This window comes from Mycena indigotica (assembly GCF_014461135.1).
Source record: "Mycena indigotica strain 171206Taipei chromosome Unknown Mind.scaff0007, whole genome shotgun sequence".
NCBI classification, from domain to species: domain Eukaryota; kingdom Fungi; phylum Basidiomycota; class Agaricomycetes; order Agaricales; family Mycenaceae; genus Mycena; species Mycena indigotica.
In genome coordinates this window covers 3468742-3606625 of record NW_023503006.1, presented here as the reverse complement: position 1 = coordinate 3606625, position 137884 = coordinate 3468742, and the positions used below count along the sequence as shown (strand labels likewise).

The window sequence follows — 137884 nt, the reverse complement described above, 5'->3', positions numbered from 1 at the left end:
GATGCCAACCCGAAGTATAGTGAAGCTCCATGTTAAGTAACTTGCCTAATGACCGGAAAGAAGGCGGACACGAACTCTGATTCACGGTCCGAAGACACATGGGAAGGGACTCCGTGTTTAGAGAGATGTGGATAAGGAAGAAGTGGGCTAGATCTTTTGAGTTGACGTGTTTGTTGCAAGGAATGAAAATAGCCTGTTTGAAGGCACGATCAACGATGACTAGAATAGAGTCAAACTCGCCAGATTTTGGTAAGCCCTCGATGAAATCCATCGAAATAGAATGCCAAGGTCGTTCCGGCACCGGAAGGGGTTTAAGCAACCCAAACGGTTTATGTCGAAGCTTCTTGTTGCGTTTACAAAGAACGCAAGATTGCACATAGTCACGGACGAAGGTCCGCAACTCCAGCCAGGTGCAGTCGCGTCGTACGAGTTCGAGAGTGCGATTTTGCCCGAAATGGCCAGAAAGAATATGGTCGTGTTTATGTTGAAGGACACGTACCCACAATGCATCGGAGCCGGAGCCGGTTCCGACCAAAGGGACATAGATACGGTCATCAAGTCGTAAGAGACCTGAATTGTCAACAGACCAGCGCGAAGAAGAACCTGACTTTGCAGCCTTAAGACCGGCAGAAGCAGCAGAGTCGTTCGGAAGAGCTGCGAGGATGTCTGTGTGCAGCTTCTCAGTATCCATTATGACCGTTGCTCAGAGGACAACATCCTCGAGATACGATGCGTGTAGAGATGTTGCGAGTTGTTCAGTAGCAAAAATAGGGTGCAAATTTTGCGGATTGACCTTTCGGTAATCCCTATCCCCCTCTTTAGGGTAGACGTCCCATCGTCTAGTTAACACATCGGGTTTTCCGCCCAGACAGCCCGGACGGAAGCGGATCACCATGTTAAAATGGCAAAGGTACTCGGACCAGCGGACCTGACGACGAGTAAGAATCTTGGTAGTGGAAAAGTACTCAAGATTCTTGTGATCGGTTACGACATCGATCAGAAGCGGAGCGCCCTCCAGATAGTGGTGCTAGATAGTGAAGGCATCAAAGATAGTCAACAATGTAAGGGCAACCCTGGAGACTCCGACGAAAGCCTAGCAGGGGAGGATCCAAAGCGTGAATAGAAGCTACGGAAATACACGGAGGGACCGACCTAGCAGGGGAGGATCCAAAGAGAAGAAACTCTAAGGGTCCACCTGCTAGGGCGCCAACTATATACTGGTCGTCCGTAACTGCCAACGTAGAGCGCAGAAGGCCTGAGCGGCGTCGCAAGCTCTGTCCCAAGGTGATCGTTGGGAGGGTCTTGATGGATCGGTGATTGTGCGGGCGAAGGAGGCCGTGGACGATGGTCGGGGTGGGTCGGAGCGTCCGAGGGGGCGCCGGTCGGATGCGCCTCGGATGCGTTCGGAGGGTCCGAAGTAGGCCAAAGCGGGGGTTCCCCTGACAAACAACTCTTTGTCGTGCACGTCGTAGTTGAGTTCAGCTGGACCAAGGGTTCGGCTGCGGAAGGCAACCGGATGAATGTCACCATCATCCCCGTTGATAGAGAGGATAGAGGCGATGGCATAGTCGGAGGCGTCCGTTTTGACAGTAATTTGCCAACCAGGCACCCAATGGTGAAGTACTGGGGACTGTTTAAAGGGATTCTTAAGCGTATTAAACGCCGCCTCGCAGTCCTCCGACCAGTTCCACTTGGTATTGGCTCGTGGGAGACAAATCAACGGAACGGTAGTGTCGGAGTAGTAAGGAATGAAACACTGATAGAAATTACAGAACCCAAGAAAAGACTGTACGTCTTTGACCTTGCGTGGCACAGGCCAGTCGACAATAGCCGCAACTTCCTCCGGAGACATCCGGAAACCATCAGGTAAAAGGATATAGCCCAAGTACTCACAAGACTCCACACTGAACTCGCATTTCGATAGTTTGCAATAAAGTCCAGCGTCGCGTAAGCGGTCAGAGTACCTCCCGTACATGTTTGCGGTGCTCGGAGGGGTTGTCCGAATAGATTAGTATGTCGTCAAGGTAAACAATAATGCACACATCCAACATATCCGTGAAGAGGCTATTGACGAAGCGTTGAAAAGCCAAAGGCACGTTCATGAGGCCTTCAGGAACAACCCTCCATTCGTAAGAACCATGCTGTGAGCGAAACCCTGTTTTCCACTTGTCACCCTCCGCTATGTGGAGCAAGTGGTAAGCATGACGCAAGTCCAACTTCGTATAGATCCTAGCTTGACCCGGAGCGTCAAGGAGATCAGAAATGAGCGGAAGCGGATAGCGGTCGCGTTTAGTGATACGATTGAGACCACAGAAGTCGACACAAAAGTCGAAGAGAGCCGTCCTTCTTCTTAGCAAATAGGATCGGAGCACCATGAGAGGATTTAGACGGGTAAATGAAGCCCGCCTTGAGATTCTTGTCAATGAAGTCACGTAAGGCTTCGAGTTCGGCTTGGGAGATAGAGTAAAGGTGTCCGATAGGTGGAACAGCTCTGTCCTCAGTCTCGATGTGCAAGTCAAACTCTCTATGCGGTGGCAGATTATAAGCTTCAGTCTCTGAAAAGACTTTAGCTGACGTGCTTGCTTGCCAAATGACAAACAAGGACTAAGTGTGCAAGTGCCTTCAGAGCTAACAAACTCCTCAGGAAACTCAACACCAAGAACTCAAGAACTTAAGAGAGAACTCAAACTCAGAAGGGGAAGCAGCTCTATGATGCTGGGGAATATGATGCTAACTACTAACTATAGACAGGCTTTTATAGACTAGATAAAAAGGGCTAAATGAAATAGAAACTGAAATCAAATGGAAAATGAGCAACAAAGTCAGAAAAGATAGGAAATGGAAACTAAAATAGGAAAATGGTAACTAGAAAAGGAAGTGGAAACTAAAATAGGAAATCAAACTGTGTGACAAAGTGTGACTTGTGACGAGCCAGGCTCGTCACAGCGTAGTCATGGTATTCGAGGGAGTCCGTCAGGCGGGCCAGATGCAGAGGCTGCATTACCACGGACCGTCGGAACAGTGGTCCGTAGGGTATACTGAACGCTGAATGGTACCTTCTTGACGAATAGCTGCCGAATAAGCCGCAGCTGAGACAAGAGAGATGTGAGGGGCAGAACGAGGTGAATTGCCTTGACTAGAGGCCGAATCCATAGAAGGATCAGACTCCATAGAAGGAAGCAAGACAGGAGGAGGCGACAAGGGAGTGTTCAGAGGCGACTAAGGGGCCGGAACACACAAGAACTGTAATAGACACTGAGTCGATCCTCTCGAAACAGACAAACTTGACGCGATCGACCAAATTCGCGTTTTGAAAGGCAGTATGAGGATTATATCCGTCGGGAATGACAGACCCCATGTCAAGTGGATGCCGTCACGGGACGACATACCCTGTGTGCTGTGCCAAAACGAAGAGGACTGCAGAGATAAGATCAACCTACATTGGGCCGAATTGTCGATTGGGTCCTCGATTGAGTTGGCCATCTTTAGCTCGTGGGCTGACGACTCAGCGAGTGGAGTGTGCCCTGCATGCGTAAAAGCAGCGCGAACAATGTATACAGACATGCAAAAGGCATTGTGGCAGGAACTCCCCTCGTTTTTCGAGATGGATAGCTGGGAGGACTTACAAAAAGCGGACTTTGAGTAGAATTGAGTAGGCTGTTCTGAGGCTGTTTCGATAGTCAAATGCACTGCCAATGACAAAAATATCTCTCTCAAAAGGATGCCAAGAGGATTTGCGGGTATCTCATCGACGGCGGTGCCTGTCAATGCATACTAGTTGATCTCTTCCCACCACATCAGCAAAGATCAGCAACCACAGAGCCGTCCACACGATGGCTAATGTGTGGTCGACACCGGAATCGTATTGATTCTGTTGCGAGAATTTCATGGGCGCCGTCTTTAGCGTCAAGATGGCAAGAGTTTGGAGGCGGTAGCTACCGTAGTAAAGCTGCAGCTGACCCCGCCCGCATGGGGGACCCGAGTGTTTGCCGCCATATCAACGAATCCCGACTGGACCCGGCAAAGCCTCTTGAAACATGTCGAGACCTGACAACGGCTGGCGGGCGGAACAATCGCCCCATTGACTATATAAACAGGACCAGAGCCGAGATGTGTTTTCCAGGTTCTTTCTTTCTTCCTTTCGTACCTCTCCGCTTTCCACTTTTCTTCGACTTTTGGCAACTGCGTTGTCTTTTGTTCTTCTTCTTGTCCATATTATCGCATTCCCTTCTGTCCGACCTTCCTCTCAACGTCAAACATGAAGTTCTCTACGACCCTCGTCGCGATCTCTCTTTGTGCGTCTGACAAGCCTGTGTTGTCTTTGTTGTGCTAACAAGCCACTTTCCTGTAGTCGTCATCGGCATCAGTGCCCATGAGCTCCCCGCCCGCTATGCCGAACAGCGTCGAGGCAACCAGTTTGTTACTGGCCCTTGCAAGAAGGACTCGGATTGCCAACAGGGCTGCTGCGCATTCAAGACGGGCAAATGCGCCGGCCCTGCTATTGCGCAAACTCGCGATGGCGGCTGTGGTTTCGGTAGCCCAAAGCCCAACTGCAACGTCGCCAAGGCACTCAAGCTCTCCGACTGCGTCGCTGGCGCGGTAAACGGAGATCTTTCAAACCCCGATATCCAAAACGCTGCCAAATTCTCGGCCAACCTGAACGGCATCCCGTTCACCCCGATCAAGGCGAAAGCTGCTGCGCCGAAGAAGCCTGCCCCGAAAAAGCCCGCCCCCAAGAAACCAGCGCCAAAATCATCGGGAAGCGCAAAGGGCCAGTCGGTCGCGTCTCTCGCCGCTCAGCAGAAGAGCAAGAAGACCGTCTTTGAGACGTGCTCCTCCGACTCGCAGTGCCAACAAGGCTGCTGTGGCTTCAAGTCGGGTAAATGTGCGGGCCCAGCAGTCGCGCAGACCAACGGATCTGGTGGATGTGGCCGGGGAAACGCCAAGTGGGTTTTTTTTCCTTCTAGCTCGTTATGAGTGTCTAAAGACAGTGTTAGGCCCAACTGCAATGTTGCATTTGCCCTTGGCTTTGGTGGACAATGCACTCCAGGTGCTACCCATGATATTCATGCTGCTGGTGTGCAAGCCGCTTCTGCCTTCGCTGCTCAGCTCGATGGTATCAAGTTCACTCCATCGTAAGCGTCTGTCGTAGATGCATAGATAGTTTCGTCTCTCTGGGTATACCGCAGGATAGGTCTAATAATGGATGGATTGTATTTGAGTCCAAGTCTTTTTTCAGCATAAGTAAAATCGCGACCTGTCACATCCGTCACACTTGTCCTTCTTTTTCCAAACGATGTCAGACGACGATGCTGAACGTCCATTAAAACGCCATAAACCGCAACATGAGCATCAAGAAACGAACGTGACCGAGATAGAGCGCTCTCCTGACTTCTGGTTCGACGACGGCAACATCGTATTGCAAGCTGGACCGACTCAATTTCGAGTGGCCAAGAGCATGCTCTCGAGACATTCCTCAGTGTTTCGAGACATGTTTTCACTCCCGAACCCAACTTCTGAGTCGACCGTGGAAGGCTGTCCTGTTGTTGTGCTGGCAGGAGATACGAATACGGACTGGAAACATCTGCTCGCGGTGATGTACCCAGCAATGTGAGTTTTTGTTTCCGAGTCATGTCCTCAACGACGCCACGTAGATGTTACGACTTAACCAAGCCCAATATAATGACAGTCATATCGGTTCTGCGTCTCAGCAAAAAGTATGACCTGCCTGCGTTCCGCAAGGAATCCATTCGCCGACTGAGAGGAGACCTCCCGTCGAAATTGGAAGACTTCAGAAAGTTGCCAGTGGCTGGCTGGTTGTATCTCGGAGAAGTCTCGGATGTGCAGCTGTCTCGCACCATTGCACTGGCAAAGGAGTTGTGTCTGTGGTCGATCCTTCCAGCGGCCTTCTACGGACTCATTGAAAGCATTTTCAATCACGATGGAGTCGGTGCCTCATTGTTGTTCAGTTGTATGGGCTCATCTAATCACAGAGTTATCGCCCCGTAGGGCTCAGCCTGGCTGATGAAATTTCCCTTCTCAAAGGCTACGCAAGACTGACGCGGTTGAACACCGAAGCCCCGAACCGCGCATGGCTGGAAGCAGAAAGCCCCTGCGTGCCCTGTGACGACTGTCTCTTCAGGACGTTATGTCGTTCTCGATGTGCATCACTGCGGAGCACTCTCCAAGCGCAGCAGGCGGGACCTGGGGCGGTTTTTAGTGGATGGGACGAGAACTGGTCAGATGAGTTTTGTGGTCCTTGTATAAAGGCGGCAAAGGAGGCGTACAACGATAAGCAGCTGGAGATTTGGAAGCAGCTGCCTTCTTTCTTTGGGCTTCCTGATTGGGAGGAGTTGCGAAAGATGGACCTGGACGCCGGGGAGTGATAAATCCTGCTGTTTTTGTTCCTTGTTCCCGCTTGCTCATGCACTTGTCCCTTGTCGAATGTGAATGTACTCATCGTTGTTTGTATCACATAATGTTCAGGCCATCCTCGTACATAAAAAGTTTATAGACATTTCAAACCAATCTTCATCACAAAAACCGGCCCAAAATCATAATCATCATGTTACGTACTTATAATCGCCACAAGCCCTTATAAGCCTTGACAAGCTTTGATGCTACCTCGTATGCTACTCGTATGGAGATCTCCAAACCCAGAAACCTGTGAAAGGTGCTTGCACGCCTCGATTAGGGTCATTCGTCCTTCCACGGATTTTTTGGCCTTGTAGCTTCTATCAACTCTTTTGCTCGCTTCTAATGGCTAGAGGGATGACCTGGAGTCACAAGGAATTGCCCGATGTAGAATACCTTGAAACCTCTGTGCATCTAACTAAAAGCATCATGAAGGATATAGGGTATTGTTGCCCTTATAAGCGATGCCCAATCTATCAAACACTTGCAGGGGCCCGAACGGATAACGGTGCCTTGCGAGCGGTGCCCAATCTACCAAGCACGAGCAATGACCCAAACTAATAACGACACTTTCAAGCACCAGGGTGGATGGCTAAAGCTAATGAGTGTTTTCAACTTTCTAAAACTCGAGTAAGCCTGTTCCAAAGGCAGAAAACCTTGACAGAAGTTACATGAAATTTTGATTATAGCAAGCCCTCACAAGCAAGTTAACGTTTATTTATCGCCTCAACCATTTTCGATGGTCACAAGGGGTAGTCTTATCAGCAACTGCTGCCAAAAGATGCAATGTATTATTGTGTATATAAAATACGACGTCGACATCAATGATTGGATAGACTTGGATTCGCAGAACAGGAAAGAAAGGCGCAGCAAAGAGAGTGGTGTTCTGTTAGACGCTGTTGGAAAGATCTTGAAGCGCACCTGCAGCCAGGCGGCGGCGGCGCTGAGCTATAGCCTCATCTTCGCTCTCATCACTGTCGTCTTCATCCCGTTCATCTGGGAGTTCGCCAAAAACACGTCTGGGCACCGTCAGCAACATCCAATGGTGGAGGTGGAAAGTACCATACTCCGTCAACCAGTCCAGAGTTTCTTCTCCCCACTGTGGGTGGTCCGGGTCCGAGTTGTCGGCGAAGGCATCCAGAACTTTCTTATACAGCGTAACGAACTTATATTTTTTGCTTTCTTGGCTTGACCATTGAGGAAGGCTGCTTATGGATAGCCGAATCTGAATTGTGTCAGTGTGAAAGTCTTCCAGAAATCCATCGATAGCTACTTGCCTGCACCACGACATATGCAACAATGTGTGGAGTAATGCGGCGCACGTTATGGATAGCCGCGAGACAACACAAAGACAACTCGTCATTGGCAGCATTGCTTGCATCGGAACGCGACACCAACAAAAGCCTGAGGCCCTGGATAGAGATATAACATCAGTATAGAACGCGATTGACGAGGGAAACATACCCGCCAGATGGCGACGCCGGTGAAGAGATTCTCTTGATATGCTTGTGGGTTCCATTTGCCATCTGGGTAGCAAAACGAAGGGAAGTATTTAGAGGACGGTTGGTACTTGTTTTCGACAATCTTGTCATATATCCTGAAAGATGAGCAGATGCCATGAGTGAAATTGGAGAACCAGGAGAACGACAAATACTTCTGAGCTGGTGGACTGGCAAAACATCGTCAATGAGGCAACATGTAGCAAATAAAAACTTCACGATAGAGGCGGAGGCGGACTAGTATAGAATAAGCACGTCTTACAATACGATATTACCAATAGTTCAAGGATAACTTACTTGACTGGACCATAAACCAAAGGCGGGAACAAGATACGGTCTTTCCAGGGCATCATCAGCATACGGAGTTGAGGGTGCGCCAGACCCCGTTTCGCCTTGGATAGTCCTTGGTCGATCGGCGGATAGAGACAGTCGACACCGGGAATAGGGAGTAGGATGTGTAGAGCGTTCTTGAACGCGTTCGTATCTTGTGTTCGCGCCTCACGGGCAGATTTAGTCATCTAAGCCACACATGAGAATGGTGATGCTGAGTAAGACGACAGCGGCGCACACGATCGCATAGAGCTTGCCAGAGACCAGGTTTAGTATTTGATTCATTATAAATGCGTTGCAGAACCGGCAGCAGGTCAATGCGGCACGTCGCCAAGATCATCTTGAAAACTTCTGCATGGTGAGCTGGGAGTTCGCTAAAACCAGACGCCAATAAGCACGGGGGAGCGGAGTGAACTTGAGATACCTTGCAGGAAGTCCTTCCAAGCGAGCTGACCCAGCATCGGAGAAAGACTTGAGACAGCCGTAAGAAAGGATACGCTTCATGTTCCAGAAAGCATCCGCTCCACGGGGAGCGAACTTGGCGGCGTCGATTAATTGGTGGTAGGCGCCACGATGCATCCTAGCAATGACATGGTACAAAAAACCTATCAATCCAACTGAGGGACCTACGCATTTCTAGGCGGTGCCGCCTTGCGTTTACCCAGGATTGTGGCGGGATCGGCTGGTGAGACGTTGGATTGGGAAATTAAACCGAGGTTTTCGAGAATGTCGTTGTAGTAGCCTTGAGTATCGCGGTCAAGTGATTGCCGCTCGGTGTTTGGTGGCCTTGAGGCAGAAGCTCAAGTAAGCGTGCGTTGAGTGAGGCTGAATGGGTTACCTGTCGTTGGTTTCAGACATGCTTGGTGAAGGACGGAAGGAAGGAGGTAAAACCGGAGATTCAGGCGTTGAAATAGAGCCATCAAGCTTCCAGAGCCCGCAACGCCAAAAGGGAATATTAATATTGATGATAGCGCATCAGTCATCAATTCAGAGCAACGATTCTCGACCTCTCGTTTACCTCTGTCTGCTGACATTCAACGAGTAAAAACTAGCGGACATTCCGCTACATTATCATCCAAAATAAAAACGGTTCGAACGACGATAACCGTATATAAAATCCTTGGGGCGAAGCCAAGTATCTGGAAGCATTAACAGGATGGCGAACGACCGTTCGTCGAGGGAGGGGCGACAGTTTTATTATCGTCTTCTCGCTCAGCTGCTTGTTTCCCAGCAATCTCGGTTGATTCGGAGACCACTGCTGCAATATCGATACTCGCACAGATTGCAAGCTCCCCAGGGGTAAATTTCTGTCAGGTCGGCACCAGAGAAGCGATGGGGACTCTTGGCCAAGGAGTTCCAGTCGAGTTGGGGTGCAATGGGTGATTATTCTGGAGGACATCTCGACGGGACCTTGAGTTGGGGGAAGGGATATAGATGAGTTGGTCGTAGCAGCCGTCGGTAGCGCCGATGATGAATACATTCTTCTTCAAGTCCATAGCAGCTGTGTCTGCAAGGGGTTGATTCAGGACCAGATCTCCGCACCCCCAGTATCGCCAGAGGATCCACACGGGCCTTGGCGGTCGAGTCCGACTCAGCAAAGAACATAGCAGACGGGCCGGTAGCGCAGGTTTTGTCGACTCGTCAAGCCAGTTTGTCAACAGCTCAGATCCACACTTGTCGAAGAACATAACACACGGGGCAACAGCGCGGGCCTTGTCGAAAACATCCCGGACATTGGCTTCCGATTCTCCGAACCACATCGTGAGCAGCTCGGGTCCCTTGATTGAGATGAAGTCGGCATTGCAGTACCGGGAGGCCATAGGACAAGACACCCTCGAATGGAGACAAGCCGTGCTTGACGAACTTCTCTGGATGTTCGACGGGGGCATTGAACCAGCTCGAGCTTGACTTTTCCGAGGCCACCAATTTCGTCCCATTTGACGGTCGGTACTTCGACAACAGTTTCCCGCAAAGCAGTTGGATTTGAAATGCCCAATGCGAAGCGGAAGTTGTCCATCGTCACTCCCAGCGAATCGAGAACCTCAGCATCAATCGTGTCCCCATCAAGGTCAATGAGGTCCATCTTTTCACGGATTTGCTGCATCGCCTCTGAGCACAGCGATGCAACATCAGATCCAACGTAGCCACGAGTATCAGCAGCAATCTGGATAGATGATCAAGATTAACAGTTGAACGAGAGGAAAAAAAGCAGCCTACCTGTTCCAAGTCTACATCGTCCCCAAGCTTCATGTTCTTGGTGTGGATGCGGAGAATCTCGAGACGACCAGTAGGGTCGGGAATTCCAATGTCTACTTCGCGATCGAACCGTCCGAATCGACGAAGGGCGGGGTCAATGGAATTCGGTCGATTCGTGGCGGCCATGACCACAACGTTGGAATGAGCTTTCAGTCCATCCATAAGAGTTAGAAGTTGGGAAACCACACGGCGTTCCACTTCTCCGTTCGTCTGTGTACATTTTGAGTCCGAGTTGTGAGAAGAACTTGAAAAATGCGCACCTTTTCACGTTTAGGCGCAATCGAGTCGATTTCGTCGATGAAGATGATAGCCGGCGAGTTCTTCTCAGCCTCCTCAAACGCCTTTCGAGATTGCTTTCGCTTTCTCCAGCCATCTTGCTCATGATTTCGGGGCCGTTAATCAGGAAGAAAAATGCACCAGTTTCGTTTGCCACAGCGCGGGCCATAAGCGTTTTGCCAGTACCGGGAGGACCGAACATGAGGATACCGCGGGGAGGCTTGATACCAATGGATTTGAAGAGTTGCGGGTGGCGAAGGAGTTCAACGAGTTCCCGTATTTGTGCCATCTGTTTGCGGCAACTGTCAATGTCGTCGTAACCGACATCCGCAAGGTTGGACTCCTCGTCAACCCTCTGATACCAAGAGTTAGCTTGCTAGAATAAGAGAGAAAGTAAGCCGACTGACCCGTATGAATAACGGTGTCTTGGGCAACAATGCAAAACTCAGCTGGATAACCTTGAACTCGACTGTGCGCATCCCTCCACGGACAAGGAAAGTATCGCCCTTTCGGACGGGGCGGTAAGCTGTATCCTTTATTAGTGAACCCCACAGAAAGTCAAGTCTCTGCGGTACCTTCGAGGAAATATGGTTTGAGGTAGACCTCGAAAATGTTGCCGCTCAAACCTTCGATAGAGTCATCGGAGGGGAGGATGTGAACGCGTTTGCCGTATTTGATGTCGAGGCAAGAGTGGACATTGACGAGGTCGCCTAACTTGACTCGCAAGTTGTTGCGAGCTACCTTGTTCATTTGGATACGTCCCTCCTCAACTGCGTCGTTCGAGAGACAGATGAGGACAGTATCCCTCCGCTTCTTCCCGCTGCGATGACAAGCTAAGTACGCGTCTGAGTAATCGAATGGATTACTTACCGAACGATGACTGCGTCCCCACAAAAGAGACCAAGGGTCTCCATAGTCGCTGGATGAAGAGTGGCGACTGGGGAACAATGAGCGACAAGGGACAGCGCAGGATAGTAAACATACCAGAGTTATCATCCGGGTTGGCAATAAACGCGTGGAATGACAAAAGGAAAACCGACGATTTCTTGAGAATAGCCGTTCGTATGCACGATCTGGACCCGGTTGGGGTGGAGCGCCGCTTGGGTCTGCCATAACTCTCCGTACCGGCAAGACCAGCTGCTAGAATGCCGAGGGGAAAAGCCCCGCTCAAGGCACACGCCAGGCTTGAAGCTTGAGGTGGCGGCGCTGGCAGGGCAGAGGTCGGTGATGGCGCGGTCGATCGGCTCAGATGACTCATCAAACCGGACTGAAATTGGATCGATGAATTGACGCTAATAACTACCACATGGAATTCTTTGCCAATATGAGAACGAGAATTAGGATTGGACGAGCTTGATACGCGGCGCGGTGAGTGACTGTAGTCGTCTCCACTCAGACAATTGCAGATCGGGTCCGATTAGAAGCGCGCTTGGACTTGCGGTCGGCCAAACTTGACGTGCTGGCGGCCATCGCTCCTCCCGGCCTGAGTATTGATAATCAGTAAGAAACTTCAAGCTTCAAGTTAGAGTCCCACTTACAGGCTTGGGTTTTGCCCATCTGGAGCTGACTCCAAATCAGGGACCAGGGAGGCTTCAAGCTCGTCACGATAGGCAGGATCTTTGGCTGTCTCGACCAGAACGTCCAAAAAGTTCAACGTACACTGACTCGTATTCGGTTTCGGCGAATGTATGATTAGTACCCTCTACCACGCTTTGAAGAAAGTTGAGAACCTGGGGGACGGTCAGTTAAACTTGAAGATATTGTCATTTTGAATAAATTTGAGCTACACCCACCAGCGTCCGCAGCGCAAGCAACCATGGGAAGGGTGGCAGGTTCTTTGCGGAGTTCCTCAGGGCTGTGTGGGTCCAGATAACGTTGCGCACGCAGAACCTTGACCGCCTCGATTAAGATGGGTCCCACGAAGCGTCCGCTTGGAGGCAACCCGGATCGCACCAGGGCTACCCAGTCGGTAAGACTTGAATCCGTACCAGTCCATGCGCAAGAATCATCCTGAAGTTCATTCATGTTAGCCGAGAATATTATAAGGCGTATGAAAATCAAATACCAAGGGATAGTCATGAAGATAGCTCATCTTTCCCAGAAGCTGTCGTGCTCGGTTGGCGGGATATTCTTTTGCTTCTGCCTCGGTATAGGGACGGTTCGTCGCAGGATTAAGCTCGTCTTCCTCGAGGATAAGTTTGCATGCCTTGCGTAGGCCATACGCCGAGTTGCTTTTTAGGTGTCCACGATATCGAGTATTTGACTCAAAAATCTGCCGTCGAGGAATCAGCGCGACTCGGATAAGCCTTGAACATGAAAAAGGAGACGTACACTGTATGCCATGGTAACACGCTGCTCGTCTGAAAGGTCGCTCGCTACAAACTTAAGCCAAGATTGAGGGGCGATCAAGATAACTTACTAGCGGGAAGGTCAAGGCCCGGAAGGCTATCGGCAACCTGCAGGACTGCGTCTCGTGCAACTTCGAAAAATGAAGCAAAGACGGTCTCCGGAGGGGTCTTGGACGGGTAAAAGTGAACGGCGACAAGGGCGTATCCGTAGAAGATGGTGATCGCATATAGCCAAAGTCGCAAACTGTCTGAGAGTATGCTAGCGACTTCTCCAGCGCGTCGCCGCCGTTTGGATATTGTAGTCACTTGCGGAAGCGCAGGCGTCGAGGACTCAGATGGTGCTGCCGGTGGGGACATCCTGATCGTACGCTCGATTTGGCCAAGATTTCCCGACTTGCGACCAAACAGAGGTTTCGTGTGCTTGGTTGCATGAACCTTTATCAACTTGTTGGTCAGGAGGCGGTCGTTAACCGTGTCCTTAAGAGAATTAAGTTTGAAAATCGGATGCTAAAAGACGCTTTACGATAATGACCGGCTCCCTCTGGGGAGGAAGAGAGACAAGGACTGGTTCCGCCGGAGTCGCAAGGGTTACTAGTACAGGATCCGACTCGGGAGCAGACTCCAACTCGGAGTCCATTGACATCTCAGGCGTCAGCTGAAAATTTTAGTCAGTTAAGAAAGCCTCATGAATCAGCACAATTCGAGTCACCTTTGTAGACTCCGAGTCTGAGTCGACGAACATGGAGGTGGGCTCCAGTAAACCGTGAATGTGATCAGTCTCGTAGGCAACCTCAGGCTAGCAGGAAATATAAGCGCTTGCCACTTCAAGTTGCCGAAGTCCGAGAGACATACCTGGTCAGTTGTGTCCATGCACCAGTCCAAAGAGTCCGGATCAAAGCCAAGAGGAACGCCGCCTCCGAAGGGAGTCTAAAACGCATTAGAATATTGAATATAACAGACGCGCTCGGAGGGTTGCAGAGTAATTAAAGAGGATTTGCGAGGCTGGCTGCCTTGAGCAACTTGAACGCTCATCGCTCGCTCGCTCCTCGTGACAAAGCGCGACACGACGAGCGACGTAACAAGCGACGCAATGAGCGACGCGACGCGATGAGCGACGCGATGAGAGACGCGATGAGAGACGCGATGAGAGACGCGATGAGCGAGAACAAGATTCCAGTGCCAGTGAGCGATTTGACTGGCCCAAGCCACTGAAGCCAGGCGACGAGAGACGAAAGAAGAGGCAAGTTACCAGCGAGTCATGCGAGAACTCGCAGAGAGTGTTGTTACAAAACTGGTCGGTGCAGCCTGCCGGCGAGAGGTAATTTGAAGACATAAGGTACCAGCGACTGTCGCCCGACTCGTCGTTCAAGTTGGGATCTAAGAGAAGTGTAAATGGCCCATTTGTGTATCAGGAGAGCCAGCGCACTAGTCAGGCCCGGGTCGGCATCGAGCCCAAAGCGATCAGCGGCGTCGTCGCGAGCTCGCCGCGAGAAAACATGGCTGGTCGTGGGGGCGTGGAGCAGGCTTGAACGTAGAGACCCGCATCTCATAAGCGAGGGCGACGGGGTTTAAAATCGCCTTTTCGGCCCGACGGGAGAACTTGAAGGGTCGGACATTTGGTGATGGAGGGCGTACGAGTCGAAGTTATTTTAGAGACGGACAAAGACCCTTGATGGGAGCCGTCGATCACGCGGGCGGCGGTAACGCGTGACTCGTTCGACGGCCCTTCGAGTTCGAGCCGCGTATTTCGACCTGCGCTGGGCACACGCACACCATGAATGCAGTTGCTGAACCAATATCTTCTCTGCCATTTCATGGAATCCATGATACCACAACTTTCCCGGACGCCTCAGCAAAAGCGCCAGATACGGCGAACACGCGCAGCGGCGGGACCTCCCATCTCATCGTACGTATCATCGATCTTTCGGATTTATGTGGTGGACTATACTATGGCAGAATCTTCAGTCTAACGACTGGCACCTGCCCTTTCCAGCGACCAAAAGGGAATCTCAAGACCTCGTGCATCTCATGCGGGCTCATCAGAAGCTGAGGCGCTTTGAACAAGCCGCCGCGGAGCTCAGGCTCCACGAAACAATATTATATGTGAATCTACTAAGGCAGCAGGTGGGACGAGCAGCGAAGCAAAGTCGAGATGTGGATAGCGATGTTGGGAAGGTCGAAGCGGCGACCCAGGATCACCACGGCCCGGAGGTATGCGGACGGTCGAATTGCAAGTATTGTACAGCGAAGATATGAGAGTAGTCGACGTTTTCCCCAGGGTATGTAGGATATAGCGGTTCGAGTTGAAATCAAATAAGACGACGCTCAAAGGTTATTACGAATAGCTATGCGTCGGAGGCCTGCGTCAGATCTATGACCATGTTTTCGTCGTCCGCCTCCACTTCTGCACTTCGAAAAGAGCTTCTCCAGTTTCTGGACAAGGTCGGCAGCTTCTCGTTTAACTCGTCGCAACTCTACATCGACCTGATCCAAGAGGGCGGTCTTCTGTGCTTCAGCACGTTTAGCCCGAGCGCGCTCCAGTTCCGCCGCAGTCATCTGGTCAAAGGCGATATCGCGTTCCTCGTTGGCGGCCTCGCATTCCTTGTCGGCGGCCTGAAGTTTCTGCTCGGTGTCCTTAAGCTTCTTGTTCGCTGTGTTCAACTTGGCTTGAAGGTCAGACAACCGCCTGTCCCAGCCAGTGAGCTCATTTTGAAGCTTGTAGAGCGTATTGTTAAGGCGGGTGTTATTGTCGAGATGGCGATCATGTTGCTCGAGGAGTGTGTCGTAGTTCCCCCGAAGGCCCTCGTGAAGGCCACGAATGTCGTCGAGCTCGCTAGTCAACCGAGCTTTCTCCCGGACGACGGCTTCGTGGGCTTGTCGCAGCTGAAGGAATTCACGGGGACTTGAGAAAATATTAGCACCAACGCGCAGAAGGATACTGGACGATACTCACAGAGCAACAGATGTAGAGCTGGACAACATTGGAGCCAGAGAGAAAGGTGACTGTGTCACGCCCCGCATGACAAGTATTTTTAAGGGCACGATCACATGACCGCGATTGAGGTGGCTGCCGGCGTAGCTGGAACCCAGAAAGCCGGTTGTGAGAAGGGATCTGGTAGGTGAGATAGGGAGGGAGGGAGCTTGACGACAGGGCGGGGTCGCGGCTGGATGTCGGCATTATTGCTGGCTGCGATTGCGCCCGAAGTTGTACTCGAAGTTTCGCCAAGTTGTTGAGCGCAAGCCGCGTCGCGTTGCAGGAAGCGAGCCCAAAGATCCGGTCGCGCGCAAGTCCGACTTGGGGACCATACATAGGTGTCGCCAAACTGCAGTATGAGCTAGAAAGAAATGAGACGGCGCAAGATATCTCATAATTGTTCATGACGTCGAAAGCGACGGGAGGGGAAGTTACTCGCAGCTTCGAGGTGAGAGTAGCGGAAGAGAGACTTGATATATATCAACTACTTGCAGCCCTTCTACATATCGACTGCCGACTTGCTACGTCATTGTTGGCCAATAACCGTTCTTGATAGCTCTCGGAAACTTGCACAAGGAATGTTCGTCCGTGGCGAGATCGAAGAAAACTGATTTGTGTAGTTCGGGGGGGATAATCGTGGCCAGAAACGCGTGGACGACTTTAAGTCCATAGATGCAGGCTGCAGGAGTAGATTTGTGTGGTTTATCGTCGTCGTCGTTGCGCGCTCTTTTGGGAATCAGACCGAGAGTCTCAAGTCCCTTAACGGCACCCTTATTCAAGGTGCAGATAATCGTTCCCAACTCCTCAACGGACGGCGGGTCGACCAAACGAGGATTGGTGTATGTTAAATCGGCAGCGAGCAAGTAGCTGGTCAAGGGACCTAGTCCAGGGAATCGTTTGACGCGTTTGTTGCGAGCCTTGTCGACATAAGTGCCGTTGAGCCATTTCCATGCAGTAGTGAAGGAGACGTGGCTTTTTTCTCCCAGTAGCGTCGTTGAATTGTGTTGCTCAGCTTGTTTAAAATAAGTCTCCATGAGTTCCACCTTTCGACTTTTGTTTGCTGGACCATATGCGGCGGAATTGCAGATAAATGATGGTGGTGGCGGTTCGTGATATTTATGTTGATATTCTAACTTGGCTCTGGCTGATTCAGAGGCGAAATCCAGATAAGTTGAATATCGGAGTGGGTAGGTTTTCTCGAATTGGCCGCCGAACAAGACGCCGCGGTAGCCCAAGCAGCTTGCGAAACCGCCTTTAGTCACAATGAATTCAGCGGTATAGGGACCTTCAGGCCCGGAGGCCTTGGTTCGTGACGGCGCCAACTCTCGAAAGGGCTGCAAATAATCTGGTCGACGCAGTAATGCAGTCTGCCATTTCGAAGGGTGAGAAACGTTTTGGGGGGTAAGGGTGATACTGAGAGCCTCTCGCATGAACCGTCCGAAGATTTGCAGACGTCGCTTAACAACGGGTGGTAAAGTCTCTAACTTGACAGACTTGAGAAGAAGTAGGGGGTGGGGGTTAGAGCCCCTTGCGTTCGGAGGTGTGAGAGCGGCTATTGTTGATGTAATATGGTGTGTTGGAGGGGGAGAGGGTAGCTGTAATACCGCCCTATCTTGCTCGTCTCCTAATGCAAGAGGTAGGGGAGAGGAATTATTGCGGATATAACCAACGATCTCAGCAATCTGAGCGACCAGCATATACTCCTGCGATGACGTGTCTGATAGAGGATGACAGCGGAGCTGCTCGCGCAGAAGCCCAAATCGGCGATTGCAATGATTGCGAGATCGAGAGGAAGAGCCGAGAATTTCGGCACGGATATGATTGTAGCCATACCAAACGTCATCGAGAAGTAGTGCAGGTCGGCCAAAACTATGGAGAATGGCGTAGACAAACCACGCCTGGTAACGGGACTGATCCTGAGTGGGGAAATCAAGCCACATCTCAAGGATGCGGAGAGATAGAGCAATTGTTGCTTGTCGCAGCGCAGTAGGCGTATTGGGTCGATGACGGGATTTGTTGGAATAGACATAGATGACATCGTCGCCCAGGTCAAGTCCGTAGCTGGCGGCGTTAAATATATGCTCAGGAGAAACGCTTTCTAGCACTCGTTCTACGTTTCGAGCAAGACGACCAATCCAGTCCAGGGTAGAAACGTCCGCGCGAGGCTCGTCCAAGGCAAGATTGATACGCTGAGGGCAATAAGCGCATAACCATCTCCATGCAAAAAGCTGTGTAAGCATTATGCATTCTCGATCAAGCACAAGTCGTAGCGCATTCATTCCTTCATGACCTCGAAGTTGTCGAAGCGCAGCCCAGATAGAACGAAGGGAGCCGGGCGGCCGTCATATTGCTTGGACGATAAACGATATTATCGTACGCCTCGCTCAATGACTGCAGAGCGCTGGTGTCGGGGGTATTGGAAAGATGTTCCCAAGCCTTTTCAACACGCAACAGATTAGCGTTGATGCTTGCTGTGTGAAGTCGATGTAGAAATCGGATAACATCTGGCTCTATGAGGTCATTTTACCAGATAGCCTTTATTCTCAATATAGGCTAACCTGTGTCCATTTGATCTAATGAAGGTCCAATGCGCAACTCATCATCGCTGGCATCCCATTGACCGTCTATTGATTCCATCAACCGTGGCCCTTCCGTAGCCCGGATATAGGAACTGGTCGTCCAAACCGGTCGGCCGAACTCCTCTGCGCCTGAATAAAACGATTCAGTAAGGAGAAGTTGAGGACGTGCACTATAAACACCTGGATTTGCAACTCGGAAGCGCTTCATTATACCAGACGGGACTACTGCAAATCAGTATTGAGAGGAAAGAAGAATGAGAACTGACTATTATCATCTCCTGAGCGCTTTGAACCGGTCTGATTTGCCAAGGACACATCTATCTCAGAGGTGTTGGGAAAGGCTACCAAGCTTCAGTCATACAGATTTTTTGGCCGCGTCGCAGATACTTACCGAGTTCATCCTCTTCATCGTCCATCTCTCCATCATCTCCCTCGCGCTCATCGTCTGTCGCTTCACCGTCAAAAGCAGGTGCTTCGCTTTCAGAATCGTCTTGTCGAGTGGTATCCTGACCTTCGCCATCGCCAGAGCTCTGATCAAGATCGCCGTCCCCTGTGGGATCCTCCTCATCCTCTCGTTCTTCCACGTCGTCTTGTTCGTCCTCATCTTGATCATCATCGCCACCCAAATCCTTCTTTCCCGATTTCTTTTTGCGACCAAGACGGGGACCCGGAGGCTTCCCGCCATTGGCAGTTGTGGATTTAGATTTTTTTGCCTTGAACTATCTTTTCCTCTTTGGAAAGAGATCAGAGAAGGATAGACGAATAAGATATACATACTACATTCAGAACAGAACTTCTGTGGTGTCTGAGGTGGTGGTGGACCCTTTCGGACGATAGGACCGCGTCGACCTATGTCAGGAATATGAGGGAGAACAAGATCTTCATATTCCTTGATCTGTCGGTAAGCGTCGTCCCGGACCTCGGTCTGATCGACAACATCCTCTGTCGGCTCAAAGTCGCTCCAGCCGCGGTCGTCCCTTCGACGAAACCCTGGCGCAAGATCCCATGGGCCGGCAGATACTCGAGGGGAGTCATCGTCGAGTCGCATCGTGATGGATTGTAGTAAAAGATCAGGATCCAGTCGTGCATGGTACTCGGAGGGTAGTTGACGAAGCATGAAGTTGACCAAGACGGCGATTGAACGCGCATAGTGGGTGAAGTGGGGCATAGGGTCGGAAATAAAATGTCCATCCTTGGCATAGGTTGACCGAGTACTATCGACGTCAAGGTCCCATCCTTCTGCTTGTCGCTCTCGGGATCTGTTGGAAAATGTCAACAGAGAAAGCGAATAATACAAAACATACCCGGCGTGAAGCATTTCTGGCGTTATGAACAGAACATTGCCCGGGCCAATGGGGCATAAGCTTTGTCGGGCAGTGCCGTCTAACATACGATGCGGTGGGTAGGATATGACGACAAAACGGTATGACCAGGTCGCCGGAGGTGCATTTGGGTTCCGCGAGACTGGCGGAGTGCCTCCGTGACGTCGTCGACCCGAGAAATTGATTGTCGTGTTGTTGTTCAGTTCAACGAAGACAAAGAGGTCCAATATCCAAAATAGACCAGGATGGCAATCATCGGCGTCGATCGATGCCGCCATATTCGAGAAAAAGGCCCCGTCGTCGTGCGTATCGAAATGGCCACCACCAAAGGAACCGAGATCCTTTGAGAGCGATCCGCCTAATCATAGAGTCAGTAATTTATAAAAGGACTGCCTATACTGACCGGGCGCTTGCCTGCGCTGAAGCAATATTCAGTTGCTGCGTCGCATAACCCACGTTGTCGAGCGTGCCAATTGGCGGAACGTTGTAGAGCGACGCCACCCGCTTGCAATGCTCCCTGACAGGTACTGTCGCTTGTGAAAATCCGGCATTTGCAATCCTCGCTGCGGCCTACGCTTTGTCAGATCTTCAAATCGATCCAGAAACAATCCTTACCCTTCCCAATCTCTTTCGTGCGTGAGCCATAGGAATATGAGTTGGGTTGTTGTGTTTTGCTGACGCCGATGGGGCGTGGATCGACGTGGGCGACTCGTAAGATGCTCCGATGGTAAAACAGCGCGTGTTGTCTTTGACAGGTACCGCAATAATTGAGCGTTCGAAAGCTGTTCCCCCTTCTATCGCGGAATTAGGTGAGCGCTTCCGCTTTGATTTCCTCTTCCTTTTCTTCTGCCCCTCGTTATCTTCTCCTTTATCGTCATCCTGCTGCTCCTCGGTACCGCTGTCCATTTCCCTACCCCCTTCTTCTTCATCGTCTGATGCATCCTCCAGCACTGGGGGCGGATTTCCCGTTGTCGAATCGACCGTTGAGCGCGAAGGGTTTAGGTTGACCTCAATAGGAGCATCTGGCGTTCGCTCGCTCTTTGGCCCAAGGAGGACTTCTGCACCAGCTTGGAAGTCCTTCACCATATCTGGAGTTATAATGTCACTGTCAATAATGTAAGCATAAGCCTTGAGCGAAACGATGCACGTACGAGCCGGTAACCCATGCCTGAATGACGTCGTCCTCCGGTAAGCCAGAGCCTTGAAGGCATCGAGACATAACTGCATCGCCATCTTTGAGCTGCAAACCGCCTATCGATATAATGTGTTAAGTGCCGTGTCGACCAGAGGGACGGAGACGGAGACGGAGACGGAGACGGAGTCGAAGTCGGAAACGGAATCGAAGTCGTAGAGCACTTGGGGCGGAACACCACAGAAGGATGTTTGGGTGACCGGGGCTTCCAGTTGACCAAGACAAGACAAGAAGGGAAGAGCGGAGTCGAGACGACGCTGGGAGATAGAGACCAGCAACGTTAATTTACAAACTGAAGTACGTGATAATACATCAAAGTATTTATAGTACGAGAAGTAACGGAAACGGAATAAGGTATAACAAAGTAAGTAACAAGATTAGAACAAAGTCAAGTAAAGTAGAAGAGGAGTTGCATACGAGGAACAAGGCATAGATGATTGCATAGATCATAAGTCGGAGTAATTGGAAACGCTCAGTAAATCTTCATTGCGTAAAAACCAAATACCGGAGACGGATATCGGAGACGGATGCCGGAGTCGGCACGGATATAACAGTATCCCCCTCTTGCGTTTCTTGCCCACAAGAAACAGGAGCAATGGTCGTAGAGGTAGGAGTCGGAATCGAAATGTGTCGGAGTCAGAGTTGGACTTGTGAAAATTTTGAGTCGAAAGCCGGAGAGGCCGAGATCACCGAGGAAGCCGGTGAGAACGTGATAATAGCAAGAAGGACGGAAAAGGAAAGGGGTGACAAGAAGCACGTCACCGGATTGACATCAATCTCTCCATCTTTTACCCACACCACCATGTCGCAAGACAGCGAGAAGATCGATTACGAGCCCAACCTATTCGCGGAAGACGTCGAGGCGGTATCGACGATCTCGGAGACGGAGAGGGTAGGAGATTGGGTGGATGTGGAGGTAGCGCGGGCTCTGGCTGACGTCCTGCCTGATGGGACGCTTGGCCCACAGGTAGAGATGCGGGAACAGATGGAGGACCTGCGGAGAGAGAACTTGGTTCTCCGTCACCGCGCGCGCGATACGGGGCCCCTGAGCCACCAACACAAGACGGGGAGTCGTTACCGTACGACCCGAAAGACCCAGCGAACCACGAGCGCATATCGGAGTCGTCATCCGAGCGCGGGTCAATCGTGGCACCGCTGCAATATAACGAAGAGGAGATGGCCGAGCAGATCTCACTGGGTTACCGTGAGCATCAACGCCGGGCCGAGGAGCAGGAGCGGGCCGAGGCTAGGCGGAGACGGAGAGAGGAGGCGAAAGCGGCGAAGCAGAGACGCCGAGCCGAGCAAGCCCGAGGCCGAGTACAGGCTAGGCTACGCCAGGGTCTAGGCCCACTTACACGTGGTGATCGCGAGGCCGCCGAGGCCCAGATCATTAGCCGAGTCGAGGCTCGAGGCGAGAATCCCGAGAACGCCGAAGAAGCCCAGACCGATGGGTCGATTGCGGGAGTAGATGAAGAGGGCGAAAGTAAGTGCCAAAATTGATTTTGAAATATAATCCTGACCCGATCTGGCAGAGAAATGCCTCAAATGCATCAAGGCTGGCGTCCCGTGCGTATGGCGCGTGCCGAAGGCCAATACCACCTGGCACGGCAAGATGTCTTGCGAAAGGTGCCGAAAACTCAAGGCACGTTGTGAGGACGGCACCCCGCCCCTGCGTTTCCGCAAAGACGAGAAGGAGGCCGGGATGACAAAAGAGAAGGCGAAGAAAAAGACGGCTGCGGGGCCATCGAAGATCCGAGTGGTGCCAAGAGTGGTCGAGGAGGAGGAGGAAGTACCCGCGGAGACGCCTGCGGAGTCGTCGATTCCGACGCTCAGCAACGCGGCGCTTTCCGCGGTACTGGCCGACCTGTTGGTACGCCAAACCCAAGACCATGAGCAACTCGGACGGTTGGTCATGGGGTTGCAAAACCTTGGCCGCGAGATTCGCCACGACGTCGGCGGAATCAACCTGGCAACAACGGCGCAAGAGGTGGCCGAGCACGTCCAAGGTATCGAGAAGACCCTCGATCACTGGGACGCGTTCATCCAGGAGGAAGGCCATCGGTGGCGGACTCGGGACAGGACGGACTCGGAGTCCGTGGACGCAGAGGGCGAGCCGTACGAGGAGGAAGGGAAAGAAGTCGAGGAAGATGACGCAATGGATGTGGACGAGGAGCCCCCGACGAAGGTTGACAAGGGGAAAGGAAGAGCCGAATAGCGGAGTCGGAGACGCCTCGGGGCGGAATCGAAAACATGACAATATTAGAAGTATAATGTAAATAGAATCATAAATTCCTTATCTCGAAGATCCGGAACGGAGTGAGATTTGAGTTGAGTGACGTTAGTCCAACTTAGGCTTGTTGGGGTATTGACGATGGAAGGATTCGATATACTCTTCAGCTTCCAAGTCAGGTGCACCAACCCAAGTGAATTGTTCGTCAGTGTTCTCGTAACCAAGCCATTCGACCAGGTAGCGGAGTCGAGCCGGACCCTTGAAACGGCGATCAATCTTGGAGTCAACGATTTGTTTGATTTCGAAATGTTCTTCTCCATCGACTTCAATTGCCGCAGGCGGTGGCTCTTCGCGACCAGGGAATTTGTTGGGTGTGTGGATTTCGATTTGGGAAACGTGAAAGACGGGATGGACTTGAGAAAGGGATTTCGGGAGACGGACTTGATAGGACGCAGCACTGGGCTTTCCGATGATCTCGAAGGGACCAAAATGCGTTTCCGAGAACTTCGGAGTCGGACGCTTGGTCTTGATGTACTTGGTCGAGATAAAGACTTCATCACCAATAGACGGAGACGGATCCGGAATGCGTTTCCGGTCCGCAGTCTCTTTGTATTGCTCCTGAGCGTACTTGATCTGTTCCTTGAGGAACTCGTGCAGCTCTTGGAGATCGACGACGTAGTCCTTAGCATAAACATTAGCCACATCACGCTCTGGATGAATCGTAATAGAGGGATCGTAGCCTTTGTTCGCGAAGAAGGGTGATATGCCAGTAGAAGCGTTAGGAGCATTATTGAGTGCGAACTCTGCGATCGGCAATAGCTCGTGCCAATCATCCTGTTGGTAAGAACAATAGATGCGAATATATTGCTCAACAGTTTGGTTCATGCGCTCCGTTTGCCCATCAGCAGAAGGATGATAACCCGAAGTGTAATGGAGTTCCATGTTGAGTAGTTCTCCAAGGGAACGGAAGAAAGAGGACACGAATTCCTTTCCGCGGTCAGAAGTGACGTGGGATGGGACTCCGTGTTTCGAGAAGACGTGAATGAGGAAAAGTCGAGCGAGCTCCGGAGACGAAATGTGAGTGTCGCACGGAATCAAAATGACCTGTTTGGAGGCACGATCAACGATGACTAGAATGGTATCGAATTCACCGGATGTGGGGAGCTGCTCAATGAAGTCCATAGAGATAGAATCCCAAGGACGGAGAGAAACGGGAGAGGCTTTAGCAGACCATAAGGTCGATGCCTTGGCTTCTTGTTGCGCTTGCACGTGATACAAGATGCACAGTAGTCCTTGACGAAGGTTCTGAGTTCTGGCCAGGTGTATTCGCGTCGGACAAGAGCGAGAGTACGATTTTGGCCAAAGTGACCGGAGAGGATATGGTCGTGATGGTGTCGGAGTACAGTAAGTCGCAACTCCGGAGACGTACCGGAGACGAGTGGTACCCAGATTCGATCGTCATAGCGTAAGAGACCAGTGTCATCGAAGTTTCCAGCGCGATGAGTTGCCAGATTTCGCGGGCGGAAAGGCCGGAGACGGCAGCGGGATCGTCATTGATATGAGCGCTGGATGTCGTCGTGAAGCTTCTTGACATCCAGAATGACGGAGGCGCGAAGCACAGGTTCTTCAAGGAAGGTAGCGGAGAGAGGCGTTGAGTTGTTCAGACGTGAAAATAGGGCGAAAATTTTGCGGATTCAATTTTCCATAGGACTTATCCCCTCTTTTGGGTAGACGTCCCATCGTCTAGTTAACGCATCAGGCTTACCCCCAAGTTTACCTGGGCGGAATCGGATTGTCATGTTGAAACGACAAAGATACTCGGACCAGCGGACCTGGCGCCGAAGTTAGAACCTTGGTAGTAGAGAAATACTCAAGGTTTTTGTGATCAGTGACCACATCGACCGGAATCGGGCGCCTTCAAGATATTGACGCCAGTGAGTAAACGCATCGAAGATAGCGAGTAATTCCTTATCGTGTGTGTCATAGTTGAGCTCTGATGGCCCCAGAGAGCGACTCCGGAAAGCCACAGGATGGATTTCACCATCATCGCCGGAGACGGAAAGGATAGCGGCGATAGCATAGTCGGAGGCGTCCGTTTCTAGGGTGATTTGGCGGTCTGGGACCCAGTGATGAAGGATCGGAGCCTCGACAAAGGCTTTCTTGAGGTAGTCGAAAGCCTCTTGACACTCAGTGGACCAGTTCCAGCGGACGTTGGCACGAGTGAGACGAGTGAGCGGAATCGTGATGTCGGAGTAGTTGAAAATGAAACGTCGATAGAAGTTACAGAAACCGAGGAAGGATTGAATATCCTTAACCTTTCTAGGCGTAGGCCAGTCCGTGATCGCGGAGACCTTCTCCGGAGACATGCGAAAGCCGTCAGGGGAGAGGATGTAGCCCAGATACTCGGTAGTCGTGACGCCAAATTCGCACTTTGGCAACTTACAGTAGAGTCCGGCCAGGAGACGCCGTAGGACTTCCCGAACATGCTCGACATGCTTCGACTTGTCGTCTGAATAGACTAGGATGTCGTCAAGATAGACGATAACTGTAACATCCAGTAAGTCGGCGAAAAGACTATTGAGAAATCTTTGAAACGCAGCAGGAGCATTGGTAAGACCTTCAGGTACAACCCTGAACTCGTAAGAGCCATAGCGAGTGCGGAATGCCGTTTTTGGTTCGTCTCCGGGTGCGATGCGGAGAAGATGATAGGCGTGGCGCAGATCGAAGTTTCGTATAGATACGTGCCTTTCCCGGTGCGTCAAGCAAGTCCGAGATCAGCGGAAGCGGGTAGCGGTCCTTCTTCGTGATGCGATTGAGTCCAGGATAGTCAACACAAAGGCGAAGGCTGCCATCTTTCTTCTTGGCGAAGAGAATAGGCGCGCCATGACTAGAGCGAAGGATAAATGAACCCGGAGCGGAGATTCTCGTCGATGAACTTGCGGAGAGCTTCCAGCTCGTTCTGAGACAGAGAATAGACGTGTCCGATGGGTGGTTCTTCACCATCAACGGTCTCGATCTTGAGATCAAACTCGCGATGGGGCGGAAGGTTGAAGGCTTCCGTTTCCGAGAACACATCGGCATAGTCTTGGTACTCGGGTGGGAGACGATTAACCTCAGGCTCGGCTTGAGCTGCTCGAGCAAAGGCTTCGTCAGAAGGGACTGCACGAAGAGTGTACTGATACGTATCTTTATCCGCAATAACACAGCGATAAGCCGCAGCAGAAACAAGAGAGATTTGGGGCGCGACAAGAGGAGTCTTGCGCGTGAGAGTTATGGCCGGAGACGGAGTGTCAACCGGAGACGGATCGTCCAATACAGGACCAGGATTTGTTGGCGAAGGGGGCGATATAGGAGCAACCGGAGAGGGCGGAATCGATTCCGATTCCCGGAATGTCCTCGCTCGTAGAGGAGCTGATCGCAACAGGAGCAGGCGTGATAGTAGCCAGTTTTGTCGACAAAGACTCCCTAGACGTGTTGGAACGGAAAGAGACGGTGGCTTCAGACCAGTTAATCAACGGATTAAAGCGGTTGAGCCAACTATATCCAAGAACCATTTCGCAAGGAGAGTCCAGATGGGTAACATAGAATTCCACAAGGTGGACTTCGCCAGACGGAAAGCGGATGAGAAGACGGATTTGTTGGTTGATGGTTGATGAGGAGCCGTCGAGGTACCGTAGCTTGACAGGCGAAACAGCATAGGGCAAAAGATTCTTCATTTTACAGATAGAGGCAGATATAAAACAATGAGATGATCCAGAGTCGATAAGAGTCCTCAAGCGGGAGTTGAATCCCGCCGCTATGCGTTGTACGACGGAAAGAGTTGGGGTTGAACCAGACTCTATTCCTGACAGGATCGAAGTCCGGGACCCCCGGAGACGGGACGAGAGCGGAAACGTGAAGATCGAGAAAGAGGGCGTGAGAAGAAAGAGCGGACGCGTTGAGACGTACCTCCGGTAGCAACCTGGAGTCAACGCGGCTCGGTTCGGCTGCAAGAGGGACCGAGTCGCTGACTATTTTTTTGACTCAGTGTTGTCGACCGGAGTGGCGACCGCCGGAGACGCAGCCACCGGAGTGATAGTAGTGGCGCGTCGTCCAACATAGCCTTCTTCTTTCGACATTCGTTGGCCATATGCCCAGACTTGCCACAGAAGAGGCAAAGCTTGTTCTTGATTCTGAACTCGCGTATTTCTGGCTTCAACTTCCCATCAGGACCAAGAAGGGAAGCGTGCGCTTTGGCTGTCTTCGTCTTGTCGTTATTGTTGGAAGACGACGAGGAAGCCTGTTGCTGAGAGCTGTTGGAGCCCTTGTTGCCAGAATTCGAATTACCACCGGAGACGTTTCCGTTTCCGGAGTTGTTGCCAGAGGAGCCAGAAGAGCCAGACGATTTTTTCGAAGAGGAGTCCTTTTTAGAACCCCCAGACCCAGAATTCGAGCCACCGGAATGGCCACCGGAATGGCCAGAGCCCGAACCAGATCCAGATCCACCACCATGAGAATCTCTTAACTCCCGCTCCCTCTGCTTCTCCGCTTCACGCTTCCAATACTTGCCGTCGATGAGACGGGCAGTTTGCTTGACTCCGTCCAGCGTATTAGCGTAGACGTAGTGCATCATGTCGTCCTTGATACGTTTAGGAAGACCGGAATAGAAGGTGTGTCGGAGAGCGGAATCACCCCAATTGGTGATGAGAGCGAGGGTGTCGAATTGGATAATGTAAGTGGTGATCTTATCACCGGACTTCATCGTCACATTCCGGATTTTGTCCTCCGCATCGCCAACCGGGTCCTGAGGACCAAAGTTGTCCTGGAGTTCCTTGATGAACAAAGGAAAATTGCCGTCCCAAGCCGGAATCGCAATAGCCTGGCCCTGATTCATGGCATACAGGTTAGGCGTAAAATACGCCAATGCGTTTCCGCGCAGATACGAGGTGATGTAGATTATTTTCTCGTCATCAGTAGAGAAATCTTGCTCACGCTCGGCAAAGTGCATATAGCACTGGGTGAGGAAAGGGACGAGCTTCGCGGGCTCGGAACCGTCGAACGTGTCCGGTGCCCGGAGAAGACTCCGATTGGAACGGGGCGCAGCATTGTTGCGCTGAGGAAAGTTGGTGAGGAAATGTTGGAAATTTTGGAGAGCGCCAATCATAGCGCGTTGAAGATCACGGCCCGGAGAGCCAGCTCGAGGGACTCCGGCATCACCACCTCCACCAGGTGGCCCACCACCTCCACCTCCACCTCCTCCGCCTCCTCCGCCACCACCACCTCTAGGGGGACCCCAGAATGGATTTCCAGATCCACCAGGGCCGCCACCAGGACCACCAGGTCCACCACCACCAGGTCCGCCAGGTCCACCACCACCAGGAGGTCCGCCTCTGGGAGAGCCAGGAGGGGAGCCAGAGGGCGAAGTCAAGAATGGACTCGGCTTGCCGCTAAAAGTCGGAGAGGGGTTGCGGTTTGGTTGACCTTGACCGGAATCGTTTCCGTTTCCGGAGCGACCTTGAGCAGGGCTCATGGGCCTGCTAAAAGCGTGCCGATACATCGGGACTGGCTCGCTTTCTTCTTCGATGTCGTGAAGGCGTGTGGGGAGTGAGGGGTCGGTAACGTAAGGTAGGAGAGACGGGAGGGGAACTGACGTTAGAAAAACGACCCGTGTTTGGATGCGGAGTCGTTGGCATAGGGATAGTACTTGGATCAGGATCCTGCGGAGACATGACAAAACCAGGCCGGAAAGGGTTGGTCGTGCCAGTAGGTGTCCGAGGAACGGGAACAGGAACCGGAGTGACAGGAGCGCCAGCGTTGTAGGTGAAGTTCGCCATAGGCGAAGTGAGAGGAACCATTTGTTCGTAGAAGCGGGATGAACGCCGTTGACCAGTATTGGCGGGGTCTATGTTGCCAGAAGAGAGGCGTACGTTTGACATGGTCAAAAGGAAGTGAGTTTGTAAATACTGTTAAGTGCCGTGTCGACCAGAGGGACGGAGACGGAGACGGAGACGGAGACGGAGTCGAAGTCGGAAACGGAATCGAAGTCGTAGAGCACTTGGGGCGGAACACCACAGAAGGATGTTTGGGTGACCGGGGCTTCCAGTTGACCAAGACAAGACAAGAAGGGAAGAGCGGAGTCGAGACGACGCTGGGAGATAGAGACCAGCAACGTTAATTTACAAACTGAAGTACGTGATAATACATCAAAGTATTTATAGTACGAGAAGTAACGGAAACGGAATAAGGTATAACAAAGTAAGTAACAAGATTAGAACAAAGTCAAGTAAAGTAGAAGAGGAGTTGCATACGAGGAACAAGGCATAGATGATTGCATAGATCATAAGTCGGAGTAATTGGAAACGCTCAGTAAATCTTCATTGCGTAAAAACCAAATACCGGAGACGGATATCGGAGACGGATGCCGGAGTCGGCACGGATATAACATAATGAGAAAATAGTCAAAAATGGGCCTTGGCGATTTACCTGCTGCTCTCGCCTCTCACCATGTCAGGCATTTTGGCACCTCAAGTTTACTGTGCCAAGCAAAAGCGGCGGCTTGAGCTTCGCCGGCGTATGTCGGTGTAGAATACGTATGTTGTTCCGTGGGGGGCGATTTCGTGACGAAGAGGATGTTGAGGGACGATGAAAAATTGAGTATAATGAGATGGTCGCCCAGGAATCTTCAGATAGTTCTGCGGCGGAAGCGGCAGAGGCTGAAAGGCCGGAGTAGCGTGGGGGCGACGACGCGGCGGCATGGACGAACGAAAGAGGGAGATGGGGGGAGATGGGGGATAGAAAGAAAGCCGGCTATCGGTCGTTATGAACCGGAGGACGTTTGCCAGCCCCCATTCATCCCCCGGAACTACGTCATAGTCTTGATTCTCTTCAAGAATTTGTCGTTTTGCTGCCAAGCCGTGCGTGGTGCGCGTGGAGAACGATGATCGACGCATGCACCCCTAGAAAGCGAAGGGACTACCCAATAAAGGGCAGTAATCTTGTCTTGTCTTGTCGGGGGAAGACGCAGCTATGGAGAGCGGAGGGAGAGCGAGAGGAGTTGGAGAGGAGGAAAGGCCTCGGAATGGAATGGAGGTTTGGGGACGGAATTCGCGCGGCGGATGGGCTGAATTTGAAACTGAAAGTGAAACTGGAGACGGCTTGAGGTCAAATTCCAGTCGAGTCGTTACTTCTTGGCGGACCCGTCTGACCGGATGTAGGGCTCGCCGTCGTTAAGTCGGGCCGGAGGGCGACGGGGAGCCAGCGTCTGGCCCCTGGGCTCCGAACCGTGGACGAGTCACCGCCAACGACGGGCGGGAGTCGCCAGTAGTCTGGCGAACGACGTTGAGAGCAGGAGCGTGTGAATATTGTGACCGGCGTTACTCGCGCCGATGGTCCGTGTCAAACGCGCCAAGTTCTTTCTCTCCGCTTGCTCATCATCGCGTCAAACGCGTCAACTCGTTCCCTCCAATCACTCACAGTCGCTCACCCGTCTCAAGGCAGCTTCCGAGACAGTCGCGTCGCGCTCGTCAACTCAGTCGAGAGAAAAGGCTTCAAGTTGCTGGCGCCATTTCGGCCTCCGCGGGCTAATCAAGTTCTGGTCGACTCTTCTTTGTCGAAAGCAGCCAGCGCATCGTTTGTATTGCCGCAGCCTTGGCATATAAATCAAGATTAAACTTTACTGAACGTGACTCCAGCTTGCTTTATAAAACAAAACGCTGCAATGCCTGCTTGCTTTCGTCTCCCACCTGCCCCCCATGGATACCAATCCCACGTTCCTCAGAGTACGCCCTTTTCTATTCTGTGCTCGCTCAAGCCGCTGACCAGCCCCCTAGGCCAAAGAAGCATTCGAGCATCATCTCGCCACCGTCAATCTGAAAAACACTCCTCCAGAAGGCCTTATGTCCCTGGTTTGCAAGTTCACGATACCGACCGATGTGCGCGCAGCGCTTAAACGACTTGCGGAGAGCTACGGATGTACCGTGCTCATATATGAACTGACCGAAGAAGAGACAAAGCAGATTGACGCTCGGCGCAGAACGGTGCGTATGGTATATGTAAACGAACAGTTCTTACTGACGAAGCATTGGCAGAACCTAACTCATACTTATTTCACCGTAACCGCCGCCGCCCAGCAGACATACCTCGCCGCAAACCCTGGTGCGGAACGCCGAGCGTTGCCCCTTTATAAACCGGGTCGCCTGCCCAGTCCGCTCAAACGAATGCCTCAGCAGCAACAGTTGGCGCTCGCTCAGTCAGCGAAGGAGCCGAAGACCTCAGAAGTGAACCAAGTGCGGAGTGATGTGAAGGTCGAGCCGGGCTTAAAAGTGAAGCAAGAGCCAGGTGAGGGGAAGATCGAGCTGGGCTCAAAAGTGAAGCAAGAGCCGGGTGAGGTGAAGATCGAGCTGGGCTTCAAGGTGAAGCAAGAGCCGAGTGAGCGGAAGATAGAGCCGGGCTTGAAAGTGAACGAGGGCGATATCGATGACGACAACGACGAACCCTCCGATCATCTCAACGACCCGCGTTCCCGATCGAGTCGACTCCGATGTCGACTCCGATGGCGACCGCGTCTACACTGTGTTTGCCGATAGATTCGACCAGTGCACGCACGAGCTTGGGTACTATATGGAGCAATTTCCGATGGAGGGTTTGAGCGAGCGGCAGTTGGAGGTGAGGAATATAGTGAGGCGCCAGGTTCGGAAGCTCGATGAGCTGCGCAAGCGCAAGAAGAGATCGTGGGAGGAGGAGAATTATTGAATGAAGCATCCATCTGTTGCCGCCATCTCATCTCGAAGGGCTTTGAGCGCGCCGGTCAAAAAATCGTATCATGAATGAATAGGTCAGCTGTTTGTAGTATTTGTTGATTTTGTAGTGCAAAGACACCCAATCGTAGTATCATTTGTCGTCGAACACATCTCTGTCTATGAGAGAGAGAAAATTCTGCGATGTCGCGTGCATGACGTGACGTCACGCGCCAAATTTCCTAATCGGGACATGGGGGACTCGATTTGAATCATTTATCACGGCCGCCAATTCTCTGGACTTCATTTCCTACCACCATGGCGCCTTTGCACTTATCTGGGTCTAGCAGCGATATCTCGGAACCTGGTGCCTTTCCAGGGCTTCCCCGCCGAGAAGACATTCGCCAACCCGCCGAAAGGTAGGTATTTCACCAATTCTTGTTGTTCTTGTAGACCGCGCATCTGACTCTGCAAAAGCTCTCAACCAGAGGACCCCAAAGAAGCTTACGGTGAGCCTAAGTCGCCAAATGTGGTTGGTTTGAGCTTACTAGCTCCCAAATTTTGGGCTTTGCGAGCAGATCACGAAGCTTTGCTGGTCTCGCGCCGTAACACTCAACTGGAAAACACTCGCTTACATGCTGAACTGGCTGAACTACGCAAAGATGCGCAGGAGCGGCTTGACGATCTACGCAAGGAAGCGGACGACTACAAAGCACGATTGGACCAAGCCGAGGAGGCCTCCATCGCTCAAGAGAAGAAGATTGAGGAGCTCAGACAACGAGTCTCAACCGTTATACATGGTCGGGAAAAGTTTTTCCGGGAGAGCTTGGAGGCAAAAAGAGCACAGGCTGCGCAAGACCGTACACACACGCAACTGCTCGTCCGAATCCAGGCGATGAAGAAGAATGGCTTGAGCTTGGTTAGTGGCCTCAGAGCGCTGGTGGAAGGAGTGGACGAGATCGTGGAGGATGCAGAAGATGCTGCCCGATATGCAAACAATCCAATCGAGATTGCTTCTTCGGATCCACCTTTCTAGTGATCCAGTTTTGAATTAGTCCTTGAATCGCAGTTGACCCCGAAACAATAAAAATTTGAGATGATACGAAACGCGGGTTGAACGTAAGAGGAGGATAACTCTTCAGAAAAGATTTTTGATGCAGCTTGGCAAGATAATATGCCTGGAACTCGCTGAACTGCGACGGGTTGGCGATGGGGAACATTTGATTACATCATTTGATTACATCATTTGCATCGTGTTCTTCAACTTCAACCTCTCATCCTTCAACTACAATATCGTTCCCTCTAGGCTGGTCCTAGTGGATTATAATTTCTGTGCCTGATGCCCAAGGCAAAACCCACCTGTGCTCTGTGTGGTAAAGCCCTGAAGAATCGTGAAGACGCGCAGGCGGTCCACGACCGCACGTGTGCCAAGTTCAAGAGGCTTCACGCGGAATCAGTCGACTATATTCAGCAGCACCTTGCTATGCAGGCAGCTCAACCACCCAAACAACCAGACCCTCCGTTGGTCGCTGATGTGCAGGTTAACACCGCTTTATTCTGTTGCCGCCGTTACTCATATCTACATAGATGGCTGTTGATGAACCTCGTCCCCCGTCTCCTCCAAAGTTTCGCAAAAGCGGTCGCCCAGATCGTCCTACTCGCCTACCTGCCAGATTTCAAGACATCGCGCCTCCCCGAGCTCCTCGTCTCCCACCACCGCCTGCTATTATCACCCCAGCCATCCCCGAAGCAGAAATAGAGCTTCAGACACCCGTATCAGAGTGGGTACAGACGGCTCCCAACGAGTTTGGCGTCTACAAAGTGTATCCACGTCGACCTACTCACGATCCTGACGACTCTATTACGCTGCAACAACTATATCAGGTATCCCAACCTACGGAAACTCATCCAGACACCCTCCGACCTGAAGAGCCCTGGTACTTCCCCTTTCCGAATCCGTCGGTTGCACATATGATGAAATATCATATCGAGGAGGAACACCCACAGTCAGTCGCGGGGTTTGATCGTCTGATCAGTAATTTCCTTCACCCTAACAGCGATGCCCAATCCGACGGGCGTTTCGCTGACGGACTTACCAAACCCGTTTTCGACCCAACGATTCTTGGACCATCTAGACAAGCACGGTATAATTCCTCTTGGTATAACCGACAAATGGTTAAGAGGGTCTGTTTCGCTTAAGCTTCCATGTGTGGGTCGTCGCCAGGCTGAAAACGACGCACCTGTTGTGGAGGTTAGCGATATCTTGTATCGCCCTCTCCTTGATCCCATCAAAGAGGTTCTTCAAGGTCCGCTCTTCGCCCTAACGCACACGACACCGTTCTCGTTGCGTGCGATATCTGAAGCGGAATTGGCTTTAGCCGACATCATAATGGCTGATCTGTCTTCCCCACTCAATGAGTATGGCTTGCCACCGCTTGCAGAACGACACGAGGAGATTTTTGGCGAAGTTTACACCTCACCCGCTATGCTTGAGGCCTATCGTGCGATACCTCAACCGCCACCTCCTCAGAGTCCAGAAGACCCAGTCGAAAGCATTATCATGGCTATCATGGAATGGTCCGATGCCACCCATCTCGCCCAGTTTGGCACTGCGTCTCTTTGGCCAGCATACACCTTCTTCGGCAATCATTCCAAGGATGTGCGTTGCAAGCCATCTTCGAACACAGGCTTCCATCAAGCATATTTCACCAAGGTAAATTGACTCGGAGCATTTTAGCGCGGCACTAGTTCTCACATTTGTGAATAGCTACCGGACTCCATCCGGGACTCGTATCGAGCTCACTACGGATGTGATATGGCGGATGACGTCTACACTCATCTGAAGCGAGAACTGATTCATGCTATATGGCAGTTGCTTCTCTCCGACGACTTCATGGATGCATATGACAATGGGATCAAAATCAAATGCTGGGATGGTGTGGTCCGACTAGTTTTCCCTCGTTTTTTTACTTACAGCGCCGATTATCCGGAAAAGTAATCTCCATCTCAAGTCCTTTTAAAAACTTACTCAGATGGGATAGAGTTCTTCTCTCTACTATCAGAAGCCTGGGAGGCTGCCCTTGCCCTCGATGCTTCATCCAAAAACGGCAGATAGCCGAAACAGGTACTGTCAACGACATGAAGCGTCGTCAAAACATCCGTATCGATGACCACCCGCGGCGGGTGGAAATCGAAGATGCTCGAGCTGCTGTGTTTGGCAATGGAAACGCTGTCGGCGGCTCGAAGATTGACGACATACTCAAGGCAAAATCATGGGTTCCTGTCCGTGTGAGTCGTGTTCTCAGTTCTGGCTCGCACTCTAACATATCCTAGAATGCATTCTCCAAGCTCAATACCCCCAAAACGCCCTTCAATCTATTTACCCTTTTTGTCCCTGATTTGTTACACGAAATTGAACTAGGAGTCGCAAAAGCCCTCATCACCCACCTTATTCGCATGCTGCAGTCTTTCAAAAATATCGATGAATTCGACCAGCGGTACGCTTGTTTTCAACAGTTGTCACAATCTTTGATGCCCTGATAGTTTCCGCCAAATTTCTTCATTCGGTCGCAACACCATTCGTTCCTTCAACCATAATGTGTCTGAGTTGAAATACGCTGCCGCGAGAAATTACGAGGATATTCTCCAGGTATGTTTATTCCCAGTCACCTCGTCATTCAATCAACATGGCTATAGTGTATTCTTCCAACCCTAGAGGGACTTTTCCCACAACACCAAGCACTGGTCGATCAGCTCTGTTTCCAGTTGGCAGTCTGGCACGGTTATGCCAAACTCCGCATGCATACCACTTCTTCAATCCAGTTCTTTCGGACCGCCACCACTGACCTTTGTACCACCATCCGTCGGTTTGCTCGTGAGACGCGAGATGTGAAGACCTACGAGCTACCCCGAGAAGAACGCCGACGGCTTAAACAGGCTTCCAAGGCCTCGACTTCGGCAACTGAGACTGTCAATCCATCACTCGCGACTGCTGCAGATAGCCCTAGGACCACGACCGATCTCCTTCCAGACACAGCCACCAAGTCGCAGTCCAAGTCCAAGTCCAAGTCAAAAGGTAGAAGGAAGAATGCCGGCAGTTCATCTGCCTCATCCACAATCCCCACGATGCAGGTTTCTGCATCAGATGCTGCGAATACCCCCGTCTCAAACCCAGTCCCCCCGCCCACAGCTGCCCCAGTCACGCAGACCAAGCCGAAGAAGAAAAAAGTGGAGAAACCGTTCAATCCAATCACCTACAAGCTTCATTCCATACCCGACTATCCTGATGCCATTGCTCGTTATGGGACCACAGACTCGACTTCAACTCAAATTGTATGCATTCATACTCTTGGTGATTGAAGAAATGTCTGATCTTTCTTAGGGCGAAGTTGCGCATAGGCTTGTCAAATATTTGTACCGGCGTACCAATAAGAGGGACCATGCTCAACAAATCGCAAACCATGAACGGCGTCGACGAATGATGCGAGCGATGTGGGAGCGACGAAAAACGATACAAAGAAGCTGAACAGCGAACACTTGCCCGATCATCGTCCGAGGGAGCTCAGAATGCTTCATCTTCTCAGCAAAAGAGCAACAAACGACAAAGGCTTCTCTCATCTCTTCGCCCAAATCAAGTTACTCGATATGCAGCCTACGTTCCTCCGGAACAACATCACTACATCTCCGATTCTACACGCACCTTCGTATATCTCTCTGACCTGGTCGATACTGGCGACTCCGACAGCGATTCGGATGGGGATGGGGATGGACCACGAATACAAGTAGGTTTGAAGCTTGACGAGCAATTCATCTAACATATCTACAGAATGTTCCGCCTCCGCCTCCGCCTCCCCCCCATGGATCCTGCGCTCAAGGTAAGTGTGTTATCCGGCACTGCTCGTGGTTTACTAATTTGTGAAAGGATTTCTCACGGAAGCTCAAGTCCCACTTGCGCCGCCGACTACTGAATCTAGAGTATACCGGAGACGATCTGCAATTTACCGATGATGAGCTCATTAATGTGGTTCTCGAAAAGGACGCGCTTTACACCCATGCAACTATGAGAGTCAATTACACGACATATGATCTCAAGCGCGACCAAGACGTTCTCAACCCACGGACGCGCAAAGTTTTTCCTTGTTCATTCTCAAGACCCAGTGGACCAGCATCGCTACTGGTATGGTGAAGTCCTGGGTATCTTCCACGCCCGAGTCCTGCTGGCTGACCGACCTGGTCGAGCTCAACGGCTAGAGTTTCTGTGGGTCCGATGGTTGCAACGGGATATGACGTATCGGTGGGGAATCAAACAGAAGAGACTGCCGCGTATAAGTTACATGCCCTGCGAAAGTCCTGACGCCTTCGGCTTCCTTAGCCCGCACGATATTCTCCGAGGTTCTCATCTTATTCCAGCCTTCCATCATGGACGCACCAAGGATTATCTTCCAACATCTATCGCTCGACCACCTTCAGAACATGATGAAGATTGGAAATTTTTCTACGCAAAACATGTTAGTCAGCCTTGGTTTATTTGCCTTCTGCTCAGTCTTTCCAGCGTCGTTGACCGTGATATGCTCCTGCGGTACCACGGAAACGCTATTGGCCATCGAAAGATCAATCTCTTATACCAACGTGCGGCTACTGACGAGTCAAACCAAGACCTAGAGGCTGCCGATCCGCCTGAAGGACATGTCGAGGAGGAATTTAGTGATCAAGCCAACGACCTTGATGTTCCTGTTCTTGACGATGCTGACAATGATGAACAAGAAGAGCATCCGGACTGGACCATGGATAATGCCAGCTCTGGGTCGGATGTAGAGGAGGAGGATGAGGACGAGGAGTTTCTATACGGTGACGAAGCCTGTCGAAGTCGGGTTGGTTTTTGAGCTTTCACTAAGATGCAAACCATTTCTAAGTCACAATATTCCCTAGCTCGTAGAATTTCATTATCTTTGCATTATATCTTGACAGCACTCCCGTTTGCTTGGCCTTCGCCATCACGTGCCACGTGACGCGCCTCTTTCCAACCACCGCGTCTCTTCCGCGGGCTGGCAGTGGCTCCTCAACGCCTGGCGATCACCCTCCGCCGATTTACTTAAGGATAGGCTGGATATGCTTACTACCGCGCCTATCGTTCCAGAAGTTGCAACTTAGGTCGCCCCCCCCTCCATTTTCTTCCACAACCCTGTCGTCAAGCTTCGTGCCTGCCCGTATACCCAGAAAACGTCGCCTACAGACACTTGCCGTTGCCCTCTGGTCCATAGCCATTCCGATTCGTGCAAACTTGTCCTTGTACCTGTGGCATGTCTCTTTTCATTCATCCCGACACTGCTGATCTCCCTTCAGCGCGTTTCCTCCATTATGGCCGCTCATCCTCGTCTATCACGTTTGGCGCAACTATTGTCAACAATGTCCAAGAAAACGGTGCTCAGAGTAGTCAATGATTTCTCTCGCTGAAGATGTAGACCCGTTTGGTGGACCGGCGGTTCCAACCTGGTCCAGATGATGTATACCGACATTCTCAGGGCTAAGAAATTGTAAGTTTTACTTTTTCCATTCCACGCGTTTATTGCTAACCCGAATTTTAGTCCGACTCGCTTGTTAGTCGATAAAACGGCGAGTGACGTTAACTCTGGTATGTTTAGTATCCTGCGCTGTCCCTTGTCGCTCATTGTTTCCTAGTCGCCACTCTTCATCCAGCGACTATGGAGACCCTTGGTCTCTTTTGTGGGGACGCAGTCATCGTTCGGTAAGTAATCCATTCGATTACTCAGACGCGTACTTAGCTTGTCATCGCAGCGGGAAGAAGCGGAGGGATACTGTCCTCATCTGTCTCTCGAACGACGCAGTTGAGGAGGGACGTACTGGACTCCTCTGTATAACTACGACCGTCACGTGATCATAACGCACCTGAAACGGGACAACGGGTCGAGCGTTGCGCGTTACGGTGACCCAACAGCACAACCTGAGTATCGGTTAACCTTTATTTTGAGCACATATTCCGGACCGTTTGGGAGTTTAGATGCCGCAGAAGCCTTAAAAGAAGCTTGATTCAGCGCAAAATTGAAAAATTACACCGTGGCGTGGCCAAATTTGGATTAAATCTAGATGCATAACGCACTTGGGTTTCGACAACGGCTCTTGCGTTACGCGTTGCGTAACGCACCAAGTACAACGGAACGGATAGCGCGTTATGCGTTACGTTGTAGTTATACAGCGGAGTACAGTATCCAAATGAACAAGGTAGCTCGCAACAACTTGCGAGTCAAGTTAGGCGACCTCGTCAATGTCCACTCTTGCCTCGACATCAAATACGGCAAACGCGTTCACATCCTCCCCTCCGATGACTCTATCGAAGGTTTGAGCGGCAACATTTTCGAGGTCTACCTCAAACCATATTTCCTCGAAGGTACCGCAGAGACTTGACTTTCTGTGGGGTTCACTAATAAAGGATACAGCTTACCGCCCCGTCCGAAAGGGCGATACTTTCCTTGTCCGTGGAGGGATGCGCACAGTCGAGTTCAAGGTTATCCAGCTGAGTTTTGCATTGTTGCCCAAGACACCGTTATTCATACGGGTCAGTCGGCTTACTTTCTCTCTTATTCTAGCAAGCTAACTCTTGGTATCAGAGGGTTGACGAGGAGTCCAACCTTGCGGATGTCGGTTACGACGACATTGACAGTTGCCGCAAACAGATGGCACAAATACGGGAACTCGTTGAACTCCTTCGCCACCCGCAACTCTTCAAATCCATTGGTATCAAGCCTCCCCGCGGTATCCTCATGTTCGGTCCTCCCGGTACTGGCAAAACGCTTATGGCCCGCGCTGTGGCAAACGAAACTGGTGCATTTTTCTTCCTGATTAACGGCCCCGAAATCATGAGCAAGATGGCTGGAGAAAGCGAAAGCAATCTCCGAAAGGCGTTTGAGGAGGCTGAGAAGAACTCGCCGGCTATCATCTTCATCGACGAAATCGACTCGATTGCGCCTAAACGTGAAAAGGTGCGCATTTTTCAAGTTCTTCTCACAACTCGGACTCAAAATGTACACAGACGAACGGAGAAGTGGAACGCCGTGTGGTTTCCCAACTTCTAACTCTTATGGATGGACTGAAAGCTCATTCCAACGTTGTGGTCATGGCCGCCACGAATCGACCGAATTCCATTGACCCCGCCCTTCGTCGATTCGGACGGTTCGATCGCGAAGTAGACATTGGAATTCCCGACCCTACTGGTCGTCTCGAGATTCTCCGCATCCACACCAAGAACATGAAGCTTGGGGACGATGTAGACTTGGAACAGGTAGGCTGCTTTTTTCCTCTCGTTCAACTGTTAATCTTGATCATCTATCCAGATTGCTGCTGATACTCGCGGCTACGTTGGATCTGATGTTGCATCGCTGTGCTCAGAGGCGATGCAGCAAATCCGTGAAAAGATGGACCTCATTGACCTTGATGGGGACACGATTGATGCTGAGGTTCTCGATTCGCTGGGAGTGACGATGGACAACTTCCGCTTCGCATTGGGCATTTCAAATCCAACTGCTTTGCGGGAAACTGTTGTCGAAGTACCGACCGTCAAATGGGACGAAATTGGTGGCCTCGGAAAAGTCAAGCTCGAGCTGGTTCAATGCCCCCGTCGAACATCCAGAGAAGTTCGTCAAGCACGGCTTGTCTCCATTCGAGGGTGTCTTGTCCTATGGCCTCCCGGTACTGCAATGCCGACTTCATCTCAATCAAGGGACCCGAGCTGCTCACGATGACTGGTTAGGAGAATCGGAAGCCAATGTCCAGGACGTTTTCAACGAGGCCCGCGCTGCTGCCCCGTGTGTCATGTTCTTCGACGAATTGGACACTATTGCCAAGGCTCGTGCGATGGCCTGAGGGTACGGGAGATCGTGGTTTGAACCAAGCACTTACGAAGATGGATGGCATGGACTTGGAGGCATTTTACCGATCCAAAGGTTATGTTTTGTAGAATTTTAATCATCATCATAGCCGACACTTGAAACTCTTTCTTGATTAGACAAGAAAAATACCGTGTAGCAATTGTTTACAGTGGTGAAAATAGATTACAATAACGAAAGAAGTCTTTTGATGCACTTATAAGTGCCTGACAACCCAGGCTAAGGGAAGCTGTGGTTTATAAGAGCCTTGTATGGGGCTTGTAAGCGTTTGCTCCCATCAAAAGGTGTGACAACAAACCGACGAATTTTGTGATGTTACCGCATTCTTTTTGCACTGCAGACACCTTACTAGTATGCTTCGCGAACTATAGCTATAAATATTGCTGTGTGTAACGTTACTTGTGTAGTACCAGTATTTTTCCATTCCGAGTCCATTCCAGAGCAAGTGTTCAAGTTAAGCCAGCATCAGCCGTCCCACGGCGCTGATCGATCCGTCGTCGTTGTACAACGTTGAGCCAGTGCCGACGAAGCGGGAGCCGTTCGGGTCATTGCGGGAGAAGAGCGAGGGCGAGGTGGCGACGAAGGGGAAGTACATAGCGACGAACGACGCGCCGTCAAGGAATTTGAACGCCTCGCGGAAGAAGTTCACCTGGTCCGCCTGGCCGCCTGGCGGGTTCTGCAGGGCGAATTCAGTGACGACAATCTGCTTGTCGGGGAACATGGAGTGCGCCCGGTTGACGTAGTCGATGAAGGTTTGCAGGTTCGGGCCGTAGTGATGCTAAAGAATCTAAGTTAGAGGCGATGGAAAACAAGAGGAGAGCCTACAATGTTGATGTAGTCGTAATAACACTGGCCGGCGCAGGCAGCAATCATTTGCCGCACCCAGTCAAGGCCTTGGCCCCCGCTTGAAGACGAGCTGACAGCAGGCAATGACTTCTTGATAGTCTACAGGAGCTTTCTAAGGAAAATAGTGTAAAGGAATGGATGCGACATACGAAAGGATTGATATATTGCTTGTACCATGCCGCTGCGGTCTGGGGGCTGATTCCGTTGAGGTCAGGCTCGTTGAGGGTGAAGAGGGTGGCGAATCTGGATTGGGATTGGCGGGCCGCGAGCTGGTTAATCGGGGAAGAGTCGCAGTCCATGCACCGCTGCATTCCGATGAAGTTGAGCCCTCCATTGCCGTTGGATGACGGAGGGTTGTAGGACTCGTAGTCGTAGCTTGTGCGCCAGCTTAGTGATTTACGCATTCAGCAAAACAGCTGAACATACATAAGGTTGACCGAACCACTGCCGTCGTTGAATCGGCCGGGGTTGAGGGGTGAGTTGTACCATGGCCAGACCAAGCCACGTTTGCCGGGACCACTGCGTTTCTCCTCCACGACTTCCGCAGGGGCAGCGGCTACTGAAGCCACAACAGCGGCGAGGACGTAGGCAAGAGTGACCTTCATGAGGAACGAGGGAAGGGGGGCGGATGGGAAATGTCAGCTAGTCAACCGAAGGTCTTATAGCCAACGGAAACGATGGCCGAAGTGCGCGGTGAAACAGAACAGCATATGCATGCCGTTTGTTCTGCGCCCGCGGTTAGTATTCAGACCCAGCGAGTCTTCGGATCGAGCATCAAGCACCAAGACAACGATACACAAGCTAGATGGTGGTGCATCAGGTTCGATTCCGCGCCGAGTTCAGTCCAGCACATGTTGGTGGTGTCCCGTGATCGCGGAATTGAAGTATAGGTGTCACAAAACCTGGGAGCAAGGCTATTTATACTCCAGAGAAAGCGCGAATGGACGTCTCCAGCCATCTCAGGGAGCAGTAGACTGTCGAATGGCTCAACCAACGATGAGTCGATGACCCATGTCGGAATATCCAACAGTCTCCGGCGCTCGCGTAGAAATCATCCATATGGGCTGTGCAGGCGCGATGTCCGCTGTCTGATGATTTGTGCAGCGGTGTTGGACGAGGCGCGCAAAAGGAAGTGAGCAGATGGAGGTTTGTGGTTGAGTTGCTTCGACGCCGATCTCCATCAGATGGATCATCCAAGGATCATCCCTTCTCGTGACATCATGACGAAAATCTCGAGTTTGAAAGGTACTTCTGCGATGACTTTACGGTGTCCACGTGGAAACATGAGTACTCAAACTCGGCTTCAAGAGTCGGGAAAAGTATATGGCACATGTCTGAACACGACAAAACTGTCTTTACTTGGCGGCCGTGCATCGTTACAGATCGTTACAAGTCTGGTGTGAACAAGACGAGCTACGCAGCTGTTACCATTTATAGAAGCTTCAGTGCTATCAATCTATATTTCTTCCGGACAAAATCACCAGCGCGGCGACCACTGCGACCTCCAAGAGACCCAGCTGCAATGCCTCGGGGGTAAGTTCTACCGCCGTTACACCATGTGCGCGCGAAATACGTCCGTAAAAGCGGGGATTTGAGGCCGAGTCGCTGGATAACTGCTTTCCATGAATTCGAGCATAACAGGCGCAACGGGAACTTACGTTGATGTTACTTTCATCGGGAACCCAGCGGAACGTGTAATGGCGCGCGCTCATGCGACGATAGCTGATGCGAGAGGTCCTGGTTAGGCCACACGCGGCCAGGAAATGACCGCTCACCTCTTTCTTGACGAGAGCGCCAGCCATGCCGCCGTGGTCCGCTTCGAAACAATACCGTACACCTCTACCATCGGGGTTGCCTGTGCCAGCCACTCGACATACGCGCACTTCTCGTAGGCGCCGCTCTGCACGACGGAATATCCATGCGTTGTTGAGTTGGTGGTGATGCGGAATACCGGCTCGGTCGGACCGGCGCTGATCCGGGTCACGACAGAGTTGTGGATGGTGCCGTCGGGGCCGGACGGCGTAAAGACAAAGCGGACGAGCTCAGGCGGGTTCGCGAGCGTCGTCGCGGGCTGGGAGTAGCCAGGCCCAGGAAGCACTCCATATGTCGGTTGGGTGGACGCATTGGCATTGTTCCAGCCTTGGGCGAGTGGGTTCATGGTTCAAGTTCGACGATCGCGTTGAGTGTCTGTGATTTTTCAAGGCTTTTTTAACGTCGGTGGGTTGTTTTTAGCCATGATGCATGGGCGTCGACACGGGTAAGTCGGTGAGAAAAGCCTGTACTTTCGCGAGCGCGAGGCGGCAGGAAGAGGGAAATCAAGAGTGCAGGGTGATCTCGGAGAGGCTATTCGAGCTTGCTGGCCCGATAAACTTGCAGATATGGAGTACAATCGCGGAAGGGATTTGCAATGCGATGAGATAAACGCCGTCGACCCCCAATTTTCGGAGTCGTCCTTAGTGGTTCCATTCCCGATGAAACAAGGGGAGTTCAGCCCAACAATCCAAGAGTCAAGTTATGTCCTAACGGGACGAGGAATGTAATGAAGCTTTTGATCCACAGCCTCTTGCGTTATCCGACTTGCAGGGTCGGCTCTGGTTGTGGCACCCCGGGTATTCATGCCTCCAGTGGATAGGCCACAGCGCGTTTATTTTCTCCTGTACACATATATGCCGCCCCCGAGCAACTTGAATCAACCGGTCGGTTCTATAACGCAGTCGTGCGAGAGCAAAGCACAACGCAGGGCAATGCTGACTATCGAGGCGGTGAGCGGTCAATCTTGCGCAGTAAGAAGTTGTTTAGAGTAATTGACCTACCATTGTTGGAAGTCTGTCAGCGATGAATCACTCCGCTCATTTTTTAAAAAGAGGGCGGTACCCGCACAGGAAGTGTTGCAAAAAGGCAGTGGGAAGGTCCTTCAAGGGCAAAAGTCGCCGTCCTCTTGTTGCTGCGGTGGTTCGCCTGTAGTGTTCATGGTTTGGCGCGTCGCTTCGTGGTTGTTGTGAGTGTTGTAACTGAGCACGTGCTGGATTATCAGTTCCGCAAATCCCTTGATTGCCGCAATCTCGCCTGGACACGAGATCATGATGACCACGCTTCACCCAGTCCCAGCCAGCTCGCGGACCTTCTTTTCTTCTCTCCCCACGCTCGCCTCGTTATAATCTAGACCATCGCGGCCAACATGGTCGACGCCGACTTCAACATCTTTGCAGGTCACTATGGGCAGCTCTCCGCCTCCCAGGAAGCTGCGCTTGTCTCTTTCAAGAAACTGCTTGAGGACGCCAAATTCTATGACCCAGAGAATCCCGGACGGCTCGATGACCCCACCCTCTTGTTTGTGCTTGTTTCATGGCCAATGAGCTTTCCTGATGTCGTAGACGGTTTCTACGCGCCCGGAGCTGGGACCCGCCTGCGGCACTAAAGCAGTACTCCGACTCTATGGAGTGGAGGCAGAAAAACGACGTGGACAACTTGTACGTGACATTCGATGCGGATGAGCTGGAGAATACCCGAAGGTTTTATCCCCGATGGACGGGGAGAAGGGACAAGGTGTGTTGTAGGCTTTCCAAAGACTGAACTGAACTGTTATCTAGAACGGAATGCCAATATACGTCTACCGTATCGCATCGTTAGACTCGGCACTCCAAAAAGAGCTTCATGCAGTACCACCCGAGCGGAGATTCCAACGAATGTGCGACACTCCATGACTCTCGACTGCAAGTTGACGTTTTTCAGCATCGCACTATACGAATACATGTTGCGCTTCTCCCTTCCGCTATGCACCCACCTGCCACACTCAACTTCAACGCCAATAACCTGCGTCATGACTATCATCGACCTCGAAGGCGTTTCCATCGGCTCCATGTGGACACTGCGCTCACATCTTTCCGAGTCGGCCAAGCTCGCGACAGCAAACTACCCCGAGACGCTAAGCACCATTGCCATTATAAATGCACCGTCGTTCTTCCCCACCATTTGGGGCTGGATAAAGGGCTGGTTTGATCCGGGGACGAGGAACAAGATACACATTTTGGGCAAAAACCCGGGGGAGGACCTTTTGAAACTGATAGACGCGGAGAATCTGCCAAAGCAATATGGCGGGACATTAGAATGGGAGTACAAGTCAGAGCCGAGCTTGGATCAGCCCACGAAAGACGCAGTGGGGGCAGAGGAGTTGCCAAAGGGTCCGCATGTATTCGAAGATGGTAAAGTAGGCAAACCGTGACAGGAGTAGACATCATTCGAAATCCATCTTCTTCAATACCTCCCAATCTGGCAGCTCATATATCGATGGCAATTGTCGGAAAATTTGTCTTCTTCCCTCTGCGAACGTTGATTTTGCCGTCATCTTGCAGAGACTACATAGCTTCTCACCCCAGCTCGTGTTCCAATCGTCCAGCACAAAGGCCTCCATCTCGAGATCCTCACGACGTTGCTTAGCAATATTTTCCAAAGCATGAATGCAAATATCCCGCTGCTCGCAAAGCTCCTGCGGTATAGTCGACTCTTGAGGACTAAGCCATTTCATAGTCGTCGATGATTGAAGCCTGAGAAGCCGGAGTTGACTCCTGAGGAACAAGCGCTCATCAGTTGGAGACAGACGTGCTGTCTGGGACACTTCGACAATATCCCAATCAAGAACCTGCATCCATCGTTGTTAGCTTCCCAAGTTCGTATGTTAAGACCAATGCCACCAACGCTCGACCAATTGAGTTGATAAAACGCCACCGGAAGCACCGAAAAGATGCCTAGCTCGCGGGCAAGATTGATGCACAGAATACTGAGCAGGTCGCTTGTTGAGAGAGTCCATTTCCACTGATGCTTGTTTGGACTGTCGTCGTACTCTTCGAGCGTCGTAGGAAATTCTGCTTTGAAGCATTGGAGACATTCGCGACGGAAGACGGTAAAATCATATTTCTTGCTGAGGCGAAAGACTGCGGCAAAGGCATGGATGTCTTTTTTGTCTGGAGAGAAGAAGCTGTATTGAGAGGAGTATATGCAACAGTCAGTTGAAGTAAGCTTGTGCAATTGTGCACTCGCACCTCGACGGATACACTGCGCGAAGAAGATGAGACCAATCAACCGCCTTATCACCAGATAACACGACAACGGGGCACCCCTCCACGAGCGGCTCCTCTGGCGGTAGTGGAATCGTGAACATGTCGCGGAAGACGCTTGAATGCATCGCAAGAAGACTCTGCGCCACCCGAAATTGAGTATTTTCGACCTGAAGAATCACACTCCCATCATTGAACCAGAATTCTTGTGATCTAGATATCGCGGGTGTGGGGATATTCGAGTCGTCGTCGGCCAGTCTTGGACGTTTGGCAGGGTGGTCTGCGCTCGACATCAAAGAACTTGAAGAGAACCAAATTGAATGACTCACGGTCACGCGCATCATTGTCTTTTTTGCAGCTACAGACGACGCCGTCACGACGGTCTATTTCTTCGTTTGAATATTCACTTCAAGTCTTGACTGCGAGGCGCTGCCCAGAGTCTCGTCAGGAAAACAATATCCAATAGATGACAACCGAAAGATTGGAGCCGCAAAAGATAGTACCAACATTGTCAATATCCCGGCTTCAGGCGCACAATCCCGCCGCGAATCTAACATGCAATGTCATGCACATGCCGATTTTCTCGTAGGGAGTCCACTACCGCCACGATATTGGGTCTGCAAAAGAGACAAATGCACATGCCGCATTGAAGACCGCGGTCTGTGCTTGGATTTGCGAGTGCTTCGAACGGTGGTAAAGTGAGTAGTTCGAAATCCATCTTCTTCAATATCTCCCACTAATATCGACGATAATTGTCGGAAAACTTGTGCTCTTCGTTGATTTTGCTGGCATTCGGCAGCGACTGTATAGCTTCTTGTCCCAGTTCGTGAATGTGTCATGAACAAACAGGATGCTAGTGACGAGCACTCGTAACTTTCAGTACTTGTAAACCAGGAAGTAAACAGGCTTGGACGTACTGAACCAGACGCGAAAAGCTATGCGGGGGCTGAAGAAGGATAACCGACGGGTGTGAGCATGACCATCAAGCATAATAGACCATCTCAGTGAAGCGAACCGCCAGCGAAAGTACGATGATACTCGTTAGATTCAAAGAAGTATGTTGACTCGAAGGTATCATACTATGCAGCATCAGCTCGCTCGTAGACGATATCTGTGCTTCGTATCGCTAAGTACTCCCGCTTTGTGTCACCGCCAGTGGGTTGGCCAATAGACGCTGCGCTTCGTCCTCGGAAATGATCAAGCAGTAGTTTGAGGGAAACCAGCCGCGTTCGTTTCTTAGCACTAGGAGCCCATCCCACCAGCCTGAGGGTCGTTGGTCCAGCACCTGCTTGAGTTGAGCGTCACAGTGAGATTCGTCAGAGATGCTCATGATTCGCCTCAATCACGTCATTTGTGCGGAAAGAAAGTTGTGGGCTGGCGTCGGGGGGAGGTACATAGTCATAAAGGGCGCGGCAGAACACGGCGCTGGTGGACATGGTAAAGAACTTGAGTGAGCCTGCTTACTCAGTCTGACTGATCGCATGTGACCGATAAATATTTCAGCTGCTCACCAACACGTTCTTCCGTCGTCTCCCCCGGCCCCTCGCCGCCGCCGCCTTCCTCGTCCCGCCTGGTTCGAAAAACAAGCAATCCAGTATGGCCACCGTCGCCAAGAGCTCCAAAATGCACTCCAAGGTGCGCCTCATATCGTTCTTCTGAGCCAGAAAGCCGAAATTCCCAGGTTATCATCATCGGTTCTGGACCTGCGGGCCATACGGCGGCGATCTACCTCGCACGAGCGAACCTGAATCCGGTATTGTTTGAGGGTTTTATGGCCAATGGATTCGCTGCCGGTGGACAGCTCACGACGACGACCGATGGTGTGTCGCTTTCTCACTCAAGAGTCAGGCGATGCTAAGCTATTTAGTCGAGAACTTTCCTGGATTTCCCTCGGGCATAATGGGGCCAGAGCTTATGGACAAATTCCGCGAGCAGTCAGTGCGGTTTGGGACAGTCATCATCACCGAGACGGTGTCGAAAATCGACTTATCTGCGCGCCCATTCCGGTACTGGCGTGAGATGCAGGAGGAGGAAGAGCCCGAGACCGCTGATACCGTTATCATCGCGACTGGTGCGAGTGCAAAGCGAATGGGCTTGAAGGGAGAGGACACCTATTGGCAGAGCGGCATCAGTGCTTGCGCTGTCTGCGATGGTGCGGTGCCTATCTTCAGGTACGCATTAACTATTCTCGGGATGCTTCCACTGACATCACCAGAAACAAACCACTTGCTGTCATTGGTGGCGGCGATTCTGCAGCAGAAGAAGCCACATGTCCGCAACCAATCTTCTTCTTCTTCTACCCACGGCTGATATCCACTTAGATTTGACTAAATATGGCTCTCATGTCTACGTGCTCGTTCGGCGTGGAGAGCTGCGGGCCTCCAAGATCATGGCCAAGCGGTTGCTTAACAACCCGAAGATCGTGAGTGGTTTCATCCGCCATCGTACATTGGCCAAGACGTTTGTCAGACCGTTTTGTGGAATACTGTAGCGACCGAGTGTGTCGGCGATGGTGATCTTCTCCAAGGTTTACGCATCAAGAATGTTCAGACGGGTGAAGAGAAAGACTTGCCCGTCAATGGCCTCTTCTACGCTATTGGTGCGCCAACATCTTGCATAGTTTTTTTCTCTAACTGAACCCCAGGACACGAGCCCGCAACAAGTCTAGTCCGCAATCAACTGCAAACCGACCCCGATGGCTATATCATCACCGTTCCTGGTACCACACAAACTTCAGTAAAGGGCGTCTTTGCTGCCGGTGACGTTCAAGACAAACGATATCGACAAGCCATTACCAGTGCGGGGAGCGGTTGCATGGCTGCGCTCGAGGTTGAGCGTCTAATTGCGGAGGAGGAGGAGCTTGGCGGGGAGGCATAACGAACCAAGACAGCATAATGTATATCCACTCCCTTTGTGGAATAGAGATGACTGAGATTCTATTAGAGTCTGACTGCCATTCGAGTTGTCTTGTGAAATCGTATTCATTGGCTCGTGACTGATACTACAAATGACCTAGTCATGCAGCCAGAGCGGCTGCGAGCATGTTGGCGAAGTTGGGTGTCCCCAAGCCCTAAACACATTGGTGAATATACTGGAAAAAACAGAGAGGCGACTAGTGTACCGTGACTGGGTCCCATCCAGCGCGGGCAGCGAAGCCGTTCGTGTTGCAGCCTGTGTTGTGGCCGCTATATACTTTTTAGCGAAAATCGACAAGCACAAGGGGTGCTCACAGTGTAACATCGTTAAACATACCGGGGTTCGCGTAGAAGCTATCGGAAATCAGTAACAATACGTGGAGGAAGCCGACGGACTGCTTACAAGGGGTTCAAGAAACCCAATGGGGATTTGCCCGCAGCGATGAGGCGGTCGTTGATAAGGCCGACCACACTCGCAAACGAAGGTCTGTCGCGATTATTACTTTCCGCTACTTTCTTGCGTATGTTGTGGCTTACGAGCTGCAGGAAGTTCCCGAAACGCCTTCCAAGGTACCACCGCTGATGATGTCGAAGTCGACTGGTCCAGCATTTATAAACATGGAATCGGGACAGAGAGTTTAACACACCTCCTTGTGCGGCCACATCCGGGAAGGCACGCCCAGTGGGGGTGAATTTGCCAGCATTGGTATTGCCCAGAGCAGAAAGGTATGCCTGTACAGCGGTTGTCTGGTATGATGGTTGTGTGAAGACGCGCGAGAAGCCGCCGGAAGAGAATGATGCAGCTGTTTCGGAGGGTGGGATTCCGGAGACAGCACCGACACTGTTTTAATATTAATTAAAATCTTATAAATAGGCACGGAGACCTGCCTGGTCATGAAAGGACATCCACTAGGGAAGGCTGGAATGAATGTCGTGCAAGACTGCTCGCAATCAATATCGTGGTCGGTATAACAAAAGGAATTCGAAGCACCTGGGATTGTCCACCAGCAACACCACCGTCGCCTAAACACAGAAATTCAGAGTCAGCAAAATTCAACACATATACTTAGGCCTTACCTGAAGCGAAGAGGATACTTCCGCCTCGGGTACCATAAGCTGCATAAGCATTGCAGAGCTTCCTTTAGGCAAGAATCAGGATCCAAATAATCTTGTCAATGAGTGATAATTACTGGAAGGTAGCGGCAGTCTGGTCGGGCTCGTCTTCTCCATACGAAGTCGTGAGGACTTGCGGGACAGTGGCCAGTTGACTGAGGTTGTTGATGATGTCCAAGAAACCCTAGGTCGACTCCGTCAATGATCACGAGTGGAGCCGAAAGGAACAAACCTCCAGGGCACCATCCTGGAAGGAGTTGCCACCGCTGACGAAGGTGATTGGAACACCACTAGCAATACCCACGGTGTATTCGATGTCTGGAACAGATTAGAGCGAGCGGATTCCAAGTTATAGACATACCGAGATTGGCTTCGATACCTGCTTGCGAAGCGCCTTGCGTGTTCTTGCCAGCATCGAAGGTACGGAGAGCAAAGGTGGTTGTAGAAGGGAGATCGGTGCGGAATCTGTTTGTACAGTAAGAACCCCGACCATCATGGTTGTGCTATGTCACCTCTTGAGGAAAGCAGTCAGGTCCGCGGTTTGTGCAAACTGCTGAATGAAGCCTTGAAATCTTCAGACAAATGGTTGGATCTTTAGAAATGAATTTACCTGCAACAGCAATCGAGTTGCTTGACTGGGTGGCCAAAGTACTTGGGATTCCGTACATAGCTTGAAGACAGGCAGGAGTAACCTATGAAATGGAAATGATCAAGCCGAAAAGAAAGGAGAAGGCAAAACAACTAACCGTCGTCGCACATGAAGCTGGAACAGCATTAGACACAAGAGTCTCGTTTACTGGGGCGCGATTGGCAGAGGATGCGGTTATTACAGGTCCGCGACCGGCTCCAAGAGGGCGTCCAAAGCTATTATGCAGTCGATCAACACAACGGAACACAAAATCGACGATTAACTGACGCAGTAGTGGGATGAACAGCTTCGATATGCGCGTGGAGGTCTTCAGGAAGGGAGAATTCCATCGTTCGGATGATCTGCAAGCCGCTGTCGATGTGGGTAAACGTTTCGAAGTTGGCATTGAGCATTTCGTTCGCTTTGGAGACCGGCACCTCCACCGTGAGCCATTCTCCGTAAGGAGAAGCAACGGTGGCAGTAAGGCCATGGGCGTCTAGCCAGGATGTGACAGCACTCAAAGAGTCCTCTGTCGGCTCCATGAAGGCTTTGGCTTGTTCAAGGGTAAGATGTTGTCCATAGCGTGCCGATCCCGGAGTTGATACAGCAAAAAGAGTGTCCTCGAGACCTGTGTTGGTGTAAGCCACAGGCAAAACAATTCGAGTAATATTACCGGGGAAGTTATTGCTGAACAGCCCAAATCGGAGCTTGATTGTCGTCGCGGCAGGAGCGGGACCCACCCGGGAAAAACTTCGCGGGACAGTTTCACGGCGCTCGTGAACCTTGAAGTTTGACCGTGGCGCGGGTGATGCAGCCACAAGCGTTGCGAGGAGCGAAACGAAGAAAAGTCCCCCGACCATATGGCTGCTGTGCTCGTACGATTGACGATAGAGGTTGCAGTTCCTTCGCGCCTTGAATTTATACTGTCGTTGAGCTGGCCGCAAGTGTTCAAGAAAGCGAGGAAGGAACGATAAGGTGTGAAAAAAGAGCACCAAAAAACACAGGTGACAGAGAAAGCATGCCAACTTTGTGTTCATGCATGCAGCTACGAGTAGAAATAGAACGGAGCATGGTCGGCAGGCTCTGAAATACGAGGGCCGGTAGACCGATTAGCCTTTAGCTGTGAAGGAACATCAAAGAAGAGTGGTTTCCAAGATTTCGGCCCTCATACCAACATTCCCCTCGAACAGTTTTCCCACTCGTCGATGAAGTACACGCCTCGGCCCGGACGTTTTAGTTGAAAGTTGGAGACCTTCTATCCAAACAACGGTCTTGTCCAGACGAGGTGGCACATGGAGTTTGCTGTGGAAGCATGCGGCCGTGGGTTCAGGTTGGGATAGAAAGACTCAGCAGCGTCCATATTCGGGAGGCCGCCGGAAGGTTTGTCAAGTTCAAAATAGGGTGAAAAGCTTTCGAGTTGGTCCACGTATAGAGTGATGCATGGCGGTTGGGAATGAGAGGGAAAGTCAGCTGTCACACCAGGCGACTCTCGTCAGAGAGAGAAAAAATCTCTCTTTGAATAACTCTCTGACGTGATCGAAGAAGGATTCCGTATTGCAAAACTAATTTTCTGTACATTTTTGTATCCCGACATCCTACTACAACGCGTTCGCATGCGTTTGTAGGATCATGCACTCATACTACAACCTAAGCCCCTGTTGTGAGTAGAAAAGCTGAGGATATGAATTGAGAACTTACCGGCCAGCCAGAATCAAACGAGAGTTTGTTGATTCCAAGGAACGAGCCAGAAGAGGTATAATAATCTAGGAGAATCAGGGTGCGATAGGATGAAGGCCATTTAGTTTGCGCACGGTAAACGAGAATAGGTCCGTCGCTGTCCGTCATGATATCTTGACCGCCGGGTCCGATTATCTGATTCCAGGCAGTCAACATACGATGAGCAGAGGCAGAGCAGAAACATTTTCTTACGCTGTCATGGGATCCGAGAACCAAGGTACCACCACCGTTGAGGAGCGAAACACCTGCCTGGTCAACAAATCCGCCAGTTGGGCTAGATGACCGTCCAACACGGATGTTATATGTGCTCGAAGTTCCCTGGCAGCAGTTGTCCCAAGAGGTGAACAGGTAGTAGAAAGAGCCGAATTTGTAAACGGCGCTGGCTTCGATGGCGCCGTTGTTTGCGGTGCGGGTAGCGAGGGAAGTTACTGCGCTGGAGGAGGGCTTGCCAGTGCTTGAGCTGAGACTAAATACGTTGTCAATCATCGTGGATGAAAGAACTGGAAAAAGACAAACGTTTGCGACTTTATACCGGTCCAGAAACTACCCAAGGAGAGGTACCAATTGCTGCCATCGATGAGGAGGCTGTCGATTGTGAGGAACCACCTAATAATTCGCTCCAATCAACATACTTTGGATCGATGGCCTGGAAGATTATAAGACCGGAATATTGAAACCCTGGTTTTGGCTCACATTGTAATTTGCACCACTGCTGGTGCTTGTAACGAGTCCCTCATTTGTCCAGCTACCCGGCAGACCAGTAGAAGATTTGGCGAAGAAGATGGCCGACTTTTGTGAGCCGAATGTCGACTGTTTTGATGGATAGGTTGAGCACTCGAAGAGAGGTGGAAATTTTACTTACTGCAGCGTAGTAGAGATAGAATGTGTTTCCAACGACCTGTTAATCGTTAGCCACAAGGTTAGCGGTAGTGCTTCAACATACTGTACAGTCGGGAGCCCAAAGAACCCTGTTTGTGGTGTTATATATATATCCAAGCGTCTAAAATTACCACTTACCCGTTGCTGACTCCTGTATATGCGTTGGTCCAGGTATCAACGCCGTTTGGCCAAACAGAGCCAATAAGCGTCCATGCAGTTCTGTCCTGTGACGTGCGGATTTCTATACCAACGCCAGTTGCTAAAGTGCAAAATCAGTCAAGCACATTCGCCCACATTAAAGAACAAACAAAAGACGAAATAAGTCCCATTCGCGGACTTGCACATCGACGGATCGTGGACCGCAGTATTTCCCGTTACTTTTCCGGGCCCAACGACGGCATGGACCAGCGGAATTGCGAAGGAGAGAACTGCAGAAAGTGTTCGGAGCCAGATCATGGCGGGAAGGATAGAGTATAGCCATTGTGGAGAGCACCATTTAAAGCCCGTTCGTGGGGTCGTGTGGGCAACGCATGACCATTGGGATAAAATCTGGAGAAAAATGCAGGATGAGTTAGAGTCCACGTGCGGGGCAGGACGGGCCGCGGCCCGGGCTCAGCCAGCCAAGTTAGATGAGGTCATGGGCGAGCTGGAGAGGAGGATGGTAAATTTTATTTGCAAGCGTTGTTGCGGGGTAATTTTGCTTGAATCTCAGCTAGGATATTGACCAGGTCAGAGTTGCCAGATTATTCTAACAGAGATAGCGGCCCAAACTCACACAAGACTTGATTCATTTATCCTGGGCCCGACGGAGCATCTGAATTGGAACGACTGTCACGACAAAAGACCGAACAGGTCTCGAGGACCAGTTGTTGATGCGATATTGCGTTGATGAGACGGGGAGTTTGAAAGATGGCTCTTTCCCCGCTATCGGCTCAAGCTTCAACGCCAACGTGAATGCTTGCGGCACGAGTCAGCGCTCAGCGCTCAGAGTAAGTGTACATGTCAAAGTTGTGGTTGGTGGCCAAGCTGATATGGAGTCACATGATCACCACCACTTGTCCTTCACCGCGTTCACCTCACCGTCTACGGTCTTGCGATGAGTCGGGGCAGCTATGAGCGACTACCTATGTACGCGTCTTCAGACTCTTCCTCCTCCCGTCATAGACACTCACAGCGAGTGCTCCACTTCAATTTTCCGTCGGATGATACCATAACCTTACCACAAACCCGTCCCAGGTCACGGACACATCCGTCGCAATACACGTCCTACTTCAAAGGCCGAATATGGAATGTCCTCAAGTTTGCCCTTCCCTCATCCCTCCTCCTTTTTCTTCTCGGCTTCTACCTATATGAACCACACGTCGAGCTCGCATTCTACTCACGAACGTGGACCCAGAAGCAGATATTCCCTGTACCCAAGCTCTCCGGCTGCTTCAACGAAAACAGGGTACACTCAACTTACAACCTTACGGATGGTCTTTATGGCCCACGGAGGACAGAGGTGCAAGCGGGCATGTCTTTACGTTTCGGCGAAGACTGCTACAACTTGGCGGGAACCATTCAGCCAGCGCCGCGCCGGTCGGCGAACCATATACCCCCGGATGAGCGGACACAATACCACACGTACTGGAGGAACGATCTCGCTGTTTTCGGACCAAGACAAGAGTGGATGCTGAAATCTTTCTTCGCTACCCAGCATCTCCCCACCTCCCGTCTAATATTATGGTCCAATGGTGAACTAGGGCCGAACGACATTCTCACAAAGTACCTCAACCAATACCCCGACTCGTTTGCGCTTCGTATTGTCGACATTTCGTCGTTGGCGAGGGGCACATTTCTTGAAGGAAGCCAGCTTTTGGTCTCGAAAGACAAGAAAGCCTGGATTGACGGAGATCTCATTCGACTCCTCCTGCTGTGGAACTATGGGGGTGTTTGGGTTGACATGGATTCGTTGTTAACGCGAGACTTGGACCCGCTGTTGGAGCATGAGTTTGTAACACAATGGGATTGTTACGGTGCGTTTTGTGCTTTGGATTCCTAGCTCTATTATTAACCCTCAAACAGACAAACTGTACCAACCACTTAACGGCGCATTAATGCGCTTCAAAAAACACTCGCCCTATTTGTGTGAAGCATTCCACATTATGGGCACCGACGACGCGCCCCGACCAGGCAGCACGGACTGGGGCTCTTTGCTTTACCTAAAAATGTATCGCGCGCTGCTCGCTGGCGGTATACCCCCGTTCAAAGTCCTCCCATTCTGCTTCAGCGACGCGCGGTCATGTCGACTCGACAACCGCCTTCCAGACCCGTTTGTTCCCGACAGCTCCTCCGGCAATCGAATGGGCATGTGGAATGGCGCCATGCAGGAGGACGGGAAGCTCCACGGAGCGATCAGAAAAATATTCGGGATTCATCTGCATAACCAGTGGGACAAACCGTTCCCAGAGGGCGGTTGGGTGGATAGACTGTTACTCAAGGAGTATGATAGGAGGCTGAGAGGGCTATAAGTAGAGTATCTTTATCCTATATTGGTGTATTGCTTTGGGTGGTTTGGCTCTTATGTCACACCTTCCATCTTTTTCTTGCAGAGATGTCGGGATGGACGGACCTGGACGGACGATGCTTCTCCGCGTATAGACTTCGTTATATCTGGTCGCCTCTCATAACCAACGAGACAGCCAGATGACGATCCTTGTGTTGCTGACTTCGATGTCACTGACGAGGAGGAAGACAAATTCCGAATGCAACTGGATGCATTTCGACAAGGATAACGAACAGGCTCGCGGCAATCGGACATTTTCCAAGCCCTCCTCGAAAATGAAGCAGATGTGAGACCGCAATATCTACACAGCGTCATATTAATGTACAGAATGTTGGTAGATAGGACAAAGAAATTACTACCCAAAGTTTTAGCAACTTAAAGACTAGATTGGCGCAAACTATGAAGATGCACAGTTTCGCTTCTTGCGGGGCCTTGCCTCTTCATCGTCGTTATCTGCGGTTTGGGCCAAACCACGCTTGAGAGGTTGCCCCTCATTCTCCCGCAGGCATATTGCTTCTGCCTGGCGCCTAGCTAGCTGCAAGCTGCTCCAGACGAGACTGAGCAGCCGCCCGGTAAGGATTTGATGCGTCGTCCGCTGGCCACCCGTCTGATCCAAGAGCATCTTGGAGCATGGCGCACCATTGCTCGTAATCGATATTATGCAGTTCTGGGTAATGCGATTCGAAAGCGAAGGCTTGTCGTGCAACAGCCTTTGCGAGATCTGAGAACAACTGATGAAGTGGCGATATGTCGCTGGCCAGCAGAAGGCGGTAATCGTACAGCCAGTGCTCTTTGCCCTCCTTTTCGTCGAAGAAATCGGAGGCGTGGCGTTGATATGGATGCTTATGGTCGGTGTAGCGGAGAATGAGCCAGATAAGAAGCCAGTAAAGAGATTCCAGGTCATGGGCCAGGCGGTGGGTGGTACCTGCGCCGTAATGCTGGCTGTGAGATTTAGTGACTGCCATGAATGCAGGCGTGCCCTGATACCAAGTGATTTAGTGCCTTGTTTGAAGAACAGAAGGGTGAAGGCAGTTACCACATAGCTTCGTAAATTCCCGATTACCCTGGTCTCGTCTGCTGGTCGGCGATTGGAACCAGGTTTTACAAACTGGTTGAATTTTTCGACCCCGTCTGGCGTGAACTCGGCACAGTCCCAGTCGACCAAAAATCCAATTGAGGAATTGCTTCCAGTAGTGTCCTCCATAAAGAGAACATTTCCAGTGCTGATATCGCGATGAGCTACACCTGCATCGTCGGCAATCTTGAGGTCTGAATCCCAGTCAGCCTCGTGGTAGCATTGAAATAAAGCGCAAAATGACGGACGAAGCGAGACATTCAATAATGCCTGAATGAGTTGTTTTGTTGAGGCAAACGATTTTATTGAAGAGCCCACAGGTGTGAGAAGCAGTCGTCGATGGTGACGTTGATACTCATCCGCCGTAGCTTCCGCAAGCCGTGTTTTGTGTGATTGAGGATTCCAAGACGCATCGAACAATGGGGAAGTCGAGTCGGAAAGTTGGATGCTCCCGCAACAACGCGCCATCCCGATTGCGTCCATATCGATTTTCGGCTCGGCAGTCTCGCAATGGTGTTCTATGAGGTCGTAAAAATCTACCTCGGGTCGCTCCAATCCCTCGCACCACGCGTCTTTGAGAGCGTAGACGGCTGGTAGGGCGTCGTTCACGAGATCTTCTTCAATAATCACACGATAAACGCGCGTGGCACGACCAAACAGACCGTCGTAGGCAAATAGGCGCTGGCCCACCGTCAGACAATGAACAAGTTCCTGTTCATCTGGGCCTTTCCCGCTGATACGGCGGGAGGCTAGGAGGCGCAAGCAGTTCCCTTTCACCACCTTTTCGTCCAAATTCTGGGAGTAATATGGATGGTGGGAAAGCACCGTCCACAGTCTCGCTACGACCTGTTCATCGGGTTGAGAGATAGTGTCGTCTAGACCATTCAAGTTGAAGAGCCGGAGGAAGAATCGAGGTAAGATGTCGGTTTTGTCACCGAGCCAGTTGAAGCGTTCAGAAGCAGCGAATCCAGAACGGTCGAAGACGAAGATGCGGGCGTGCTCGATGGCAAAAATGCTGAGGATGTAGACGAAGCAGCGACCGGATTCCATGAGCAGGTCCTGCGCCATTGTACACAGTTGGGTACGCATTTGGTTTTCCGGGTGTGATGCGTCATGAAAGCCCCCCCGCAATTGGTGGTACCCAGTGATATGGTTTATGCTGATAATATCGGCCTCCCAGTCCGATTTGTCGTTCAGAAACACAACCTGCGACTTCCATCTGTCGAAAGCAGTCGTGTTATGCGTGTCCAGCAGAGCCGCCCCATACTTCAGCTAAGTAGTTATGAGTTACTTGAATGCAACAATATCGATGTCGGTGGCACGTACGAATGGCGCCTGGACAACCCCCTCGTCTGGACTCTGGTCAACAGTTTGCCATCGGTCTAGTTGGAAGCGAAGCGTTTTGCGCGCTTCTTTGAGAGATGGCTTTGCGTTGAGTGTCATAGCCCGGATTCGGGCTGGCCGTTCATTTGCAGGCGGTTGCATGTGCTCTTCCAGGAACTCCTCTGGGGGAAGAACATCGCGGAGATTATCGTTGATCCAGCTCCACGTTGGCATGTCGATTGTGTTGTATCGGGGTCGTCTGAGACCGTAGGTGTGGGTGGAGAAAAGGAACAACTGCCCCAGTCACACAGTGCTTTGACCAAATTTCCGAGAAAGTCGCGTGGTTGTGGGTGCTTAGGAAAAGGTCAGATTTGTGAAAGCGATATAATCCACAGTTGCGGTTGGAACGAGTTTAGCAAGTTTCAAAGGAGGATTCAAGTCGACGAGAGTGTCAGAGTGAATACTTGTCGCTAACTTGGATTAGAATCGACTCGGAGAGCCTACATATGATCTTCTTTCAGAAAACTTGCGCCTTTCACCACCCTGTGAATCGTAGTAAGTACTAGTAGAACTGAGCCAGTACATAGCGGTTACGTCTGACTCAGTCTTGTTGGTTAACCGGTTGCCATACTTCTGACTTTCGGGCGTGGTCCCGGGCCGTAAGTAATACGCCGACAAGAGGCTCGGATTCAAGATGCATGCAAATCCATAGCTTGAAGAAGACGAAGTGGTGGTGATGTAACTTGGAGAAACAGCGACCTCGATTGAGCTTCTGCCAGGACGCATTTGGTATTTGTCAGAGATAGATGTCGGGCGGAGGGCGAGGTGGTGTCAAAATCCTGTCGTCACAACGTGACGCTCTTGTCAAGAAACCTCATGTCGACCTCAGAACCTTCTGCAAAGCGGCAAACAACGGAAGACTCGGACGATGACGACGACTACCTAGTACCGCCAATCACATCTCGCTCGGTAGACTACTGGTTCGAGGACGGAAATGTCATCTTGCAAGTTCAACAAACCCAATTCCGCCTGAGCAAATCGATCCTCTCCATGCACTCGCCCATATTTCATTCTATGTTTTCTCTCTCGCTTCCCGAAAACGAGCCGCTGTGTGAAGGCTGTCCAGTCGTGGTTCTTTCCGGAGACGCAAGTGAAGATTGGGAGCATCTTCTTGGTGTGATTTTCCCCAAAGAGTGCGCCACGCTATTCGAACCCTTGTCGCGCTATTACTCATTATTCGGGCGCCAACAGCTGCTTTTCTTTCGAACAGCCCTATTTGCATCAAATTTCTGCAATTCTCCGTCTCAGCAAAAAGTACGACCTTGCTGGATTCCGAAAATACTGTGTGGAGCGTTTCAAGGCGGAGTTTCCCACCAAACTTCCGCAGTTCGACCTAGTGATGAGGTCCTGGACTCATTTCTGTGTGCGCAAAGACGAAGAATTCGAAGCTTGTGTTCAAATCACCAATCTGGCTCGGGAACTCGGCCTCTATTCGATCCTCCCTACTGTCTTTTTATAACATTATCCAAAACTCTGAAAGGGTAAGCAAACTCGCCCTGTATCTACTCTACTCAACGCTCTCCAGATCCGTGGGGATAGTCTGGCGATGATGACCGACAAAGGGGATCAAGTCGCTTGCCTGAAAGCATATATCAAAATAACACGCTACTACACAAACACCCCATTGAAGTGGCTGGCTCCCAAGTCGGAAATATCTTGGAATGGATGCAAGACCTCGTCGTGTTGTAGCTCAGAACGAAAAGAGATGTTGGCTGAGCTGCTGTCGGACAGCGAGAACGTGGCCTCGATATTTCAAGTGTGGGACCATCAGTGGGATGAACGCATGTGCAAGAGTTGTGTGACCAAGGCACAAGAAGTCTTTGAAACCGCTCGCAAAGACTGCTGGGAGAAGCTGCCATCGTATTTCGGCTTGGAAGACTGGGAGACGTTGCAAAAGATGGACTTTGAATAACTTTTTGAGCGCATTCAACTGTTTACGATACTGTGTATAATACGGAGTTGATTCTCCTTGAAGTGATTTCAGAGCCCGCTCAACACCAGCAAAGATCCTCGTTTACATAACGACAGTCAAGTAGAAACTCTAGTAGGTCACAGCGTGACTTTCTTGTGAAGAAACTTCATGTCGACGTCAGAACCACCCTTGAAGCGGCAAAGAACAGATGACGAGAACCAGTGCTCCGTGATCCTTCGCTCGAAAGACTTCTGGTTTGACGACGGAAACGTCATCTTGCAAGTTCAGTCAACCCAATTCCGCCTGAGCAAATCGGTCCTCGCAATGCATTCGCCCGTCTTTCGCGATATGTTTTCTCTCCCATTACCTCCAGAAGAGCCTTTGGTTGAGGGATGCCCTGTCGTGGTCTTGTTTGGGGATACGAGTGAGGACTGGGAGTATCTCCTCCGGGCGATTTTTCCCAAAGAGTGAGCACCGCCCGTCGCGTCTGCCAATGCAAATCCCCCAGGCTGACTCAAAACCACTCCACTTTGTGCAGGTGCTTCCACGATGGCGCGGACAGCGCCCCATCTGTGCCCGACCTGTGCGCGGTCCTGCGTCTCAGCAAGAAATACGACATTGCGGGTTTCCGAAAGCGCTGCGTAAAGCTGCTCAAGACAACTTTCCCCAGCAGTCTGGAGCAGCTGGATGACGTAGTGGGGTTCCAGTGGCGCGGCTTGTCTGTTAAGGTCGACGCCGACACGGCTGAAGTGTGTGTTCAAATCATCAACCTCGCACGCGAAGTCGGCCTGTATTCCGTCCTCCCAAGCGCATTCTACACCATCCTCCACTGGCAGCACGGGGAATCGGGGGTAGGGATAACTTTGAACTCTTTGAACACGACCGCTCAATGCTATCCAGAGGCAAGACAAGCATATCGCGAATTTGGAGCACAAGGAGGATCAGTTCAAGTACTTGAAGGCGTGCAACACAATCATTCGCTGCTATGAAGCAACACCTTTAGTATGGTTGAGCTCACAATCGGGAATATCGTGGGACGGCTGTTTGCACCATCTCCAATGCAGCGCGCAACGAAAGGCACTTCTTCTCGAGCTGCTCTCAGCTCCCGATCAGGTGCTCGGCTTCTTGGATGAGTGGAATGATGAGTGGGATCAGAAAATGTGTGCACTGTGTGCGGAGAAGGCGAAGCCAGTCTACGAAACCACTCGCATCAAGTGCTGGGAGAAGCTGCCGGAGTATTTTGGCCTGGACGACTGGGACACCTTGCGGAAGATGGACTTTGAATAGCTCCTTGGAGCCTCGAGGAGCGGGTCGACATTGGCAAGTCGTTTCGTTGTATGTACTAGCATTGGGCTCATTGCATATCAAATAGTCCAAGTAACGTTGAGACGAAATTATGAGAAGGTGTGCTGCCATGGAGCCGGAACTTGAAGGGACCTCGTATCGGTGGCCGGGTACTTATGTGAACAAATGTTTGTGGTTTGTCTTGATATCTCCGAGTCTGCAATTCTTGTTGAGGCCAGTGGCTCATGGCGAAAGCTTGAACGAGCGAAAACTTGGCCTGAAGGTGCGCGTTCCCTTCGATCTTTTGCTTGATCACGATCATGATAAGTTGTTGACCTCTCTGCCTCAGTTGGCCCTTCCCGCGACTCGTTCGCTTCAAGCTCGCGGTAGCGCAACATAAGGCTTTTGTTTGCCCCCTGCGATATTCCGACACCCGTGTAACCTTACAGCAAAAGCAGGTGCCCGAACTTGCTTGGGCAAAAATGCACTCTATTCTCCGAGTCGAGCCCAAGGTCGGAGGTGGGAGGTATGCCGGTGCTACATGCTGTTGTATTTTTGATGGCCAACAGACTCCGAGTTGGACAGTGCCAGTGATCATGGCTGCCATCGTCAATGCTGCGACAAAGAGGATGCAGGTACTAGTACCGTATGTGAACATATGTCTACTGATTGTCTTGGTCAGAATTAACGTTCGAAAAGCGGCTTCAAGTTTTAGCGGGAACTGAAATGAGCACCAGCGATCGAGGACCTTGAAGGTACTGTCCATGGTATTTCTTTTTTTGCTTATTTGGTCTCTTAGGCTCTCGTTCAGAACGGTTCAAGCTCGTGAGCTGGCTCTGGCTCCGCACACCGCCGTTCAAGCTCCCTCCTGGTCTGGCTTTAGACGCCGCCTGCCCTCCTTCACTTATACTTCTGCCTGTCTTACTGTCCCTGCGTCCGCGCTGGGATCGTCCGCGCTGCTGCAGCTTATTCTCCTCGCGCGTCATACACCGTGTTCTCCCGCGCCTATCCATGCGCCCATCCGCCTCCCTCGGAATCGCCACTGTCAACCGTGCCCTAAACGCGCCACTGAAGGTGACCACAGAACTTTACTACCATGCCAAATCTGTTCTCCGGGAAAGCACATAAAGAAGCATACAATACACCGTGACTGCAGCTCCATTTTCCGCGTTCTGTATACTCCGGCAGCCGGCGCCACTGGCGCGGCCGCCAACCCCCCGCGCGCCTTCTAGACCGGAATTCTGCGCGCCCGTCGCGCCGGTTTGCAGCGCTCCACACAGGCTCGTCCGGCGCGCGCTGGGCTGACGTCAGCGCGAGCCTGGCTCGGTGTCGCGGTTCGACTCCGGGCCCCCCCTCCTGCGCTTGATCTTCGTTCGTCAACTACCCCCCGCAAGTTCAAGTTGCTCCTTGTCAGGGACCCAAGTATGTGGGACTCCCCGCGGCCTCGCCGACGGATGCGGGCGATTTGACACACACACAAGTGCCAATGCCAACTTGTGTTAGAGTTTAGGCTCGCCGCTAGAACGTTAATTTGCGTTTAGTCGGCGACCGCTGGCAGGGTTGACGTCTGCGTCTGCGTGACGTCCGCCCGCCCGGGCCGGCCTCAGGCTGTGCGGAGGGGCGAGCGGCTAGCGCTCAGGCTAGCGGCGTGCGCACTTGGGGCCAACTCAAGGCCAACTCCCGAGTCCAACGCCGCGTGACCAGCTCGGCGGACGCTCCAGGCCTAGGCTGAATCGTGATCGGGATCGACGCGTGAGCGGCTCGGCGCGCCGCGTCCATTGGATTTGGGACGGCGTTCGCCAGCTCGCTCGCACGTGTAATTGAGGGATAGGGGCGGCTGGCTCGCTGATCGAGGCTGATCGTGCCTTGGGGGACGAATTCGCGGATCTGCGCCCGGCTGCGCATATACTTAGCTGAGGACCGTTTTCCCGGACACAGGGGTCCCCGAATTTTGCTTGCCATGGCTCTTTCTGTGCGGGCGACCTGAACCCTGACGTCTGCCAGATCGAAGACTGGCAGAGCGAAGCTGCCCTTCCGGCGCGGATTTTCACATAGACCGGTGAGTTTGCCTTCGACTTGTGCGTTTGCTGAAGCTCGTCCAAGGAGGCTCAAGGCCAGACCTTGCGCCAGCCCAGGGACAAGGCGCGAAAAGGCACCGCGCGCCGCCGATCATGCATGGTCCGGGTCAGGGGACCGCTTTCCGATTCCGAATTGCCTGTGCGGTCCGCGTTTCGCGCCCGCCTTGCCCGGCTTGCGGCAGGGTCGCGGGTCCGGGCGCGGGCCCACGAGCACGCGGGCCCCGCCGGCGGGGAAGGGCCTGTTGCACTTGGGCGCCTGTGCCTGGCGAATGCGAATTCGATAGCGATAGCCAAATGAAAACAAAGTATGCGTAAAGTATGCGCAAATTCGAAGCTGGCGAGCTGGGCTGGGCGGGCGTAATGCGCGGCTCGCGACGCGATGCGTGAGCTGGGCGTTGCCCGTCGCCCGCGCCGCTGGGGCGTGCAAATTCGCTCAGGCGCTGCTCGTTTCGCCGCGCATGGCTAAAGTGCGCGCCGTAAGCCATCAGATTGCGTGGTTATTGCAACCGCAGATATTAATTGCCCCCTGCAACTGCAATTAATTATTATGTATGCCCAACAACACCCGCGTGTCGCGATGCCGCCCCTCAGCCTCCCCAACTGGCAGCCTGCTGTCGAGGCCGGGTCGGGCATCCCGCAGACGGGGAGCGCAGCGCCGCGCAGACGCGGGTGACGTACGCTGGCTCTGGCAGACGCCGCAGGTCGTCGGACGGATCGCGCGCCATCTGATGGCGATCGCACCCATTTAATATTCGCCAGCCTGCTATCAAATGTGGCGGCGGCGGCGGGCCGGGCACCGGTAACAGGAAGAGAAGCCAGGCCAAACAAAAAAAAAACACACGACCACACACCACGGAGGCCTGCCCTTGTCCGCCTTCGATCTGTTTAATGAAGAGATACAGTGCGTGCTTACACACCGGGGCCAAGCGCTCCCCGACGCGCGCCCGGCGTCCTCGGGGTTCGCGTCCCCGTTCCCCGTTCCCCGTTCCCCGAACAGAAAGAGCCAATTGCAACAAGAGAAAAATAGGCGCGCGCTAAACCCAAGGTTTCAGCGATCGCTGCTGCGTGATGGGTGCGTCCGCCCCCGCGCCAGCGCCGACACCGCGCACGTCGACGTCAGCGCTGCACCGCCGCGGGCGGGCGCGGCAGCCTGCCCTTCCTGCCTTCCTCGACATCCGTGCACGCCGTCCTTCAACGCCCTTCCCTGTCGCTGTCGCTGTCCTGTCGCTGTCGTGTGCCCATCACAGCCCCATCAGCATCACACGTCGCCGCCGGCCGCGGCCCGTGCCCTCCTCCGTCTCCGAGTCCGCGGCGTCTCGCTGTCGTGTCGTGTGTCAGCCCTCAATTAACGCACGTCGACGCCGCAGGCCTGTGCAGATCAGCGTCAGCTAGGAAGGAAGGAAAGGCGTGCGGCGATTGGGCAGGCAGGGGCATCAGCGCTGCATGTGCTGGAAAGATAAATTGCGATTGCGCCAGGGGTGTTTGGGGCGTATGTGTATGTGGGTGCGAGAAGGGAAGGGCTGGCCCGGGGTGGGCGGATACACGGATAGTGGGGAAGTAGGAAATCGATGGCGATGGCGATGGCGATGGCGATGGCGCGATTTGGTGCTGCACCGGCGCGGGCGAGCTCCGGACGACATCAGAGAAGAGAAACGCGATGTGCTCCCGGGCAGCTAGCTACGCAAGGGCGCCGCGGACGGCGTCTTTCTGCGTTTTTGTGTCCTGTTTGCGGTTGTGTTACGCTTTGTGCCGCGCGACGCGTTTCCGTGAATCTGAGATACTTCCCCCCGCTTCTTCTGTTCTGTTCTGTTCTTTTCTCCGTGTTCTGTTCTGTTCTGCGTTGCGTTCCGCGCCGTGTGCTCCCCCTCCCCTTCTCCTCCGTTCGCCGCACATTGTGCCCAACGCGGCCTTCCCCTTCGCTTGCGGCCCAACACTCCCACGACCAGCATCAGCTTCACTTCAGCCTCCGAACAAACGCCAGGCACCCATTCAGTCGCAATTTACCATGCCCCCCTAGGCGGGACTAGCCCCGGAGCACGGGCCACACCATACGTTATAATTGCCCACCAGCACCGGCGCAGGAGATCACGCCCTCCCCCGACTCCGAGGCTTTCCTCCCTGCACGCGCTTCTCTCCTAGGGCGTCACTATCACGAATATGCACATTACTACACTACTTTCTGCACATGTAATACACAAAAAAAAAGAACAGAGCATCAATCAATCAGGGGAACGGAGTGGTATACGACAGGAGAACAGACAAGAACAGCGAGAGTACGGAGAGAGATTGCGTGATAAATAGGCATTGCGGGTGGGTGTCCAACGGTAGGGAGAAGAAACAGACGACACAAGAAGGCGGACGCGGAGGCGGGCGGGCGGCGAAGCGCAGCGGTGGGAGGAGGGGCAGGAGATCCGTGGAGACCATATCCGTAACGGCACCATCTCGATCCCCATTGTAATTTTTTTTTCGCTGCGTTCCCAGCCCCCAGCCGATCAGATTCGCTTCGCTGATACCCCTCAGCACGCTATTGCGGCGTCCCATACGCGCTCCCCGGCGCCGACTCCTGCCCTCCCCCCTGTCCCTGTGCAGCAGCCCCTCCCCCTCCCCCCCCCGCCACTGCCCCCATTCGGCGGGCCGTCAAAGTACCCCCTCCCGGGCCCCGCCGCGCCCGCGCCCTCCTCCCTCGGGCTGGGCAGGTACGCCGTCCCGGGCGCGCCCGGCGGCGGCGGCGAGAACGGGTTCCCGCTCATGCTCGCGGGCGCGCTCAGTGGGACACCATACGCGCCGCCCTGCCCCGGCTGCGGCGCGTACCCGCCCGGCCCCGCGCTCCGCGGCGGCGGCAGGCCGGCGTACTCCATGCCGGGGCCCATGCGCAGCGCGGGCACCGGCGGCGCGCGGCCGTAGCCCATCTCGTGCGGGAGCGGCGCGTGGTGCGCGTGGTGCGGGTGGTGCGCGTGCGCGTAGGGGTGGTGTCCGTGGTGCTGCGGGGGCAGAGATTGGAGCGTCATCGGGTGGTACAGCTGCAGCGAGTCGGCGCCGGGGAGGGACTGCCTTCGTGCGTCGAGCAGGCCGGGGAGCGCGCGGCCGCCGACGCCGAGGCCGCCGCCGCCGGGGGGCGGGTACGGCGCGGTCGTCGTCGGGCCGGACGCCGCGCGGTGCGCGGGCGCGAGGATCCGCCGGCGGGCCTAAAGGGGGAGGGGAGGCATCAGTACGTGATGTGATAGATTAAAGACGGTGAAAGATGGAATTAATGATGGGCGGGCGGAACGCTCGCATGTGCAGGGAAAAAAAACACAAACAGCGACGGCGACGGGGACTCACGTTGATCATCCAGTTCGAGACCTGCGACATGCTGAGGCCCGTCGCGTGGCAGAGCTGCTTCTTCTCCTCCTCGCTGGGGTACGGGTGGTCCGAGTGGCGGTGGAGCCACGCCTTGAGGAAGTCGGTCGTCTCCTTGGGGAGCTTGCCCCGCTTCCGCTGGGGCCGGTCCACAAGCGACGACGGCGGGGCCTGGGGCGAGCGGGTGGGCGACGCGGGCGCAGGCATGGCGTAGGCGTGCGGGTGCGGGTGCGGGTGGTGGGGGTGGTAGGAGGGGTCCCCCCCGGGGAAGCCCCAGTCGCCTTTTATACCCGCCGGGTGATGGCCCGAAATACGAGCCGAGCCTGCGAACATCTGCGGTGACATGTGTCCCGCGCTAAACGACGCGTGCCGTAACGCCGGCGCGCCGCCGCCCGCGCCGCCCAGCTCCTCGTACTTGGGCCCGCTGCTCCCCGGCGTCGAGCTCGGCCGCACGATGCCGGCAGGGGATGAAGTCCAGTGGTCCGACTCCGCGTACGGCGAGAGGTGCATCCCCGGCCCGGGCGAGAACCCGCTCGAGGGCGTGGGCGGGAACGCAGAGCTCGGCGTCGGCGTGTCCACGTAGTCGCCGCTATTACTACTCGTCGGCGGGAAGGTGTAGCTGCCCAGATTGGACGGCGCATACGCGGGCGCCCGGGCAGGCTGCGGGTACGGGCTGTGCCTTACGCCCTGGCCCGAGAGCGTCGGCAGGCTCGCGCGGCGTTCAGGTCTATACGTCTCCTCGAAGGTCGTGAATATCGACGGGAGCGAGACCTTCTTGTCCTCCTCCCCCCGCGGCCCAGTCGGGCCGCACGCTCTTCGGCACGGGCGAATCGTTCGGCGTCGCGCTGCCCCGTCGCAGCGCATGCGCAGACGAGAGCGACGACGACTCCGTGTCCGCGGACGCCGCGCCCGTCGACATCCGCCGCTCGTCGTACTCGATGTCCGGCACTCTGTCTCTCATCAGCCCTCCCTTCTTTATCACACACAAGGGAAAGAAAAAACGCACATGAGGGCACCCTCGCTGTCGTCCAGCATCGCGACGAATCCGCGGTCCTTGTCGGCGGCGCTACAGGAGAGAGAGGGAGAGCGTCAGGGTCAGCGACGACGGCGGCGGGGGGAGGGCGTACAGCGCGTACTGGAGCTGCGCGACGTTGTACGAGTTGAGCTGGTCGTGGGCGTGCTCGGCGTGGATGGCGTCGAGCATCTATCTTCTGTCTCTTCTTGTTATCTTCTGTCTTTATTCGGGGCTTGGCGGTCGTAGTAGCTGCAGCGGGCCGCAGCGACGGGGGCAGACGACGACGGCGTAAAAGGGAGAGAGAGTTAACTTTGCCCACCCCGGCCGCCTGCCGTCTATTTATCTTGGCGAAGCACCTCCCTTCGACCCGAATAGGCGCACCCATTTATCACTCGCTCGCCCGCTCCCACACAGGCACCGCACGCGACTCGACTCGCGTTTCGGACGACCGCCCCATATCGGGTTATATTGCCCCCCGCGAGCCGAGCCAGCGAGCCGACCCGGCTCGCACGCCCAATGCGGACGACGCTAGATCGATCTCTAAATTACCGATTACATCACACCCCTCTCCCTTCCCAGCCATCACCATCACCATCGCCCCCGTTCCCACGCCCACGCCCACGCGACGCGGTCACGCCCCCCGCTCACGCGCGCATGAGCCCGAGCACCGCCTCGCTCTTCGCGCGCTCCTTCGCCGCGGCCGGCACGCCGTCGAGCACGCGCAGCGCGCCCGCCGCGCGCATCACGAGCCCCCGGTACGCGAGCCGCCCCACGTACGCCGCGTCCGGCAGCCCCCGCCGGAACCGCGCGTCGCGCTCCGCCCACGTGTCCTGTCCGTTCTCTTGTCCTTTTTCGTCCGGGTCGGAAGCGTGCGTGTCGAGGAGCAGGGGGAGGTACCACCCCAGCGTGCACGGGTTCATCCTGTCCCCATCAGCACCCCTTAAAATAAAAAATAGCTGATGCTCACCGGAAATCAAGCACCTCCACCGCCGGCAGCCCGCGCACCGCCCTGATCACCTCCTTCGTCTCCTTCAGCCTCGCGCCCACGACGCTCAGCTTGCGCAGCCGCGTCAGCCCCACGAGCGGCGCGAGCTCGCCGAGGAAGTTGTAGTTCAGGTTCAGCGCGCGCAGGTTCGGCGCGAGCGCCGCGAGGTCGCGCGGCAGCGCCGTCAGCCCGCAGCGCGCGGCCTCGAGGTACACCAGGTTGTAGCACGGCGTCGACAGGAACGTCGCCGGCAGCGTGTTTCCTTGTAATACCATCAGCACGTGTCTTATGTAATAAACAAGGGACCCACCGCTGAGATACAGCCGCTTCGCGTCCCGTACGGCCCCGACGTCCATCCTGAGCGCCCCGCCGCGCTGGCTCCGGATGCTCAGGTTCTCCAAGCTCCTCAACGGCCTTCCGCCCCCATCTCCCAGCAGCTCGTCGCCCCTCAGCGCGTTCCCGTCGACATACAGCGTCCGCAGCCCGCCCAGGCCCGCCACGCCGAGCGCCCCGGGCGCGATCCGGTTCCCCGACGCCCTGAGCACCCGCAGCCTGCCCATCCCAGGCCCGCCCTCCGCGACGTCCAAAGCGCCCAGCTCGTTGTCCTCCAGGTTCAGCACCACGAGCGCCTGCAGGCCGCCCAGCCCCGCGACCCTTCTCAGCGCGTTCCCGCTCACGTCGAGCACCTCCAGCCGCGTCCACCTCACCCGCGCCGCGCGCACGTCGAGCGCGCGCAGCTTGTTCTTCGCGAGCGACAGCTTCACGAGCCCGTCGAGGCCCTCGAGGCCCTCCAGACTGCGCACCCCGTTCCCGTCCGCGCGCAGTTCCCGGAGGTGCCGCAGACACGCCAGCTCTATAATAATAATACTTAATAAATAATTTTTTTTGTGGAACGAAGAGGAGGGACCCACGGCTCAGTGACTCCACCTCGTTCCGGCTGATGTCCAAGTTCTCCAGGTTCAGCAGATGGCTGTACGACGTCACGCCCGTCAGCCTGTTGCCATCAGCACGTGACCGCGTTTCCCTGATATCACCGAAACACACACCTGTTCGACGCGACGGCCAGCGTCCTGACCCCGCCCGGCACGCCGCTCAGCCACGCCAGCGCGTTCCCGTTCCTGTCGCCGTTAGCCCATAACCCTGGTAATAATAATAATAAAAACCCACAGGTTAAGCGCGTCCAGCCCGGGCACGAACTCCTTCAGCCTTGCCACGCTCTCGAGCCCCTTGCCGGCGAGGTCGAGCGCGGGGAGCGCCTCCCAGTGCGGCTCGAACGGCTCCACGTCCGTGAGCACCGCGACGAGCCGGTCGTGCGCGACGCCGAACGAGCACTCGGTGAGGAACGTCCCGTGCGGGAGCGCGTCGGCCCGCTGGGCATGTGTCCGCGAGAACGCGCGCCGCGGCGTGCTGGTGGACACCCCCGACGCGTCTTCGTTGTCGTCTGCGTTGTCTTGGACATCGTCGTCTTCGTCGTGATGCTCGTCCTCCTCCTCCTCCTCGGAATCCTCCGCGCCCACGAACATCGCCGCGATCCTTTTACTCCGCACACTCGGCTGCCCTCCTCCACCCACACTGCTGCTCTCCACCAGCCCCCGGATCGGCCCGTCCCGCTTCCCGTCCGAGAAGCTCACCGACCGTCTATGCGCGCGTCGGGCCGGCTGCTGCTGCGGGGTCGTGTACCTGTCCCGCTCCCTGTTCGCCGGGCCGGGGGTGAACGCAGGCCCCGGCGTGGACGCGCCCGGCGTCTTCAGCGCCGACTTCGCCGGAGTTTTGGTCGCCGACGCCGGCGGGGAGAAGGTCCGCAGCACGACCGGCGGCGGGAGGAACGCGCCCGTGACCGACTCGTCCGCCTGTGGCTGGTGGTGGTGCAGAGCGGGGCGCTGCGTGTCCTCCTCCCCTTCCTCAGACCCAGACCCAGACTCGCCCTCCTGCGCATAGTCCGCCAACAGCCCGCCATCAACCGCATCGTTCACGTCCTCCGAGTCCGTCGTCTCGTCCCCCTCCCCTGCCCTGATACTCCCGACCCCCGTCATCACCGGCACGACCCCCCCGTCCGTCTCGAAGCTCGTCATCCCCTCCTCCCCCTCGTCCCCCTCCTCGTCGTCCCGACTATCCCTTAAACTCTCGATATCCCCAAACACATCCTCGCTCTCCCCCTCCTGCGCCCCCTCCCCGCCCTCCCCGCCGCCCGCCGCCTGCACGCTCCTTACCCACCGCATCATCCCCCGGTCAAACCACATGTCCCCCATCCGCTCGGGCAGCACCGGCACGTCCCCCGGCGCGATCGTCCTAATCCCCGCGTGCTTCGCAATGGCAGGCGGCACAGGCGGGCCCGCGTGCTTCACGTAGCTCCCCGCCGTCAGCGTCGTCCCCGTCTCCGTGCCCGTCCCCGACGCCGTGCTGCTCGACACAAAGCGGCGCAGGTCCTCCTGCACGTGCGCGCCCGGTCCGCCGCCCGTCACGTGTCCGCCGGGCGGCGCGTGTCCGGGGGGCCCGAGCAGCGCGGGCTGCACGACGATGCTGACGGGCTGCGCGGGCACGAACGCCGCCTGCCGCCGCCTCGCGATGTCCAGCCGCGCCATCTCCGCGGCGAGGAGCGCCTCCTTGCCCTCCCTCCCGCCGCGCCGCGGACTCGCCCTGGTCTTCGACGACGACGACACCCTGCGCGCGTGCCGCGGCGTGAAGTTCTCCTTGTCAAACGACACTTCGGCGGTGACGCGCGACACGTCCGCGTCGGTGTCGCCCGAGAAGATGCGCTTCGTGCCCTTCATGTCGCTCTTGATCTGCGCCATCAGCGCCGCGGCCTGCTGGCGGTAGGTCGACGACGAGTACGGCGCGGGCGTGGGTGTGGGGGTATTCGTAGTAGTAGTAGTCGTAGTAGTGGGGCTAGTTTTGTTGTTGTTGTCCTTATCGGGCACCGTCAATAGCGATGGTCGTCGTAGTTGTTCTGTCCCCATCAGCAAGAAGAAAAAACACAAAACAGGCCACACACCTAAAGCACTATATTTGCTCTCCTCATTCGCCTCGCTCACCACCGTCGACACCGTCGAGAAGTCGCGCGCCTGCCGGATCTTCTCCATCAGCGAGCGCGACTCGCCGACATACGCCTTCCCCAGCACCCGTGGTCTTGCGATGCTCGCGTTCGCGCCCGCCCCTTCCCCATACACGTGGCCGTACTCGCCCGGCGGGCTGAGCTTGACGCGCTTCGTGCTGCGCAGGTCGGAGAAACTCGGGCTGTCCTCGGAGACGGGCGCGAGGCGGGGGGCGGCGGGCCCGGAGGGGGTGTTGACCGCGATGGAGTCGGCGAGCGCGGAGAGGTGCTCGCGCGTGAAGGTGTCGTACGTGAACTGGAACAGCCGCAGGCGCGGGTCCGTCGCTGGCCCATTGTTCCCATGGTTGTTGCTGGGGTGGCTGTTGGCGGGGGGCGGAGGGGGCAACGGCGTGCTCGTCGCCTTGGGGGGGCGCAAACGTGAAGCGGCAGTCCAGGCTCCTCCTTCTCCCGTGGCCGTGGAAGGACACCATCGGCAGATCCGTCTCCAGCACCTCCTCCCCGCTGCTCCCCTCCTCGCTGACGGGTGGCATCGGGACGGGCGGCAGCGGCGGGGTAGGCGGCTCGAACATGCGCTCCAGCGGCAGCGGGCTGAAGAAGTCCTTCATCCCGGCGCTCCGCCCGCGCCCGGGCGTCTTGGGCAGCACCGCCGGCGCCCGGTCCTCCCGCACCAGGAACGTCCCCACCCCGAACGGCGCCGTGCCCCCGCCGCCCGGGCTGTCTGTGCTGCTCACGATGTGGCTCGGCAGCGGCTCCGTCAGCGACACAGACCGCGTCCCCTCCCCGCTCTCCCCATCTTCTCCCTCTTCCCCGTCCCCATCGCCCTCCTCAGGCTCCACGTCGACCCACTCCTCCCCCAGCTCCTCCGTCTGCCACGCCGGCCTTCTCTCCCCCGCCCCGCCCCGCTCCCCGCCGCGCTCGTCGTCGTGCTCGTGCTCGTCGGTGTCCATAGGGTGTGCGTCGTGGAAGCAATGTGCAAGTGTTGATCGGCCCACGTGATCGTCCCCTTTTGTTGATACCTTGATCGGGTCGCGGCCTGTGTCCGCCAAGCCGGGGCCCGCACAGACCGCGTAAAAATAGTGTCTTCAAGACAGCCCGTGCTCCAATAATCTGCGTTTGTTATGCGGATGTGGTATGACTATAATGTATACAGTTTACATATCTTAGCTGGTTTTGGAAAGTATGCAATCTGTAGCAATCTCGTGCTAGCATGTTGAATTAACCGTATATATAAACTTAAGTGTGATTAAGAAAAATGTCCCTAATCTGATAGCCTTGCATTAATTACTGTTAGGGGGTATCCTGAACGATAAACTAAATAAACTAGGGCCTGCAATGCATGCCTACATTCCAATACAAATATTTTTGTTCTTACTCATGAGCAGTAATACCACAAAAAAACAAAAACTATGTTATATTTATAATAAATTTAATTTTTAAACTGTTCAGTAAAAGAAAAGTAGTACTAGGGAATGGTATGAGTAAACCCCTGGGTATCACAGGCCCCATACCTGCACAGCCACCATACCCATACCCATGGGTATGGATATGCATAGATATGGGTAAACCCATGAGTAAAGAGTTATATTTGTATTTAAAATATCAATAGTAGGACTTTAATTAGTTAAGACTAATGTGAACTTGCTACAAATGCACTTGAAAGTCTATAGATACTCATGTCCTTCAATGTTTAAAACAGATTACATAAAATGACTGCTTACTCTTATTGCATGACTACATACCCATAGGTCCGCAGGTAGCTGACCCAAGGGTCCATGGGTAAGTTTGACTCATGGGTTGGGCCAACCCATGCCATTGCCTAGAAAGTACCACCCTGATGGCCACAGGCTAATAGATTCCAGGCTGATTTGAGCTTAGAAAGAGGTAATCACACTCTTGCTGATTGCAAGCTCCGCATACAAGATTCATGTTAGTTTAGATTTTACAGTTATGATTTATCCCATTCCAAGCATAGTGTGGTGTGGCACCTATGAACCCAGTGGATATTTCACCTTAAGCTTCTGTGTGACACATTATATTCAAGTTGCTGAGAAAACTTATTATTGAATTATGCTAAAAGGAAAAAAATTCAGGAAAATTTAATAATTCCTGGATTCAAAGAGTGGCAGGAAATATTTTCAGTATTGGAGATTATTAGTGACAAATAGCCCTCAGCAATCTTGAACTGACCCTACTAAGCTCTATTTTTCTTTTTCTTTTTTATTTATTTATAAATATCAAGTTTTTCAGAAGTTCATATCACTAGCTGGAAGTGGCCAGTAAAACCTATTCATTTTTTAAAATATTCTTATTCATATTCAGTTCGAATGCTGTGCCATCTGATACAAAAATATAAATTCGAATTATTTCCTAATTAGGAAGTTCTTGGTGTCAGAGGCACCCAGAAATGTCAGAAATTGCCTTTCTGAGGCAGGATTTTGAGCAAAGTAGTGTGACATGCAAAAAAAATCGAATTTTATAGGCAGTATGATGTGTAATATACAAACTGAATAAAATGCTACACTGCAGCTACAGTAATCCCTCTCAGACATACCCACTGGTGATAATCTCTATTATGCTAGCAATCCATATATAGTCATATTGAATTGATCTGGGCCTTGGTTTTAGACTTTTAGTTTCAATTAATTTAGCTACACTCCCACAAAAAACAATAAGCTTGAAAGGAAAGAAAAACATATTGCTGGACAATTATGCTGCTCTGCAAAATAGATAGTCTGAGTGGAACTTGAGGTATATCATCGTTAGATCATGTGACCCTTTGAGGGAAAATTGACTCTTGTTTGAGGCTCACTTTGAGCAGCCTGAGAGCTTTTCTGTTCTAAACTTTGAATTTTCAACGTGTTTCCAACGAGTCATCCACAAGCACACTAGAAGGTGCATCACCAAGTCATGTTTTGGCTCCAGCCTGAGCTATGGCAGCATTCACGACCTGGTCGAGAAATGCACTGGGAATCGAAATTAATCGGTTGAAAATGAAGTTCCTCTCTACGAGTCACATCAATTCGAAGATCACGCCACCCATGTGCCGTTGTGATGCATCTCTTCATTTAGCTGTTAATCATCTACACTGCCTCTCTCCTCGTCCTCGACCTTGTTTGCCTTTCCAATCAGTCAATCGCCTTGATCCCATTCCGCCCGGGGTTCCAAATATCGCCACTTCGGCGCATTCAGCTGAGCTACCACTGATAGCCTCTCAGACCCCGTCTTCTTCGCGGCGTCTTGGGCCAGGAGCAGTATCTCGACTCCCAGAAGGCGAGAACTTGTTAATCATCGAGCTCAAACGCACCTACGGCTTCTGGCCTGGTCTCCTCCTCTTCATCTCTGTGAGAGCTTCTTCCACTTGTCGCACAATGCCCGATGATGTTGCCTATGCTGACTCAGGTTAGTCCTCGTATTTGTGTATTTGGCAGAGTGCATTTTGCTCGCCACCGGTACCTTGTTCAATTACTATGCAGATACGCAATCTCCTCCATGCGGACCGCGTGCTCCCATTCGACCTCCGGCGTCTTTCTCCGAGGTTTTTCGTCCGCCACAATACGAAGACAAGGCGTCACCTTCGCGGAACCGGCTGCCGGTTCCCAATCTGCCGCCAGGAACGTTAACATCAACGCTGCGAGACGAGTATTGGGTCATGATAATCGCAAGGGCTTCTTCAGGAACTACAATCCAAGTTTGAGTTCCGCGCTGCTCGGTCGAGAACTCGGTCTTCCCCTCATTGCACACCCATGGCCAAATCTTGACGGTCCGCCTCCGACCCGACCAACGGCACAACTGCACCGTCTGGCGTCGACCTCTGTCCAGCCCCCGGTCCGGAGCTCGGCAGCACTGCTTTGGCCTCTTCGTCACCCTAACTCTCCTGTCGCTATTCATGATGGCTCCGGCGCTCTGACACTCCTTGTCGGCCTCGGTGACTGCGAACATCAGGCCTGGCAGCGTTATTCTTAGAACTGACGACGGGCGAGTTGAAGTTACGCATTACACATTCTGCCAACGCCAACCGCAGACGAACCGACCTGACTGACATAAATGAAGTGAACCACCTGTCGACGTCGATCTTGGCCTCTCCGAGGTTCGCCGAGCACTGTGCGCCATGTCAGCCAGCTATCTGGCAGCTCGCTGATCGCCGTCCGCGGCCGAGTGTATTCTCTGTCTACTATCTATCTCGGTTTTCGACCCCGCACATTTCAATCAGTCCAAAGCCGCATGCAGATCGCGAAGCCTGACAAAGTTTGTATAGACGTATACGGGTTCTCAATCCTCGAGGCGGTGCCTGCCTGCGTACTCTAAATCCCGACATCTTCCCGAAAGCTTTCGCAAAAGGTTTCCAAACTTGGACTTCAATGCAGACTCAGGTATGACGGATTTGTATCGAGTCTGCGCTTTATTTGTCACTACCCAGCCTGAGATGGTTCAGGTCTCCATACCAGCTCTTCTACTCATACGCTCCGCCCTCCTCGGAACTGAGTCCAAGATCGTGCAAGCCGTTGGAACTGCAGTCCTTACTAGTAATCGGACGCGTTTTGGCTGCCGATCTCCGCGACATGTTACCCACGCTAAGTTTACCTCGATAATGAATGTCGACGACCACCATCAACATGAACCGTCCCGCAGAGCACCTGCATATGGCCGTCACGCAATTAACCGACTCTGGTCCATCAGTGGCCCGGCGCGGATCCGGCATCTACCTCCGCCTTCAACTCGAACAAAGGTGGTGCGAGTTTGGATTGGCAGATTAATTCAGCGCTGAGCACATTGCGCATCTAAAGCAGCCTTCGCGACACCTTCCTTTGGTAGCCTTTGCTTCTCAGGTATCATCAATTCATCTGCTAGTACCGGCGGCCCAGTTGGTCCACCTCCGTCTTTGCTTCACAGTCCTCCCGTAAGAGATAATCACAATGTTAATCGCAGGTGATCAAGACCCGGCCTATGACCTCATCCAAGTACACCTCCCGTTGGCTAGCTGAGTAGGCGCCAGCGCCCATGATGCCATCCCGTTGTGTACGCAAGCATCCAGCGGAAGCATTGGACTTACCAACTGCGCTCATCGGAGCATGGTGGAATACAAGCACAAGCACCGATGCGAGCAAGCCTGCGGTCCCGACCGCGTCGAAGGCCCTGATCGCGTTCCTTGAATTCATTCCCCCATTCAATCAGTGTCATTTGGATGAAGAAATCGCCAAGAACCACCACGCACAAGACGCCGCTGATCCGAGGTTCCGGCTCCCTCGCTTGGACCACAGGTCAGGCACCACCCAACGCGATGCCGGCGGCGAACGGCACGAGCAAACCCGGAGGCGATGGGAAAATCACCTGACATCCCTCGGCTATCAGATGATTATCATTGCCTATCTTCTTCCACTCCCTTTTCACTCGGAATATTGCGTATTCAGCAAGGTCGTGGAGGGTCATGGCCGTAAATTTGCAAAGCGCCCACTGAGTTTGGCGCAGGTGCGAGCCAATGAGGAGCGGTCTCAAAGCGATCTTTACCACCTGGGGCTCATCCGCTCCGACTCTGCCTCCGCCGTTTGTGGCGATAAGTAACTGGACTCAACGATCGTAATTTACTACCATATCAGCGCGACAACGGCATCCTCCTACCCAATGGGATGCCAGCGAGCGTGGGTGGGCGGCGCGGCGCCCACCGAGTTCCGCCATCCATTTATCCACTCATCCGTCAACCACTCGCTGATACTCTGCAGCTTCGTGCCAAAAAGCCAAATCTTTTGGCGCTGGCACCTGCACGTCGACACTTGATCGAAAGCACTGCCTGTCGTGTCCAACAAGCTTGCAAATGATGCGCCTCAGCGACGCGTCGGCCAGCTGCGCCTTGCAGCGCCTCTCGAGTTCGACTGCCAAAGAAAAAAAACCAAACGACCCACGACCCGCCCGCCCAGGCCCGCCACAAGCGCGCTACGTAATTATTGCCAAAATACCAGATGCGAATGATGAACCGACCTGGCCTCGATTTCTCCGTCGCACAGCTGTGAGTAATCGCAATCTCGCCCCTGAATTTTTGGGACTCGTGACTCTGCATCCAGGAATGCGTTGGTCTGCACTCAGCTTAGTGCGCCGCTCACCAGTGCAGCCCTGAAGGGAAAGATTTTACCTTTACCAACGCGCGAGCCGGGGTCCTTGCGGTCTCGAGCCAGCTCCGCATCGGCTTGCGCGCTCACTGCGGAGGCAGACCGCGCTCATTGGCCAGTGAAACGCCGTCTTTTCCTGGAAGCAATCTTATCTGTTATGCGCAGGCTAGCTAAATTAAAAAAGCATACAATATGCATGGGAGCCGAATTGTACCTCGCAAAATCTACAGCCGGAAACCCCGAGTTGGTCTCAATGTGCCTTTTGCGGTCGTGCTGACTACGGGCCTGAGTAAGCAGTGGTACCATCGACTTCCCCCGGTCTACGTACGACCCACCGGCGTTGGTAAGTGCTGCATCCCGGGCCCATTTGACTGAGATATCTTCCCAACTCAAACAACCCGTGTCACCATTCTTGATTGACTGTGCCGCTTTCTAGCCTATCCAATCGGCAAATCTCGTCCAGCGCGCTTCCGACGGCTCCGTTTCACCCACTGGGCCCCAGCCAGAGCCTGGGTCAGCCAATAGCAGCGACACAGGCACCCAGATGACCCTCGTTATTGTTGGGCTTTGCCTTTCACACCTCGCCACCGTCCTTCTTAGATGAACCCAGACCTCGACCTTGATGCTAGCTCCATCGCAAAGATTAATTGCGTCCGTTCGCGTTCTTCCTCGAAGTTGAAACACATGCAGATAACAGCTGTATCAGGTCTCAGAATGGCCGTGGTAAGAGATCAGCGCGCCGCAATTAAAGTCGAGCAACATCTTACTTTTTTTTAGGCTAAGCGTCCTGTGGATAGTATGGTTCAGCGCAACGTTAACCCATTGCGCAGCTACATCCAGACTGGGCAGCAGCGCCTCAACTGGGCATTGTTAGCTCAGACCCGAGGAGCAATTACAATCATCATTGAATGCAGGGAATGTCATTGATCTGTGCGACGTATTCGAATTCTTCATCGTGCATCGCGTCTGGTGTCCCCATCATTGACCTCGCCTGGCACATGACTCGGAGCTCCTGGGAGTCAGTGGGATGCACTGGCAACGATCGAGCGTGGCGAATGCATGCTTTCGCATGTGCGGCGCATGTCTTGGCGTGTGTAGCCTGAGGAGTCCTGAAGATATCGCGGTCGGGTCTTACCAGTGAGCACGCCCACAGTCATTAACCTCCAGAAGCCGCTTACGAGCAGCCAGTCCGGCTCCGCCCGCCACCGAAATCGCTTGTTTCATTGTTGTATCTGTCGCAAACAATTGCTCAGTGGAGCTCGCTGGGGCATGGAGCCCACGAGCCGATTCAAATAACACAAATGCATTGGCGAACGACAATATAGCGGCTAGAAGAAGCGAGTGCTGGGAGTTAAATTGAAATCCAGGACTCTGTGATGACAACATACCCAGTCTCCAGGCCAGCACTAGTCTTCATAAAAGTGGGTATATCGATCGCTTGCCTCTAGCGTTGATCTTCAATTTACAGTCTCCACAGGTCTCCACTGCAAGTGCGGAGCCAAGTAGTTGCCAACGCGACGGGCCCAATTGCTGAGTTCACCAGACATCAAGAAAGCGAGCGTCGAGAGGAGACATCAGGACTATTTTGAAGTAGAGCGTTCCAAAATTCCGCGAAACAGCCTGTATAACTTAGAGACAACTTGAAGATATAAGAACCGAGATGCACCTTGTATTTGCCAGAAAGCAAGCCCCGTAGGTCAAAAGACTCATCTAGCGGACATCAGCGCCTCGTATTGCCCCCAGCAGCTAGTTATTTGTGAATGTGGGTCGAGAGAGAAAACTACGGAAGTGGCGGTGCGCTTCATCTGATGTGACTTGATGTGACTCGGATTCGGGTTTTCGACCGCGTTCACAGGATGGAAAAATAGCCAGACTCGAGTGACTTCCATCCTCAGTGCATTACTTACATGTTCAATTCTCGCACCAGAATACCTATCATACACGCGACAAAAGTTTTGCGCGATCACGGGACCGCGCCGGGATCGATAAGTTGTCGTGCATTGAAAACCCTTGCGCGAAACCATACATATACAGAAGCGGTTCTATCTCCAGTCGTGGTTTGTGTCTTAGATTGAGCTTATACAATCAAATTTGATACTTCTCCCTCCCAGAACCACTGCCCGATCTGTTTTCCATAGCTCCACTGCATCCACTCGCTAACGCCGCGATCTGCCGCGTATCGATTCATACGAGTGCACTCTTTGGGATTGAAATTGTGATACAGGTAGGTCTGCCTACAGGAAAACACGTTGACTTGATATTTTTTCTGCGCCTAAGCCTAATCCAGCTATCGTTCGTTCATTGCTGGTTGTTTCCAATGCGAGGTACATGTGCTCCCACCATCGACATCGATACCTACGTGGGAGAAGCTAGTAGCTGAGTTTGTTTTGAGCCGACAGTATCAATACGTCTATGTCTCTATAACTGGGGTCTGGCTCGGGAAAGGGAAGAAATGCGATGCTGGGTGTGATGTACGATGTGATGATGATGCTGGGAAGAGAGAACTAAGTAATGCAGACAGGACAAGCAAAGAACGGGATGCGGGGGGTTCGTTGTCGTTAAAGGAGAAGATGAATGATGGATTCGATGCCAATGCAGGGGATGATATGTCTAGTGTCGTGAGACTGGGAATGCTGAGATGGGGTCGTTTGTTCGCCGCAGTGGGACGAGACATTTTTGGTTGTTTCTGGGCGAAGTACCAAGCTTCGGGTTTTCATCGAAGTCGAGGGAAAAAGACAAAATAACAGTTGGTTGACTGAGAATACGGTGTGAACATCTTGGATGTTGTAAAACAAGAGACACACCGAGAAATCTGAGCTTGGCTCTGGCATGCTCAAGACATCAAAAAAAGAGGGACAGAAGTTCGGACCCTAACCGCGCATCTAGAGCGCAGCACGGGCCTGGGCCACATTGGAGCTTGAAGTGGGCGACCAGCTCATAATATTGCGGTTCTCGATGCGACGACGGAGGAACTGCGAGAAATCGAGGTCCTCGTCGCGGTAAGCATGAGCGGCTGGAACACGCCAAACAGCGGGGGCAGACCCGGAATGAACCGAAGAAGAAGACCGTCGAGGAAATGCTGGGCGAGAAATCGGACGATGAGTGTGGTTGGTATTGCTTCCGGAGCGAGATACTGCGCGATGCAACGTTGCAGGAGCACTAACTGGCGGATCTTGTTCTCGTTTGCGCTCACAAGAGGGTGTGGGCGATGGAGTTTGTAAGCCAGCTGTCGATTTGATCGTTCGAGGCCGACCTCTCTCTAGTTCTGGCACTGAAGCGTCCAACTGCTGCTTCGAGACGCATAAGGTCTTGTCAGGTATGAATCCGACAACCTTGTTGACAGGAATAAGTTGACCCGAACCAGGTTCTGGGGAGCGAGACTCATTGTCTCGACCGGAAGCGACGGTGCTAGCCCTTCGGCGGGGACCATTATATGCGATGGGAAAGAATGGCAATGGCGGCGTAGGCAGTGCTACACTTTGTGGGATGTGGGCGGGGGAGGGTGGCCTGGACCGTCTCGAAGACGACGGGGGTCTAGAACAGGCAATGGATAGAGCAATGGCCGAAGCTGGACTTCATGTTGGTCGGTATGTGGGGCTGCCGTGACTGAGCTTGAGGAATAGTCGTTATAGTGTGTTGGCGGAGAGAAGGGTTCCATTTCGAAAATGAGGTCGGGAGAGAGTGGCCGACTCGAGACCGAAGGGCAAGAGACGGACCTCGACTGGTGGGGAATGTCTATGGGAGCGGATGGGCGGTGGGGGTGGAAGAAGAATGCTTCGGTGCGAGGAGTGTCCATCGTCAAAACGCCGTCTACGCGAGTGGCTTTTTGAGTGTCGTCTAAATAGGTGTCAGTCAGCGAGCAGCGAGCAAGGCTGGAAGCGAAGACGCACGGGTGGGAGGGCGGTGACCACTCGTTGAAGGAGTGGGTGATACACGACTGTGTGGAGGTGGTGGGAGGAGACAAGAGGAATATAAAGGGCTGTGGCATCCAGCCAGATGTAATAAATTAAGATGTGATCGAAGGCCACTCTGCTTCCGCTGTCTGTCCAAAAATGTGTGTTTTCCACGGCTTACTTGCTGATGGCCATGCGTCCACTGCGCGACCTACTTCATCAAAATGAGACCGGGAGTTGGGGTGCTACTCGTCAGGTCTTACTGAGCTGAAACTAATTGCCACGCAAAAAGAAAAGAAGACGCACTTGAAATGTGGCGTTTGAACTCCGCTGTCGGACTAGGTAATAGGTAGTTGGCTTTCCGTCCTACACGGGAGCCTCTAGCTCGCTCGTCCTCCGTCGGCCGATTTGCAGAGTTGTACACATAAAAAAAAGAAGCGTTGCCGAAAGAAGAAAACTGTCAGAAAAGGAAATACCGACGGCATGACATCAGTGCACGTCACAGCTTTCAGCACTCATCTTGTTTGTCTCTCTCCACCATGACCCACTCTGTAAACGTACGTTGAAACCGTCGACTGTGGCACCCAGTCTCTCACTACTCCGTAGGTTTCTGGAATCTCCAGCGCCACCACGGAAGCCAATGTCCACGATTTCTTCACGTACGCGTGCCTTCAATCTCATCGCGACTAAATCTAATCCATTCCCATCGCTCAGCTTCTGTGGAAAGTACGTGCTGTGCTCTCCATTCTTCAATGCAATGCTCATTACCCAGGATCGATAAAATTGACTTTCATGGGACCACAGCAACGATACACTTTGAAAAGTCTTCGGCCGCTAAGACGGCAGTAATGGTGGACCTTCCCTTCCATTCACACCCGCGATGACTTCTGATCTTCCCTGCTAGCTGAACGGCGGTACTCTTGACGGCGCAACCCTCACCGTAACCTCCGACAAGGAGCACGAAGACGACCACACCGACGATTCTCATCCCATCCAGCAGTCCGACAAGCCTAGAGCTGGCAGTGCGTCATTGCCATTTACCCTCCTTAGCAACCGCATTAATTAATGCACAGTTGCTGCCGAGTATCTGGCTAAAGGCTACATCTTGGGCGACCACATCCTTACACGTGCGATCGACATCGACAGTAAGAACGTCAGTCATAATCGGCACATCACGCTAACACCCTGCAGACAAGCAAGGCATCTCGAAGAAGTTCCTCTCGTATCTCTCCTCGGTCGACAGTGCTGTCGGAGCCAAGGCGTTGGGCCAAGGCCAGACCTTATCAGGCAAGGCCACGGAAACAGTGACAACGGCGACGCAGCAAGCTAAAAGTTTCGACGAGCAGAAGGGCTACTCTAAGAGCGCTACCGATGTACGTAGCGCGTGCAACTGTCCCCCCGTTACCACACTTTTTACTCTCTTTTGGTTCTTGTCCTCGTTTCGGCGATTGGTACTGACGTTTTTTTTCTTGCTTCAACCTTTCCTTCCTTGTTCATTCAACGCACGTTTTCCTGATAGTTCTTCAACCAGTACTACTACAAGGCACTCTCGTCGCCATGGGGAGCCCGCGTTCGCGACTTCTACACCACCACGTCGAAACAGGTGCTCGATATACACGAGGAGGCCAAGCGTATCCATGCAGAACATCAGACCACGACGGCTAATGCACCGGCCGCAGCCCCTGCTCCCGCGTCAGAAGAGAAGAAGACTGCATGATAGGTAAAGAAACGGACGGACTGGTTATTGTACTGTCGTTGGTATTGACCGAACGCTGTAATTTTCCAATGAATTCAAGAAGAAACATGTACTGTAAATCTATTCGTGCCTTGCTCAACTCCGGATTCAGTTTTGTAACGCGCTTTATCAGCTGCAGAGTCGCTCTCAATGCAACAATAAAAAGAGAAATATACTCCAATCTCCAATACCGAACCCTCACACCCACTGGAGGAATATCTTGCGTCTCTCCACTCGTGAGTCGTGGACAGATCCGCGTCGCACGAATAAAGACCTTCATCCTCCTTGTTGCAGACTCGGATGTGTAAACTATGATATTCATTATCAATTCACAAACTGACCAAATGGCATATCGTTGCGCTGTTCCCACCTGACCTATTCCAAGTTCATCATTTGCAAGGCCTCCCAGTCGTCCAACCCGAAATACGACGGCAACTTTTCCCAGAAAATGTTGCGAGCAGCTTCAAAGACTTCTTTAGCTTCGCCCACACAGCTCTCACACATCTTCTCATCCCATGTCCTATTCCACCCACCCAATACCGCAACCACGAAATCGGTATTCGGTAACAGCGCCATCAAGAGCTCTTTTCTTTCGGAGCTGCAACGTAACTTGCTCGTGCATCCGACCCATGAGATCCCAGAATTCGCGCTTAGCCATTCAAGTTTCAATGGGGCGTTGTTGAAGGAGCGGAGGATCTCGATATATGCTCTCAAGCAAGCGGCTCGGTCTTGTATGTTGTCCAGCTTGACCAAATTATGGTCATGGATCTAGGAAACAGCGAGAAATGAAATGATAACTTGAATGAGTGCCGAGGTCACATACCCCTTCCGGATAGTCGATGAGATGGTAGAACGCGCTAGGTAGGATCGAATAGCCCGAGTTCTCTCGCCAGATTGATGATCGGGTTGGACGACTGGGAGGCCTTGCAAATGATGAACTTGGAATAGGTCAAGTGGGGTCAACGAATAAGCACTGGTTTGGCGAGAGCTTCGATAATAGGGACACACTCTTTGGGGAAAATAACGCCAAGAAGATGCTCCCAGTCCTGACTCTCGTCTCTCAGGACCACGATAGGACACTCTTTTGACAGCGGCTCGTCCAAAGGCAACCGTGACGGGACGGAAAACATTTGGCGGAAAACAGGCGAGTGTAGGGCGAGTATTGATTTGCTCAGGCAGAATTGAGTTTGCTGAACTTGCAAGATAATGTTTCCGTCTTCGAACCAATAGTCCTTCGAGCGATTAATTATGAGCGTGTGGTCGTCTTTGTTCATTCTGTGGGGGTGGTTCTGAAGCCGACATGAGGTTTTCTAGCTACGCTGTGACAGGTGTTACGCTGTGACAGGTGCGTAATTTCATAGCACCGAGTAGCACCGAATGTTATTAAACGCGAGCTGTACTGTAGGTTGTATATTTGTCGAATTCCGTATGCACTTTTGTACGTATTGCGAGCGTGTTCAAACGAGAAACTATTCGAAGTCCATCTTTTGCAAGGTCTCCCAGTTGTCCAAGCCAAAATAGGATGGGAGCTCCTGCCAACAGTCTTGGCGAGCGGCTTCGTATACTTCCTTTGCTTTCACCGCACAGCTTCTACACATGTTCTCCTCCCACTCTTCGTTCCAGGTATCCAATATCGAGGCAACGAAATCACTATCCGAGTCCGGCAGCAACGCCACCAAGGTCTCTTTTCGCTCCGATCCGCACTTCAATTGGGTCGTACACCCATCCCATAATATTCCAGATTTGGGGTTCAACCACTTCGATGGGGTCTTGGTGTAATAGCGGACAATCTTGATATATGCCTTCAAGTAAGCGAGCTGATCCTGTTCGTCATCCAGCTTCATCAGATTATCCTTTTGCATCTGAAAAAAGAGTTTTAAAAGAAGCTAATGAGAGAAGCGAGCCAACTGACCCCTTCCCGACTGTGGATCAGAAGATAAAATGCGCTGGGCACTGGCAGGATCGAATACAGGCCGAGTTCGCGAGCCAGATTGATGATTGGAATACACACTTCAGCTATTTTGGTGCCCTTCGGTACGGAGAGGTTGGTCCAAGATGGTGATATTTCGTCGAACTTTACAAGGCTGGTGGGAAACTCGTTCTTGAGAAGCTGCAGACACTGTTGTCGAAAAGTAGCGAGGTCGTACTTCTTGCTGAGACGAGAAACCGCACAGATTTGAGAGACTGAGGGAGGAACGAGGGTAAAACAGCTATGGGCGTTGGGCGAATAAGAAGTGGTTCAAGAAGAGCTTGAAGACTATAGCGACGCGCACTTTTTTGGGGAAAACAACACCAAGAAGATGCTCCCAGTCCTCGCTATCGTCTGGGCCACGCTAAATGGCCGCGACACGGCCGCAGGGCCGCGATTGCACAGCCACATGGCCGCAGGGGGGCCGTACGGACGCCTCTGCCTCATTGGGGCATAGAGCTGAGTGTTGGTTGGTTAAAGGACACGTGTAGTACTCAAATATATCAATCGGCACTCAGTTTGGTGCAGAGAGACAACTTAAGTGTGGACTTGTCGCGGCCGTACAGCGGCCATGTCGCGGTCTTGCGGCCAACTTCGTGTGGCTGTACCTCCATGGCCGCAGCCATTGAGGATTTTGTCGCGGCCCCGCAGCGGCCGTGTCGCGGCCGTGTCGCGGCCATGCTGCGGCTCTGTCGCGGCCATGCTGCGGCCATGTCACAGGCCGCGATACCAGTCACACTGCCGCGCCGACGCAGCCCACTGGCACACTTCAAGTTGTCACGAATATACCATTGCTCGTATACACCAACAATCAGCTTGAAGCTGAGCCACAGGCAGGTAGTGAGTATTATTCGTCGACAGATACTCTCGTAACTTCTTTGACGTTTGCACAGCCGCTTAGCGCTTCTTTCTCTCGTTCATCGTCCATCGCCGCCGACGAGGACAATTTTCTACGCTGTCATAGTCCAAATGGCCGAGCCAATACTGTGGTTTCTTGTGGCCTCAAACACGATATTGCTTTCCATTCTGGCTTCCGCGTACCTCCCTTGGGTGATCTCTGCCTACCAGTCAACGGTCGTCATATTCTCAACGGTTTTCACAACTCGTGCACTGTCCTTCATCTACGGTGGAGCTCTAGCTCTCTGTGCATTCTACCTTTGGAATCTGCAAGCAGCAGTTCAAGAACTTGAAGATGAGATTGAAAAACTCAAAGCTAAGAAGAAGAAGCCGATCCTTCGACCGGCGTATGGTGTTGATGGTGCGTGCGACCGGCTTCAAGCGATGTAAATAGTCTCACATAGCCATGCAGGTAACCTGGTGGCCATGGTTCGCGCTCGGGGACAACAGCAGCCTACTAGCGGCGTCACAGGTTATACTCCAGCCGCGTTCAAGTTCACACTAAACTGACATTGAAACTCAATAGTAACACGCCGCGCAACTATCGCACGACCATCTCTCAGTACAACGCCCGCAGTAGCCCCTTCCAGTTCTTCACCCACGCCTGTGTCAACAACCATACCCGCACCGCCGCTCGCTTCCTTCCAGCGCCGTGCGGCTTCGGAATGGAATGGGTGGCCGGATGGCCCTACTGAATATAGCCTCTCGCGGCCAGAGCTGACAACGCCCGGGGCATTTGACGTGTTCTGGGTGCTGGAATCGCTTCCTAGCGTTCGTCGAGGCTCTATTCATTCACCCACACTCCTATCCGGCAAGAAATTTCGTTCAAAATGTCGTGGGACGCTGATTTGCGGTGCTTCACGCTGCGCTTATGGCCTACGCATCGCTCCTGACTCGACAATGAAAGGAATTACCCGGCAGCTGAAACAGGTTTGCCTCTGCGGACATGCACTATATCATGCCGCCTGTGGAGTTGAGCTCAGCGTTGTGGTTTTTCGGGGCGGTGCGAGCCTGACAAATCATGGAAACCACACACATGGCAAGTATTCTCATCGTCTTTTACTTCCATCCGATGGCCGTACGACCCCAAATTTGGTCGAACTTACGGGCGATGACTGTTCATCGGCCTTTCCGGGTTTATGGCGCCAGCTCAACTCTACTAATAAATTGGAGAACGATGAATGTGAGTAGTTCTTTGGCCTATGTGTTATTTGACACACCACCTTTCAGCTATTCAAACACGCATGCAAGATGATCCGTCAGAACTTGAGGAGGAGGAGGATATTGTTGGACCTCAAGGTATGCGATGCTCCCCGTTGAAAATTCAGTGTTTCTGACTGTTCGAACTTAGAGTGGGATGAAGCAGAGCAGCATGAGCTGGATGACGACCCTGACGCAGACACAGGCGACGCCGAATAGCGGCTGCATGTAGTTTGAAGATCCAATCTGATGTTTTTTGAAAATCCCCCTGAGCAAATCTTTGTGATATTTTCCGTCTTTTTCACCGTCAACCAGTATACAAGATGGAGTTTATGGTATGCACAATTGGCTCTATTCTCAGCGGCTAACACTTGTATCAGAATAGCATCGGACGACTTATCCAGCAAGTTGTGGGTATTAAACGCCGTCGAAAACGATCGGACAGCACCTCCGACAGGTCTGCAAGCCTCGAATCGACAGGAAGTGAAGTGGATGGTATACCTGTTGGTATGTTCAGCTCTCGGGTGCCAGTTTGTGCTTCCTACGCATCCGTAGTTGATGAAGAGGACCTTGGAGTGGGTGTACAACCGCTTGTCGGGAAAGATGGCAAGATTTTCGCATATACTGGAGTGAGGCTTGGACATCCTGCAGGTGCGAAACCTTTCATATGCCATGATAGCTTCTTATTAACTTTCTAGGAATCATTTTGACACAGGCCGCGGATTCGCGCCATAAGCGTCAGCACGTCGCAGCTGAGAACCGGAGCACGGACAAATTGCTCCGCGGGAGTCAACTCCCAAGTGCTGCCTCTACCCACCCTCGTCGCTCAACCAGTCCTACGCCAGCCCAACGCGAGCGTATTCCGTTACCACCGGCACCAAAGCAGCATGTTCCGCGTTCCCAACACCCTGAATCAGAAGTAAAACCCGATGCGTCGCAGGATGAACGACTCGAAGCGCTTGTCCAGAAGCACAACTGGGATTTTTGGCCCGAAGGAGACTGGGCTGCAGATTATCCATTAGAGATGGTGACGGAATTCAATTTGCGGGTGAACTGGGCTTTCGAAACGCTGGGCAGTAGCAAGGGTGATACCTCCGCAGAATCCTTCCCAGACGGAAAGCTTACTCGACGGCGGTGTCTTGGTTACGCAAAATGCAATAACGGTAACTGCAAAATCATCGTGCGGCCATTGACGAAGAAGCCCGCACGCGAGAGACAGATGCGAGCGGGTTGTGCCTGTGGTGCTGAGCTTCAATGGCACCAATGCGGCAAAATTTCACGGTACTGGATCTATCGGGACGGTGTACACTACGAGAACACTTCACATGGCCATCCTCATCCCCCAAACGAGAAGCGCCTAACACCAGCGCAAACGGTAGATTTCACCAACTTTGTCCGCGACTATCCGACTGCAGGGCCTGCCCAACTATTGGCCGGCCGTCCTGGTGTTGGTGGGCCAGGTCCCTCAGTCTCCACCATTAATCCACTCCTTCTTAATCAGCAGCGTACTGCCTACGAGAAGCGCAAAGCAATTGACAAGCTGCAACCTGGAATCAAGACACAAGATAAGCACTTCGAACCCGAGATGGCCAAATTCCGCGCAGCGCACCCAAGTTGGACAATCAATGTGCATTACAACCGAGATTTCAAGGTTGTTGTTCTCCAATCCCCCTTCATGCGTCGCCGCTCAGTCAAAGGTCATATCGAAGAGGATGCACTAAATGGTGTTGTCTCGGACGCCGCTCACAACTACTTCAAGGGCGATAAGAACTATCTTATTGTCAGCTCGGCATATGAGCCGGAGTTTCTCAAGTCTTATGTGCCCTTGGTAATGACGTTTAGTCACGGTGCAACGAGCAAGCATTACTTGCTCCACTTTCGTCAACTTTTGAAGGGTATCGAGGAGGAGTATAGGCTTCGACATCCCGGAAAACCTATTCCTTCTTATTTGATTGCCAACGTGAGATTTCCATGTGGCTGCCACTTTGTCTGATTTTGTGTTAACCAGGTCCTGGACTTCAGCGAGGCGGAGCGCAATGGATTACTCGATGCACTTGTCGAGTTTCTCTTTCGGCAACCAGACAACAACCGAACTCAGACAGAACTCCGGCAAGATGCACAAGGTCTTGTCAAGGGCTGCGAGCGACATTTCCGAGAGCAAGTTGAACGAGTCAGCAAAATCAGCCATGTCATTACGCCAACTCAGCGCCCGCACTTCCAGAACCGTGTTCACGAGTTGCTGAGCTGTGCGACAGGGAACATTTTCCGTCAGAAGGCCGCCGAGATTATCGAAGATTTCCCCCGAGTCAAGCCCTGGCTATTGTGGTGGATGCGTCCAGAGCATGCATCCATGCTGTTCCGCTCCGAGCTGGCAATGGATACAAGTCTCTTCTTTGACTTGCCAGCGACAACAAATGCAGAGGAGGCAATGCATCACCGACTTTACAGTATGATCAAGAGAGGAAACAATATGTTTGAGGGGCTGGAGGGTCTGGTGCGGGCGGCAGAGTTGTTGGAAGAGAAGTATCTGCATGCGAAGCGTTGGTTTCTGAGTTAAATCTGAGACTGATTATCTTATCTTCTCCCAGATGGCGGCAAAATCTACTACGGAAGTGACCCCAGACATTGGAAGGCAACATCAAATATTTACGGGCGTACCCATCACTCTCGAGGCCATGTTTCCACGGCAGCTGAGCGTGCGGATGCCCGTCCTCCCGATCGTGCTGCTGACCTGGTGCCCGAGACACTGCATGCATCATCTCATCGCCAGCCAGCACCAGTATCAAACTCAAAGCTGACCTATCAGCTATCCTATCCCTGGTTTAACAACTCTTGTTGGTTGGACTCTGGCCTTACGGCGCTGTTCGCTGTTGCTGCACGTGACTCTACTGCACTCGAAAAGCATCTAGCTTCACTTCCCGATAACCAACCGCTGAACTGGCTGCTGCGTGTTCTTCGACGGCATGTATCAGAAGCTGGTAATGATCAGCTGACATCGCCGGAGCTGGCCAGTGCTCGAAATGACTTTCGCCGACAGATGGTATTATCTCCAATTATCATTGGGTTAACATCTGAGGAGCAATGGTATACGCCATTTGTATGTACCACTTTTCACAAATCATGCGTGAAATCTGACCGGACACTAGGGATGGCTTTGGGAAGCCACAACACATCATGTCGCAATGAAAGCTGATAACGCTGAGTCGGCACCGCTTGCCCGGGCCATTAATTTATTTCGCGTCCAAGCTGTTTTGTTGCGGATGTGTTACGGTGACCCTGATTCCCCTACTCATGCCCAAACACACTGGCTCGTTGACACACCTGCAGCCAGAAATGAAATTCAGCTGCTCAACCACCAATTTGAGCAATTCAACGGCAAAATAACCAAATGGTTTAACCAGGGCTTCCTCAATTCAGGCTCCTGGGAGGATGGCAAGTGTTGGCGCTCTGTCGATGGAGAGTACCTCTGTGGTGGCATCACCATATCCCATTCCTATGTCCTGTCGATTCCACTCATCTTCGTCATCGAGGTCGTGGAGCCGGATCAATACGATTGGCATATTCCGGCCGAATTGCACCCCTTTCCGGACACCAAACAATCCAAACTTAGCTCCGCGGGGGTTAGATATGAACTCATATCGCACATTTACACCAACGGCTCCCACTTCATGACTCGCTACTTATCTCCAAATGGCCGGATCTTTGACTACGACGGAATGAAGAACGGAGGACGGGCAATACAAGTTAGTGGCTCAGTCCAGCGTCATATGACTGGCGCGTTCTCGAAGCTGAAAGGAATCCCGCCAAATTATGAAATTTCCGGATTGGTTTATCGCCTGGTCGGCGGCGAACCGGCTCAGCGGCTGTTCCGTGCCGAGCGCAAAAAGAAGTGGACGAATGGGCTGCACTGTACGTTTGACCCAGAGTCGGAGACATTCATCAAAGCAGGATTCCCGCAATCGGACCATCTTCGCTTAGACAACACTGAACGGGTTTGGCATCAAGGACGTCAACTTGTGCGATACAGCGAATACACCGAAAACCCACAACAATCCGAGTTGCCCCCTTCAAAGCCGCGAAAGTCGAAAAAACAATCAAGGGGTGATGCCTCGGAGGACGAGGAGGAGCTCTCGGCGCCATCCGATCCAGAATCAGAAGCATACTCCGTACAGCCCGACGATGAGCCGGCGCCGGCCTCGAGCTCCGATGAAGCCGACTCTCGGTTGGGCCGGGATGAAATTGACGAGGCATGGGGCCAAATCTCCTGCATATGCGGCTCCGATGCAGACGAGGAGCCGTCAGACGCTCCGCGTCGCCTTATTCAGTGTGAAGTGTGCCAAAATTGGTCACACCGGCGGTGCTTATCATCAATAATCACCGACTGGACGCAAGCGCAGTTCAAATTGCTGTGCCATGTATGCGCGGAGAGCCGCCCTGCTGCGTTTGTTGTGTATGTGTGCCTGCACCTCATTTAATATTCGCTTATGTTCATCTTCTAGCCCTGGCCAAGTTCGGTTGCAACGCCAAAATCTGACTACTCCTCCCGCTGAAACACTGTGGGCCGCAGCGGAATGCCTCGGATTCGACATCAATCGATACCAGATGGAATACCTGTGGCGCTGGCTGCCACAAGTAGAGTGGGTTGACGGAGGTGATCCACCAAAAGAGAGCTTTTATCGGCCATACGATGATGTGCATATGACAGCTGCACTTGAAATTGCTCAGGTAAGTTTCAATACATGTTTTGAGCCCACTAACAGCGACCACAGATTGCTCGTTTAAGGGTCCCGTTGACCCTTAAACCAGCGCAAGCCGATAAGGACACCCTCAACCATGCTCTTTCTCTGGTATGCGCGCTGGCTACTCCTCAGATTGTCGACATAGTCAACACCCAGCCGCCATCCCATCCAGTAGCTTTGGATTTTGATGAAGACCACGCTAATATGCCGGATGGCATTGACCTCGATGAGCGCTGGCTCGAGCGGCACGGCATCGTTTCCTCTGGCCTTGATCCGGGACTTTGGGCAACCTTCGATGACCCCATCCATATTCTTGCTCGGCAACGACAAGCTGGTCAGGTTTCTGGCTCGTGGGAACGCGCATTGACAATGGCCGTCACGCTCTGGATTTCGCTCTGCATCCAACACAGCCTAGGAGAAGACTGGGATCTTAGCGGCAACACCTATCTTGAACTTCGATCTGGCGGCCTCTACGAGGATTGGGACTTCAAACGGCTGCGGCGTGCAATCAGTGAAATGAAGAATATGTCAATTGGCTCTTACGACGCTGTCTTGTCCCAAGTGCGGTGGACGCAATCCACTGAGGTGGTATTCTTCGACCGGAGTTTGGTCTACCGTGGGCTTATCACGGCCGATCGCTCTTCAACTCCGCTGGTTTACAATGGTCTCCTTGTCTTACGTGAGTCGGACCTGCCCGATATCGAAGGACACAACAATTTGGCTAAGAAGCGAGCAAGGTTTGACCTACCACCGGCCCACGCCGACATGGATTCTGGCACAGGTGCAAAGATGAAGCCTGGTGACGCAACCCGCAGACGCGCGGATAGTTCGGAAGCGGTCGATAACGAGGTATGGCTTTCCTGTACCCATGGCCAACTGCTCACGGCGACTATAGCCTCCACAGAAGCGTCGCCGTCAGGCCCGGGCCACGGGTCCGGATGCAGCACCGACTGCTCCTCCGGCGCCATCGGCGAACACAACTGCAGCAGCAAAGAGCGGACGCCGCGGGCGCAAGAAGCGAGATCCCATGGATTGGGACATGCTAGTCGGGGGGAAGAGAATGACAGCATATGAATATGCGGCTGCGTTTCCTACACAATTTGAGGAAAACGGCCCATTCCACCAGTATGCACAATACCTGAAGTAGATTCTCTGCGATAAATGATTATATTGGTCAAATATTGGTAGTATACAAAACTATAAACCGCCCCGGGCCAAAGTTGCAGCGCAGGCGGCAGCGTGACAGGAGGCTGCGGCCATGCTGCGGCCATGTCGCGGCTGTGTCGCGGCCCTGCAGCGGCCCTGTCGCGGCCCTGTCGCGGCCCTGTCGCGGCTGTCGCGGCCATTTCGTCTAGCCCCTATCGTCTCCGGGAAGAACCACAACCGGACAGTCTTCAAGTAACAGCTCGTCTTGAGGCAGCGGAAGAGTAAACAGGTCGCGAAAGATGGGCGAGTACATGGAGAGGATCGATTTGCTCAGGCGGAATTGGGTTTGTTGAACTTGCAAGATAACATTTCCGTCCTCCAACCAGTAACTGTTATGAGCGGGTGATCGTCCTCGTTCATTCTTTGCCGCTTTGCAGGTGGTTCTGAGGTCGACATGAGGTTTCTTGACAAGAGAGTCACGTTGTGACGAAAGGATTTTGACCGGCTCTATCTTTGACAAATACCAAATGCGTTCTGGCGGAGGCTGGCCTCAATCAAGGTCACTTTTGCTCTAAGTTACACCACCACTTCGTCTTCTTCAAGCTACGGATTTGCGGGCATCTTCAAGTTGAATCCGAGCCTCTTCAAGTTGTCGTATTACGGTATCAGAGCCCGAAGCTCACTTCTCCTCAACTCTATAAGCATGACAACTTGAACATGTTAACCAACAAGACTGACTCGGACGCAACCGCTACTGGCTCAGTTCTCCTTAACTACCACGCACTGCATGGTGCTACTAGTAGGCGCAAGTTTTCTGAAAGAAGATCATATGTAGGCTCTCCAAGTCGATTCCAATCCAAGTTAGCGACAAGTATTCACTCCGAAGACTGACACTCTATTCGCCGTCAATACTCCTGTCAAACTTGCCGGAACTTCTCGTTCCAACCGCAACTAAATTTCCTAAGCACCCACGACCGTGACGGCTTTCTTGGAAATTTGGCCAAAGCACTCTGTGACTGACACAGTTGTTCCTTTCCTCCACCCACACCTACGGTCTCAGACGACCCGATACAACACAATCGATCTCCGCGATGTTCTTCCTCCAGAGGAGTTCCTGGAAGAGTACATGCAACGAGTGAACGGCCAGCCCGAATCCGGGCTATGACACTCAACGCAAAGAAATCTCTCATAGAAGCGCGCAAAATGCTTCGTTTCCAACTAGACCGATGGCAAAATGTTGACCAGAGTCCAGACAAGGGGGTTGTCCAAGCGCCATTCGTACGTGCCACCGACATTGATATTGTTGCATTTGATTCATAACTACTTAACTGAAGTATGGGGCGGCTCTGCTGGACACGCATAATACGACTGGTCTCGACAAATGGAACTTCATTGTGGAAGTTTCAAGTCACAGGTTGTGTTTCTGAACGACAAATCAGACTGGGAGGCTGACATTATCAGCATAAACCATATCACTGGATGCCAGCAACTGCGGGGGGTCTTTTATGATGCCTCACACCCTCGAAAACCAAATGTGTACCCAACTGTGTACAATGGCGCAGGACCTGCTCATGGAATCCGGTCGCTGCTTCATTGCGAGCGAAGCGAGCAATTCTTCTGTTGTTGAGATAAGGCACGGCTGGCCATATAGCCGGCGCGCCCGTCTGGGCGCGTATCGACACCGTTAATCCCCCTCTCTCTCCTTCTCTACCATATCATTTCTCCGATCGAGTACTTATACCTGACTACAGTAGGGGTATACCTCAGTCGTTCTCTCTTCGTGCCCGACTGAGGTATGCCCCGCAGTACTTTACTCTACTTCTCATTCTTACATACTATTTTAGTACATCTGTCTACAGGTACACTATAAATCAGTCGTTCTCTCTTCGTGCCCGACTGAGTACATCTGTCTACAGGTTATGGGCCCCGCGCATAACTAATAGAACAACGAAGTACTCCAAGCACACTATATCCCACTCCTACGACTCAAAGACTAACCGCGCTAACCGCGAAGACGCATACCGAATCGCTCGACTTACTGGCGACCCCTGACGCTCAGAATGAGCACCAATTCGAACCCCTTGACCATTCTCCCAGACGGGGAGAAGTTCGACGGCACTGGCTTCATTGGATTTGAAACCAAGTTTATTGCCGTCGCTGATGCGCGCGGACTGCGCGGGTACATACTAGGCAGCATTGCCCGACCAACACCAGCCCCTATCTTGCCTGCAACGACAGCGACCACGACGAGTCCAGCAAGCGTCCCTCTTCCCCCCGATCCCACTAACATATACTCGACCAACCCCAGCTTAGATGAATGGGTTCACCGAGATGCGATGGCGAAGGCACTTCTTATTTTGAATGTTAAAGACCCCATTGGCCTTGGCATGAAGACAGACGGCACGGCTGCCGAGGCGTGGAAGTCGTTGACCGACAACCATAAGCGCATCAACTCGATGGCATTGATTCAGGCGAACCGCGAACTCGTATCGCACTTCCTCCAACCTGGTACGCCTATCCAAGAGCATATCTCCAGAATGCGTGTCCTCTGGCGCAACGCAAACGACCAGGGAGCCAATGTCACCGACGAAGCATTCCGCATCATCTTCATCGGGTCCTTGGGTGAAGAATGGGATAGCGTCGTTCCCCAGTTATATCCCCTTCAAACATCTGCAGAAGTCATCAGCCTGATCATCATGCATTCGGGAACGCATAAACAACCGTGTTCTTGCAAACACACAGTCCTCCGCACAAGTTTTGGCAACTAACACGTCATCCCCGGCGGCGGCACGTCGAGCTGCTCGGAAGAACTTAATCTGTGTCAATCCCCGATGTGGCGTAGAGGGAAAGCGAGGACACCTGATTGGGGACTGTTTTTGGCCGGGCGGAGGCAAGGAGGGCCAGTGGCCAACATGGTGGAAGGGGAAGAAGCCCGGAAACACGACTCCATCTGCTAACGCAGTCGACACCTATGCCTTCATGGTCGACACGTTAGGTTGTGAAAGCAATATCGCCGACTGGACAGTACCTGCAGCCACCGTGAGTGTCTACGACTCAGATGGGACTCAAGCGGTCGACTTTGACGGGGAAAGAGTGCTCGCATCCCCAGAATCCTTGATGAATTGGCATGAAGCGGTGGACGCGACGGTGCACGTGACCGTTCCTCGAAACTCAGCCACAGGAACGTCGGCCCAATACCCCGTCTCCGACGCGTCGTACTCGATAATCGACACTGATATCGAATCCACCTATCCCTCCGAGTTCGAGTCTGATGAGGAAGAGTCAATATTCGACCCAATCGACGAGCTGGGGACATACCAGGCACATACCGAGCTAGAACATGCAGCAGCATCAATCCTCCAAGCCCACCAACCTTATCCTGGTGACGAGACCATCCAAACCGAGCCACGGTTCATAATCTATCGAGTCTCAGATAATGAGCATGTCGTTATGGATAATCTCCTCGACAAGGACACGACCTTCCCCTCCGAGTGGATTGTCTCGCCAAGATCGGACTTCAATATCGCCGTGGTACGCGCAACACCGAGCTGCTGAACTGGCAAGCCCAGGCGTCAGCGTGCTGGCTGTGGAGACACACAAGCCATATGTCGTGGTCGCGGACTCCGCTGCGACAGATCACTGCTTCTGGCGCAGGGCAGATTTCGTCGATTATCAAGCCATTGAAAGCGAGGGGAATGCTGCTGAAGGGTCGAAGTTCAAAATCCTTGGGAGCGGTACTGTTCGGAAAGACTTACCAGTTTAATGGGCGCCAGAAAGAGATATTGCTCCATGCTCTTCACACCCCAGACATCATATACAACCTCATATCCATATCACGTCTCGACGAAAAGGACTTCGGGGTCGAGTTCCGTAAAGGACGCGCTGTCTTCAAGACTCCAGGGGGGGAGCCGTTCATGGAAGGGAGGTTGGTCGGGGGCATGTACCGGCTGGATTTTGACGATGCCGGTGTGACTGCAGCGGTGGCGAGCTCAAGGGCCTCACCAGCGAGCAGAGAGACGTGGCACCGACGTCTTGCTCACATCGGCGAAACCAGGATGAACACGCTGCTGTCAAACGGACATGTCAACGGCCTGAGCGTTCTTGGAGGAGAAACTCACGGCTTATGTGAAGACTGTCTGGCTGGGAAGCAGACGCGGAGGCCTTTTGACGGTGTCCACGAGCCGGAAAAGGAGATTGGTGAACGGGTGTATATCGACCTCTGGGGTCCAGCACAACTCGTGGGATTAGGCGGCTTTCGATGGGTGTTCCATGCCGTCGACGGCTTCTGCGGCGGGGCCATGGGCTTTCTTCTTGAAAGACAAGACTGCACCGTCCTCGCTTGAAGCCTTCAAGCGCGTGAAAGCCGAAATCGAGACACAGACTGGGAAGAAAGTCAAGAAAGTGCGAGTTGATGGAGGACGCGAATGGATTAACGAGTTGTGGGACTCGTACCTTGCGTCTGAAGGGATAATACTGGAGGTGACTACACCGCATTCATCAGCTCAGAACGGGGTCGCTGAGCGCGGAATACGCACCTCCATATCTCTCGCTCGTTCTCTCCTGGCGGACTCAGGGCTCCCCAAGTCCCTTTGGCCCAAGGCGGTAGAGACCGCGGCGTATGTGCAGTGGTTCCATCCGAAGCGACGTGCTGGGGGAAAGACACCATGGGAAGTCTACCACGGTGTTAAGCCGGACATCGCCCACCTGCGAGTCTTTGGATCAGTCGCCTATGCGAAGATTGTGCCTATCTCCGAGGCCGGCGGGAAGTTGAATGCCCGATCTGTCAAGACAGTGATGGTCGGCTATAACGGAACAGCTGGCTACCAGATGTGGGATGCCTCGAGGCGTCCGCCTCTTCTCTGCCCGCGATGTGGTTTTCGACGAAGGTGCTGGGCACTGGTCCCGTGCTCCAGCAGGGGGAGGTGTGGAGGTAGACGCTGGAGACACAGGAGATGATGGGGGCAATGATGAATCGCATGTTCTTCTTGGCTCTGATTTGGACATCGCTAACCAGTCTGGTGCCGCGGGTGTAGATCTCGATAAACCCAAGACGTCTGGTGACGATCCCGACTCGTCTCTCGCTTCTGCTGCTCCAGTGACACGCCTGCGCAAGCCAACTCAGAAGATGTCTGACTCGCTCGAGTACCAATCCAATGAAGCTGCAGCGCGAGCAGCAGGTGAGGATTGGACGAACGCACGCAGACGACCAAGACGGACGCGGGCCGCGGCGGTCTTTAATATTTCAACTCTGGCGGTACCTACAAATTACCGGGAAGCTATGTTGCATCCCGAGGTTTGGATGGCGCCAATGGAGAAGGAGTACGCGTCTTTAATTGGTCGGGAAGTGTGGGTTCTCGTGGACCTACCCGCTGGTGCGAATGTGATCGACAGCAAGTGGGTCTACGCCGTCAAATACGACGCCGATGGTGCTATAATCAAATGGAAAGCCCGCCTGGTCGCGAAGGGTTTTCAACAGATTGCTGGGGTGGATTTCTTTGAAACGTATGCTGGCGTTGTCCGATACGAGTCTCTGAGAATCCTCTGGGCAATCTGCGTGAATGAACCTGACTGGGTGATGTGGGCGATGGATGTTGTCAGCGCATATCTTAATGCGGAGATGACTGAAATCGTCTACATGCGCCAACCCGAGGGATTCGTCGTCCCGGGGCAGGAGAGCAAAGTGTGCTTGATGTTACGCTCGCTGTATGGCATGATGCAGTCGGGACGTAACTGGGCACACGAGCTTAATAGCACTCTCAGCGCTCTTCAATGGGTTCGGTCGCGCGCAGACCCTGCGGTTCGCATCCGTCAAACTGAGAAGGGCACTTCGATTATGGGTGTCTACACAGACGACATGGACGGCATCTCATCGTCGAAGCGCAGCTGCGGAGGAGGCTATGGAGGGAATCAAATCAGCGTACGAAGTTACCGAGGTCCCCCCGAACGACATCTTCGCTTGGAATGAGCGTGTCTTATGACGAGTCCAAGGGGATCATCACGGTTTCTTCACGTCCCTATCTTGAACGTGTACTGACGCGCTATGGCATGCTAGATTGCAATCCCAAAGCGACTCCCCTATCCCTTGGCCTGATTCTGAGCAAGTCTCAAGCCGCGACTACCGATGCCGAAACCAAGTTTATGGAAGACAAACCATATCGCGAAGCTGTCGGCTCCATACTCCATGCTGCGAACACAACGCGACCCGACATTGCCTTTGCTGTCAACAGACTAGCCGCCTTCGTTCAGAAACCAGGCCCCGCGCACTGGAAGGCGGTTCAGCACTTGTTGGCATACCTCAAGGGCACGCTCGACTACCGTCTCGTATATCGCCGGGGGACGGAGATGGGGATCCGACCTACTGGATGGGTTGACGCCGATTACGCGTCTGACACAGACACTAGACGCTCGACGTCGGGCGAAATATTCATGATGTCGGGAGGGCCGGTTTCGTGGTCATCGAAAAAGCAAGCCACAGTAGCGACTTCGACGACGGAGGCAGAGTACGTAGCGCTGTCGCGTGGAGCGAAACAGGCTATGTGGCTCTACAGCTTCTTAGACGAACTCAAGATGCCACAAGACCGACCAGCTCTAATTTGAACCGACAACATGGGGGCTGCGGCACTCGCACGAGACACCAAAGGCCATGCACACGTAAAACACATTGACGTGCGCGAGCATTATATTCGGGAGCGCGTCGAGTCCGGGGACATTGACATCGAACATGTCTCTTCCGGGGACAACATCGCCGACATATTCATGAAGATACTCCCGCGGGATCTGCATCGCGAGCATGTGCGGGCTATGGGGCTGATGGATTAGCTGGAGAAGGGGGAGGTGGTTGGGAGCGGGGCGGAGATGCCCGTACGTATACGCAAGGGGGAGTTTCCTTTCCTCCTTGCTCTCTTTTTCATATCTTTCTTATTCTTTGCTTACTCTACATGGACCGTCCGCGCCAGGGGGAGTGTTGAGATAAGACACGGCTGGCCATATAGCCGGCGCGCCCGTCTGGGCGCGTATCGACACCGTTAATCCCCCTCTCTCTCCTTCTCTACCATATCATTTCTCCGATCGAGTACTTATACCTGACTACAGTAGGGGTATACCTCAGTCGTTCTCTCTTCGTGCCCGACTGAGGTATGCCCCGCAGTACTTTACTCTACTTCTCATTCTTACATACTATTTTAGTACATCTGTCTACAGGTACACTATAAATCAGTCGTTCTCTCTTCGTGCCCGACTGAGTACATCTGTCTACATCTGTTCATGTGAGAGTGAGGGTGATCAATGTGCTTTTGCCACCTACAGTACCCCAATACTACGGCTAGTTAGCTGGCATGAAGGGGGGCTTGGCAGTGGCTAACTAGCCTTTAGCGAGTGCCATCTGCCATGCCTGTCATGCATGATCAGCTTCTTTCTGAGAATGGCAACCCCGTGATGTAGCGTTCGTCCTAGTCAAGTCAAGGCAATCACCCACACGTCAGTGCTGAGATGATGCGTCAGACCAGATGAGCGCGTTAGTGATAGAGTTAGCTCGTCAGTGATGGGCGTTGATGAATGAGCTGAGGCGTCACACCTGACTTGCAACTCTCATGAACACTCCCACTGATCAAGATCTTCTCTCCTCATACTACGACATCTGGGAGGATGTTCATACAAACAGGACACACCGAGCTTCAGACTCACCATCAGTTTGGTTCAAGGTTTCAAAAGGGCTGCATGCTGGGGTCTATACCTCATTGTGCGCCATTGTTCATGAATTCCTGGTTGTTACTGACACTATCTATCCAAGTGAGGAGGCCTTGGCTGCTTGGGAATTTCAGACAAGCATCCCTTTTTCACGGGACTACTGCACTGCCGTCTCTGAGGTGGCCCAGGCAATCTTTTTAGAGAAGCACACTGGCCCTATCCCTCCCCCTCTGCTTCAGCTCATGACTATCAAGACATTGCCTCCACCCAGAGTCTACCCCTTGCCTCAACCCACAGTCAGTGGAACAGCAACCCCACCTGCCTCTCCCCAGGCTAGCACAATGCAACTAGCACCCACAGCCAAGGAACTTGTGCCTGTGGCTCTGCCAATCCATCCAGCTGCTCTTTGGGTGGTTTCTGGCAGGAATAAGGTGCGCATCCTCAATGATAGGTCTGTATTTCCTCTTGACCTGCAGACATACCATTGACTAAGAAGAAGGGATCTTGCACAATGTGCTGCATATGATCTCAAGCTTGCAGGCCTTCTCACTAGTTTCTCTGAAGCCAGTTCACATGATGATGCTTTTGCTTTCTTGAAGGACCAGGTGCAATTTATTTCTCAGGATGTACGGGCAAAGTCTGGAAGGTCGTGGGGTCAAGGGTGGGGTGAAGATTATTAGGGACCATGGTGTAGAACATGACATCAACAGGACGACTGATATTTTTGCGTCAGCGATACTATAGCATCAATGATAGTTTTGCATCAGCAATACTAAATGCGTCAATGATATTGTCGCATCAGCGATGCTGTGCACGTCAACAATATGCGTTTGTCAATATTGGCCAGATATCAATCACACATATCATGTGTTGTAGTCATGCAGACAATGTCACAGTAATCACAATCATACTGCTTGTCTCATGCCAATAACCTTTTCCAACACATTATCCAGTGGTTCCCGTCACTTTAATGGTGAAGAGCAGCCACCAAGGAGGGGGGGGAAGAAGAGAAAACTCCCTCCCATACAAACAGTCAATCAGATTGCTGAGAAGGGCAGGAGAGCACAAGAGCAAGCTAGAGAGGCACAAGAGGCAGCATATGCAGGTGTGTGTGCCTAGTATTCTTTCCCTCTGAACATATTTCTTAAATCCACTACTCTCAGCACAAGTTGAGAAAGACTATGAAGAAGCACGCAACCTCGGGGCCATCTCAGATGATGATGACTTCGATACTGGAGGCCCCAGCTTTGATCAGATTGATTCGGCAATGGATCAAATCGTGGAGGAGGATGCTCGTAGAACTGAGGCCCAGCGTGAGGAGGGTCGCAGGTTGATGGAGGAAATGATGACGACACTGAGGTACGTCCAGGTTAACGCGTCAGTTATCACCAGCGTGATAGCCATGACTGATGCGTCAGACATACTTGTCGTGTCAGTGATAGTGCTGTCACTGACGTGATAACTGATTCGTGAGAAATGTGCCAGTTGACTGACCTGTCATTAGAGGGTCAGAAATCCGAGACCGTAGTGATCGTATACAAAGGGTGGTTAATGGCTTCCGCATTGAAAGAGATCGCATGACGGATGCCTATTTGGATTGGAGAGCTGATCCTGCCTGTGCAGCAGCCCCATGGGAGCAAAAATGGACATCTGTTGGTGGTTCTTTTACCACTCGAGTTCATGTAGTGGATCTTTTTGGTATGTCGTTGTTGAGATTCCTTTCCTTTCTTTGACTGTCTATCAAGGCACACGGATGGCGCATCTCCAAGTTCCTCATATTGGCATGACTCTTGCTGCATGCTATGTGCGGATGGGACTTTTTCCTTGTACAGTGGAGACTATCAATACTGTTATCACAGTTCGCGCCCTGGAAATGTATCGCACTCTTTCTCTCCGCTGCCCACGTCTTGGAATCCAAGCATTTTGTCGAGCCTTGTGTGATATGCACCTGGTCCAATGCAACTCCAACTTTCCGGCTCTCTTTCGCACTGCCCTGGATGCATATCTTGATATTCGGGCCGCTGCTGATGCGCGATCTGCTGCTGCACTAGGTCGTGATGCTCCCAATTGGCGTATCCAAAACACTTGCCCTTCATGCCAATACTGCCTCCAAGAAGAGACACCACTGGAGCCTGAAATGGAGTGTACAATTGATGGCAACAACAGCCTGAAGCGCTTCACTTCAGGTGTACGGCAGGAACGACTGGATGACCGTAAAGCACCAGGGGATTATTTCCTCGATCGGGAGGAGGTTGATAAGTGGGCCAAGGAAAACATTGAGGATCTGAAAGCCGAGTATGAGGAAGAATTGCGCAATGCAAACTATCAGCCAGGTGAAGAACCTCACTGTCCTGACGAGCACTGGAAGAACATGCAGGAAAGTCTCACAACAGGCTTATGAGGAGACTGGAGTCATGCCATGTCTTTGTCGCCACAATTTTGGCTTCAAGTTGGTTGACATGGTTCGCAGTGGTGAGATGTATGTGGAATGAGTCACTGATGCGCTAGTGACACCTGACGCATCAGTCAGCACTACTGATGCGTGCGCCATTGGCTGATGCATGAGTTGTGTTGACTGATGCATTGAGTGTCGCTAGCACATCAGCCATATTTTCCGTGACTTCGCTGATGTGTCATTTTCTAGGTTCAAGTATGGGCTTGCTATTGTAAACCATATGGCACGGACTCTTGAGCGGTCAATTGCTTTTGGTTATGACATTGGCTGTACCTTTGGTAAGGCTGTCAGGAGCCATCCTGTGCTGGGGCCTCTGGCACACAAGTACCGAATACAGTTTTTGGTCGGCTCCTTTCATGGAACTGGTCACTCACGCATCTGTCAATGCCTCAATCTTCCACGGTACCGTACTGGGGTTGGTCTGGAGTTCTTTGAAGGCTGTGAGGCTTGGTTCTCCAAGTCCAATAACCTTGTCTCGACAACTCGCACAGCGACTCGCTTCCACCGTCAGCAGACTATTGTGCAATATATAGAGCATGCCAACAAAAGGGATGCATATGGGGGACTCTGTGAGTCAGGCTTCATTCCTCATTTCTTACTGATTTGTGTTATGTATCTTAGCCAGGTTATTGGTGACCAAGTACAAGGATGCAGTTTCCATCCTTGCACAAGAGCCTGTCCTTGAACGTCCCCTTCACCAGCTTGGAATACCACGAGAGCAGCTTAATAGTTGGATTCAGGCTGAGCATGCATTTCTGGCAGGCCTGCAGAAGGAGCTACCAGCTGAGACCACCAAGATGGAGTACTATCATGCCTTGCTTAAACTTGCATCCACTCAGTATGTGCTACCTTCTAGGACTTTCAAACTACAGATTAACAGCTTGTTTACACAGAGCTGTGTGGGATAGGGTCAAGGCTGATAGCCCAGACACTATTATTGAATCAGGTGACTATAATCAATCTGTCTCTATCACGCAGCGTCTGGAGACCCAGCGTCGACATGCCAGAGAGAAGAATGACCGAGCCCTTGATGAAGTTCAGCGGTTGGAGCGTGTCCTTGGAACAGAACGGTGGAACCCAGACAGTGAGGAATACAAGGAGGCTGCTGAGCTTGTCAAGCTCCGTCAGTATCACAAGGCTCTTGATGCTCTGGAGAGTGACGTAGTGGCACACCACTTTGAGGTTGCCAGGATGCATCTCCCTGGAACTGGTAAGTGATTGCTCTTGCGTCAGTGACTGAGGTCACGTCATCAGCCAAACTGACGCGACACCTGTTCGCTGACGTATGTCAGCCGCTGGCTGACGCGACACATGTCGCTGACGTGATTTGCTCAGTCACTGATGTGCTGTCTGATTTTGAGACACTGGCTCACTTACTTTTACTAGGGTATAGCTTACGACAGCATATCCACCGGGCCGCACAGCGCCGCTCTAAAACCATTGGAACACATCTAGCCCAGTATAATGCTGCTGCAGTTGCCCTGTCTCCGCCACGGCCGACCTTCACTGATGCAGACTTGACCAACATGAGCTTTGTCGCTGATTTTGATCTCTTACGTGACGGTCGCATCAATATCCGAGATCAGCCCTGGTCGCAACCTGGAGGACCAGCTCGCCAGGCTATGGACCTGAACTTCAAGCTTGAGCGTGCCCATGAGGAGATTACCCGGCTGCATACAGAGATCCGCCGCTTCTGGACTTGGATGGAGGATGAAAGCAAGTTTCTTCAATCCTACGAGAACCATCTAAGGAATATTGACAACAATCCTGGGCTTGCATTCCATGTCTATCTCCAACGTGCTGATCGAGAGCACTTTGACGATATGCATCGAAGGAACCTCCGGTCACTGTTGAATTTAGGTGCACCTCACTGGATTGTGCAAGCAGGGGTCAGTGTAGATCAAAGCCGGCTTGTGTCACGGATAAGACCCGGCCCGTCCGCTCCGGCGCTGGTGTCGGGCCATTGCGGGCCCGTAACACGCAGCACGTGACGACGGGGAACATGCGCCCCAGTAGGAGGAATGCACACGTGGGAAGCACGTGACCGAGAACGACGCGTCGAGCCGTCGCCGAGCCCAACTCGACACCAGGGGACTGGGGAGGAGTGCTAGGAGGTCAGGAGTAGCACCTGGCCCGCAAGGGATGTGCGATCGTCCCCTCTGCGGCCAGGAACGGGAGCAAGGAGGAGGAGGAGAGGCCAGGGTGTCCGATCACCCCCTTTGCGGGCCACGTATATAAGGCGCGATAGTGTACCCTGTACTCTATCGCTTAGATCGTCTGAAGAACTACCTTACTCCGTGCGAGGAGACGCTATCGACTCATCGGGCCCGACACGACCCGATTCGAACCATCGACCACCGACTACGACAAGGGACCGAGTTCACGGGCCCTTTCGGTTTCGATCTACACCGCCCGCCGTACTTGCGGGGCCCGACTATTCGTCTGTTCTGTTCCGGGCGCGTTCTTAGGAGAAGTCCTTGCACGGCCCGACCCGCAGTCTGACAGAATCTAAGCGATCCCCCTACACCCGCAACAGAATGGACACTACCACCGTCATCGCACTCCCGGCGTGGGCTACGCTAGTGGCTATCGTCGTCGCCTCCCTTGCCTACCTATACGGACGCGCACCCTCGAAGCCCAACCCGTGGTCTTCAACCGCGTCCTCTACGGGAGAAAGGAGCCCGCCCTGAAGTGGGGCACCCCTAGGCGGGTCTCCCTGGATGAACACCATCGACACATGGAACACGCTTGCCCGGCCCATGGTGCCGGGCCCGCCGCAAAGCGCCGATGCCTCAACAACTCACCGCCCCCCCCCGGGCCGAACCCCGATCCGAATCATCTCGGACCGCCCCGGGCCACCGGCACACTCTGCCTGATAAAATGGGGCACACCTCCCTCCGCACGAAGGCCCTGGGGGCCGTTCTTATCTCTCTCGTAATCTGCTCTACTTAATCTGTGGCGGGGCCTCTGTCCCCTAATAATAAATCTCTTTCTTCACCCATCACACAATGGACGAGCGCAAGACGAATCGATCGATTACAGACAGCAAAAATACAAAAAAGTGGAAAATACGCAGACAAAAAACACGATACGGTCCGAACCACCACGGGGGCGCCCTACGGGAGAGGGCCGACTTGACAAGGCGCGCGAACGATGACAGCAAACAAAAGGACGGGGATACCCGAACGCCGAGGCCCGAGTAGACGGGGAACCCCGGCCGATTCCGCGAAGAACGACCAACGAGTCGCCGAAGCCTAATCCAGGTCCATCATGTCGAAGCTCAGGCCGTCCTGACGGCACACATTCGCATACACCTCTCGTTCAGCGGCCCGACGCTCCAAACCCTCCGGCGTTTCCCAAAATCCCGACCTCTCTCCTTCGGACCGGTGGATAGCCAGAAGAATGGCGCCCAGATAGCGGCATACGTCGGCAACGTCCCGCGATGCTGTCAGGGACTCCAGCGAGTTCACCAACCGGAGGTCTGCGTCCAGGGAACGCATCGACGACAACTCCGCGAGGGCACGGGTTCGAGCATCCGGGAAGCCCCCGTCGGCCGAATGAACCGCCGATTGTTGCAACAACAGCACGCCCAACGGCGACAAGCGCTGATCGGCGGGTACCAACAGGTCCCCATGCAACCGGCGAGACTCGGCAATAGCCCGATCCAAGTCCCACTCCCTCCCGAACCACAGGGAGACTCGAGGGAACGAAGGCACCTGGAAACCCATGGTGGGATAAGAAGGAGGGTGGGTCTTACCCGCAGGAACGGATGGCCGGGACGATGCCTCTCCTAACGAGCGATCCGCGACAGGGGAGGCCGGCCGGCGGAAAGTGGGGCGAGGCCTCGGCGGGGGCCGACTTGACGATGGTGGGGGAGACGGCGAGCGGGTGCGAACTCGTTTTCGCACACGGGGGACGGGGAGGAGTCCCGAGAAGACACTGACGAAAGGACGACCGGGCGACGCCGACGGCCCGAAGAAGGCCCGACCGTCGGGGTCGGGCTCCGCCCGAACCGATCCTCGTTTGAACGGGGCAAATAAGAGAACAAGAAGGATCGGTACGGGACCGATGCGGACAGCCCGACTAGATCGGCGAAGCGGGGATCGGGACGTAGGAGCGCAAACTCGCCATCCTCGACTTGACGCTCCCAAAATTCGAAGGAAAACTCGCGCAGATCCGCGGAACGAGCCTTGTACGCATCTGCAAAAGACCGCCAACGCAGACAGGCCCGATGGAGCGGGCTGCATGCGTCACAAGCCCGACGCACGGGACCAGGGAGTTTCTGGGGCGAACTATCTGGGACGCCCCACACGGTGCATAAACGATCATGAGCGATGCAATACTCACAGCGAGGGGAAAGGGATCGGATCACTGTTCCTGGTTGACGAGGGGGCTCCCCCCGGAAAAGCGCCAGCTGTCCAGTAGATTCTAGACGAGGGGCCAAGGGGGTGCCGAAATCCCGTTGCAACGGGGCAGGCGACACGGCTGGGGAGAAGGAAGGGTCGAGGGCATCCGTAGCCGACTCGTGTTCAGAGGCGTCGATCCCCACTGAAGACAAACGACGAGGGCCGGCGATCACCTCCACATCCGAATCCGAACCCGAGTCGGAAGGTAGGAAAAGCAGGGTCGAAACCGGCGGGGCACCATCCCGTTCCACGTCGACCTCCATCGAAGACGAAGACCGCGCCCGAACCACCGGCGCAGGGGGAACGCGCTTCATGACCGCCGTCGACTCGGAACCCTCCGGATCACTCTCGGGGCTCGGGAATTGATCATCCAACCAGGCCGCCAACGGGAGGAAGCTGAACGAAACACCCGCTTCCGCCTCATCCAACGAGGGGCCGCCCAAGAAGGCAAACTCCTCCCGAGGGTCAGGCAAGGAAACTACCCGAACGAAGGACGACCACCGGTCGGCATGGAGGAACGGCGGCACGAGAGATGGAGGGAGAGGGCCCAGCAGCCGGGCCAACGTATCAGGACGCGCCATGTTCTCTTGGGGAAATACGCGGAAGGCGGCCACGTGGGCCAGGATAAGGAATCGATCCGATACGAAGGAGGGAAGGCCGGCCGAGGAGGCGCAAGACAATGCATGCAGGATAAGGCGCTGGATGAAGACCGTAAGCGCACGGCCGGAAGCGAGCCAGGAAGGAAACATACCACCCAACGCCACAAGCGGGGAAGAACGAATCACTGGGGAAAGAAGTGTCGGCAGAGAGGAGATGGGCAAGGAGGCCGCGGCCCAGTTGTCCGAACAAGGGGCGGATATCCTGAAGGGAGCCGTCCTCGCGACGCCAGATGAAGGAGGAGGGAAACGCATCGAACAAAACACCAAAGTAAAGGTGGTGGGGCCCGAAGACAACGGGCTGCCACAGGCCGGCTTTCATCAGGCGGTCGAACTCGCTTTGCCACAAGATTCGACGAGAGGACGACGGGAACTGGGGCGCTGCAGGGGGAACTGGGAGAGTGGGAGCTCGATGCGAACGGACTACGGGGGCCAACTGAGGGAGCAACTTGGAGGAGTACTCGGCAGCTTGAGACAGAGGCAAGTCCTCTAACGGACGGAGGCGCTCGAACGATTCCCGGTACGACGGGTCTCGCCCTTGCGCGATGGGCCAGGAGGCAGGAAACTCGACGAGAGACATAGAGGCGAGACGAACGAACAGACGACCAGGTTCCGACGACGGGGGAACCATCTGAGGGACGAGGGGGGGCAATAACCCGGAGCGGTACAAGTTGGGGGAGGACATGGAGAGAATTAGAAGGGGAACCCCGGCTTATATGGAGAACGAACGCGTTCTATATCGAACTCGACCGAGGCGCGCAGCACAGCCTATTCGCAAGCAATACGAACAAAGGACGCGCAACTGAATTGAAAAACACCTACGATACACCGCACGTGACCGCGGTGAAACACTTGATGGACAGGAAGAATCGATCTGCGTCGCCACGAGGCGACAGAAGCCGGCGGAGATTAAAATGCACAGCCGAAGCTTAGCTTAAGCTTATGGGCTGGATGGAATTTGCGATTGGAAAGACGAGCTAGAGTCAAAATTAAACCCGAGAAACCGGGCGACCGAGCCACGCCGACTCGAGACGAGTCGTTCCTAGGGAGGGGTGATGTCACGGATAAGACCCGGCCCGTCCGCTCCGGGCGCTGGTGTCGGGCCATTGCGGGCCCGTAACACGCAGCACGTGACGACGGGGAACATGCGCCCCAGTAGGAGGAATGCACACGTGGGAAGCACGTGACCGAGAACGACGCCGCGTCGAGCCGTCGCCGAGCCCAACTCGACACCAGGGGACTGGGGAGGAGTGCTAGGAGGTCAGGAGTAGCACCTGGCCCGCAAGGGATGTGCGATCGTCCCCTCTGCGGCCAGGAACGGGAGCAAGGAGGAGGAGGAGAGGCCAGGGTGTCCGATCACCCCCTTTGCGGGCCCGCATATATAAGGCGCGATAGTGTACCCTGTACTCTATCGCTTAGATCGTCTGAAGAACTACCTTACTCCGTGCGAGGAGACGCTATCGACTCATCGGGCCCAACACGACCCGATTCGAACCATCGACCACCGACTACGACAAGGGACCGAGTTCACGGGCCCTTTCAGTTTCGATCTACACCGCCCGCCATACTTGCGGGCCCGACTATTCGTCTGTTCTGTTCCGGGCGCGCGTTCTTAGGAGAAGTCCTTGCACGGCCCGACCCGCAGTCTGACAGAATCTAAGCGATCCCCCTACACCCGCAACAGAATGGACACTACCACCGTCATCGCACTCCCGGCGTGGGCTACGCTAGTGGCTATCATCGTCGCCTCCCTTGCCTACCTATACGGACGCACCCTCGAAGCCCAACCCGTGGTCTTCAACCGCGTCCTCTACGGGAGAAAGGAGCCCGCCCTGAAGTGGGGCACCCCTAGGCGGGTCTCCCTGGATGAACACCATCGACACATGGAACACGCTTGCCCGGCCCATGGTGCCGGGCCCGCCGCAAAGCGCCGACGCCTCAACAACTCACCGCCCCTCCCCGCGTACGGCCGAACCCCGATCCGAATCATCTCGGACCGCCCCGGGCCACCGGCACACTCTGCCTGATAAAATGGGGCACACCTCCTCCCTCCGCACGAAGGCCCTGGGGGCCGTTCTTATCTCTCTCGTAATCTGCTCTACTTAATCTGTGGCGGGGCCTCTGTCCCCTAATAATAAATCTCTTTCTTCACCCATCACACAATGGACGAGCGCAAGACGAATCGATCGATTACAGACAGCAAAAATACAAAAAAGTGGAAAATACGCAGACAAAAAACACGATACGGTCCGAACCACCACGGGGCGCCCTACGGGAGAGGGCCGACTTGACAAGGCGCGAGAACGATGACAGCAAACAAAAGGACGGGGATACCCGAACGCCGAGGCCCGAGTAGACGGGGAACCCCGGCCGATTCCGCGAAGAACGACCAACGAGTCGCCGAAGCCTAATCCAGGTCCATCATGTCGAAGCTCAGGCCGTCCTGACGGCACACATTCGCATACACCTCTCGTTCAGCGGCCCGACGCTCCAAACCCTCCGGCGTTTCCCAAAATCCCGACCTCTCTCCTTCGGACCGGTGGATAGCCAGAAGAATGGCGCCCAGATAGCGGCATACGTCCGGCAACGTCCCTGCGATGCTGTCAGGGACTCCAGCGAGTTCACCAACCGGAGGTCTGCGTCCAGGGAACGATCGACGACAACTCCGCGAGGGCACGGGTTCGAGCATCCGGGAAGCCCCCGTCGGCCGAATGAACCGCCGATTGTTGCAACAACAGCACGCCCAACGGCGACAAGCGCTGATCGGCGGGTACCAACAGGTCCCCATGCAACCGGCGAGACTCGGCAATAGCCCGATCCAAGTCCCACTCCCTCCCGAACCACAGGGAGACTCGAGGGAACGAAGGCACCTGGAAACCCATGGTGGGATAAGAAGGAGGGTGGGTCTTACCCGCAGGAACGGATGGCCGGGACGATGCCTCTCCTAACGAGCGATCCGCGACAGGGGAGGCCGGCCGGCGGAAAGTGGGGCGAGGCCTCGGCGGGGGGGCCGACTTGACGATGGTGGGGGAGACGGCGAGCGGGTGCGAACTCGTTTTCGCACGGGGGACGGGGAGGAGTCCCGAGAAGACACTGACGAAAGGACGACCGGGCGACGCCGACGGCCCGAAGAAGGCCCGACCGTCGGGGTCGGGCTCCGCCCGAACCGATCCTCGTTTGAACGGGGCAAATAAGAGAACAAGAAGGATCGGTACGGGACCGATGCGGACAGCCCGACTAGATCGGGCGAAGGGGGATCGGGACGTAGGAGCGCAAACTCGCCATCCTCGACTTGACGCTCCCAAAATTCGAAGGAAAACTCGCGCAGATCCGCGGAACGAGCCTTGTACGCATCTGCAAAAGACCGCCAACGCAGACAGGCCCGATGGAGCGGGCTGCATGCGTCACAAGCCCGACGCACGGGACCAGGGAGTTTCTGGGGCGAACTATCTGGGACGCCCACACGGTGCATAAACGATCATGAGCGATGCAATACTCACAGCGAGGGGAAAGGGATCGGATCACTGTTCCTGGTTGACGAGGGGCTCCCCCGAAAAGCGCCAGCTGTCCAGTAGATTCTAGACGAGGGGCCAAGGGGGTGCCGAAATCCCGTTGCAACGGGGCAGGCGACACGGCTGGGGAGAAGGAAGGGTCGAGGGCATCCGTAGCCGACTCGTGTTCAGAGGCGTCGATCCCCACTGAAGACAAACGACGAGGGCCGGCGATCACCTCCACATCCGAATCCGAACCCGAGTCGGAAGGTAGGAAAAGCAGGGTCGAAACCGGCGGGGCACCATCCCGTTCCACGTCGACCTCCATCGAAGACGAAGACCGCGCCCGAACCACCGGCGCAGGGGGAACGCGCTTCATGACCGCCGTCGACTCGGAACCCTCCGGATCACTCTCGGGGCTCGGGAATTGATCATCCAACCAGGCCGCCAACGGGAGGAAGCTGAACGAAACACCCGCTTCCGCCTCATCCAACGAGGGGCCGCCCAAGAAGGCAAACTCCTCCCGAGGGTCAGGCAAGGAAACTACCCGAACGAAGGGACGACCACCGGTCGGCATGGAGGAACGGCGGCACGAGAGATGGAGGGAGAGGGCCCAGCAGCCGGGCCAACGTATCAGGACGCGCCATGTTCTCTTGGGGAAATACGCGGAAGGCGGCCACGTGGGCCAGGATAAGGAATCGATCCGATACGAAGGAGGGAAGGCCGGCCGAGGAGGCGCAAGACAATGCATGCAGGATAAGGCGCTGGATGAAGACCGTAAGCGCACGGCCGGAAGCGAGCCAGGAAGGAAACATACCACCCAACGCCACAAGCGGGGAAAGAACGAATCACTGGGGAAAGAAGTGTCGGCAGAGAGGAGATGGGCAAGGAGGCCGCGGCCCAGTTGTCCGAACAAGGGGCGGATATCCTGAAGGGAGCCGTCCTCGCGACGCCAGATGAAGGAGGAGGGAAACGCATCGAACAAAACACCAAAGTAAAGGTGGTGGGGCCCGAAGACAACGGGCTGCCACAGGCCGGCTTTCATCAGGCGGTCGAACTCGCTTTGCCACAAGATTCGACGAGAGGACGACGGGAACTGGGGCGCTGCAGGGGGAACTGGGAGAGTGGGAGCTCGATGCGAACGGACTACGGGGGCCAACTGAGGGAGCAACTTGGAGGAGTACTCGGCAGCTTGAGACAGAGGCAAGTCCTCTAACGGACGGAGGCGCTCGAACGATTCCCGGTACGACGGGTCTCGCCCTTGCGATGGGCCAGGAGGCAGGAAACTCGACGAGAGACATAGAGGCGAGACGAACGAACAGACGACCAGGTTCCGACGACGGGGGAACCATCTGAGGGACGAGGGGGGGCAATAACCCGGAGCGGTACAAGTTGGGGGAGGACATGGAGAGAATTAGAAGGGGAACCCCGGCTTATATGGAGAACGAACGCGTTCTATATCGAACTCGACCGAGGCGCGCAGCACAGCCTATTCGCAAGCAATACGAACAAAGGACGCGCAACTGAATTGAAAAACACCTACGATACACCGCACGTGACCGCGGTGAAACACTTGATGGACAGGAAGAATCGATCTGCGTACGCCACGAGGCGACAGAAGCCGCGGGAGATTAAAATGCACAGCCGAAGCTTAGCTTAAGCTTATGGGCTGGATGGAATTTGCGATTGGAAAGACGAGCTAGAGTCAAAATTAAACCCGAGAAACCGGGGCGACCGAGCCACGCCGACTCGAGACGAGTCGTTCCTAGGGAGGGGGTGATGTCACGGATAAGACCCGGCCCGTCCGCTCCGGCGCTGGTGTCGGGCCATTGCGGGCCCGTAACACGCAGCACGTGACGACGGGGAACATGCGCCCCAGTAGGAGGAATGCACACGTGGGAAGCACGTGACCGAGAACGACGCGTCGAGCCGTCGCCGAGCCCAACTCGACACCAGGGGACTGGGGAGGAGTGCTAGGAGGTCAGGAGTAGCACCTGGCCCGCAAGGGATGTGCGATCGTCCCCTCTGCGGCCAGGAACGGGAGCAAGGAGGAGGAGGAGAGGCCAGGGTGTCCGATCACCCCCTTTGCGGGCCCGCATATATAAGGCGCGATAGTGTACCCTGTACTCTATCGCTTAGATCGTCTGAAGAACTACCTTACTCCGTGCGAGGAGACGCTATCGACTCATCGGGCCCAACACGACCCGATTCGAACCATCGACCACCGACTACGACAAGGGACCGAGTTCACGGGCCCTTTCAGTTTCGATCTACACCGCCCGCCATACTTGCGGGCCCGACTATTCGTCTGTTCTGTTCCGGGCGCGCGTTCTTAGGAGAAGTCCTTGCACGGCCCGACCCGCAGTCTGACAGCTTGCGACTCCTGTGAGTCAGCCAGCAGCAGCAGCTCCTCTACCTACCACTGAACATGGGTTTGATTCTACTACTTATAATCCCAGAGGTCAGGAAGATGTTCCAACTTCTGCAGGTGCTGCTGGAGCCCAAGATGGAGATGAGGAGGACAGTGAGATTGAAGATGATGTAGGGGAAGTAATTGCAGCAGCCATAGTCGCAGCAGATACTCAGTAGGATGTTCAAAGTCAGTGATTGGGAGAGGGTGTGAATGTCAGTGTCAAGACCTCACATCAGCCATTAGTCTACGTGAGCTCACGTCAGTGATACATGAACTGCGTCATGCATGACATCTCACGTCAGCTATCGGACTTCATACGTCAGTTATGCAGGACTACGTCAGCTATAACATCCCACATCAGTCATACATGAACTGCGTCCAGCTATAACATCCCACATCAGTCATACGTGGAACACGTCAGCTATAACATCTCACATCAGTCATACGTGGAACACGTCAGCTATAACATCCCACATCAGTCATACATGAACTGCGTCAGCTATAACATCCCACATCAGCTATACATGAACTGCGTCAGCTATAACATCCCACATCAGTCATACATGAACTGTGTCAGCTATAACATCCCACATCACACCGGGCGCAATGGTAATGGCGGTGTCGAGTGGAAATTTGTTTTCCAACGTAAAGCTCTGGGAGCGACTTTGTCCAAGAACTTCACGTATAAGTTCGTGGGAAAGGTGATGGTAGGTTATTCAGATTTTACTCTGAATGGATTATTTGAGAAATGGTTATTTGGGGATATAATAAACCAAGATAAAGTCAATTCTGTAAATGACTAATTCTGGCTTACTGAACTAAAAAAACAACTGGGTAGAAAACCTAATGCGCACCAGGGCAAAACAAGTTCTCAATCGTAACGTGCAAAGTAGAAAATTATGCTAATCCAAACACAGCAGTTCCAAATGATGAGTCAATTTAATGAGTGATCAAGTTGGGCTGACTAGGTGCTTGCGATCTAACAATTATTCTTGTTCGAAGAAAACCTTATGCGCACCGGGGCAAAGCGAATTCCAGGTAAACGTGGCTTGCGGGGATTAATTCCAGATAACTGCCTTAGCTATCGGAAACCAATCAATTCGTATATCGTACGTATAAGTCTACCAAAGACTTGTGAAGATCAAAAATACTAGAGGACTGCCAGTGAGTACTCCTAATATTCTTGTGGGGGTTCTAGCTTATTTAATCCTTATCGTTTGATGGGATCAAATGTCAGATCAAAATCGTCCAAAAGAGGTAAGATGTATTCAAGTGTACACACAGTAGTGTCTACTCAAATGTGAGGATGAGTGGGAGGGAAAGTATAGTGGGGGTTGTCTCCTCTAGCATCCAAAACTGAGCTCCTTTTATGCTGTTTTCAAGGTATGACATCATTGCGGAGCGTTCCCAATGATGTCATAATGATGTCATCTGTCACAATGTCACATCACATGACTTCCAGCGGCCAGCTTGGCTGTTCTTTTTCTTTTGAAAGGAAATTGCAACTGATTATGTTTTTCCTCTTTATGCCAAACACTTTTCAGGCTTGACATCCGCGGCGAACAGATTTTTCAACTGCCCTCAGTTGATAGAGGAAAAACATAAGCTAGGCTAAATCCTTTCAAATTCAAAAAGAAGGAGCATCAGTCGAGGGATTGTTCATCTACACAAAACATATATGTATCGTACGTATAGCTAAAATGTCAAAAGGATTGCGCGTTTGTATTTCCGCTCTCGAAGAGCACTTGAACCACATGTTTCACAAGGCTATAAATGTTTCGTTGGAAAGCCTGACCTGCACGACAAAGCTTAGTAATTGCTTGAGAGATTTCTTCGGCCAGCCAGTTGCCCACCATAGTGCCAGACACCAAACGAGCATTGGCGTATTCATAGCTGATGCGGACTAGTGCCTCTTCCTTCCGCTCTGAATTGTAGAGCTTGACGTGCGCCCACCAAAAATCAGATGTCCAGATGTCTTTTACCTTCCAAGTCCCCTCCAAACCTTCGTGGGTGACAAGTGTGTCGCCTCTCTTGAGTAGGTATGGCAGACCTGACGAAATACAAAAGTACTTCTCCCCAGTCTGGCTGTCGGTATAAACAGAGATGGCCACCTGGTACGCGTTGCCACACATGACTGGGTTCAAGGCGGCGGAAATGAGCTTGTTATTAACCGCACGCTCTTGAAAAATCTGTTGTCGCATAGATGGGGTTACAACTTCATCAGGTTCGGGTTTGCAGACTGATGGTTTAGGCTTGACCTCTCGTTCATTGTAGCGGTTGCGGTGGACCTGTGAGAATAATGGTAAGAGAGTGGTCATAGCGGAGTGGAGCACTACAGCAAGTAAGGCTGTATGCGTACAGGAGTGTTGGCTCGTTCAATGGTTTCCGAGGTCCTACCCAATTGGAGATCTCCAGGTTTTTCGATGAAGAACTTAGACAGTGGTTCCGAAGTCTGAGTAATCGTTTTGTGAATGTGGATTTGAATGGGAGTGTTAGGACGCGCTGGGCTGAAGGGTGGTTCCTTTATATCGCAAGCCTGGTATTCGTGGTCGTTGATTGCCTGATATAAAAGTTCGAAGCCCTGATAATTTTGATGAGTCACGTCTGTATATGTTTTCTACACAGGCGACATACGCTATCCTCCTCGGGCGCTACCTCGCTGATCGAGTTATCATCAAGACAGATGCGATAGGCATTGTGACTAGAAGCTCGGGCCGCTTCCAGCTCCAGGAGGTCCTCAGTGGTGAAGGACGAAAACGAGTTACGAGCACTGTTGGATGGCACAACAATGGTACTTCCAGAAGAAGAGAGGGAGGCCAGAGAGTCTGTGGACTTGTGGCGAGTGATTGGGGTTGGTGGGATCATGGTGACTTTGAGAGAGGAAGGCGGAGTGGGTAGTTGCATGTTAGGTGCGCTTCAAGGCTGACTTCCTTTTAATGGTTATGGTTTTACAGAGTCAGCCGAGCATCCTCCTTCTCGGCATGGAATCGCCGATTACTCGTTATCCGAGTCAATTTCCTCCTCACTGGAGCCGTCGGTGTCATCCGAAGAACTTTCGCCACTGTCAGATTGCATGAATGGGTGTCGTCGGGTGATATATGGGTAAAGACGAAAAGCGGCTACTGGATTCTGAGTAAAAAACGGCTCCGTCTAGTTCACTAATGATATAGGCTCCTCCTGCATTCTTTCGCACCACTTGGTATGGTCCTAAGTATCGGTCCTCTGTTTTCCGCTTGATGCTCATTTGATTTTCAATGCCCACATTTCGTAACAATACAAGCTCGCCTGGCTGGTAGTCACTCTTCAGCAGCCGGTGGTGGAAACGCCGCTCAAAATGCGCTTTCGATCTAAATCGGGACTGAGCAAGCATGTTCGCAGCACGTTTCACATCAGTATTGAGTTTGGCCAATTGTCGAATTCGGAGAGCAAGCAAGTCAGTAGTGCTCATATTGGGCTTAAATCCTGTGACTAGAAAGGTGGCCTCAAAGAGGTCAAAAGGTAATATGGGGTCTGTGCCATGGAGTAGTTGGTAAGGGGAAAAGCCTGTCACGCGGCTGACAGTGACTCTATCGGCGAAGATTCCCAGAGGCAATTTGTTAGGCCAGTCATCAAGATTTTTCCCACAGGCTCGTACGATGGCTTCTCTCAACGTAAAGTGGCCGCGTTCTACAACTCCGTTAGCATGCTTATTATAGCCAGAAACCCGGACATGGGGAACACGCAGACGTTGCATGAGTTCCTCAAAACCTGCTTTGACTTCGGGTCCATTGTCAGTAACTACACGGCGTGGGCATCCATAGCGGCAGTAGATATGTGTCCAGAAGAAACGTGCAAGAGTATTCGCAGTGGCGTCTTCAATTGCCATAGCCTCGCATGTACCTGTCAAGTCATCTCGGGCTGCAACAATTTTCGTAAAACTGCCTGCTTTAGGCATATTCATAATGTCTATGTAGACTTTCTGAAAGATTGTCACTGGTGTTGATACGGAGAGAGGTTTTTCCATCTTCCGAGTGTTTCTAACTTGGCAGGTATGACATGATGCCACATGGTGGGAGATGTCATTATGTATTTTTGGCCACCAAAATCGGTTACGTAATAGCTCCCAGAGGGCGGACTCCTTTGTGCCCTAAGTCCTCATGTGACTGTGTGAGAATTCGTAGGCGTATAGTGGGATCAGTAATAACTTGCAATGGAGGCCCATGTGAATTTCGTTTATATAGTTTGTCTTCGTTAACCATAAACTGTGTTGCCTGTCGCAGAAATCGCTGATGCTTTTGTGGTGTCAAGAAACTTGGGGCTTCAAGTGTTTTCAAAAAATGTTCAATGTTGCGCAAGTCCATTTCCTGAGTACTTCTAGCAAGATGACAGGATGGAAGGCTCAATGCTTTATCTGGGAGGGTAGTTGGGTCTACTTTTCTGACAAGAAGAGCAATTTCATCTAGCCAGGTATCATCATCATCTTTGGCGGTTTCTCCAGGTGCTAACCCTCTTCGGGATAATGCGTCTGGCCCATGAAATTTTTCTGCTGGAACATGGACTAGTTCAAAGTGAAACATAAGGATTCCTTGTATCCACCTATTGACAGCTGCATCGGGTTGCAAGTCAGGACTATTGAGTAGCCCCTGAATAAACTTGGCATCAACTTCTAGACGAAGATTTTGAGCCCCTACCAAATATAAACGCCAATGCCTGAGAGCTCTGTATACACCAAACAGTTCAAGTTTTGGCTGGGAATATCGGGATTCACGTTCACTCATAGGTAAAGAACCATACCGGGCAGGTCGCCGGCGTCCTTCTTCATCTATTTGGGACAGTACCATACCAGTGCCATACTTACTAGAGTCAATTGACAATATTATTTGCCTGCCTGACTTGTAGTCTATAGGTGTGAGGGCTGGGGCTGATGCTACTAACTGTTTGATTTTCTCAAATGCTTGTGATCTCCGTTCATCCCAGGCAAAATCGACAGTTTTACGATACAATTCAGTAAGCGGCCGAATTATAGTGGAGTATTGAGGTATCCATATACGTACAGTCCCACAGAGTCCGAGAAATTGTCGGACTTCTTTGGGGGACTTCAAGGGTGGCCAATCTAAGATAGATGACACTTTCTTACGATCAGGTATACGGCCCTCTGGTGAACATAATTGCCCAACAATTAGTGCTTCTCGTCGGCATATTTGTACTTTAGTCCCTGAGAAGGTACCTCCTGCTAGTTTGACTTTGTGCATAATTCTGTGAACATCATTAGCATGTTCCCAGATAAAACGACGTATCCCAGGGTTCTCTGGCAAGGTCTCTGGCTGCCCATTTTTATCTAGATATGCAGATACTGGTCCTTTGATAGGAAGGTCATCTATAAACACGTTGGCTATGTGTGGAATCTCATCATGTAGTATAAAGACCATACACTTTTGAAATTCTGCTGGAGAGTTTGTATACCCTGTTGGCATTGAAGTGATTCTAAGAAGTCCTAATGGTGTCATGAAGGCTGTCATGTCTCTGCTCTCTGGCTCCATTTTGCGGGCATCAAAGCCCCAGTATAAGTCAAAGACTGTATAACACTGGCGGCCTGCAAATCCTTCCACAAAGTCATCTACAATTGGAAGCATTCCTGCATCCCGAATTGAGACCTTGTTAAGTGGCTGGAGATCATGGACTATTCGCAATTTTCCGTTCTTTTTCATAACACAGAACCATCTTGATCTATAAGATGACTGACAGAGTTCATATACTCCTGCCTCCATTTTTAACTTCAGCACATCAATAACTTTGTCTAGTATACCTGGGGGAATTGGAATATTCTTATATTCCCAGGGAACATGAGGAATAGTTGCTATCTTATATGGCGAGAAATACTCATCCTTGAATGAGCCTCTTTCTCTATCTTCAAATGCTAATGCTTCTTCATTGAGCCTGAGAAGATGTAAGATCAACTTTTCTTCCTCTGAAGAAAGGAATTTGTCAGAATTCACCTCTAATAAAGAAAGTCTTTCTGTAGTGATCCTTTCAGTAGGTACAAACACTGGTGGGTTGGTTGGGAGTGAAGGGAGAGACTTGAGTGGGTCTTCTGGAATTTGTCTTTTGACTTCATACTCAGGGGAAAAGGTAGTAGATACTGGTCTGATCTTTTTATCCACCCTTTTATACATTGTAAAAGCCTGATATGCTTTCCCACTGGAGTCCTCCATCTCTACTGGATAGAAGATAAGGTCATCATCTTCTTCCCAAATATCAGAGTCACCTTCTGGTGTGAAACCCAAGGATTGAGTTTCACAAGTTTTGTTTGTCCAGTTTGAACTTGAGTTGAGTAGATTTTCACAAGTCTCAGTGTCTGGCATCAGAGTTGATTCATTACTCAACTCCAAGTTAGAAGCTGAGAAGAAGAAATTTGAATAAGATACTTTGGTCTGAGATCCAATTTTGAGTCTTACTAAGCTCCAGTCACTTAGCAGCACACAGAGATACCCAAGACAAATAGTAAATTTGTTGAGTAGGATCACCAATACTCTGAGTATAAGTACAAGACAAACAAGAGTTAAGTCCATAGAAACAAGGGGGAGGATAGGGAAAAGTAATGTCCATATACAGGCATAAAATGTCCATTGAGTGAAAGGGAAATTAGGTAGATGGTTCATAGAGTCATATGGTAAGTGGATAACAACAGGAGAAGGAAAGACTAGAGAGGCAGGGAGTTGAAGTGACAGGAAGAAAAGGAAGGGTATTATCCAGTTTAGATAATATACATACAGTGTTGCAGTTAGTTGTGGCGGCGAAGCAGGATGAGGCTGTCGATCTCCAGGTTCTGCAGTGCTAATCAGTGGCGACCCGCGGCGAACAGATGTGATGAGTACCTGGTATATATCGAACACCGACCTATGCCTTGGCCCAGAAGATCTCGTTGCTATAATTGATGGCCTGAGTAGGGCTCTCGACCAGGATCGTCTCGTCGTTGCGATCACCAGTCCAGAAATTATCACCATCACCAAGAAATTCCTGCCCAAAGTCGATGAGCTCATCAGCAATTTCACGAAGTTGGGCCTCGGTGTAGTTGGCGAGAAAGTTATTGCCCGTTTCGTCATCAGGCTGAAGAAAGGGAGGGGATGGGGATGCTGCTGAATAGTCATCAGTATCTCGAAAGAAGTCAGAGAATACTGGGGATGGTGGCTCACCAAAAAGTCGGTCATCCATTGGGTCGATAAATTCGATATCACTTGAACCGGGATCAGAGTCACTATCAAAGGTGTCGAGGATGCTCCGAAACCCAGGGATGTGACGAGTCCAGACTTCTTGGTCGCCAGCGAGATGGTTGATGTCGAGGAAGCCGTCATTGCGGAGCTGTTGAAGCTTGGCTTCAATTAGAGGATAAAATCGAATTCGTAAAATGCGCCGCATGAGCTCGGCCTGCTCCACAAAGCCAAGATAGTAAACCTGTTGGTAAGCGATTTCGCCGAGAGCATGTTGGTCACGCGAGAGGATGGGATGGAGGTAATTGAAGGCCCGCGCGTTGTCGTGGTTATGATGAACAAGGTGTTGGTAGGCTGCTTGGGTCGGGTTGAGCCCCGCTCGCGCAGCCATCAAAAGCATGCGATGCACTGCGGTATCCCAAGTGCCAAGAAACTCCTGCGCTGTTGCGAGGAGATTGAAATGAGTTCCCGCTGACACAATGTCAGTACCATCCTGCGTTTCTGAACTGATAGTCTTACAAAAGGGTCTCCGCTTTTCAGGATTTACTTCTCCATCAAGCTCTAACCGGAATTCGTTTCCGATAACGAACTCCATGCGCTGCCCGTCAGGTTCTCGGCACATGTCGGGATCGTAGACAGTGCCTAGACCAGTCCGTCCATAAACCAGGTTGTGAGCATGGCGGAGCGGCGCAAACGTGTTCGCACTGGAAAGTGAGTACGCCAGTTTATAAGGCTCCAAAATTCGCTTCATAACCGAAGCTACCCCCAGCAAACCTTCCCGTTTCTCGATAGTGGCCACCGCCTCTTCGAAATGAGACTCCAAGGTTGAGAACTCATACGCGGGGTCCCATGCGGCTAAAGGTGAGTCAGGATAATTCGAGGTTGCCGATGAATCAGGTGAAATTTCGATGTTGGGTGGATCAAGGTCGCCAGAAAAGGGTAGCACGCGGAATGCGCCTGCTTGCTCGTACAGTCGCATCGGAATGTGTGGTTGATGAACAAAAGAGCCATGTGGGTGGTAGACATGTCGCCAGAGGTTGTGCATCTCGAAACGTCGGTCCGTTCGTTCCCAAGACAGTTCTGGGTGAAGAAGGCTATATTGAGTTTCTTCTTCGTTGGTGACGACAGTGAGGCCGAGCGCGCTGTCGAGCTGAACGCGGGCGCGGCAGTAGCTGTAGTGGTGGCGAGGTTGGTTGCGGCTTGCGGCACAGAAGGCAGGACAAGATAAGCAGCAATTGGCGGGTGTTGGATGGAACTGCGAACAAGCACCGGTTCGTCAGAGAGAGTATAGGCTGGTGAGTCCGGGGGAAGCAGCGAGGGCATGTCAATGTCCATGCCCGCGCGCATGTTGTCCCGTATTTCCCTGTCAACCAAATTAACACAAGTTGTAAGCTGTAAGCGCACATACCCGTCTTCTAGCACGTCCTCTTCGCTATCCGCATCATAAGAGCTTTCGCTGTCTCCGCCCAGGCTCTGATACCACTCGTCGTCATCACCGTCTCCCTCATTTTCGGCGGACGCGTCTTCGGGGTGAAGGTCGGAATGGGAAGGAAAAGGGTATTTGGCGCGTTTGTACAAGGATTGCATGGCGCTAACCCAGACCCTGCGTGCTTCTTCCAGCTGACCAGCTTCATAGAGCTCCGATATGCGATTCATCTGCCAGCGAATAATGAAATCGCGGGCTCCAGGTAAACTCTCGTCGGACTCAGCACCTGGTAAGTTCACTTGTTTAGTTGTGTTCTTTGCAATTTCAAGCTTGTTCTGACCTTCAGTGCCGTCCTCCTCTTCAACCATATACTTCTTCCGGTCTGCGAGCAGCGCTTGCGCGTAGGGGTAGTCGGGCAGGAGGGTCGGCCAAGCATCGAAAGGTGGCGGCGAAGTGAGGTTTTCGGGCAGTGACTCCGGTGTGACAGCCACGTGTGGTCTCGTGTCACCGGTCACCGCACCGAACGCCTTAGTCTCTTCTTCCGCCATGTGCTGGGCCTCCCCAACGCCAAACAAGCGCTCTCTGCAAGTCAAGTCAGCACCAAAATACTGAAGCACAGAAGGTGCGTACAACTCGCTGTACTGCAGACTCCATTCGCAAGCGCTGATGACAACACCCTTCCAGATCTCTTCGTATCGGTCATCCGCTTGCAGCATGGACATCACCCTTCGACAAGCAAAATCGTCGATGCGCTCACAGCCATTCTCCCCTGCCCATCCAGCGGCAGCCCAAAGGTTAGCGTGCCCTTGGTTACCGTTGTCGATGGCTTGCTGATAAAAGGTTTTCAGCAGTTCCTGGAGAGCATGAGCGTGCTCCTGGGCATGCAGTACGTGCATAGCCTGCATGGTAGTCAGCTGGCAGTCCCACGCGGCGGCCCGCGCTTTCCCGAACGCGTCACTCTCCTCAATGCCACGACGGATGAAGTTTACCGCGGCACGGTCTTCGTTGGCAACGTCAGTGGTTAGTGGCGCGGAAGCGGTTGACGGGAGAAGAGGAGCGGGGCCAAACCAAAGGACCATTGGCGTGGGCCGGGGTGACAACTCGGTTGTGTTGTCTGGTGTCTCCACCAGACTGCTGGCCGTTAAGCCACCCTCGCTTATCCGGAGTTGGTCCATGGCCTCCACCAGACCACGATGGAGAAGCAACGCGTGCTGAGCCTGCATCGCAGCCTCGCGGTCCATCGTACTGTGGAACGGGAATGGTGTTGGCGGGCGGGCTGCTACTTCCAGTCGCAGCTCGCTCTGTCGTGGGGCCGCGAACTGAAGAGCTGGTGATACTCGCGCGGGGGCCTCGTGGGGTTGAGCTGTGGTCCCATCGCCCTCGAGCTGGCTGAGATGGGCCGCGGGGATATGGGTTCGGGCCTTGCAATTTCGGTAAGTGTGTTTACAGACAGATGGATGGTTACTTACCCCGTTGTCCAGCTGGTGCATGGTGGCCAAGGTGTGCACCGCCACGACCTCGTCCCGCGTGAACATTTCCGCGTCCGCGTTGCCCGTTGGCGCGCCAGGCGCTGCCTGGTCGTCCTCCGTGATGGCGTTCATTCGCTGCAAGAGGGGGCGCATTGGGCGTGTTGGGAGGGGTTCGCGGACCTGCTGGAGGTGTTGGAGGCTGGGGGATCGTGTCTGCTGGAGGCTGGGTAAGTGAAACTGTGGCATCTTGGTGAGTGATGATGATATGGATAGAGACTGAGGCCAGCTTGAATTCGAGAGCGAGGTGGTTGGTTCTGGTGAGTGATTTGTTGGTTCTGACCGTTCTTCATCGACACTCACCTCTTTATAGTGTTCTCCTTTTGCTCCCGCCCATCGTCTCTGGTCTGGTAGACGATTTTCGTCACCAGCTGTTCTATCATCATCATTTTCATGGCCATCTGGGAGAACGGTAAGTATTGCGTTCTCCCTTGTCCGTCCTATTGACTTCGTTAGTCTCGTAGACTGTTCGTGGTGCTCCCCACCAATCAACTCGATGTGCAGCAAAGTAACCAGGGGTTCGATAACGACGGAAGTAGTGGTCGCATGCGGTTTCAAAGATGGTTTTCCAATAATCTCTACTGGTAAGTCGTCATTTAAATTCCCAGTCTCGGTCCCAGCTGCTCTTTGGCTATTCATCCACCTCCAGAACCTGTCGACGGGTGTGGTGACAAAACGCCACCATGCGTCGGCTGACTGTCGGGTCGCGGCAGCCTCAAGACGGAGAACAGGCGGGATTGAATGCTGAAGCCAACGGGGTTGGTTAAATTCACTCAGTATGTATTCTGGCTCGTTCTTCTCGTTGTTTTCTGACGTTGTCATCCATCTAGTGGCTCGAAAACAATTCAATATTACAATACAGAACACCAACGCCGTCGCACTGATGACCAGTCGAGCAAGTCGCAAGGCGGCGACTCCCAACCGTTGCCCTTCTTTCCCGACGCCACTATTTCCTTCAGCATGACCTTCAGCCGAATCCCCTGATGCCAGCTCAATGGGTTCCTGTTTGTCGCTTGCGCGGAGCCACGCCAGCGACTGGTAGTGTATGGCGGGCTCATCAGCATCGTCTTCTGCGACTGCCGCCAGCAGCTCAAATCGTGGGCGGTCCGTAATGGGGTCCTTGAAGACCAGGTAGGTCCCTTCCCTTCGCTCGTCAATACTCACCTTGTTCTGTCGCTGCCAGGGACGACCGAGCAGCAAGTCGAATGGGGCTTGCTCCGAGACCCACAGATCCGCCTTGGTCTTCAATCCTCCACAGGCAAGTTCCGCGTTTCGTATCATCCCTCGCAACTGACCCGATCCGCCATTAGCATCATTCATGTTAATGACACAAGTAGTGTCAACTACTTGCGGGATCTTCCTTCGTGCAATTTCGCCTCGCGCGACATTCAATTGTGACCCCGTATCGACAATGGCGGTAATAATCGAATTTCCGGACACCATCTCCACTTTAATCAACACACCGTCCATTCTGGGCCACGCAAAGCTCCCAATCATGGCTGTCTTCCGCGCACCAATGAGGACGGCTTTGGGGTTGCGCACCCGTATCAGGTCAGTAAATTCTGATCGCACATCTTTCGAGACTTCCATTAGTTCTCGCAAGCTGACTTCAATCTTTGAATCGAGCGCGCGGTTAGTAACGTCACTTCTATTTACAGTCGCGGAAATGGCTGATTGCCTGTTAGGTATTCGTGCTCCGCTTTCCTTGTCTCGATTTCGCCCCAGCCGCACTGGATCCACTGGATCTCGTGGTACTGGGACTTCATGAGCACGGACTGGCCTGTCCACCATCTCGATGTCTCCCTCAGAAATGGTGCGAGTTTTCCGTGCGTCGACAGGTTTGATATTGCTGTCCGTACTTAATTCCTTCTTAGGTACTGATCGGGATCCGGGCGGGGTTGGTGGACGCGGGGTAGCATGCGGGGGTGGGGGTGGCGCTGCTGCTGGGGTTGAATGAACAGGTGGCGGGTTTGATTTTGGTGATGGACTCTTTGTATTAGCTCTGGGCCTTGGCGGAACATGGACACCATCAAATACTTCCTTGCGGGCGCTGCGAATAGAACTCTGTCGTCGATCAACCTCAAATACATCTGCTTTCTCCTCATCTATGAACTGAACAGTCCTGGGTACTGTCAGATATACAATCTCATCCTGATCTTCATCTGTTGTATAACCTGCACTTTCATCACCCTCATCATCATCAGATTGATCAGAGTAAATCTCTTGTACCCTTGCTGTGGATTGGTAAAAATTCTCTACTGCTCTTTTTGTCCCAGACAGTGGCTCTACAAAGGCCAACATAACAGCAGAACCCACTTGTCCTTGGGTCAACCTTTCCACTGCTTGTACTATGGATTCTCCAGCTATTCTTCTAATTGGAGCACCTGATTTGAGTTCCAACCTCCTTGTTTGGGGATGCTGGCTGATTATTCCCTTGCTAATCAAATCATTAATTTCTGGACATTCAGACATTCTATGTCCAGGCTTTTTACATCCAAAACAATTAGGATCAACTGGAATATTATTTGGATAAGTGGCAGCAGAGGCAATTTTTTGTGATGTTGTAGGTGGTGATGACGATGATCCATCAGATGATCGTGATGGATATTGATTTGATGATGAGAAGCTAGGTCTCCGTGTATATGTTGGTTGGGAAGTGGACTGACTTTGAGCTGGGGCCTTGACACAATGTACTGCATTTCCTGTTTGGTCCATAGCTAGTACCTTGTAATAAGTAGGTGCATATTCTGGGTCCTCCAGTCTCATGCCATTTAGCTGTTTAATCATCCCAGCTATCTCTTCCTCATTTCCACTGAATTTAACTTTGGATTTAGGTGTTGATGGTCTGGACTTTTTATCTTTAGATTTCTTGGCAGATCTCCTTTTTCGCTTTGATCGCCGATAATCCCATTCTGAGTCACTGTCAGATTGATCAGAATCAGATTCTGAATCATCATCATGATCATAATCATCAAGTCCAAATTCTGCAGTGTCCTGTAACAATTCTTCAACTCTTGATCTTCTAAAGTGCCATTCTGCTGCAGCATTAATTTCCTGCATAGAATATTGGGATTGACTTAAGCGACGTCTGTTCAGTAAAATGTATGATTCAAACGCTGAACGTAAGTCCTTGGAGATTCCAACCCCAAAAATAGCAGAGATATGTCTCCTCAGTAATTCTTCCCTGAGTATACAATCCCCCTGCTACGGTGTTATACCTTATAATATATTTTCGCCACTGAGCCATAGATGTTATACTCTGCTTAGTCATTTCCTTAGCAAAGCTGACAATATCTGATAACCGATATTTATGCAGGGCTCGTTCAGCATCAAATACTTTAAGAATTTCCTTTCTTAGCCCAAGCCAACTGGGTCGTGGAAATTGTCCATGGTTCTAATAACATTTTTGATATTAGAAGAACAGTAGTCCAGAACAAAATGACATTTCTCCTTCTCATCAGTAACTCTATTTTTAGAGAGAAGACTATCAAAAGTCCGGACAAATTGCTCAACCTCAGAATGTTTTCCCTTGAAGGTCTTGGGAGCACCTTTGGTACCAGGAATAGGCATATCTAGTGAAGTCCTCAGGGGAGCATTAAATGAATGTAAGGCAGGCATCCTTAGTTGGGGTTCAGGAGAGGAGGGTGGAGTTCTAGGCCATGGTTTAACATACTCCGGCTCAGACTCCTCACTGAAGTCTTCTAGAAAGTCACTGATTGTTCCTCTTTCTCTTTCTTTACCCTTTCTTGACTTTTTAGGCATAGGTTTATGCCTGCTAGTAGTTGCCTGGGGTTGATCATACTCCTCTTGTTGAAGATTAGCAGCAAATGCCTCATCTGCTGCCATACCAGATGACTCGGGTATTTCATTGATTCTCATGTTGAATTTCTTATAGTGAAATGAGAATTTATATAGGGTGGGATGAATTGTTGTAGGTGAAATGGATTTGTTGTGGAATTTAGAGGGTTAATTAAGTTTATCACCAATTAATCCCCCTCGCGGTGGGCTCCAATGATGTCGAGTGGAAATTTGTTTTCCAACGTAAAGCTCTGGGAGCGACTTTGTCCAAGAACTTCACGTATAAGTTCGTGGGAAAGGTGATGGTAGGTTATTCAGATTTTACTCTGAATGGATTATTTGAGAAATGGTTATTTGGGGATATAATAAACCAAGATAAAGTCAATTCTGTAAATGACTAATTCTGGCTTACTGAACTAAAAAAACAACTGGGTAGAAAACCTAATGCGCACCAGGGCAAAACAAGTTCTCAATCGTAACGTGCAAAGTAGAAAATTATGCTAATCCAAACACAGCAGTTCCAAATGATGAGTCAATTTAATGAGTGATCAAGTTGGGCTGACTAGGTGCTTGCGATCTAACAATTATTCTTGTTCGAAGAAAACCTTATGCGCACCGGGCAAAGGAATTCCAGGTAAACGTGGCTTGCGGGGATTAATTCCAGATAACTGCCTTAGCTATCGGAAACCAATCAATTCGTATATCGTGCGTATAAGTCTACCAAAGACTTGTGAAGATCAAAAATACTAGAGGACTGCCAGTGAGTACTCCTAATATTCTTGTGGGGGTTCTAGCTTATTTAATCCTTATCGTTTGATGGGATCAAATGTCAGATCAAAATCGTCCAAAAGAGGTAAGATGTATTCAAGTGTACACACAGTAGTGTCTACTCAAATGTGAGGATGAGTGGGAGGGAAAGTATAGTGGGGGTTGTCTCCTCTAGCATCCAAAACTGAGCTCCTTTTATGCTGTTTTCAAGGTATGACATCATTGCGGAGCGTTCCCAATGATGTCATAATGATGTCATCTGTCACAATGTCACATCACATGACTTCCAGCGGCCAGCTTGGCTGTTCTTTTTCTTTTGAAAGGAAATTGCAACTGATTATGTTTTTCCTCTTTATGCCAAACACTTTTCAGGCTTGACAGCGGCTGGGAAAAGGGAGTCTGATTGACAGCCTGTGTGGCAGACCACAAGGCGGACCGAACGGGGGTTCCAATGGCAGCCAGGTTTTCTTTGTCTAAACTCTTTGTGCAAAATACATATATCTATCAAAGACTAGTATTTCCTAACTTGGACCAATTTAGCCTGAGAACACACACATGAAACCCTGCCCGAGCCCGATGGGCCTGGCTCATTGAGGGATATCTCAAAATTTACAATGGCAGATTTGAAAAATCATGAACAAATATAGTCAATGTGCCCTGCCAACATGTATCTTCTTGAGTTTGCGCACAAGCTTGTCTCGCTTCCGCTCCTTCTTCTCCCCATCCCCGTCCTTCTCATCACCATCGTCCAGTGGCATATCGGAAACTTGAACTTCATTTGTTCCAAGTTCCGCAGGCAACCTCGGGCTCTGCTGTGTCGTGAGTCATCTGGCGCTTCCCGCTCGACCAAGAGGGCGTTCTCTGTCAGCAGAGGCGCAGCCCGCGTATGTGGCCGGCCTGTCATGAACGTCCGCCTCCGATGCAACTGATCAACAGCTTCAGCAAGGTTGTGTGCATCAAGCCAAGGTCAATCTCGGGTGTCGATGCAGACTGTGATGACTGAACGTGCTCCGTGGAGCGGGAGCCGCTTGGCGGGGTCAGCGTCGAATCAGGGATGTCGACTGGGAGCAAGGGGAACACAGGGTTGGGGGCAGCGGAAGCGCCCGGTATGTACATAAGTGCAAATGTTGGCTGAAGCAGAGAGGCCGGAAATGGGGACTAGCGCAGCAATGAGTGCTTGGGCCCCAGTACTGAGAATGTCGGTTACTGCCCAGAATCACATTTTCAGCCAAATCGGCCAAGGACTGGGACAGCGGCGCGCCATTTCGGCGGGAGTCGGACAGGATTGCCTCGGGCAAAGGGCGGCCGATTCAGGTGGCCACAAGCGCGCCGAGAGATGTGGGATACCTTGGAGATGTCCCTCCGGTCCTCCCAAACATGGCCGTTTGGCTCCGAGGCTCATTTGGGGGTGAAACGGGCCAGTTGGGCCGAAGCCAAGGACACTTTCAGGGGAGAATGAGGGGAGCGAGCGGCGGGAGACAGCCGCCGGTCCGCTCGTGCTGAAATTTTCAGCACTTGCAAGGACATTTCGTCCGCGCCAAACGCTGCAGTTTCGCGCCCGAACGGCAAATGATTCGGCGCAGGAGAAGCGAGGGAAGTCGGAAATGGTAAGTGGCGGCGGGCGGGAACGGGTGGGACGACGACCTCGGTCTGTGCGGTGGTGGAAGTGCCTGGGGGGCCAGGTAGAAGGGCGCTGTTTGACGAGATTTGGCCCGGAAATGCGCCCGGGGTTTGTGTCGGGCCGACCGGCGCCAACGGCGCGTTCAGCGATCTCGGCCTTCGACAGGTGGAAGTAAGAGTGGTGCCCCGGACGCTCCTCAGAAGATGGAAGCGAATGGTCAGGAATTGGTTGTCGGAGGGCGGGGACAGTATTGGGTGAGCTGGCTGAAACTGGGCAGTTTCCACCACTCACCTTGCCTCCCCAGCAGTCCATTCGCCCCTCTACACTCCCCCCACATGATTCCCCGATATTCCTCCCCATATCACCACCCTTCCAGGTGCGCACCATCGTCTGAGGCGGTGAATAGGAACAGATAGGTTGGCGTGAGAGGCCGGCGTGAGAGGCCGATCCGGAGCGCCGGTCACGCAGAAAACAGGCCAAGCACTGATGATGTCCTCAACTAATGTGGCTGTGATGACCGCGCCTGTGAGTCTGAGTAAATAAAATCATGATGAAATGTTGCTTTATAAGGGATAAAGAACTTTTTCTTTGTTTAACTGACTCCCAGCCAAACTGCCGTTGGGTCTGCCATAAGGGCTGCCTCACAACCTGTCATCAAAACTGTCATCTGTCAACTGCCTGTGCCATTGCGCCCGGTGTCAGCCATACATGAACTGCGTCAGCTATAACATCCCACATCAGTCATACATGAACTGCGTCAGCTATAACATCCCACATCAGCCATACATGAACTGCGTCAGCTATAACATCTCACATCAGTCATACATGAACTGCGTCACCTATAACATCTCACATCAGTCATACGTGGAACACGTCAGGACTTCACGTCAGTTCTGCAGGACCACACGTCAGCCATGACATCCTACGTCAGCTATAACAGCCCAGATCAGTCATACGTAGACCACGTCAGCTATAACAGCCCACATCAGCTATAAGACCTCACGTCAGTTATGCAGTACCACGTCAGCCATGCGTCAACTACGCGAGTCATGTGGCAGTACATCAGTCATAAGACCATCCGTCAATCATGACATTGCATGTCAGTCATGGTTGGCGTCAGATGATACCACATCAAGTGTGACTTGACAGAAACCACCATGCCGCCAACCCATAGTGACCGTCGAGCAGCTCAACAGGCAAGCAGGCGGAAGTACAATTCAAGTCCCCAGTGAGCCTACTCAATGCAGTGTCAACACATTATCTGATCAAGCCCAGTGGACGGCGAGTGTCAGGAACAGGGCCGGCCCGGGCCCACGTGACGGTCTCCTGCCAGTCTGACAAGTGTGGGAAAGATGGTTCAACCCCCATAGCTGGGTGGTCGGCAACCAGGCAGCGTAGATGGTGCCACTACTGCAAGCAGGGTAGGGACAGCTCGGGGCGACTCGAGACGCCCCGCTGTCACGTTGTGTGACAGCGGTGTCACAGGATACGAGTAGTCGTCTAGAGTGTCCTACCCCTGCTGAAGGGAACGAGTCCATAGCCAAAGAGTGCTGCCTAGTAGAGTCGGTGCCCAAGACATAGGGCAAGACATAGGCTGGGCCAGCTGAACAAGCCGTTCGGGCGGGCGTGACGTAACGCGGTCACGCCCGACGGTTCAGGGGGTCGAGGGGAGTCGCCCCGCAGCAGGGGCTGCGGGCCCGAGACCCCTGGAGCGCTTGAGAAGTGTCGCCAGTCCAAGGGGCGACATATCTCCTTTCCTGGAGAAACGAGTCGCTGTGGCTCCTAGACACCGCGTGACGGCGCGGTGTGACGCGTGACATGCGGGCCCGATCGGGCCCGCTCCCTCCCATCGCCCCGTACCAGGGGAACCCAGAGCTTGAGGCCAGAGAGCAAGAAGAAGTGGCTAGGACAAGGGTGAACATAAGAGACAAGAGCCTGAGCTGTCCAGCCCAACCAAGGGCTCAGGTCAATGAGGCAAGCTAGCCTGGAGTGTTGGAAGTCGTCTAGACGCCCCTTTCCTGGGGTATGGTCGCAGCAACCCCGCTCTAGGGGACCAGGCTGGAGTAGGGTTCAAAGGAAGAGACTTCAATAGGAGTAATACTGTAGTCTTTATATACTGTGGGCGCTAGGGGCCGATCGGGCCCGCTGAGGGTCGATCAGAATGGAGCAGGGGATGTCTCTGGTCGTCCCTGGTCGCTCCGCTAGGAGCCCAGGGACCATTCCTCTGGAAAGGAGCCATGCCAAAGTCGACACTAAGGAGTGTTTTGGCAATGCAACAGTGAGGAGCTCCCTCCTGATCCCTGTGGTTGTCTGGGGCCGATTGGGCCCGCTGTCAAGGGCGTCCGGCGGCGCATCATGATCCCTGATGGCGGGTCATGATGGCTTGATGGCTGACTAAAGCGCGATCCGTGATTATGTCCCTTCTCTGGGATATTAGTGTTGTTGCTCAGTGCTTTGAGCTTGTGAATATATGAGGGCTTGTCAAGCCCTAGGGCTCTAAGGGTGGTGAGGGCCCGTCGGGCCGTATAGGGCCCGACGGCCCGACCCGAACCGTCACAGCGAGTTCGGCAAGAGGCTAATGCAGCAAGAAGCCGACGCAAAGTCCGCAAGTCCTGGCTCTCACGCCTAAAAATTCCTGCCATTGTGGCTGAGTTTGGCCTAGAACCTGACTTGGTGGATGGTTCTTACTGGTTCAAGTCAGCTTTTCTCCTAGAGAATGGCTTCGATGCAACAGCGGAACAATTTTTAGCCTACTGGTTTTCTCTGCCATTTGGCCAAGCAAAGGACAGCACCTCAGAATGTGGCTTTTCACCAGATCAGCTGCATGATATTGTGTCAGGCTATTTGCTCCGGCGTGACCACAAGTGGAAGGTTGAATGGGAGGGCCAGCTAAATGAAAAAAGCCGGAAGAGGGCTCAGGATATTGCGCGAGATGAGGTTCGGCGCCTGTTGAAGGAGTGGGATGACTTGTGGCTGAAAAGTAGCAGCTATCCTCCTGCCACTCTTGCAGGCAGGGCATTTACAGCACACCAGATGTCGCTGGCATGCAGAATTATGTACTTGTATTATCTGAAGCCAATATAACTGACCAATCGACATCAAGATAACTGACATACGCGTCATGATTGCGTGAGATAACGGATGTGGGCAAATGACGGATGTAGCGAGATGACTGATGTTGGTCGCCATCATGCCTGACGCGAGATTGATGTTTAGCGTGTGATATCAGTGACTGATAATTTCACGTCAGTCAAAGAGTCAGTGACATATCTAATTTCTGGTCCATGGAGGGGCACAGAGATGCCTGCACATAATCTGAGCATTCAGAGAGACTATCCAGTCAGGTCTTAACCACATCTAAGACATGGATTGAGGGCGATGAGAATTTTATTGTGTGCAAGCATGGTCAGAAGCAAAACAGTTCTAATCACCACTTGCAATCTGGTCGTTTCAGTACTACCAAAACTATAGCTAAAAATTCACCTTTCATAGTAAGCAAGAGATACACCCTTTTTGCTTCGGGCAACATTACTCTGCAATTCTAAGCCCTTAGCAGCCCTTCTAGGCCCTTGTGTAATGGAGATATCCAGGAGTCAATGTGAAGCGATCACTCCTGCAAACAGGCTGTGGCATGTAATATTCACTGTAAACCTTGCTAACTAGCCTGCCATTGGCGGGCAGGTAATCCCAGTCTGTTATATCACTCAGAAAGCCTCTGGGCTGGCATGGGGAAGTTTGGGGTCTTGGCCATTATGATGCGATTGCCTGCGTCAGCAATAGCACAGACACCAACTGACACGAGAGTTCGGAATCAGTAATTTGTCACAGACGTCAACTGTCGCAGACGCTAACTGATGCGACAGTCAGGAATCAGTGATTTAGGCGACATAACAGGCAACGGGCAATGACGGCTGTGACACTATCACCTTTTTGTCTTCTTCATAACATGGCCAACCCAGAACGACTAGGAGCTGCCCAAAGTCCCCTTAACCCCCAAACGACCACACGTGATGTACACAACAGTGCCAGGAAGCGCAACGCCAACACAGCTGCCTTCAATGAGGCACTTCTTGTGCTGAAGCAAAAAATCAATGTCTAGATTGAAGGGGTTGTTGAGCAGTTCCCCTCATCTAGGGCAGAGGTGCGAGCCTATGTGTTCAGTGCCATACCCAAGGAGCGCCAAGTTAATTTGCGCAATGCAATGCTGCACAGCTTGGCTGAGGAACTGAGGGAAGAAGGTGTGTGGTCATTTCTCCATAAATGATAGCTGCTTAGATTGCTCAGGCAGCAACCCCACCCAGGCTGTCCTCAATGAAGAATTTACCCGCAGGACCAAGGCGGAAGGTGGCCACTGGCATGGATACAAGAAGTGGACACCAGCAAAAAAAAATGAGTTCCTGGCTGGTCTCAGAAAGCACAGGAATATCAAAGCCATCCCTCGAAAGTCAGCAAAAAAAATGGAGAATGGGGACCGCAAGACAGTTGAGGGTATGGCGCACAAGATGCACTCATTGGTGAGTAGTGGGCATGACTGACACGTTGTATGCATCAGCGACATCAGTGATGAACGTGTCGCGTCAGTAGCTTCTGACGCGCTCACCATCACTGACACGTCAGATGCTCTGGCTGATTTGACATTTGCATGAGCTAATGTGAACTTCAGGCCAATAAATTATACACGGCAACTGGAGCCATAGGCGTTATATTTTTACAAATGCAACTAGCTGCAGCTAGGATAACAGTTGTCAAATACACTGAGCAGGGCTTTTTGTCACATATGTCACATTCCTTTAAAGGCTTATTCTATTTATTTAAGACTACTATTATGGTAATTGATGATGGAACTGATGGCATCTATATAATGTCATCAATGTGGAAACATTTTTGATGGCCATCACAAGTTTTGATGATTGTAACCAGCTACATCATTTCTGTCCAAATTGGGACTATTAATTATTTTCTATATATATAGTCTTCCAAATTATATAACGGGTCTTCGGCCTGAAGAAAAGGAACTTAACATTCATTTATTAAGGATAATAATTATTAATACTGATGTTATATCAAAGTTTGATCAGTCTTATAGGGGAACAGAAGACAAATGCACTAACTGCACTCAGGCCTCAGTGGAGCTAGTGGATTTGACACCAGGTTGACTCAGTGCACTCAGTGCAGTTGTCAAATGTGCACAACTACAGGTGGGCAACTGGAACACTGTCACTCACCATTATCCCAAACATCGCCACCAACAAGATTGGTCATTCTATCACTATAACAACTGGTGGTCTGGAGGGATTCTATGCCATGAAAGACACTGGGTACCTTGTCAAGCTACCAAGTTTCACTATCGAGCAGGAGGCTGACAGAATGGCCATGTTTCTGAAAAATGACAATCCAATTCGCCCCATCAAGACTGTTGGCAGGCTTCGGAGTCGTTGTCATGAGTTATTAAAGAGGTCCTTGAGTGAGTGGTTAATCTTGATCATAATGTTGTAAGGGCAACCCTGGAGACTCCGACGAAAGCCTAGCAGGGGAGGATCCAAAGCGTGAATAAAAGCTACGGGAAATACACGGAGGGACCGACCTAGCAGGGGAGGATCCAAAGAGAAGAAACTCTAAGGGTCCGCCTGCTAGGGCGCCAACTATATACTGGTCGTCCGTAACTGCCGACGTAGAGCGCAGAAGGCCTGAGCGGCGTCGCAGGCTCTGTCCCAAGGTGATCGTTGGGAGGGTCTTGACGGATCGGTGATTGTGCGGGCGAAGGAGGCCGTGGACGATGGTCGGGGTGGGTCGGAGCGTCCGAGGGGGCGCCGGTCGGATGCGCCTCGGATGCGTTCGGAGGGTCCGAAGGAGGCCGAAGCGGGGGTTCCCCTGACATCACCCCCCCCTTTGAATGC

General features: G+C 52.7%; 24 protein-coding genes across 24 annotated transcripts; 12 read left to right on the top strand and 12 right to left on the bottom strand.

Moving 5' to 3' along the window:
• Window positions 1-5296: 5296 nt before the first annotated feature.
• On the top strand, window positions 5297-6386 carry MIND_00884500 (BTB domain-containing protein; the record flags this gene model as incomplete). Its single annotated transcript, XM_037365499.1, has 3 exons — window positions 5297-5610; window positions 5655-5946; window positions 5994-6386. The coding sequence occupies 3 exons, from the start codon at window positions 5297-5299 to the stop codon at window positions 6384-6386; spliced, it is 999 nt and encodes a 332-aa protein (XP_037218741.1).
• A 3167-nt stretch (window positions 6387-9553) lies between these two features.
• On the bottom strand, window positions 9554-12033 carry MIND_00884400 (AAA ATPase; the record flags this gene model as incomplete). The annotated part of the gene is made up of 9 exons (XM_037365498.1): window positions 9554-10021; window positions 10108-10407; window positions 10461-10709; window positions 10760-10872; window positions 10917-11130; window positions 11183-11301; window positions 11351-11595; window positions 11646-11712; window positions 11760-12033. The coding sequence occupies 9 exons, from the start codon at window positions 12031-12033 to the stop codon at window positions 9554-9556; spliced, it is 2049 nt and encodes a 682-aa protein (XP_037218740.1).
• A 21440-nt stretch (window positions 12034-33473) lies between these two features.
• MIND_00884300 (uncharacterized protein) lies at window positions 33474-38016 on the top strand (the record flags this gene model as incomplete). Its single annotated transcript, XM_037365497.1, has 15 exons — window positions 33474-33674; window positions 33722-34140; window positions 34192-34318; window positions 34359-34847; window positions 34902-35128; window positions 35176-35422; window positions 35468-35631; window positions 35678-35783; window positions 35831-36466; window positions 36516-36625; window positions 36718-36915; window positions 36960-37008; window positions 37056-37310; window positions 37544-37641; window positions 37686-38016. 15 exons carry the CDS (start codon window positions 33474-33476, stop codon window positions 38014-38016), a joined length of 3657 nt encoding a protein of 1218 aa, XP_037218739.1.
• A 616-nt stretch (window positions 38017-38632) lies between these two features.
• On the top strand, window positions 38633-39029 carry MIND_00884200 (Cell division cycle protein 48 like protein; the record flags this gene model as incomplete). The annotated part of the gene is made up of 4 exons (XM_037365496.1): window positions 38633-38667; window positions 38719-38765; window positions 38813-38879; window positions 38930-39029. The coding sequence occupies 4 exons, from the start codon at window positions 38633-38635 to the stop codon at window positions 39027-39029; spliced, it is 249 nt and encodes an 82-aa protein (XP_037218738.1).
• Window positions 39030-39238: 209 nt separating this feature from the next.
• MIND_00884100 (AAA ATPase) lies at window positions 39239-41011 on the top strand (the record flags this gene model as incomplete). The annotated part of the gene is made up of 6 exons (XM_037365495.1): window positions 39239-39539; window positions 39589-39707; window positions 39760-40131; window positions 40182-40430; window positions 40483-40837; window positions 40899-41011. 6 exons carry the CDS (start codon window positions 39239-39241, stop codon window positions 41009-41011), a joined length of 1509 nt encoding a protein of 502 aa, XP_037218737.1.
• Window positions 41012-41488: 477 nt separating this feature from the next.
• MIND_00884000 (Glyco-hydro-cc domain-containing protein) lies at window positions 41489-42485 on the bottom strand (the record flags this gene model as incomplete). The annotated part of the gene is made up of 4 exons (XM_037365494.1): window positions 41489-41812; window positions 41860-41979; window positions 42030-42255; window positions 42307-42485. 4 exons carry the CDS (start codon window positions 42483-42485, stop codon window positions 41489-41491), a joined length of 849 nt encoding a protein of 282 aa, XP_037218736.1.
• An 846-nt stretch (window positions 42486-43331) lies between these two features.
• MIND_00883900 (uncharacterized protein) lies at window positions 43332-44038 on the bottom strand (the record flags this gene model as incomplete). The annotated part of the gene is made up of 3 exons (XM_037365493.1): window positions 43332-43493; window positions 43539-43602; window positions 43656-44038. 3 exons carry the CDS (start codon window positions 44036-44038, stop codon window positions 43332-43334), a joined length of 609 nt encoding a protein of 202 aa, XP_037218735.1.
• A 1020-nt stretch (window positions 44039-45058) lies between these two features.
• MIND_00883800 (Sec14 cytosolic factor) lies at window positions 45059-46102 on the top strand (the record flags this gene model as incomplete). Its single annotated transcript, XM_037365492.1, has 4 exons — window positions 45059-45210; window positions 45255-45426; window positions 45471-45568; window positions 45613-46102. The coding sequence occupies 4 exons, from the start codon at window positions 45059-45061 to the stop codon at window positions 46100-46102; spliced, it is 912 nt and encodes a 303-aa protein (XP_037218734.1).
• Window positions 46103-46114: 12 nt separating this feature from the next.
• Window positions 46115-47227, bottom strand: MIND_00883700 (BTB domain-containing protein; the record flags this gene model as incomplete). The annotated part of the gene is made up of 3 exons (XM_037365491.1): window positions 46115-46519; window positions 46576-46855; window positions 46914-47227. 3 exons carry the CDS (start codon window positions 47225-47227, stop codon window positions 46115-46117), a joined length of 999 nt encoding a protein of 332 aa, XP_037218733.1.
• A 1210-nt stretch (window positions 47228-48437) lies between these two features.
• MIND_00883600 (Thioredoxin reductase) lies at window positions 48438-49811 on the top strand (the record flags this gene model as incomplete). Its single annotated transcript, XM_037365490.1, has 7 exons — window positions 48438-48569; window positions 48616-48754; window positions 48802-49105; window positions 49150-49205; window positions 49256-49356; window positions 49404-49533; window positions 49579-49811. The coding sequence occupies exons 1-7, from the start codon at window positions 48531-48533 to the stop codon at window positions 49809-49811; spliced, it is 1002 nt and encodes a 333-aa protein (XP_037218732.1). The 5' UTR covers window positions 48438-48530.
• A 139-nt stretch (window positions 49812-49950) lies between these two features.
• MIND_00883500 (Tripeptidyl-peptidase sed3) lies at window positions 49951-52627 on the bottom strand (the record flags this gene model as incomplete). Its single annotated transcript, XM_037365489.1, has 17 exons — window positions 49951-50004; window positions 50056-50119; window positions 50165-50203; window positions 50253-50336; window positions 50387-50447; window positions 50497-50690; window positions 50738-50790; window positions 50841-50872; window positions 50927-50988; window positions 51040-51146; window positions 51195-51280; window positions 51324-51427; window positions 51475-51526; window positions 51573-51654; window positions 51709-51826; window positions 51879-52218; window positions 52264-52627. 17 exons carry the CDS (start codon window positions 52625-52627, stop codon window positions 49951-49953), a joined length of 1896 nt encoding a protein of 631 aa, XP_037218731.1.
• Window positions 52628-53225: 598 nt separating this feature from the next.
• On the bottom strand, window positions 53226-54662 carry MIND_00883400 (Arabinan endo-1,5-alpha-L-arabinosidase; the record flags this gene model as incomplete). The annotated part of the gene is made up of 11 exons (XM_037365488.1): window positions 53226-53237; window positions 53289-53353; window positions 53402-53462; window positions 53520-53793; window positions 53844-53912; window positions 53960-53973; window positions 54021-54137; window positions 54190-54225; window positions 54271-54295; window positions 54345-54465; window positions 54515-54662. 11 exons carry the CDS (start codon window positions 54660-54662, stop codon window positions 53226-53228), a joined length of 942 nt encoding a protein of 313 aa, XP_037218730.1.
• A 640-nt stretch (window positions 54663-55302) lies between these two features.
• Window positions 55303-56716, top strand: MIND_00883300 (Glycosyltransferase family 32 protein; the record flags this gene model as incomplete). The annotated part of the gene is made up of 2 exons (XM_037365487.1): window positions 55303-56221; window positions 56271-56716. 2 exons carry the CDS (start codon window positions 55303-55305, stop codon window positions 56714-56716), a joined length of 1365 nt encoding a protein of 454 aa, XP_037218729.1.
• A 562-nt stretch (window positions 56717-57278) lies between these two features.
• Window positions 57279-59383, bottom strand: MIND_00883200 (Protein kinase domain-containing protein; the record flags this gene model as incomplete). Its single annotated transcript, XM_037365486.1, has 4 exons — window positions 57279-57731; window positions 57788-58020; window positions 58075-59098; window positions 59153-59383. 4 exons carry the CDS (start codon window positions 59381-59383, stop codon window positions 57279-57281), a joined length of 1941 nt encoding a protein of 646 aa, XP_037218728.1.
• Window positions 59384-60025: 642 nt separating this feature from the next.
• On the top strand, window positions 60026-60668 carry MIND_00883100 (BTB domain-containing protein; the record flags this gene model as incomplete). The annotated part of the gene is made up of 2 exons (XM_037365485.1): window positions 60026-60342; window positions 60401-60668. The coding sequence occupies 2 exons, from the start codon at window positions 60026-60028 to the stop codon at window positions 60666-60668; spliced, it is 585 nt and encodes a 194-aa protein (XP_037218727.1).
• Window positions 60669-61280: 612 nt separating this feature from the next.
• Window positions 61281-62408, top strand: MIND_00883000 (BTB domain-containing protein; the record flags this gene model as incomplete). Its single annotated transcript, XM_037365484.1, has 3 exons — window positions 61281-61588; window positions 61660-61972; window positions 62022-62408. The coding sequence occupies exons 1-3, from the start codon at window positions 61290-61292 to the stop codon at window positions 62406-62408; spliced, it is 999 nt and encodes a 332-aa protein (XP_037218726.1). The 5' UTR covers window positions 61281-61289.
• Window positions 62409-66706: 4298 nt separating this feature from the next.
• On the bottom strand, window positions 66707-69026 carry MIND_00882900 (Homeobox domain-containing protein; the record flags this gene model as incomplete). Its single annotated transcript, XM_037365483.1, has 6 exons — window positions 66707-66989; window positions 67130-67668; window positions 67805-68509; window positions 68556-68772; window positions 68829-68888; window positions 68950-69026. 6 exons carry the CDS (start codon window positions 69024-69026, stop codon window positions 66707-66709), a joined length of 1881 nt encoding a protein of 626 aa, XP_037218725.1.
• Window positions 69027-69481: 455 nt separating this feature from the next.
• On the bottom strand, window positions 69482-73821 carry MIND_00882800 (uncharacterized protein; the record flags this gene model as incomplete). Its single annotated transcript, XM_037365482.1, has 8 exons — window positions 69482-69758; window positions 69805-70084; window positions 70133-70675; window positions 70734-70816; window positions 70869-70940; window positions 70990-72769; window positions 72815-73233; window positions 73292-73821. 8 exons carry the CDS (start codon window positions 73819-73821, stop codon window positions 69482-69484), a joined length of 3984 nt encoding a protein of 1327 aa, XP_037218724.1.
• A 9586-nt stretch (window positions 73822-83407) lies between these two features.
• MIND_00882700 (RRM domain-containing protein) lies at window positions 83408-84585 on the top strand (the record flags this gene model as incomplete). Its single annotated transcript, XM_037365481.1, has 8 exons — window positions 83408-83425; window positions 83475-83527; window positions 83583-83594; window positions 83641-83719; window positions 83773-83890; window positions 83942-84013; window positions 84060-84241; window positions 84388-84585. 8 exons carry the CDS (start codon window positions 83408-83410, stop codon window positions 84583-84585), a joined length of 732 nt encoding a protein of 243 aa, XP_037218723.1.
• A 393-nt stretch (window positions 84586-84978) lies between these two features.
• Window positions 84979-85913, bottom strand: MIND_00882600 (BTB domain-containing protein; the record flags this gene model as incomplete). The annotated part of the gene is made up of 3 exons (XM_037365480.1): window positions 85612-85913; window positions 85427-85541; window positions 84979-85371 (listed from the first exon to the last, which is right to left on the bottom strand). The coding sequence occupies exons 1-3, from the start codon at window positions 85875-85877 to the stop codon at window positions 84979-84981; spliced, it is 774 nt and encodes a 257-aa protein (XP_037218722.1). The 5' UTR covers window positions 85878-85913.
• Window positions 85914-86072: 159 nt separating this feature from the next.
• MIND_00882500 (BTB domain-containing protein) lies at window positions 86073-86983 on the bottom strand (the record flags this gene model as incomplete). The annotated part of the gene is made up of 3 exons (XM_037365479.1): window positions 86073-86465; window positions 86516-86813; window positions 86877-86983. 3 exons carry the CDS (start codon window positions 86981-86983, stop codon window positions 86073-86075), a joined length of 798 nt encoding a protein of 265 aa, XP_037218721.1.
• Window positions 86984-87541: 558 nt separating this feature from the next.
• Window positions 87542-88888, top strand: MIND_00882400 (uncharacterized protein; the record flags this gene model as incomplete). Its single annotated transcript, XM_037365478.1, has 5 exons — window positions 87542-87830; window positions 87882-87941; window positions 87996-88652; window positions 88700-88768; window positions 88821-88888. The coding sequence occupies 5 exons, from the start codon at window positions 87542-87544 to the stop codon at window positions 88886-88888; spliced, it is 1143 nt and encodes a 380-aa protein (XP_037218720.1).
• A 104-nt stretch (window positions 88889-88992) lies between these two features.
• MIND_00882300 (uncharacterized protein) lies at window positions 88993-94555 on the top strand (the record flags this gene model as incomplete). The annotated part of the gene is made up of 10 exons (XM_037365477.1): window positions 88993-89004; window positions 89050-89176; window positions 89225-89320; window positions 89368-90629; window positions 90678-91209; window positions 91258-91766; window positions 91816-93119; window positions 93169-93394; window positions 93439-94257; window positions 94304-94555. 10 exons carry the CDS (start codon window positions 88993-88995, stop codon window positions 94553-94555), a joined length of 5139 nt encoding a protein of 1712 aa, XP_037218719.1.
• Window positions 94556-122421: 27866 nt separating this feature from the next.
• MIND_00882200 (uncharacterized protein) lies at window positions 122422-123893 on the bottom strand (the record flags this gene model as incomplete). Its single annotated transcript, XM_037365476.1, has 5 exons — window positions 122422-122466; window positions 122516-122565; window positions 122624-122776; window positions 122834-123319; window positions 123368-123893. 5 exons carry the CDS (start codon window positions 123891-123893, stop codon window positions 122422-122424), a joined length of 1260 nt encoding a protein of 419 aa, XP_037218718.1.
• Window positions 123894-137884: the final 13991 nt, after the last annotated feature.